This window comes from Magnolia sinica, chromosome 1 (assembly GCF_029962835.1).
Source record: "Magnolia sinica isolate HGM2019 chromosome 1, MsV1, whole genome shotgun sequence".
In the NCBI taxonomy this organism is placed as follows: Eukaryota; Viridiplantae; Streptophyta; class Magnoliopsida; order Magnoliales; family Magnoliaceae; genus Magnolia; species Magnolia sinica.
The window spans coordinates 14,094,580-14,238,758 of record NC_080573.1 but is presented as its reverse complement, the minus strand read 5'-3'; the positions used below and the strand labels follow the sequence as shown (position 1 = coordinate 14,238,758).

General features: G+C 38.8%; 1 protein-coding gene and 1 long non-coding RNA gene across 2 annotated transcripts; one reads left to right on the top strand and one right to left on the bottom strand.

The window, feature by feature from the left end:
• The first annotated feature begins 38,967 nt into the window (after positions 1–38,967).
• Positions 38,968–52,230, top strand: LOC131225633 (uncharacterized). The gene is made up of 2 exons (XR_009161606.1): positions 38,968–39,458; positions 51,694–52,230. It is a non-coding gene; the product is annotated as an uncharacterized LOC131225633 (long non-coding RNA).
• Positions 52,231–57,239: 5,009 nt separating this feature from the next.
• On the bottom strand, positions 57,240–127,997 carry LOC131240560 (starch synthase 3, chloroplastic/amyloplastic). Its single transcript, XM_058238854.1, has 16 exons — positions 127,731–127,997; positions 125,788–125,851; positions 124,187–125,677; positions 114,805–115,019; positions 113,784–114,054; positions 104,500–104,675; positions 95,867–95,974; positions 92,125–92,234; positions 83,435–83,540; positions 80,110–80,280; positions 78,637–78,765; positions 61,641–61,823; positions 61,373–61,504; positions 61,154–61,265; positions 59,825–59,948; positions 57,240–57,619 (listed from the first exon to the last, which is right to left on the bottom strand). The coding sequence occupies exons 1-16, from the start codon at positions 127,845–127,847 to the stop codon at positions 57,490–57,492; spliced, it is 3,639 nt and encodes a 1,212-aa protein (XP_058094837.1). The 5' UTR covers positions 127,848–127,997; the 3' UTR covers positions 57,240–57,489.
• Positions 127,998–144,179: the final 16,182 nt, after the last annotated feature.

The following is a 144,179-nucleotide window of genomic DNA, read 5'->3' as shown; positions in this document are numbered from 1 at the left end:
TATATATATATATATATATATATATATATATATATAATTCATCATTAAGTTCACTTTTGTCCTACAAAATTTCGTTATATTTTAAGTTATATAAAAATCATAAAATTTTAGAAGTACAAGCTGTCTAAAATCAATGATTTTTTATATGATTCGAAAATGTTTCTATTGCTTGTAACATTTATTGTACTTCTACTTATTGAATTATTTTTTAAAATTTTATAGTAATTTATCATTAAGTTTATTCTCATCTTGTAAAATTTCATTTCATTTTGAGTTCTAAAATTTTTATTAAAATTCCATAAGTAACAGCTATTTGAAACTAATGATTTCTATACAATTTTTAAACTATCTTAATATTATATATATATATATATATATATATATATATAAATTTTTCTATAAAATTAGACTCTTCAAGCTTCAATTTAGCTTTTGAATAATCCCAATTGAAGTTATATTGAAGAATATATGAAAATTTGAAATCAACACATAAAAATTATAAATTGTTGAATAGGGGTGGTGATGGCACTGCTGTTGTTTGTCCAATTCCAGTAGTGGAGATCCAACAGTAATATCGCTGACCTCTGGACATCCGGGCGGTAGTGCTTCCCGGGTGCGGTAGTGCCACCCGATTTTTTAAAATTTTTATTTAAAAAAATTCTAATATATATGTGTATATATATTTATTTCTCTCTCTCTCTCTCTCTCTCTCTCTCTTTATTATTATTATTATTATTATTATTTAAATTTAATTCATTCATTATTTCTCATTCATTTATCATCATTCTTTTCTTTTTTTTTTCACTTATCATCACTTAATTCATTCACTCATTTCATTTTAATATTCATTTATTTATTCTTTTTTTTTTCCCATTCATTTCATTCTCCCTCTACTCTCTTTTCTCATTCTTTTATTCTCTCTTTCTTTCTCTCTTTTTAAGGCAAAATTAGGATGGGAGCAAGGGTTGCCCTCATATACATTATTTATAATACTAGAATTTGTGTAAATGGCCCTAAGGGTTGAATTTTAATTATACTAGCCTTATGGGAGAATATTTCTAACCCTTGGGGGTCCATTATGGGGTGTAAAGGTTGATATGCATCGTTGGATAGTTGGCCTTACTGACGATCTACGTATGGATACGATCAACCCGCCATTCGGATATGTCAATCGACGGGTATGATCAAAAGTTGATTCGATGATCATCGATGGTTGATTAGGGCTGTGACTATATGGATATATGTAATGTATTAACTTAGATTGTTCCCTTAAATTCGGTCATGATCTAACAGTCCAAAAGACACAACTTTACAAAAAGACCGGATATATATAATTAACATAAGTTCTTGATTAATTTTAAGAATACTCACATATCTCATGCATTGACCTTGCGAATCCAAGTTAAGTGATTTGAGAGGCGATATTGGCTTGACATCCCATAATAGACGTCGAACCCATTAAGACGAACATCTTTCTATAGTCTCGGGTTTAATGACCTACTAACAAACGATATAGAGTTTGTTCAGAAAATTAGGACATTTCTGGAATGAATTGGATAATAAGAGTTCTTGTGTCTGATGATTAAGGTTTAGATTAGGTAAGTTCATAGTGTGTCTTATTCATAATTAGTGAAAACGGTGATTTGATCCTAATCACCCTACATTGTTGGTTCTTAAGCTAAAGGAGTAACTTGGTCAGTTTGGTTTGTTAACTAAGATCAAACCCCTAGTTATCTGAGCTTTTGGTAGGTATTTATTTAGTTGCGGTTGGCTTGATTAGTCAGTGATATGTCCGCTAGATTTGGGCCTTATATGAACAAATCACAAGGCTAAGCTCGATGTTTAACTGATTGGGTAGATTCGTTGGCTTTCTACAGTTGATTAATCAGATTTGTTTAGTTCTTTATTAGTATCACCTGCGTATAGGCCCACATCAAGCGTTAATGGTCTGTAAATGATAGCGTAAGCTAGTTATATTAAAAAATTTCAAGAATTTTTTAAAATTCAAAATAACGAAAATCCGGAAAGCTACACTCTCCCAAATTTAAATTTGCTAGGGTTTAAGAGAAGGAGAAAGAGAAAGAATGAGAGAGGGCGAGCAATTTAGATATTGGGTTCACGATCCTCATTCTTGATTGCTGTGATTGCCGTAACAAATCTTGAGCAACGTCGTTTCTTCCGTCGGATCTATTTCTCTTTGCAATATGAGGTAAGAAATGTATACTATATTCCGATCTAAAGTTCTATAGTATTAAATCCAAAAAGTCTTACATAGTTCATTTGAATTTAATTTATGGATCAACATTTCTATAAAACCATAACCCTAGGTGTTCGAACATTGAGAAATTCCTTTTTAAGTTGTAGACTATTTTCTTAGGTTTTCATTTATCAACCCTAGAGGGAATTAGTTAAGGATTTTTGTTGTAGTTTAGGAATCTATGCGATATTCATAGCATATTTATGTTATTATTACTAACCTTGATGCTATCACCATTTATTGTTAACCCGTTTGATAAAATGCTTGATCAATATGAGTTTTATATTGTTATAACTCAATTAAGTTAAGTGAATTGAGTTGTTAATGCATGCTTGATTTGCATTGACATACATTGGAATGTGATGGTGGTACTTGTGTTATGTTGTTATACCCTGATAGGATAACGAGTTGAAATAGTGGATATATGTGGGATTGCATTGATATACTTTGGATTATACTGATTCGTATATGTATTGAATTGACATACCTTATTGTGATAAAATAATATTGATGTGAATATATATATATATATATATATATATATATATATATATATATATATATATATATATATATATATATACAACACATACATTAAGATGACCTAACTGTCAAGGCCTCACCCACTAAGCCGTATATACATATATATACACACATATATATGTATATATATATATATATATATATATATATATATATATATATATATATATATTATGTATATATATAAAGATAATTATTACTTTTTGTTTTATATATTGTTTGAGTGTGCTTGAGTGAGCTTGATTAGCAAGCAAGTGTACTTCTTTTTCTTCTTGTAAAGCTGTTTGCAAGCCGATCCAGAGGAATTGGTATCAGAGCCAAACTTATAAGCAATTTCTTTTAATATCTATGTTGTGCATGTGTTTTGTAAAGCTTTTTATTTGTTTTAAGATCAGAAATCTGCCATCTTGCTAGATTATTATATTTTGCAAATTTCTTTGATCTAGATCTACTTTTTGATTTTATATTTACTAATAAAATTTAAAAGAGGTCTGAGGCTTCCTTGTCGTAATATCCTCTTGCCATTAGCCAGTATGGCGTTCGGCCTTTTTAGGAAATCAAATTATTGACAAGCCACTCTTCTTAATTATGTTTGTAAAATATGGAGTCAGGGAGGAAATCTGTTTTCAAAAGATCTGCCAAATATAATAAACTAGACAGATGTAACAGTTCTGCTAGCCAAAAATCTGTCAAACCTTTCAAAAGTGTTATATCTAAAGTAACTAAATGGTTTTCTACCCAAAGTAATTTTGATTCTGCCAAATCTGATTCTGCAAAATCTATAGAATCAACTAGTCTTGCTAAATCAGTTGATGCTAACATAATGTCCATCAAAAACCTTGAAGAAATCCGATATTCAGATATCGAACAATCTCTTCAAAATTGGAATTTGCCAAAAGTTCCTACAAATGAGATTTATATAGAGGGTTCTTTCCAAAATGATGAATCTCTTGAATCTGATTTCATCATCAAAACTGTAGAACAAACTCTATCTATTTCTCACCAAAATGAAGATTTGAATTTGCTCTCTGTTCGAGAACTTCTTCAATCTTCTTCAAAATATAATTACATCCATATAGGATTCGTACAAGTTGCTGTAAAACCATTAACTCGATTGGGTTTACAAACTTCTTGTCTGGTCACTGTACGTGATCGCCGATTCCAAAAGTTCAAAGACTCTTTAATTGGAATGATTGAAGCTAGCCTTTCAGATAGTCCAACCTATTTTATATGCATTCCAAATTATTTTGTTGCTTTGACTGATATTCATTTATCTCGATTCATTCGATTAGGAATTTATACACAAGGATTTGATATGCTTCCAGGTAGTGAAAATGTTGCAGTAACTTACCGTATCTATTACAAGTTAATGAAAACAGTTTCACCTGGAACAGCCTATGAAGATCGGATCAAAGGATTAACTATATTATTTATGGCAAACCTTGCTCATAATGTAGTTATTCCAAAAAGAATTAAATGAGATGAAGTAAATATTTCCAAATGACATTTAGAAGATGCTCAAGAAAAACCTCCAAAAGAATCTACAGAACCTGATCTTATTCAGACAAATGCTGGTGGCTCTGCAGATATTATTTTTGCCAAATATATCCAAGAATCCCCAAGTTCTTCTCAAATATTGCCAAATCCAAAACAAAATATTCCAAAAACAATTACCACCCATGTTTACAGCCCTCGCTATCAACAACAAGAGGATGATTATAATCCTACAGAAAGTGATTTTATTCCTCATGTTGGTATGATTTCGGTTACCTGCCAAAATCCAACTCCAAATTTTGTTATAGATATTGAATATCTAAAACAAGATTTTCAAAAACATCCATTAACCAAATGGTATTTTAAAAACATTCCTGAAGAAATTAAAAATGCTCTTAAAGCCAAATGGTATCTTCACATGAATCAACAGAAGATAACCATTCCCTTTTTCACTTGGTTCACAACCTATAGTGAAATTCAGCCAAATAGTCCAAAAGAAATCCTTATGTTTCAGAATCTCACAAGAAAATGGGAATGTCAAGCTGGAAATCAAATAAGTCAAACTTTTCCTCCTTTCCAATCCATCAAAATTTCAGGTACTATTGCTTCTCCTATTAAACTTGCTGAAAAAATGAATGCAGATGAACCTGTCACTCCAAAAGACCTTGCTCCTATAATTGAACAAAACAATTATACCAATACTTTCCTTCATACTCTTGGAGAATAAATGAATCTATAAAAGATGTCATTATCTCCAGCTTCTACATCAACTTCTTTTGATCAAAGAAAAACTTCTACTTTCTTTTTACCAAAAGAATAGGCTAAACCAGCCTTTCCTAATCCAAATAATGTTCGTTCAGACTTCATTGCTGAACTAGCAAAAGAACTTGACAAGGCCAAGAATCCTTCTGTTAATGTTCTTTCCCAAGAAAATCCTCTTGAATCCGAAAATTTTGACGAAAACTTCCAAAATCTTCATATTTCTTCGTCTGATGATGAATTTGCCTCAGATGAACTTGATTCTGATTATTCCGATATAGAAAAGCTAAAAAATCAATTCATTGAAACCCAGCCACCTCAAATCCAAAGTATAGTCAAGCCAACCAAACAATATTATCACAGACTTACCCCTGTTGATCTTCAAATCGAAGAACAACAAACTTTTTCTTGCCTTCATTTCGATGGAAATCATCTTTATGAATGGAACTTGGATGGTATGACTGAATACCAAATTCTTCAACTCTGCAACCAAATGTTAATATAGCAAAATGCTTGTCTAATCTATCACCATACTATTGCTAACATCGCAATGGCCATCACCCAAGGTTTTACTGGCTAGCTATATGGATGGTGGACTGATTACCTGTCTCCAAACCAGCGTGATGAAATACTCACTGCTGTCAAACTTGATGCTAGAGGGAATCCTATTTTGGATGACCAAGGAAGAGAAATAGGTGACCAAGTCACTTGTCTTCTTGTAAACATTGTTCAACATTTTGTAGGACCAATAGATGACATATCTAAGAAAAATAAAGAACAATTGATGAATCTCAGATGTCGGATGCTTACCGATTTTCATTGGTATAAAGATGTTTTTCTTTCCAAACTCTACAAAATTACTTCTTGTAATGATGTAATATGGAAAGAAAAATTCATCTTAGGGCTTCCTCCCCTTTTTGCTGAAAAGGTTAAAGCCAAATTAAAAGACTCAAATTTCGGTATTTTAAACTACAAACGATATACTTTTGGTGAATTAATACAAATAATTTGCCAAGTAGGTTTAAGTATTTGTACCGAAATGAAACTCCAAAAACATTTAAAAAGAGAACAATCCAACGGTAGAAAAGAATTAGGAAATTTCTGCTATTAATTTGGATATGATCCAATTGTTTCTCCTTCAAACAAAAAACATCCCAAATTCAAAACCTCTCCTCCAAAATTTATGAAAAGAAGGCCTTGATATACATCCTAAAAAACCTTTTCCAAACCAAAACATCGAAATAATAAGAAGAAAGTTTCTTCTTCTTTTGCTAAATGTTATAAGTGTGGCCTTCGAGGACACTACGCATATCGATGTTTCAAAAATAATCCTAAATGACGTGCTAGAGAAATTGCCGCTGAACAGCAATCTTCCTTTGCACAATCTTCCAAAGAAAATTCAAAATGTAAATGTATCTTTTCTTCAGAAGAAGAATCTGAACGTCCTTCTTCTTCCAAACCAAATGTGATGGTAATCACTGCAAAAGAACAATTAATCCTTGAACTTATAAATCACGTTCAAGATCCCGAAGAAAAAGCCAAATATTTCACCAAAGCTCTTGAAAATGCTTTGCATCAAGACTCTCCCAAAGATAGAAAAATTTGTTTCTTTCCATAAGCCAGCCGCAATAACCTCAATGTAAGATGTCTATCAATGTCTTAAAACCAATTCCACAACCCAAGTGTCGTTGCACGATCTCTATAGAGAAGTAAATCTTCTCAAAAGAGAAGTTGCTACTCTCAAAAAGGAAGTAGAACTATTGCAACTCATAAATCCTGATTCTGATATGGCAGGACAAATTGACGAATATCTGACTCCAAATATTGTCAATTCCTTGACTACTTATCAGTTCCAAAAATGGTATACTCCTATTACCATTGCCAATCCAAATTTTCAAAAAGAAGTCATTGCACTAATTGATACTGGTGCTGACTTAAACTGTCTTCGAGAAGGATTAATTCCTACTCATTTATGTGAAAAAACTAATAGCATTATTTACATTGCTAATAGTCAAGAAGCTCATATTGAATACAAATTGCCAAGTGTTCATGTTTGTAAGAATGGAGAGTGCATACAACTCTCTTTCATAATTGTCAAAAACTTATCACATGATGCTATTCTTAGTACACCATTTATTCTCAAAATCCAACCCTTTACCACTACAAGTAAAGTCATCCAAACCAAAATTAATGCGATTGACCTATTCTTTGAATTTATTAAACCACCTCAAACTGGTTTAATTTCAGAAGTTGTCAATGGTGTTTTTTACAAAGAAAATCAAATTAATTTCTTGAGAAATGAAATTTCTCATCTCCAAATCCAAAAACAGCTTCAACAGCCAAATTTCCAACAACAATTAAAGAATTCCAAAAAACTTTAGAAACTCTCTGTTCTGAAGTACCAAATGCATTCTGGCATAGAAAAACTCATTTAGTTTCTCTACCTTATGTAGATGACTTTAATGAAAGCCGAATTCCTACCAAAGCTCGTCCATCCCAAATGGATTCTCGACTTCTTCAACTTTGTGATGAAGAAATCAAATCTCTTCTCCAAAAGGGACTCATTTTTCCTTCCAAATCTCAATGGAGTTGTGCAGCTTTTTATGTAGAAAAAGCTCCTGAACTCGAAAGAGGTATTCCTCGGCTCATAATAAATTACAAGCCTCTCAATCATGTTTTAAAAACAATCCGATATCCAATTCCAAACAAAAAAGATTTACTAAATAGATTGCACAAAGCTAATCTATTTTCTAAATTCGATCTAAAATCTGGATTTTGGCAAATTCAAATTCATCCAAAAGATAGATACAAAGCAACTTTCACAGTTCCCTTTGGTCAGTATGAATGGACTGTAATGCCTTTTGGTCTCAAAAATGCTCCATCTGAATTCCAAAAAATCATAAATGATATTTTTCATCCTTATAAAGATTTCATTCTTTCTTATATAGATGATATCCTCATCTATTCCTAAAATATAAATCAACATTGGAAACACGTAGAAATATTTAAATCCGTCATTGAAAGAAATGGTCGTGTTCTTTCTTTAAGAAAAATTAAGCTCTTTCAAACTGAAATTCAATTTCTAGGATTCAAAATTTGCCAAAATACAATTAAACCAATCCAAAGAATCATAGATTTTGCAGACAAATTTTCTGACAAAATTACTGAAAAAAACAACCCTAAAGATTTCTTGGATGTTTAAACTACATTTCCGACTTTTATAAAGATTTAGCCAAAGACAGAGCTTTTTTACAAAATCTTTTAACTAAAAATCCAAAATCACTTTGGTCCGATGAACATACTAAAAAGCCTTCCAAAATATCAAAGTTAAAGTACGACATATTTCTTGTCTTAACCTTTCAAATCCTGAATTTCCAAAAATCATCCAAACAGATGCCTCAAATTATGGATATAGGGGTATTCTTTTACAAAAAACGCCAAAAGACTAAGAACAACTTGATCGTTTTACCTCAGGAACTTGGAACCCTACCCAGCAAAATTATTCTACTATCAAAAAGGAAATTTTGTCTATGGTTTCTTGTATCCAAAAATTTCAAAGTGATTTTTAAAATCAAAAAATCATTTTACATGTAGATTGCTAAGCAGCCAAAGAAGTTTTAAAGAAAGACGTAAAAAATCTAGCTTCAAAACAGATTTTTGCACGTTGGCAAGCTATATTATCTATTTTTGATTTTGATATCGAATTTATTCCTGGAAAAAAGAATTATTTACCTGATTTTTTATCTCGCAAATTCTTACAAGAAAAATCCAAATATGTCACCCAAAGCTCACCAAAATCAAAAAGCCAAAATCAAAGAAAAAGAAATCATATATATATGTGTGTGTGTGTATTGGGCCTCAACCCATGGCCCTCAAATACATCAAATGGGCAGCATCACATGGGCCTTACATATATATATATATATACATACATACATATATATATATATATATATATATATATATATATATATATATATGTATGTATATACATAATATACATACATATATATATGTATATATGTATATATGTACATATATACATATATGTGTATGTGTGTGTGTGTATGTACATATATACATATATGTGTATGTACATATATACATATATACACACACACACGCGCACACACACATATATATGGTAAGCTATATTGTTATTATAATGGATATAGCCTTGCTAATTGTTGAAGAAAGGGATAGCTGCCATAATTGGCCATTCCCGACTTATCTGGCCAACTTAGGCGAAACATGGGCCGATTGATAGTAGTCGAAAGTACATGAATGCTTTGTACCCAATGCCGGTTAGTCTAGTATTTTCCCTTAGTCACTTACATCATTCAAATGTCTGGCTTGATCATATTTATATTTAGTGGTTGTATGACACGCTATAGAATTTGGAATACCCTGTTAGCTTTGATTTAAGTCCATTAATTCATAACCCGACAAGATTCAGGGGCGGACACCCAATCATCCAATCATTCCACGTGTTTACCGAATATTCTTTGGGGAGTTACATGATACTCTGGCTGTGTATGACCCTTGATACGTAGGCAGGTAGAAATGGTACTCATGCATATGTTAACTTGAATTAAACTGGCTGAATTATCAAACCCATTGTCATTAAGTTACTTTTGATTGGTTGGACAATTCAATCTCTGATTCATGGACCCTTGGTTGTTGAAATAAGGCCATTATATAATTTTATTTTTAACCGTTAAATAAATGTCTAACAATTTAATAATTCAATGATCAAATATTCTTAAAAATTAGTTCATGATACATCTAAGCGGGTGCCTACAATTTGGCCAAATTTTGAATTGCCTGCATATCATCCATCACACTCTGCTAGAGTATTAAAGTTTCTCTTGTATTCCCTTATGATTTGAAAACATAAAGTTCTAGAAATGCCCCATGAAAATTAGGGGTGTACATGAACCGAGCTAGCTCGGTTAGCTTGCTCGACTCGACTCAAAAAAGATCGATTCGACTCAGTTCAAATCTGAGTTTGAGCCGAGTCGAGCAGATTTTTTGAGCTCGAAAATGAGTTCGAGCAGGCCCCGGCTCGACTTGACTCGGATCGAATCCAACTCGAATCGAACTCGGATCGAACCAGTTCGGTGACTCGGTTACTTTGCCATTGATGTTGTTCACCAAGTGTTTAATAAAATGACTCAACGAAGTGTGGCCGGTGGCAAGGAAGGTTTGTACATGAAACAAATACCCTTTTTTTCTTGGTTTTTCTTGGTTTTTATGTTGCCTAGAAAGTGTTTGATAAAATACCTGTAAAACCATTGCTTCTGTTTCACATATAGAGGGATTTTGAAGGTGCAGTCCAGGTGTTTGTGGAAATGCCTCAATGGCGAACTTGGCTCGAACTCAGCTCGAGCTGCTGACCGAACCAAGACGAGTTGGTTAGGCTCGAGGACCGAGCCGAGCCAAGTTCGAGCTGAGGTCAGCTAGTGGCTGAGCCGAGTCGAGTTGAGGCCAGCTTGACTCGGTTCGACTCGATGTACACCCCTATTGAAAAGTGTACCAAAAAAGTCATGATCATCCCCTTTCACAAAGTCAATAATCAATATGAAGTATGACAATACACCGGAAAGTGGGAGTGGATTAGGTGAGACTTCGGATCCACTGAGGTGGGTGGGACCTTGAATATGAGGCTTACATTGATGTATGTGCCTTAAATCCACTCCATCCAACCATTTTGAAAGATCGGACGCGGATTGCGTCCTACCCCTGCCCATCTCCAACTGGGAATGGGTAGCAGATTTGAGTGGCCACTGTGATGTATGGGTCTTATCCACACTGTCCATCCATTTTTTATATATATCATTTTAGGGGATAAGCCAAAAAATGAGGCAGATAAAAGGCTCAAGTGGACCACACCACGTGAAGCAGCCGTGATAATGATTCTTGCCACTGAAACTTTTCTAGGGCCCATCGTGATGTTTATTTTCCATCCAACCTATTCGTAAAGTTACATAGACCTAGATGAAGATAAAACAAAATTATCAGCTCCATCCAAAGCTTCCATGGCCCTTGTGAAGTTTTCAACGGTAAGCGTTTAATCCCTATTGTGAAGTCCACTTGTGCCTTGGATCTGCCTCATTTTTGGGTTAATAACCTAAAATGATACCAAAAAAATTGGATGAACAGTGTAGATAAGACCCATACATCACGGTGGCCACTCAAAGCTGCTGTCCATTCCTAGTTGGAGACGGACTGGGTAGGATGCAATCCGCGTCGAAAGCTCAATACCTGGATGAAGGGCCCCACTAACACAAGCCCTTTTATTCTTCCAAAACCTCTCTTATATTTTTTAGTTTAGTAACAAATCTTGTACATTTGTATAAATCCTACAATTAGACAAACTTTATTCTTGATTAAATGTAAAACCCGTGTACAATATACAAGTTTATAAATACAAAAAGAATTATATCTCTAGGTACATAAATAGCATATTATTACCTTTTACTCATGTTTGAAAAGTCTGATTAGTATTTCATTTTTATTTTTTTTCATTATTAGAGCAACTAGTAAAATTTATATCTTTTTTCATGGATTCTGATAGAATGTGTCAAATTAATTAGACCTACTTTCTTCTTTGGTAACTCAAAGACAAGATATTATTTTGGTTTTGATATCAATTATTAAGAACCTAACCAATACGCCAAAAGCCATGATATAGACTGATGGAACGCATCTAATTAGGCTCTTTAAACCATTAAGATGGTGACCCACAACTTATTTGGTTTCATTGATGGTTCATGTCCTGCCTAGATGAGTTTGGGCTGTTTGATTTATTGTAATTATTTAAATATATTCAAAAAGGAGTTGAAATTTCATCTCGAGCCCAACTCAACAGGGTAACATGGCCCCACCGTGATGTATGTGTTACATCCATGTCATCCGTTCATTTTTTTTTTCAAATCATTTTAGGGCAAAAGCCAAAAAATGAGGCTAATCAAAAGCTCAAATGGACCATAATAATAGACCACACCATATAAAACAGTGTTGATTAAACGCCTACCATTGAAAACTTCTTGGGGCTACAAAAGTTGTGGATCAAGCTGATTTTCATTTTTTCCTTCATTCATGTCAGTCTGACCTTATGAATAGGCTGGTTCTCAAATAAGCATCATAATGGGCCTTAGATTTCAATGGTGGGCGTTATTATTGCCATTGCTTCTTGTGGTGTAGTCCACTTATGCGATGGATCAGGCTCATATTTGAGATCTTGTTTAAAACGATTTGCAAAATGAATGAAAGACATGAATAAAACACATACATGCATTTTGGTGGGCAGTGAATCTCAATTTGAGTGGGTAGAAATTATCAACCCCTTACATGTTACTTTCTACCAATTTTACTGTTGTAAGTAATAAATGTTACTTTGCATCAATTTATAAGTAATCACAGCAATTCAAATAGGCCTCCCTAGTGAAAAACTCACTGATTCAACTAATCCAAAGCATATTGAGCTGTAACACTAGAGCTAGGACTTGGATCAATGCTACTTAGTCAAATAGCGTGCTGCTTTGTGAAGCAGTTGGCCTTTCAACTTCACTCTCATGGCCGCTTGGATACCACTAAATAAGTAGCTTTTTAAACTAATGTAAGTTAATAAACTACTTTTATTAATTTAGTTTGGTTAATTGACTGAAATAAGTAGCTTATTAAATAAAGCAACGTATTTTCTTAAATTATTTTGTTTTGCTTTTTAACTTGAACCACTCTCACCATGAGGAGTGCCTTGTAATCGTTTGGAATGGATGTGCCATGTTGGAAAATTCGTCCAAGATGTTTTTGAGAAATCCATCCTGTCAACTATTTTATTAATCTCAGTTTAGGAGGTGGGCCCAAATATGAAGTAAATCCAACACTCAAGTGAGCCATGACTTACGATAGTGGCATTGAATGCCCACTATTGAATTGCGCCCATTGTTGTGTGGCCCACCATGATATTTTTGTGAATTCATCTAGTCCACTAATTTTTTCAGCTGATTTTAATCAGTGGGCTCAAATATAATAAAAATCGAAAACTCAAGTACATTGGCAGCTTGAAACAATGTTATTGAACCCCATGGTCGCACAAGGATTATAAAAAAACTGAAGCATTCTACTATGATTTTTTTGAGAAATCCACCCTTTCCGTTATTTTTGTCAGCTCATTTTAGGCCGTGGGCCTTATTATGAGATATGTCAACACTCAAGTGGGTCACACTACTGAAATAGTCATAAAGCCTGTATTGATTTTTTGAAATATCCACATGTCTGGCATTGGTTTCTTAATATAATTTTATGGGCCTGGGAATTACTTTATGAACAATTTGGATGGTATATAATCAGCATAGTGGGCCCTGGAAGATTTCAATGGGGGATGTTCAATTTCCATGGTTTCCTTTAATGTGGCCCACTTACCGTTTGGATCTACCTCATTTTTGGGCTCACCTCATAACATGATATGGTAAAATGGATGGATGGGGTGGATTTTATAGAAACATAATGGTGAACCTAGGCATGTGGGGTTCGATTCACCCACCAATCCGCCTCATTTTTGAGCTCATGGTTCGATTACCCGTTGCAGTGAAATCCCACCGTGTGGTGTGGGTGCATGTGAGGTGCGGGCGCGTGCATAAAAAAAGGTGTGATCCTAGACCCACCTTGATGTATGTGTTGTATATCCATACTAATTTCATCTATTTTGCCAACTTATTTTAGGGTATGAGTCAAAAACATGAAGTAGATACAAATCTCAGGTGAACCACACCATAAGAAACATGATAAATTAACGCCTATCATTAAAAACTTCTCGGGGTCACAAAAGTTCTGGATAAGCAGGTATTTGTGTTTCCCTTCGTCCCTGGTATATGTGACCTTATCAACATGTTGGTGCAAATGAACCTTATAGTGGGCCCTTGGAGGTTTTTAATGGTGAGCTTTCAATCACCATTGTTTTCCGTGGTGTGGTCCACCTGAGATTTGAATCTCATTCATTATACTCTAAAATGAGTTGCCAAATTGGATGGATGGAGTGGAAATGTGACACATACATTAAAGCAGTCCCACCTAGACTGGTTGTTTCAACATAGTAAGGTGAGACTTTTTCACAAGGTGTTTTAAAAACGTAGTTACTACTCATGCTTATCTGATTAAGTACCATTCAAGATAAGCTACTTAAGGCATAAGTAACTCACCATTCAAAGAGGTCCTCAGCAGGCATTTCGATTGTAAGTTACTTAAGATAAGCTACTTATGCCTCAAGTAGCTTATCTAAGTTTCAACCTGATAAGGAAGACACATATGTTGATGCTTGGTAAACAACATATTTATCAGCTTCTCCTGTCTTCTCAACTCTCCTAATGCTTCTCTTCAATAACTCATGAAAAGTACAAAACCTAAATATAAGAATTAAAGCGATTAAGTAATTTTAACTAAAAAAGTTACTTATAACTAATCATAATCCAAACTCATGTGAAATAAGTTACTTGCTGCTATAAGTAGAAAAAGCAACTTATTTAGTGGCATCCAAACGGGCCTTTAATGGTACCATGCAGTAGAAATTTCAACTTCAGTATCTCAAGAAAGATATGCTAATGTAAGAGAAATCACGTAGGTGGGGTCCTCGTGGAAAGATGGGCCACAGGTGGAGGTCTCTCCAAAGTGAGTCCTACAACGATGGCTTTGTCAAGGTGCATGTGCGAAGGTAATAAGTCAATTGGGGTCATTCATCAGGTGGGTCCTAACATGATGGCTTACTTGTCAAAGATCATAACTAATCTCTAAATCTATCACTTTTCTTTAATTTCCTCTTGGAGTATTTCACTTAACTAACTTTATTTCTCTACCATCAATTCAAAGTCCGCCAATCGAACGGATAACATATGTGCATCCTAAACCACATTCCATCCATTGTGGGGCCAACTAGATGGACGGTCCCAAAGATAAGTTATATTCAGGTTCGAACAGTCGTACCATATCATTTCCTTGATTCTAAAACTAACGGTCCATGTTAAATGAGCAGAAGTCCTTTGATTTCGATTGTCCTATCAGTGTCAAATTTGAGTTAAATGCCATGGTCCACGTGATGAGCGGTCCAGATCATCTCCATTTTCAGGAACACATAATTTCCATGGCACATGATACTTCCACGCGTGCATACAAGGCAACCGCATGTTCTTGCATAGCACACATGTGGAAGATCCGAGCCATCCATCAGGTGGGTCTAATTAAGTCAATTATGGGGCCTGAAAAATGGGGCTGGAAACTCATTGTGTGGACTATAGTGTTAGGATTTGGCAAACGGCTTAGGAAACTTACGGGTTGTTTGGCACCATGGATTTGAGGGGATTTCAAATCCCCTAATTGTTTGGCAGCAGAAAGTAACCGGGGGGTTTTAAATCCCCTCAAAGAAAGTTTTGGAATCCACTGTGAGAGTTTGAATTACACCTAAAATCCTTTCCATAGTTGCATGTCACATGTCGCCATACTATTATTCTATTGGGGCACATGACCCACCAATGATATAAAAAACAATTAGATTATCAATTGTATTATTATAATTACTTCAATATAATGATCAACACCGTCCAAACATTGTCCATATAAATCAATGGCTAAAAATTGTTAGTTAGTCACTCGGACATGATCTTGTGCTTGTGGCCCATCTAAGACTTAGAATCTCATTATTTTTAGACAAAGCATATATTTTAACAGGCTTATTATAACTATTGTGTTAAATATTACATACATCACTAATTAGAGATGTTAAAGTTGATTTAGTAATTAAATTCAAACCTACTAGGCGTAGATACTTTTGGATTAAAGTCGATTCTAAGTGCAAGAGGATTTCAAATCCACGCGGTTCCAAATCCCAGCTCCCAAACAGGCCCTTAGAGATTTGATCATCCGTACATTTTTCATAAATCATGGCTTAACTGATTAATAGAGCAGTCTGATTTATAGGCCAGGACATGTGGTCGAGTGTACTTGTGATGCCTTGTACACTCGTGCAATGAGTTTATCAAAGCTCCAAATTTGAGTACGACATGGAATCCAAAGGACGTTTTATGGGAATTGCTAATTGCTGGTGACCACATCATCACTTGTATGATGTGATTGGATTTGATAGGATAACGTGCAGTTGCCAGAGATGCTGGCTGATATACTTTGCATGGGCCCATCTTTATGAAAAGCACCTAACTAATTAATACATGTCAGATCAGGTCACTGGGTGATTGAGATGCGGATTGCTGTGGGTTGACAGGGCAAAGTTGCATCACCTCACCATGATGCATGTGTTGCATTCACATTGTTTGCTAATTTTGCAAGACTATTTTAATTCAAAAGCTTAGAAGTGAGTGACATCCAAAGCTCAGGTGAACCATAATAGGGAGAGTAGCAGATGAAGAGGCTGTAATTTTGGCAAGTACACATAAGTTTTGAGTTATGATTTCAGTTTGTGGATACCTGATACGCCCGACCTGACTTGGGGCCGGCTCAACCTGACTTGGTACTTGCGATCGGTCAAACTCGGTCTGGATTAATCCAGGCCAGACTCGGACTCGGATCGGGTCAGGCATGCTGACTCGGTACCGAGTCAGGTCTATTTCAAAACGGGATCAAGTTGGGTTAGCTCTAACTCGGTTTGACTCGATTCGATGCCCAACTCTACTTGTGCCTCATCAACCATGGATGTGTATCATCCAGTTCAGCGTCAACTATACTTTTGCGAAAAATGCTTCAAATATTTTTAAGAAGAACACTCTAAATATTTTTAAAGATCTTTCATATGCTATATATCCGTGAGATGACACATATCCTTTCTTCATTGACTATTCAAGAATATACAAAAATAACATACAACACCTACTTTTTAGCTAACAAATTAAGATAGAGTATTTCTGGAATGGACAGAAATCCATAAATAAGATGCAACACCTACTTTTTAGTTAACAACCTAACATAGACGTAGGGTGTAGATGCTGCATGATCTACCTGGTGGGACCCATATAGCCTTTCTTGCACGGTCCCGTATCACCCGTGTAGAGAGAAAAGTGGGAGTGGGCAACTCTCATCAATCAACTGAAATGACAAATCTGTCCTCATTGAGGGACAATCAGGTTTAAAAAATACGAATTAACTTCCTTCTTCGGGCTGCTGATTAGGTTAGTTCTTAACGGTGAGGTCAACCCTGGTGTATGTGTTGTATATCCACGCCATTCATCCATTTTGCCAACTCCTTTTAAGGCATGTGCACAAAAAAAGAAAAAAGAAAAAATGAAGTATATCCAAATCTCAAATGGACCACATCACACCAAACAGTGGTTATTAAACGCCCACCATTAAAAACTTCTTAAGGTCTACTGTAATGTTTATTTTTCATCCCACCTATTGATAAGGTCACGTGGACTAGATGAAGGGAAATCACAAATATTAGCTAGATCAAAAAACCATGGCCCATAAAAAAAACTTTTAATTGTTAATCACCATGTTTTCCTGTGATGTGGTTCACCTGAGATTTGCATCTACTTCATTTTTGGCTATATCCTAAAATGAGCTGGCAAAATGGACGGCATGGATATACAATACATACATTAACGATATACAACACATACATTGAGGTGGGTAGAGTTCTACACGAGCCGAGTTAGCTCGGTTAGCTCGCTCGACTCGACTCGAAAAAGCTCAACTTGACTTGGTTTAAAACTGAGTTTGAGCCGAGTCGAGCTGATTTTTTGAGCTCAAAAAAATTTGAGCTTACCTAAGTTCAACTCAACTCGGATCGAACCCCAACTCGAATTGAACTCGGATTGAAGCAGTTCGGTGACTTAGTTATTTTGATATTGATGTTTCTCACCAAGTGTTTGATGAAATGACTCAACGAAGTATTGATGGGTAGCGAGGAAGGTATGAATATGAAACAAATACCCTTGTATCTTGATTTTGATGTTGCCTACTGAGTATTTGATAAAATAACTCTAAATTGTTGCTGCTGTTTTATATATTGTAAGAAATTAAAAATGCACTCTATGTATTTGAAAAAATGTCGCATAAGCTTGATCTTGGCTCGAACTCGGCTCAAATTGGCCTAAGCCACCGACTGAACCAAGCGGAGCTAGCTAGTCAGGCTCGAGGACCGAGCCCAGCCAAGTTCAAGCTAGGGTCAGCTAGTGCCCGCGCCGAGTCAAGCTGTGCCAAGCTCGACTTGGTTCAACTCGTGTACAACTCTAGAAGTGGGTTTGAGACTCACCTACTAAACTGTTACCCAGGACTCACCCCAATCCATGCCCTCTTCCCCAACTATTTGAGGGGGCAAAAATGTCCACGTACTACTAGCTGGAGTTATATTTTGCAGAGCTGAGAGATCCATGATGGGCCCCACAAAATAGATGGTTCAGATTGTTGAGTAAAATTATGTCTCCATAAAGGATTTTAACTGTTCATTTTATAGGTTACTAATCTTGACCGTTAGAATCGTCAGTTTGACTTTTTCATGGTGGGCCACTTAGTGTGGGCTTGACGTAATGGACATTCCAGATTGTCTTATTGGATTTCCACGTGCTGTTCTTGCTAATGTTATGATGTTTGCCCTCCTGTCCCACCAAGAGATGATCTACACCGTTCATCTAGAAGTTAATACAGTGATGGTCCACATGGAAAGAATCACTTATCCGAGATCATCATCCTTCAGAAAAACGTGAGTTTAAAAAAAAAAAAAAAAAAGCTTTTCTGAACCGTTGTTTTAAAGTCTTTATTTTTTTAATGGATGATGCAATCTTGATCCATGAAAATTTTCCCCTGTGAATCATCTATTGTCTGGAGTTCTAAATGAGCGGTGTAGATCATCACATGGTGGTCACAATGATCTGTAGACTGAGGGGCCCACTAGGCTTAGGCTTTGCTAGCAAACCTCCTTGGGAATAGTCAAAAAGGAATTATAACAAACCTGACCCGAGTATATGAAAAGTATATTCGGGTTTTCGTTTTGTGCTGGAGTGGGCCATGATTCAGATTATCCAAAACGATGGTTAGCTACAATCCACCGTCGATGGACTATGTCACAAAAATATCCCCAATTGGGAAATGATAGCAACCGTTCGTGGGCCTACTTTTCAGTTGAATATGGACGGTGGCTGTCTCTCTCTTCCTGATCGTCCATTTGCGGGCCACAATTTGAATGGTTCCGATTTTCCCATCGAGGACGTCCTCGGAGTAAAGAAAATGAGGTTTACGAAGTGTACATGCGTGTACAATGTATCTTATCTACAAGCCACCAATGGTGCAAGAGTGGGAGGTGGGCATGAGATCCAAGCCGTCCATCTAGGTGGATCAGACAGCTTATATATCCCGGCCCAAAATACAGGCGAGTGCATTAATCAGGTGGCCCATATTTTATAAAATAAATCGAGTATGAGAAAAAAGCTTGGTCAAGTTTTTCTAAGCCGTACTTACTTCTCTAAATTTGTGGCCCATTTCATGGCTGGACGAGCCTAATTGTTAGGTCAGGGCATCTCCTAATGGGATCACCTTTTGGACGGCTTGGATCTCACCACCACGTAAAGAAGAACAATATGTGTCCTACAAGGAGATGCACGGTATTGCAGTTTGTACATATGGGGTCCATGTTCCAATGCTTCAGACCATTGATCTTGGACCCAGTTGAATGAACATGCTCTAACATCTCCTCGTCAGGAGAATGTTGTAACCTTTCAACTTGTGTCTGCCAATAGACGGTTGATAAACGCTGATTGGAAAGAAGCCCCAAGATGGGTGGCTAGGATCTTCAGTTATGGGAGATAATTGCGGCATGGTCCATCCATTGGACCACCACTCCGTGCATGTCCGTGGCCAAAGTTTTGCTAATTCCATGCTGCGTGTGAGTGCCGTACACATTCACACCCAAGCACATTTGTAATATTTGACACGTGTGAGATCTGAGCCTTCGATTAGATCTGCTACATTGTTTAGAGCTTCTGACATGAAAATCAGGCCATTACACACCTTGGGTGGGCCACGTAATATCAAAATAATTAAATGGTTAAAAAGTATAACTGTGGACTTTGCATGGCCAGCCAACCTTATTGTACGGCCCTCGCACTTTTTTTTCGGCTTGAATTATGTGGTCAAGTGTAATTTGTACCAGCGTATCAAAACTAATTATGTTACTCAATTTTAACTAAACAACTTGATCCAAGCACCAATATTGGCAAATCCAATGAATGTGATAAGATAGGACCCTAATGTAAGGACATCCATCCATCCATGCAGTTAGCTGCTGTAATTATTTTATAGAATGATAAGAGGATAGTTGAAAGGTATAATTATTCCTCCAAAGATGAGTTTAACTTTATCTTTCATGTAAAAGGAATCTTTATACTGAATTATCATCAAAGTATAAGTTACCTATGAGTGATTGTTGTTTAACTTGAAAAAAAAACTTTCTAAGTAAAGAACTACTTGTGTTGAAAATGAATAAAGTCTAACATATGAGCGTGAACTTGAATAACAACTAATATATATATATATATATAAGGCTAGAATGATTATGTTAAGCTAAGATAAATTTACTTGGATTTGTTAAATTGATATAAGATAATTTGTTTTATTGATTTTTAATTTTATTCTACATATGTTTTTGTACTATACTTTAACTATTAACAAAATTGTTGCTACGTAATTATTTTTTATTTTTTGCTTTTTTCATGTTCTTTTATAATTATACTTCAATAAAAAAATACACTCTAAATATCTTTAAAAATTTTTTACATGTTATTTCTTTTTTGTGCCACAACATATGCCATCTTACTATAGCCTATTTCATGAACGAAAAACAATAAAGTACAACGCTTACAAAAAGCCTCGAGTAGGTCACATAATATCATAAAAAATTCAACCATGGATTTACTTTATATGATGTGGCCCACCTGAAGAGTGAAATTGTCTTGGGCGGGCCACATAATATCATGTTCCACATAATATCATAAAAAATTTCAATCATGGATATACTTTGTATGATGGCCCACCTTAAAAGCGAAATCGTCTGATTTTTTTAGGTAGAAGATCTATACGGTATTTCCACGCCACATAATGTCAAAATAACTAAATTCCAATTACCCATAAATTTACATTGCACGTTGTCGTTTGCCTGAAAGATGAAATTGCCTGTTTTTTTAGAAAGAAGTATCTAAACATTATTTCCACCTCGAGTGGCGTGCAGACTATCAAAACATCTAAATAGCTAAAAGATTTTAACCGTTTAATTTTCTTTGTATGTGTGGTCCACATGAAGAGTGAAATTTATGCTGTGGCCCACCTGGAGATGATTAATTAAGTATGAAAATTTGTGGGGTAGTTGTCTGGATCAAGGCCAATTATACAGTTCCAGTCAAATGAGGTGGGCCATGGTTGGGTGATCCAAACCATTGGATCAAGGAATTTCTGGCCATTTTTGGTTCACACTTTAAAAAAAAAAAACAAAAAAACAAAAAGGTTGGTGCTATTGATCAGATGGTGATATGTTATGCTTATAGCCGTAATTGGACCTACCTTATGAGAGTAAACTTAAAATGCTTCGCAAGTGATTCTAAAACATCAGTGGGAATTACTGATCACATACGTCAGGAGATACATGCGTTACCGTTTAGTCTAGATCCTGTGGGGTCCATGGTGATGTGTTTTGGAAATCTGAACCGTGCATCAGGTGGGCCACCTCATGTTCACCATACCACCCCCGAAAAAAAGCAAATCCCAATAGCCTTTTTTAGAATTTTTGGTGTTATAAAAAATTCTCTCCAAAGTTCATTTTCTCCTTTATTTCATTTTCGATTTGTTTTCTACTGTCTATATTATTTGGAAGTATTATCAAACCCAACACTAAATACACATGGTGTGGCCCATCTGAGTAATGGAATGGCCTGATTTTTAGGTTGTCCCTTTATCTTGGTGGGGCACGTCTGATGAATAGATTGGATGACACATAAAATCATCTTATGCCCCACATACAATCTTGAGTGTCTGCTTCCCCAGGGCTCCACGTTGCTCCTTGTGGTGTGGCTTTACCTGACTTTTGGATTCAGCTGGGTTTAGCTTTGGGCCTAACATGAGGAAGCACATTTATGGACGGGTAGGATAGGACAGGCACATCGTCGTGGGCCCCACGCAGCTCAAACTCACATGCATTTGAATGTATGTGATCGTTTTCCAACTTGTAATCTTCCTCTCCCTTTGGGATGACTAGGGCTCTAGTTACTCCAAGTAATGGTATGAAAGTGCCCAAGACCTAAATAAAAAATAAAAAAAAACTATAAAAAAATTTTTTTGGCCTATTTTGAAATTTTCTAAAACCAATGTGGTGGGCCAGGTCGTCCAAGCTACCACCACAATGTCAAGAGGCCAGCCAGCCCTCCATCAATAAGAAAATGACTAAAACCCATGTGTTAGTAGATAACCCTCCTGAAGTAATCAATACTGTCAAACATGTGGTGATCAGGATTGTTGATCTGGTGGGCCATCTAGGTATGTGCAATGGACCAAAATTCATAGTGATTGAGCAAATGTGATGTAGAGCAGGTCGCAGACAGTTTCATGGCCAAGATGGATGAGAAAAGGCCCGGTCGACGACAGAAGTGATTTGGACCGTCGGACCTTAGATCGGGCGTATCTCGCAATCCGGAATGAGTTATCTAACGTAAAATATATGATTTTGGGGTAGAACGAGCTACTTTAGCCAAACAAATCCGCTATGCCAGGTTGCGCAGCCCGGAATTGCAAAAAACCTCTGTATCGATGGTCGTTTTCCCGTTTTAATTTCGTTTTTACTATAAATAGTAAGTTTTAGTTTGATTATAACTCTTCATCCGTCGGGCTTTAGGAGTTGCAGCCAATGTGAAAAGAGCTTAGAATAATTAGGAGAATGGTTTGGTGAAGCCAAATAGGACACTATTTTTGGCCGAAAACCTTGCACACTAGTAGACATCACGACCGTCTATAAATAGTAAGTTTACTATTTATAGTAAGTCGCGAATTTTAGGAGTTTTAGTTGTAGTTTGATTCTGATTTCTTTCCCATTGCTCGGTATCCTTATTTAAAGGGTTGTGAACTCATTTTTATCCATTCATTAATCAATTTCGAATTTATTAGAATTTATTTTTATTTTCTGCTTTCTTTCCTCGTGGATTCGAGAAGTCTCTATGAGAAGTCCAGAAAAGTTCCATGGATTCGGAATAGCTTATATATCCCGGCCCAAAATACAGGCGAGTGCATTAATCAGGTGGCCCATATTTTATAAAATAAATCGATGTATGAGAAAAAAGCTTGGTCAAGTTTTTCTAAGCCGTACTTACTTCTCTAAATTTGTGGTCCATATCATGGCTGGACGAGCCTAATTGTTAGATCAGGGCATCTCCTAGTGGGATCACCTTTTGGACGGCTTGGATCTCACCACCACGTAAAGAAGAACAATGTCTCCTACAAGGAGATGCACGGTATTGCAGTTTGTACATATGGGTCCATGTTCCAATGCTTCAGACCATTGATCTTGGACCCAGTTGAATGTACATGCTCTAACATCTCCTCGTTAGGAGAATGTTGTAACCTTTCAACTTGTGTCTGCCAATAGACGGTTGATAAACGCTGATCGGAAAGAAGCCCCAAGATGGGTGGCTAGGATCTTCAGTTATGGGAGATAATTGCGGCATGATCCATCCATTGGACCACCACTCCGTGCATGTCCGTGGCCAAAGTTTTGCTAATTCCATGCTGCGTGTGAGTGCCGTACACATTCACACCCAAGCACATTTGTAATATTTGACACGTGTGAGATCTGAGCCTTCGATTAGATCTGCTACATTGTTTAGAGCTTCTGACATGAAAATCAGGCCATTACACACCTTGGGTGGGCCACGTAATATCAAAATAATTAAATGGCTAAAAAGTATAACTGTGGACTTTGTATGGCCCGCCAACCTTATTGTACGGCCCTCTCACTTTTTTTTTGCTTGAATTACGTGGTCATGCGTAATTTGTACCGGCATATCAAAACTAATTATGTTACTCAATTTTAACTGAACAACTTAATCCCAAGCACCAATATTAGCAAATTGACTGGATGTGATAATATATGACCTTAGTTTAAGCACATCCATCCATCCATCTATACAGTTACCTGCTGTAATTAGTTTATGGAATGATAAGAGGATAGTTGAAAGGTATAATTATTCCTCTGAAGATAGGTTTATCTTTATCTTTCATGTAAAAGGAATCTTTATACTGAATTATCATCAAACTATAAGTTACCCATGAGTGATTGATGTTTAACTGAAAAAAAAACTTTCTAAATAAAAAATTACTTGTATTGAAAATGAATAAAGTCTAGCATACGAGTGGAAACTTGAATAACAACTAATCAATTATAGCTAATTCTAAGATATATATATATATAAAAGGCTAGAATGGTTATGTTAAGCTAAGATAAATTTACTTGAATTTGTTAGGTTGGTATAAGATAATTTGTTTTATTGATTTTTACTTTTATTTTACATATGTTTTTATACTATACTTTAACTATTAACAAAATTGTTGCTACGTAATTATTTTTTATTTTTGCTTTTTTCATGTTCTTTTATAATTATACTTTAATAAAAAATACACTCTAAATTTCTTTAAAGATTTTTTACATGTTATTTCTTTTTTGTGCAACAACCTATGCCATTTTACAATAGCCTATTTAATGAACGAAAAACAATAAAGTACAATGCTTATAAAAAGCCTCAAGTAGGTCACATAATATCATAAAAAATTCAACCATGGATTTACTTTATATGATGTGGCCCACTTGAAGAGTGAAATTGTCTTGGGCGGGCCACATAATATCATGGTCCACATAATATCATAAAAAATTTCAACCATGGATTTACTTTGTATGATGGCCCACCTTAATAGCGAAATCATCTGATTTTTTTAGGTAGAAGATCTACACGGTATTTCCACGCCACATAATGTCAAAATAACTAAATTCCAATTACCCATAAATTTACATTGCACGTTGTCGCTTGCCTGAAAGATGAAATTGCCTGTTTTTTTCGAAAGAAGTATCTAAACATTATTTCCACCTCGAGTGGCGTGCAGACTATCAAAACATCTAAATAGCTAAAAGATTTTAACCGTTTAATTTTCTTTGTATGTGTGGTCCACATGAAGAGTGAAATTTATGCTGTGGCCCACCTGGAGATGATTAATTAAGTATGAAAATTTGTAGGGTAGTTGTCTGGATCAAGGCCAACTATACAGTTCCAGTCAAATGAGGTGGGCCATGGTTGGGTGATCCAAACCATTGGATCAAGGAATTTCTGGCCATTTTTGGTTCACACTAAAAAAAAAAAAAAAGGTTGATGCTATTGATCAGATGGTGGTATGTTATGCTTATAGCCGTTGTTGGACCTACCTTACGAGTGTAAAATTAAAATGCTTCGCAAGTGATTCTAAAACATCAGTGGGAATGATCACATACGTCAGGAGATACATGCGTTACCGTTTAGTCTGGATCCTGTGGGGTCCATGGTGACGTGTTTTGGGAATCTGAACCGTGCATCAGGTATGCCACCTCATGTTCACCGTACCACCCCCCCACAAAAAAAAAAAAAAAAAAAAGCAAATCCCAATAGCCTTTTTTAGAATTTTTGGTGCTATAAAATTTTTTCTCCAAAGTGCATTTTCTTCTTTATTTCATTTTCGATTTGTTTTCTACTGTCTATATTATTTTGAAGTATTATCAAACCCAACACTAAATACACATGGTGTGGCCCATCTGAGTAATGGAATGTCCTGATTTATAGGAGGTCCCTTTATCTTGGTGGGGCACGTCTGATGAATGGATTGGATGATACATAAAATCATCTTATGCCCCACTTACAATCTTGAGTGTCTGCTTCCCCAGGGCTCCACGTTGCTCCTTGTGGTGTGGGTTTACCTGACTTTTGGATTCAGCTGGGTTTAGCTTTGGGCCTAACATGAGGAAGCACATTTATGGACGAGTAGGATAGGACCGGCACATCGTCGTGGGCCCCACGCGGCTCGAACTCATATGCATTTGAATGTATGTGATCGTTTTCCAACATGTAATCTTCCTCTCCCTTTGGGATGACCAGGGCTCTAGTTACTCCAAGTAATGGTATGAAAGTGCCCAAGACCTAAATAAAAAATTAAAAAACTATAAAAATTATTTTTTGGCCTATTGTGAAATTTTCTAAAACCAATGTGATGGGCCAGCTCGTCCAAGCTACCACCACAATGTCAAGAGGCCAGCCAGCCCTCCACCAATAAGAAAATTACTAAAACCCATGTGTTAGTAGATAACCCTTCTGAAATAATCAATACTGTCAAACATGTGGTGATCAGGACTGTTGATCTGGTGGGCCTTCTAGGTATGTGCAATGGACCAAAATTCACAGTGATTGAGCAACTGGGACCAATCGACCGAGCATGGTTAAAGAACTTGGTGACCTGGATTGACTTGTCCAGTCTTGAATCCAGACTCACCGAGTCGGGGGTCACTCGGCCAGAATGTAACGAATGGATCAAGTCCCACCTAGTCCAAGTCGACTGGTCCCAAGTGTTAATGGTCCAATGTGAACCGTTATGACATTATCAAGTTAGATGTTTGGATAGTGTTATGGTGTGATTGGTGCTTTGAAGATGCTATGATATATATATATATATATATATATATATAGGGAAAAGGTACCATGCGCTCCACCTCACGAGTCCGTCCCATGAGGTCGAGCTATGTGGGCCCCACCGTGATGCGTTTCGAACATCTACCCCATCAGTCAGATGCACCATTCCATTGTGGGTCTAGGTCTCAAAAATCAAGTCAATCCGTGACTTGTGTGGGCCACACCACATACAGAAGTGGGGAGGGGCCGTGCACCATTAAAACATTCACAATCATTTTTTGGGCCCATCGAGATGTGGTTTGCAAATCCAGCCCATCCATTATGTGTGTCCCACTTGGGCGAGGGTTCAGACCAAGGTTCAGTAGCATTCATAACTCAGGTGGGCCCCACCAAGTGCTTTTATATGTTTTAACGGTGTCTTCACATGATTTTAGATGGTATGGCCCACCTGAGTTCCTTATATGGCTGATTTTTGGGATATCCCATAATTTAGAGGGGACCTATCAAATGCACGGTGTTGATGGTCGACACGCATCACGGTGGGGCCCACACAGCTCAACCTCACAGGAGCTTATCATGAGGTCGAGCGCATAGTACCTTTTCCCATATATATATATATATATATATAAGTTACTATTATATTTTAAAAACATTTAAGTTATTTTAATGTAGTGAAGAGTGTGAAACATTAATAAGACAAAGATTATCACCACCTTCTTCAGATATTAAAATCTTTAATCCATAAGGAGAATTTTTTAATTCACAAGAACGTAAGAGAGAAGATTTAAGTATTTTATTGAATAATGTGTGTATGAATTTTTTATTACATTATTAATAAAAAAAAATCTTAGCCCTAATTCAAAATTATCCAAAATAGCAAAGCTCTTGATTATCCAAAATAACATAATTCTTCTAAAGCTTAATTTGTCAAAAATAAAAAGTTCAAATAGATTTTATTAAATAATTCTTAGCAAGATTACAAGCACTTTTTAAAAAGATGGATACATTTAAAACTATAAAAATATGAAAATATGAAAAAAATTAGAAATTAAAAATAATAATTTTTTTTTTCTAAAATTGCAATTTTGAAACAGAAGACTGTTTTCTTGCAAGATGGACGGAAACAATCTGCTATGGGGTTGGTTGACCTCAGATAGCCCACTACATAAAAATTGATACATTATGCGTTTTATAATCATGACCGGATAAAAAATTACAGATAATTTACTGTCCAAACTTCAAACAACAATTTCTCTCCACGTAGAATGAATTTTTCCAAGCCGGACATGCTTGCAATTATGTTAGACTTAGTAGGATCAGGCCTGGATCTAACAAACTACTTCCGCTTCCACTCATGCTTTTTTTGGTCTAGCCATATTAAAAATATATCTGTGGTCTGCTCTACATCATATTTGTTATTATTTATAAAACCCTTTTGACAATTATATTATAAATGGACCATAATCTTCTACAGCATGCGCCTACAACACCTGAGCTCCATTGGTCCACAGCGATGAGTGTGACCATTGGGTGTTCCCTTTGCTACTCAACAGGAAACAATAGAGAGGGGATGTAGACCATCGCTTTTTGTGTGGGACCCACCAGGGTGATATCCAGCCAGGTCAGGTAGACTTGAAGACTCGCTGAGTCTTTGTTTGACTCAACTTGATATTAATAAAATCAATCCAATGAAATTTACGATAACAGCAAGTGGACTCAAAGACCTGACCGAGTCTTTGCTTGACTCGACGATATTTAATAAAATCAACCCAATTATATTAAAATAACAGCGAGCATATAAAACAAATATAGAGTATTTAAAATGGTAGAATGAAAACAGCTTGCAGTAGTTGACCCTGGTGTGCAAGTGACTCTGTCAAGCCCTGCCGGGTCGTAGCGAGTTGGCTGAGTTTCTGAGCTGACTCGACTGAGTCACACCAGTCATCAAGTTTCCATGAAACTCGGCTCAAAAATCTGTAAGAGTTGAGTCAACTCAGCTGAGTTTCGAGTTGTCCACCGAGTTTTAGAACTAATGCATTTCAGCTGACCCGTCCATCAGGTGCACCTCACCATGATGAGCAGAAACTCAAACCATACTACCATTAAAACATCTAAAAGCACTTGGTGGGGCCCACCTGAGTTTTGGACATGACTGAAACTTGGTGTGACCCCTCATCCAAGTGGGACACACAATGGATTAGCTGGATGTCTGAACCACATCTCTGGGGGTTCTATAAACGATAATGAAGGTTTCAATGGGTGGGTAACCACTCTCATCTTTTGTCTGTGGTGTGGCCGACTTAAGTGATGAATTGACATAATTTTTTAATTTGTGGCCCACCATGGAATGGTGCATCTGATTGATGGTGTGGATGCCCGAAACACACCACGGTGGGGCCCACACAACTCGATCTCATGGGAAGTTCCCATGAGGTCCACCTCATATTGCCATCTCACATGTTGCAGAGGATTCCTGGTTGCATGGGAACAGATACTTCTGGTTGCATTTAGATAAGATGGCACTCCATATCATTGATTTGGACCGTTCATTCGATTTGGCCAACCCTTCTTAGGCTAATATATGAAACCATCCGGATTGGATGAGTCCAACCATCTGTTCATGGGTCCTTTTCTATGCAACCGTCCAGTTTCCTGGCCACAGAGTGAGTGCTCAGTGTTATGCAATCAATATGATTCTCAAAACCGTAAGCAATCAAAGATAGGCCCCACGAAGTGCATGACTGAGTTTGATGATTAGATAATTTCTTTTCCAAGGGACGGTCCATTTACATGCCCATTGATTGAATGGCTAGGATCATCAGATTAAGTGATTAGATCAGTGGCGCATGAAAAGTAAAATGTACCAAGAGCACTTTCCAGATTAGTAATATGGAGAGCGGATTAGGTGAGACCCCGCCCCCAGACGGTTGCAGCCCTTACCGTGGGACCCACCTTGATGTATGTATTATGTATCCACACCGTCCATCCGTTTTTCCAAGATCATTTTAGGGAATTATCCAAACAACTAAGCAGATCCAATAATTAGGTAGACCATACCATAAAAAACAGTGGTTATCAACCATAAATGGGCCACAAAAGTTTTGGATTAAGCTGATATTTGTTTTATTTATTTATTTATTTTATTTTTATTTTTATAACTTCATCCAGGCTTATGTGACCTTATCAACTGATTGGATGGTAAATAAACACTATGTAAACATTAATGAACGCCCTACGAATTTTTTATGGTAGTATGGTTAATAACTACTATTTCTTATGGTATGGTCCACCTGATATTTGGGTCCGCTTCATTTTTGGGATGATGCTCTAAAATAATCTGTAAAAACGGATGAACAGCGTAGATATATAATACATACATCAAGGTAGGCCCCACAGTAAGGGCCACACTGTCTTAGGTGAGGCCGGGGTCTCACTTAATCCGGTCTCAGTGACATGGGATGTTCTCGTGTCCAAATTCGACCAAGTGCATGGGAAGGTTCCCATGCATTTAGTGCATTGGATCCATTTATTATTATTATTATTATTTTTAATTTAAAATTTATTTATTTAATACATCTTTCGTGTATAAATTAGAAAAGCTGAAAACACGAGACAGAGAGAGGTGGGCCACCCACTCAAAGAGAGATAAAAAGAGAGAAAGAGAGAGTTGGGCCACCCACTCATCCTCCTACAGCATTTAGATGCAAGGGTTGCAACTACTCACCTAACCCCACCGTCCTTTCTCTTCGGGATGGTTCATAAGCAAAAGCTTACTACAAGCTGACGTCGTAGCTGACTGATAGGTGGACATCTAATGGACAGTTAAAATTAAAAATAATCAATGGCTAGTATTCAACAAAAAAAATCTCCACTAATCGGAAGTTACAGCTTTCCAATAATTTGATTTTTGGGTACTGCCTAACAATATTGAGTCCGACTATCACATGCCAGCAACTTACCACAAAAATACGATCCTTCTCCCTCGTACCGCATGTTTAAGGACATCAGCACCATGAATGCTCTGGGCCCCATCATGAAGGACACCTGGGAAAAAATATCAGGCCTTTCCACGGATCAGGTGGGCCCATCCATTGTTAGTCGATGGATTAAACCGACAGTCCGATTCAATGTACAGGTGTGTGGCCCACCTAGTGAGAGCATCGACCTGCTTTTTTAGAAGCGTGATCTTCTTTGCAGGTCCTCCATTTCATGAAAATGTCCCACACAAGTGGCGTGTTGGCGCGAAAGCTGATACAGTACCACTGGTTTTGGTACATGTACTAGATCAGCACTTTGAATTACTTGCTATGGAGCTTGTCTTTGCACGGAGCACGTGGGTTTTCTTTTTTTCAGAAGTGGGGCCCATGGTTTAATAATCCATGTAAATGGTACCACCATAAATAAATAAATAAAAATTATAATCCAACAATGTCCTTGTTGTGACTACATTAAGCTTTGGTTTTGTGGCTTAGAGGGTTAAGAAGAAAATTACCAGGACAGTGCTGGGATACTAACACGGAAGGATTTGATTTGACAGGAGGCAACTGTTAAAGATGAGGTAGCATGTTTGAAAATTGTTGGAATATAAATTTACTTATCTTTGCTCATTTATGACTGTAGCCTACTGTTGAATCACGTCCATTTAGCTGAGTACCTATTTCACTGTGGTTATTTATGACAATAGCATGTCGTTCAATCACATCCATTAGGTACGGTAAAGGAGCTCAGTTACTTTGGGAGATTTTGGGCATGATTGATCCATCTACGAGAGAATCAGACCAACCAATTACCTAACCATGGAACCCATTTATTAAAATTAAAAATATTATATATCTACCAAATGTTGGGTAGGTGCTGTATAATTTGCAGTGGCATCCAACTTGGCTGAGACTATCCCTCACCAGGTCTTAGTTGTTGGAAATATCTCGGAAAATAAAGTTGAATAAAAAAAAGAAAATTTGCACCTGAATATGAAAGACTTGGAATGAAGAATAATTCGAATTTTCTATTGTGGTGAGGCACACACTCAATTTTTTTTTTAAATTTAATTGTTCATGCCCCTTGGTTAATATGATAGTTGCAGTAGGTTTAACCATGCGTTACCTTCAAGATACAACATCCAGTGTAATCCTTTCTCCAGCATGTACAAATTGAGGATGAACCAAACACTTAAACACTAAAAAAGAGTTTTTGTATGCATGAAGCAAGTAAAAAAAATTGGTCATTTTTTTGTATAATGATGCTACTGTGGGTAGCAATAAAGTACGCGGCAACAATGAAACACGACTCTTTCATAGACCCAAGGAGTGGTCATTTTCACAAGGGTCTTAATCATGAAATGGTCGTGCATTTTTTACCATTACCAAAAGCTTTAGATGGGCCATGCGTTATAGATTCTTTTCTGATAATAAAAACAAATCATTTAATAGGCCACATTAAAGTGGACATGGAAGGGAGGAAAGTCGATGTTGTCCAACCCATTGAGAGCGTTGAGAGCATATGTAATATTTGCGAAAGCAATACGTACCTAATTAAGGATTGTCCTACAATTAGAGTTGTACATGAACCGAGTAAGCTCGGTTAACTAGCTAGACTCGACTAAAAAAAGCCCAATTCAACATGGTTCAAGTTGAGTTGAGTTCATTTTTAGAATTCGAAAAAATTACGAGCCCAGTTTGAGCTTGTACGAGCTCGAATTAACTTGGATCAAACTCCAACTCAAATCAAACTCAGATCGAACCAATTCAGTGACTCGGTTATTTTGATATTGATGTTGCTCACCAAGTGTTTCATGAAATTACTCAACGAAGTTTTGGCTGGTGGCAAGAAAGGTATGAATATGAAACAAATACCTTTGTATCTTGATTTTGATGTTGATTATTGAGTGTTTGATGAAATACCTGTAAACTTCTGTTGCTATTTTACATACTGTGAGAAGTTGAAGGTACACTCTAAATGTTTGAGAAAATGCTACACAAGCACGATCTTGGCTTGAACTGGCTTGAGCTACTAATCAAACTGAGTCGAGTCGACTTAGTTCAATTGGTGTACAACTCTATTTACGATTCTAACTTTTCAAGAGGTGTTGCAAGCTCAAGTGAATGTCATGAACGCTTACTAACGCCCATTTAATACATCAAATTTAAACATGTATACTCACAATTGGCAGAATCATTCAAATTTCAGTTGGAGGAATAGACCAACTCCGAATGCAACCAACAATCCCTAATAATCATCTACTAGTATACCACATGCCTTTGACCACACAGGCACGCCTAGTTGCGTTGCACGATGTTGTGGCGTGCCGCGGGTTCAAGTCTGGGTGAGGACTGAGAGTACACTCGCGTCGTCAAATTTACTTTGAGAGCATACTTGTGATTTTTGATTTCATGCCTTTTCACTCCATAGACATCTCTTCAGGCGGTCACTGCAATTATGTTTAAACCCAACAAACTTAATTCGTTAAAATGATGCTTTAAACACCTAATCATAGTCTTTAAATATACTTACTCTTAATACGTTTTTATTCATTCATAAAATCATTTTCTCACTCTGCTGCTTTAAATTGTCTCTAGTTTTTATTTTTTTTGCAACTGAAATTGCTTTCGAGTCAACTCACTTCGGTTTAAATTCTACACTTTGGTTTGATTCCATGTACGATGAGTGCACCATTATAACTAGGTCATAATTGTTGTATCCTAGATGCCAATTGCTTATAATTCTTGTTGTACTTGTGATGCAGTCCAAGGAAGGTAAATTTGATTTGAAGTTGAGTTACTCAATCATGCTTCAATTCAAAACAATAAATTCTTCTCACTTCACTTTATTTTCTCTATTTATTTTATTCTCAAGATTTGATTTTCTATCTACTTTCTTTAGCACCTATTTCCAACACTTTCCTTCCTCCTAGCTTTCCAAGGTGTGACTAATTTTTAAAAAAATTTTAAAAATTAAAAAGAAAAAGATAAAAGTACAAAAGTAAGACATAATACTTTTTTTTTTCTCTTTTTTAATTTATTATATATATAACACTAATCTAGTAAGGCCAGGTCCTTGGCTTAACCAGGGCTCTTATCAGGGAAGGGCATGGTTGAGCTAGTAATTAAAATACTTAAATAATTAAAGGTTTGAAATATTTCAATTTAAGAAAAATTTTCTTTCAGCATCCTTTCTCGTACCGAATTCTATTGTCCATGTCATTGTAACATGACCTGGACACAATAAGTGCCTTTAAACTGCACATGTATGGTGAATGAGACTCCTACCCTTCAAACCATTCATTGTTGTTCCCCACTCAGATCCATAGTTCAACTGGCAGACTGAATGGAGATACCTCGTTTCAACACTTGAGGTCTTGGTATCGATCCCCAGTGGGGGTGGTTAACATGGGTGTGTACTAACAAGCTAACCCAAAAATAATAATAATAATAATAATAATAAAAAATTCATTGTTGTTCAATAATGGTAGCTCACTTAATGATTGAACCGAACCAACGGGCCAATCTAGACCATTCATCATTGCCCCGGTGGGCCTGGATTTCAAGCCCACCCTGGGCGTCTGTCCAAGTTTAACAACATACAGCTAATGGGCCCACAAGCATATTGCCAGGTGATTGCAACCGTCCATCATGGCATTACTGTGACTGGCAACGGTCACTCCCCCTGTTACTAGCCAATGGCTAGTGGTCGGTGCTCTATGGGCCCCATCATGATGTACGTGTTACATCCATGTTGTCCATCTATTTTTCTAGATCATTTTATGGTATGAGCCCAAAAATGAGATATATCCCAATCTCAAGTGGAACACATTACAGTAAACAGTGTTGATTCAACGTCGGCCATTAAAAACTTTTTGGGGGCGATAAAAGTTTTGTATCAAGCTGATCTTTGTTTTTCCCTTCATCTCGGTTCGTATGACCTAATCAACAGATTGTATGTCAAATAAACAGTAAAGTGGGCTATAGGAGGATTTTAATGGTGGATATCCGATCACTATTGTTTTCCTGTGGTGTGTTCCACCTGAGATTTATATTCCTCTCATTTTTCGGATCAAGCCTAAAATGATACGTAAAAATGGATGAACGGCATGGATAAAAGACATACTTCATAGCGGGCCCGCAGAGCACCGACCACTAGCCACCGGGCTAGTGGCCGGCGGAGTAGCCAAGCTCAGTGGGAGAGTCTGTGAGTTTCTTTGAAAACAGAGGTCATGGGTTCACGCGCCTTGCCTATTATGGTGGCTGTGGGTGTGTGTCAGAATAAAAAACGTTTGAAAACAAACGTAGCCAAACGGTCCCGATGGTAGAAACATCCATCCAGCATAATTTTTAGACAATGCCCATATCCACTATAATAGTAGGAGATGGATGGCTCAGATCAACTAACTAAGGCTGCATGCGGGCCCCATCCAGATAAACCTCCTAAGTTGGCTTGCGCGAGTTCACTCGCAAAGCCATACCCTCTTGAAGTGCACACCGTACTTTCCGGTACTTTTCTCCCAAATGGAATATTACATAAGTAGCAATTCAAACTGGCCAACGGCTGCCGAATCAGATTGATCCGAACCGTCCATATTGTAACCCTAACTCTATATGGGCAACCATCCAAGCATCACTCGGATTGATATCTTGATCCATGCATTCGCTAATTTCGGTTTCAGCCATCTGTTGGGAATCTACCAATTGAATGGTTAGAATCACCGATCTGTATGTATTCCTTACTGTAGCTCTTATATGATGGAGCCCACCAAATGGACGGTTCAGATTGTCCTACCATTAAACCGTGTTGGCCACACAGCGACAGAAGAGCTCTCAAGTCAAAGCGAAAACGACAAAGAAAGAAAACAGATGCAATAAATACAGCTCTAGACCCACACGAGCTTTTAACCTTACTTTCCCATCAAACCTTCTGCGGTAACTTTCCAAGATGCCTTTGAATTTTACCACATCTGACAAGTATGAAGAATGTGACAGCTCTCCCTCACGTGGGGTTGAGCATCTTTCTTGGTAGCACACGTGTTTAGAAACAACTGTGCTAGATCCTAGCCCTTCAACATGGGTTTTCATTTTAGTTCCTGACCTGAAAATGAGTTCAGTCAAGGAATAGCTCTAGAGCTCACTGACTAAACATGGATCTAGGCCGAGTCAACTCAACTCGGAGGGGCTTCAAGTCAAGTTGAGAACGTGTTTTTATGTTAAGGAGAATTAATTACTTGTAGGCTGGCTGCATACAAATTGAGTGGGATGGAATTGCTTTTTTCCATGTAAATTCCTTCTGTCATTTGAAAACAATGAGAAGGAGTGGATTTTTTTTATTATTATTACACACTCACAAGCCCAACCCCACACACTCACACCCCCACACTCTCGTGCACTCACATTATAAAGAATGTTTGAACCCATGGCCTCATGTTAAAACTCATGACAGTCTACAACGAGGCACGGTAGCATGTACCAGGAAGGATTGGGTAAATCTTGGTATCATATCATATAATCCTAGTAGTAGATACCGCTGAATTTATGAGGGATTTTGAAATCTACATCTTTGTGCCTACATTGATGCATGTTTTATTCATGCCGTCCATCCGTATGCGACTTTTACATATAGCATTCGAGTTCTATATGAATTCAAGTGACTGCTTTTAGTTGTGAAATCCAGTCCATTGGGTGCAATTTCATGGTGTATGAAAGTGTTTTTCTTGAATAATTTGATTCCTAATATAGGATTAGATCATAAAAATACCATGGTATTTCCATACATGCAAACATTGTGCAATAATTACGCAAATTCAATCTAATGCAATTTCATACCATTTAATCCCCATATGTCAGAGAGAAAGAGAGAGAGAGAGAGAGAGAGAGAGAGAGAGCTACTTGAGTGATTTTTTGTGGTTGAAAATGAGCGGTCGCCGCCATTGATACTTTTACTGTTTTGAGTTTTTTTTCACTGTATTTTAATTATTTAGTGTTAATATTTTATCTAATTACTGAATATGAGTTGAGTCTAATTATTGAATATGAGTTGAGTCATTAAAAGACTCAAACGAGTCTTGGAGGCAACTCAACCCAGCTGGACATTGAGTCTGAATTGGGTTTTTGGGTTTTGACCTATAAGTGATTCCTACTCATGATCTTTCAAGTGGGCCACGCATGTATGTTGAATGTTGGACTGTTTATCACTTCTGTCACCAGCTATTTTTATCACGCGTGTGACCATGTAATGAATGGACGACCCTGATTTTTTGGACAGACATGATCATGGTGGGACCAAGTACAGCAGGATAGGTTTAGGCGTGATAGTCTTTTACTTGGAGTATAAAAGTGGAAGAATTGTCTTATGCGGTTGGACTCTATATCAAAGAACTTATATATATATATATATATATATATATATATATATACACACACACACACACTATAACACCAATAAGAACTAAATTGGTTACTCTTAATAATTCATAGGACTAACCTGATGAATGGCTAGGATATCACGTGATTGCAGCCCATTGCCACGTGTGCCAAACAACTCAGATATGCAAGTCTTAAGAAGTATCAAGCAGGAGCATTCCATACCCTCACCTACCCTTCAATGATCAGACCGTTCATCTAGAAGTTTTCATTACAGATGGCCCATGTAGTTTTTAATTTTTTCAATTTCCACAGTAAATGATGATAAATCTATGATGATCACTTTTCAGCATCCTTTGGAAGAGAATATTTCGAGGATTTAGGCCTCGAAGTCAGTGGGTCCCACCATAATGTATGTGTCAGATCCACGCGTCTATCTGTTTTAAGGGCTAATTTTAGAACATGAGCCAGGAAATGAGGAAAAATCCAAGGTTTATTGTAGACCAGACCACACCACAGGAAACACGGGATAATGACATCCACAGTTGAAATCTTAAATCTCATACGGATTTCATATGATATGTGTATCTTTCATCCAACCTGTTCATACAGTCAAATGGACATGCATGAAGCCAAAACACTAGCTTGGTCCAAAACTTCCATAGCTGACAAGAAATTTAAATGTAGGCGTTTAACTCCTATTTCTTCTAGTGTGGTCGACTTGCGATTTTTATTTACCTGAATTTTAGCTTCATGCCCAAAAATGATCCAGTAAAACGGATGAACGGTATGGATCGGACACATACATTACGATGGGATCCATAGATTTTAATATTTCTCTTAAAACAACCATAACTGTCAACTCAGAGAAAAAGGCATCAAGCTGTAATTCCCATTGTAATTCATGATTGCTTATTTACCATATCTTACAATGATAAATGATAAAATAAACACGCGTGGAAGATATTATCGTGCACACAAGGAGAGCTAGAAACAATTGGCCAGTAATGCAGTTCCTAATGCACCTTAGCATGGTGAGAAAAAAATATATCTGTGGGACCCTTTTTTCTATATGGGCCTAATGGTACAGGACCTTCTAGATTAACGGTCTGGATCATCACGTGGTAGGGAAGACCTCATAATAGAATGGGAAATTATTTGAATGTAAACAGGACTTGGGGTGGATATTGAGTTTTCACATCTTGACTTTTATAATATATCATCCTATTCAAATGGTGAAATGATCTACTGTGCATGGAAGGTTCCCATGCAAATTGTTGCATTTGGGCTTGTTGGCATTCACATCACCTATCTGGACCGTCCATCAAATCCAGTCTATGTTCTTACAATACCATGCAAAAAACTAGGTTGTGAGATGGTCCTAAACATCTGTGATTGAACCTATCTATCTCTTAGGACTGATGTTGTCAAATGCCAGTGAATGGATGGTTTGGATCATCCGATCGGCACGAAGTTTACTAGGATCCTAGAAAAGTAAAATGGATGGAATGGACAGTCGAGGTAGGTGATGAAGATGGGAACAAGTAGCAATGCAAGTATGTGCATGGAAAGGTTACTGTAGAGTTATAGGGTAGTGGAACGTTACTCTCGCTCTTATCTGCTTCCCCTGAGCCAGCAATTGATTGATGCCCGTTTGAATGAGGAATCAAAAAGAAAAAGTCCAATGCAATGTAGACCTTTGCATTGCACCATGAAATGAGTCCCTCTCAAGTATCTGGCCCATATATGTAAGCCACACACCTACACCCTCCCTCTCTCTCTCTCTCTCTCTCTCTCTCTCTCTAGTAATGCCCATATATGTGTAAGGAAATCCTCTCTCTCTCTAGTAATGCCCATATGTGTGAGGAAATCCTCTCTCTCACTCTCTCTCTCTCTCTCTCTCTCTCTCTCTCTCTCCTTCCTTTGTAGAACCTTTACCCAACATGAGGCACGCCAGTGCAACAGACACTCAAAAGCAAGAAGAAGGCCATAGATAGCTTTTTGCAACACACGTCGGTGTTGGTAGAGCTAAAAAGAATCTCCCCACTTTTATATTCAATCTCTAACCTTCCTATTTTACACTCTTCTTTCTTTGCTTGTTATCCCCAAATACCCTCTCTCTCAAACAAGTATCATGTGGCCATGGTTCTTTCCTGTTGCAACCGATCGCCGGCCGACACATCGGAGGATCATCGCAAATTCTAGATGAAGCATGCATCCCAAGTCCCATCAGAATGAGAATTTTACTAGAAAATGGATCAAATAGGAGGTATTGGCGTGCCTCAATTTGATAACATGGTTAGATGCTATACTAGCCATGTGATTGGATTGAGCCGCGTCAATATCTCCTACCTATTCCTCCTCCAACTCAAACACAAGGTATACAATCCAATCACTACTTCTCTTTTTCCCTTATCTTCTTTCTTGTTTGATTTTTCTTGGAAGGTGCGTTTGGATGCCCAATTGAAATGAATTCCAATAACCCAATTCACAATCATATGGAATTGTATTTTGGGGTTCAGTGGTCACTTTGAACTAAACTGATCCCGTACCCACTTGGGTCATTTCCACTTCATTGAATTAAGTTATATTGCAATCCATCTCAATATTGGGCATCCAAACGCGCCCAAGTGAACTGAATTTCCTACGTTAGTTTTAACATCCATAGTGAGAAATAGCCCTCAAATTGCAATTTGGAGCCAAAGTGGCAATTGAGATTTGTGACAATCCAAACAGACCCTACTATTTTATTTCACAATCTTGATCTTGGATTCTGATTAAGCTTAGTTTAAGTTAATGGAGGGAATATTCCACACCCCATTTTTTTGATAAGACACCCCACTTTTAATCTGATAAAAAGTACATGTCAATCATTATAATGTCTTTGGATTGGGGTGTAGGTGTCAAAAGGAGGGTTGTGATAGGTAAAATAGGTTTAGGGTTTGAATAAAGTCCCACAGCTGACGAAATAAATGAAACCAAATGAAGGCCGTTTCGTTGGGATTTATTGTAGTCATTAAAGCATCCATAATTAGATAAGAAAGAGAAAAAGAAGGATAAGACTAGGGTGACAGTTCATCCCACCGTACATGTGCCACACGTGTATGTTGATCCAAATCGTCCAAATTGCAGGAGCATTGTGGATTGAGCATGGTGTGGAAATTGCACTGAGAGAATGATCCTAGCCATCCAATTCCGTGGCTATTAAATGGACGGATTAAATTAAAACAACCAAGTTTTGGATTTCCTGATTCAATGATTAGAATCAAATAATTAAGATTTTTAGACGGTCTGGATTGCTCTAGATGTACTCCGCATGTACTGTCGATGAGGTTTCACAACTTAAAAAAATGGTGGTGAACTCTCACCGTAGTGTAGATGAATCAGGATTATCCATCTAGGTCGTATGGTACAAAACCTAATAGTGATTGGGTGGGCCGCAGCTTTCCCATCAATGGGATTTTCTGCTTTGATTTTGGGCCGTTGAACTTTTTTATTTTCACTGTCCATTTGAAGGCCAGAAATCAAAGGGCAGTGTTAGCCCGATCGTGATGATTTTTCTCCTCGAGGCTATCTAAGCTAGGGTCCACCAAATGAACGATATGGATATTGTAACTGTAGACGTGGCAGGACTGCTTTATCATGCGATTAACCAGAGTCAGCCTGAGTCAGGTGTAACATATAAAAAGGCCAAGAAAGGCCAGCAAGCAGTCTAGAACATTCATCTGCTGGCCACACCACATCGGCCTGTACGAGGAATTTGGTCCATCGAATGCGTACTTTGGTCACACTCATGATCGTTCATTTGCAAATCTCAGGGATCCTCTAATTGGCAGCTAGGATCATCAGATCGGTTTTGTGGGCACAACACATCCATAGCAGGGTCCATCAGATGAACGGTCCGGATCTCATTCATGCTTTGATAACAAACTTATACGTATGCATTTAGCATCCCATCCATAGATAAAATGAGAGAAAAAAAAAACTACGTTGTGGATGAATCTAATGCCATCCACAGTAAAATCTCAGTGTTGCAACTGTAAGGATGTAATCCAGACCTTCCAATTCCTGGGACATATTGTAAATGGGCCTGAAAATCACATTGATCGGATCCTGTTGACCTCATTCAGTTGTTGAATTTGGCTGCCGACCGTCCCTTTTGATCATCTGTTTGATGGCCATCGATTGGACAGCTAGGATCATCCGATCGGTGAGTTTCTCAAGTAATGCCCCACCCATCATGAAGTGGCCATGACTTGGACAGTATGGATTGAGGTCCACATACGTCATGCTTATGCCGGATCAAGAAAGCCCATGGTCAATGGATGCTCAACAGGTGGCAGGCAGAACGGTTGATCTGACCGTCCATCTAATTGATCCTATTCATAGATAGACTCAATGAAAATTATAATTGACGAAAAATCCAATCCATAGCAACATTAGCCTTCATGGCCCACAAAGAGAAATTTTCACTGATAAGACAACGCCAGCCGTCCAATTGACTGCCTACAAAATGTACGGTCAAGATGATTTATATAAAAGCAGCTATAATCAACAATTGCTACATTAATTTGTGTAGGCTACAATGACTTTCTACCGTTCTAACACATCCATGGCTTAAAAACCAGAGCCATTTTACGTGTAGACTTACTCATATGATCTGTATGGTTTTTCCACTGTGGCCCATGAAATGGGTCCTCAGCCTAATTGACGGTCCAGATTAATTGTATGCTCTGTCCAAGTGTTGCATACTTGATTGTTACCTTTATGAAACCCTTTAGAAACTTTGAACTTTTGCTACCTGGGAAAGTACTTAAAACTTTCTTTTTTCGCTCGCAAAAGTTTAAATCCCACTTTGAAAAGGCACGTAACCTTTAATGTATTTAACATATATAAGTCTTCTCTACCTAATTATTAATTATTTAAATATGTGATCGTTTGACCTGTAAAAAGTGCATTTGCACCTTATATGTGTATTAGGTGCATAAGATTCGCTTTGCATGAATATTTAGCTCACCTATAAATCTTGACTATTGAGATTTCTAAATAAACAAAATGTTCTGATTTTGCGACCGTTAGATTATAAAGATTATGTGTGAAAAGAAAATAAATTTTATTTGACTGTTTTTATATTTGATTCATGAAGAAAATAATGAATTCCACAAAGTTATTATTTATAGTTATCTTTCTTTACCCGTGCGAATCGGCTACTCCTATAAGGACCTAGCTAGAGTTAGTGGGGCCGCCATGTTGTATTTGTTTTATTGAAACCGTTTATCTTTTTTTAGCAAATCATTCAAGGTGATGAAAGGTAGATTAAATGCTCAAGTGGACCATATAATAAAAAGTAGATTGAACATGTACCATTGGAAACCTCCCGAAGACTATAGGAGTTTGGATCAAGCCAATATTTATGTTTTCAGTTCACTGAGATCTACGTGACCTTGTGAACAAGTCAGATGACAAATAAGCAGATATAAGAGCTTTAGGAAGGTTTAAACGATTTGTCATTGTTACCATTACTTCCTTTGATGTAGTCTGCCTCCTTTTCAAGCTCATTACATAAAATGATCTTTCAAATTTATGAACAGCTTAGATAAAACACAAAGATCATGGTGGCCCCATAGAGCCCTTGATAGGACAAGTCGACTCTAGCTAGGTTCTGGTGGCGGTAGTAACCTGTCCACCTCGGACCGGAGGGGTCTACAAGGCTAAATAGGGCATTTCATTTGAGGTTTTTTTTTTTTTTTTTTTTAATTTTTAAATTTTAATTTTAAGTAGAAATCAAGCACAATCAAAATTTTAGAATTCGCACTTTTGCCATGGTAGTAAAAATCATTATTATAAGTTTGGTTTTTTCCCCTCATCAAATGGGCCTTTATTGAAGATGTTTTCTACCAGCTTCTTCCCCATTCCATACACACTTTTATACATGGGCATACGTGCCAACCTCCACTTGTATAAATGCATTAAGTGGGTGGGATAAATCCTGTAGATTATTTGGAAAAATGAAACTTGACAAATTATCAAGTAGGCCACACATGTGGAGGATCAATAAACCCTTTAGATTGTCATAGTTTATGTCTTTGTACTCCTTAATTCTTGAAATCTCATATGTTCATCACACAATAATTCCAGGTCCTAATGTATCCATTATCTAATAGCTAGTAAAAGCTTGTTTGGATTCCGACAAGGTTGTGTCGTAACTACGAATTCATGACATGTTGTCAGGGCTATTAGTTATGAACATGCTATTACTGGCTAATTGTTTAGGTTTTTTATTTTTATTATTTATTATTTTTTTATTTTTTATTATTATAAATTTACACACACACCCACCACACCCATGCACGCTATAGTGGGATTTCACCACCTATGGGTTTCGAACCCAAGACCTTGTGTTGAAACTCCTCAGAGTTTATACCACGCCGTAATGGGATTTCACTACCTGATTGTTTAGGTTATGGCATATGCGGAAAACTTAAAAGATTGGTTAGTATCTGTAACGTCCTGAAAATCGAGGGTTGAGCAGAAGCTTGGCTCCCGAGTTTCAACGCATCACTTATGCAACATAGATAATAATGATTAAATGTTGTTCATATTAGTGCATTAAACATGAATGAGATTAACTTAGATCAGCATATTATACTTCAGAGACAATTAGATTATGCAAACGGAAGACTATGATAAATATATAACACACATAAGTTATTGTAAGTCTCTAGAGTGTGAACATATTACTAGGTTAAATAATTACATGTTTAGTTCCAAAATAAACAAAATGATAAAGTGTAATGTCATTTAATCCACATCCCTGTAGCCCCAGTGATATAACTCCAGGTCTATATAGACTTGCCAGAGAGTTGCAGATAGGAGAACTCCTCCTTGTTGTCATAGAAGTCAGGCTCCGCCTTATAAGCCTCGTCATCACCTGAAACTACAACAAAGTTTGGTTGGTGTTTTAAAACACCATCCCAGAGTGGGAGTGAGTGATTAACTCAGCGGAGCAATAAAGCAAATGTTAACATGTTATCAATTCAGTCAAGCAGTAATGATAAAGTAATACAACAAGTATTCCTAAGTACTCTGGTTAATGCAAAGATGAGATGCGATAATGATGTATATCCTTGCCTACACTCCCTCTGCGACATCATCTCATGATAGCGCAAGCAACACTCCCGCTGTGCTCAACTCCAATGCCAAAGGCACATGCAATGCGGTGCATGTGCGTGATTAGTCAAGTTCTTAATTAGACCTATTCATATAACAGGTTTAGGAAGCTAAGGTACCTTCCTTTATATCATTTACCCAAACAATGATCCATCTAAGGTCGTCAATCCTAGTTAATCACATACGATAGGCAAGTTCGTGAGTTTACACTATACGTCGTTACGGGAGGCTCGTCACCTCGGCGTAGGCTTAATTCACACTCGAGGTCACTACGAGAGGCTCGTCACCTGATCGTAAGCCTATTTTATACTTAAGGTTACTACGAGAAAGGCTCGTCACCTTAGCGCAGGCCGACAGTTCGAATACGGTGTCCCATACAGCACCATATTCGGCTTATGAGTTTGGGTTGCTCACTGGTCACTACGGGGAGGCTCGTTACCCCAGCGTAGGCCGACAGCTCGACGACGGTGTCCTATACACCATCATGCCCGGCTCATAAGTCTTAGCGGATCGTGGTACCAAGGTTAAACGGGTTTTTCAATGGTAAGTAGTACCTTACATTCAAACAATAGCGTCTATACATGGTGAACATACATTAGGCCAATCGGGTTACTTGATAAGCTCGATTGGTACGAGCGCACATTAAATTTATCGACATGGAGTGCATACGCACTCCTCGTGGCCTAACCACTGTCAATAATCAGCGTACGACTCGGATTCATCGAACGTATTCGTCATAACGAAACTAGTTCGGCCACTGATCGTAAGCCGTTATCGATTGCTTAGAGTACGTACTAGTCCCAATCATACTCAAAACAATAAACATCTAAATGTGATTGTCCAAGCAACATGTGACAACTAAATTAAACATAAATCTCATTTGAGCATTTCAACAAACACATAGTACTCATGTTATTATACATAGGCATTTCATCCATAAATCACGTAGTAGTAAGTTAAGTTACATGAAGGAAACTGTAGCTATAGATTAGGTAATTGAGAATCCTATCTCAACACCCTCATATTTCAACAAGCATTTTCTCATTCGGACATTTTATCAAACACTTAGACTACACATATCAACATATATCTAATAAATTAGTTATAACATATATTATAGCAAATCCTTTCATAAAGGAGTTGCCACACGTACAACAATCATGTATTCCCAAAACAACAATCACGGCAAGCACAAATCATAATTCTATATTCATACAAACATTTCAACAAACACATGGAATACATTAATTTCAACATAGTTCATATATATATATATATATGTAATACGTGAAAAACATCGCATCTAAGTATATGTGATAGCAATCAAGTCAGTCATAAATTATTAACTGACATTGAAAGCCTTGAAAACCATAACCTAAATTTTTATAGTCTGCACCTTTCGTCGGTAAACTCGTATCGCACTCAATTTAAACACTACGTCTTTGTCTACGACACAACGACAACCTATAGCATGAAATAAGTTAGCTATTTCACCATTTACTCTATTTGCATACCTAACACAGATTAGGGTTTGGATTTCTTACCCAAGAATAGATTCTAATTCCCCAGTATAGCGATACAGGTAGGATGATTCAGCACATGGAGCGGTTGGATTGAATCCCAGCAACTATCTCTCACTCACTCTCTCTTCTCCTCACTTTCTCCTTCTCTTTTCTCTCTTCTCTCTCTTAAGGTTAGGAAATTCGTATGTAATGAGAGAGGGGTGGGTTAATGCCCTCATATAGGCCCAGAATTGATGTCAATGGCCCCAGGCCCATGGTATACTTAGCTTATAGCCAAAAGTTGTCTGTTTCGGGCCAACGGAGCTCATCTGGAAGTACATTTTCTACATATAATCCAAAGAAAGTTTCCTGACAATGGATCTATATCAGGTAAAGATTTCGGTCTGATTGGATTTGTGGATCGACCATGAAGGACTAGTTTTAGTTCAACGGTCATCGTCACTCGATTAAGGCCACACGTGCACTGACATGTGTAGAGAAATTTTTCTAATCAGAGGATGTAGTTGGGTCAGAATTTGACAGTCTGAAATCTTATATTTGGCCTGTAAGCGAACGACCCAATTCACTTAAGTTTGAGTCTATTTTCTAAAGATATTCATATTTCTCATACACTTCGCTTCGGGCTTAAGTTGTGCGTTTCTGGATACTATTGGACTTGATTTCTGAGATGGTTGTCAAGCCCAGTAAGGTGGTCATAACCGTATAGTTTCGCGTTAATCGGACTTTTGACGCGCAGTTCAGGTCCGATACGGAGTTTGAAGATACTCCCGTGAGCAACTGAGTTTTAAAATTGATCCTAGGTTTTTAGGAAATGTAGAGTTAGTGATTCTACTTGTTTTGGGTCTTGCAGTTCGTATAGAAAGTTATTCGAACTAATTTGTCGAGTAATTCAGTTTAGTACTTAATTAATTTTTGTCTAATTTTTAAAGGATTCGGTCCTTAGTGATTTCTGCCTGAGGTGGTACTCAGGTCTATGCACGAATTTTTTTAAGACGTTATAGTATCACATTTACATGTGTACATATACAATTGAAACTTATATAACATTTTTTAATACTTGAAAATTATTGGTGGCATGTATGCTCACTAGAATGCTTGAACTTGGAAGGTCACACATGTTGCACATTGAAATATGTCAAGCATGTGCACAAATAGCCGTAATCCTTATATACACCAAAACCATACACTATCATTGACAAATGATTCTACTTCTATGATAAAAACACCAAATTCAAAATCTTATGATCATGTATCCATATTTACTTGTCTAAAATTAATTTAATTCCATGCAAAGGGGATCTACAAACCATGAACATTATGGCTGCTACGCGCAATTGCTTCTCATGACGCAATTTTATCCAAATCCAAAAAGCTTCTAAAAGAGTACAAACCAAAAAAATCCCAATACATGACTAGGATAAGTACACATACAACTGATTAGCATATGTTCAAAGTGCCTGTGGAGCCAGCAAACCCATGTGAAACAAGGGTTAAAATTAATAAATTAGATGAATTCACACACACACACACACACGCACACGTACACACACATATATAAATAAAGAGAAACACGATTATATACTTGACTATCAAGTGAACAATACATGTATGAATAACCATCTAAGATAATCTTCCAAATATATATGTAACAAAAATATAGACATCCATGGCTATAACCGATCCACGTAGGACGGAAATCTTCTGCTCAACATTCCTTCTAAACACCCACTTGTTGCTCAGAGCTTTCTTGCCCTTAGGCAGTTTCACCATATTATAGGTGTGGTTCTTATGCAAAGATTTCATCTCTTCTTGTATAGCTTTCAACCACTCCCTCTTATACTTGTCGGCTAGGGCTTCAGAATAATCTTCTGGCTCTCCCCCATCAGTGAACATAATGTACTCATGCGACGAGTACCTTTTGGACGGTTGTCTGTCCCTAGATGACCTCCTCACTTATGGATCAGGTGGGGGCTGCTCTCCCAATCCATCTTTTGTAGGAACTCCCTCGTCCTCTGCACCTTACTGTAATGCCCCGTCATCGGGCACCACGGGAGGAATAACCGGATCTATATCCTCTAGCTCTCCTAAACAAGGCTGTGTCTTTTCTGGCTTACAAATGTCTTTAAAGAAAACCACATATCTGCTCCTAACGAGCTTCTTCTCAGTCAGATCCCACAGTCTGTAGCCAAACTTTTCATCACCGTACCCCAAGAACACACACTGTCTGATCTTCGTATCGAGCTTAGACCTCTCGTCTTTCAGTACTTGAACGGATGCCTTGCATCCAAACACCTTGAGATGACTGTACGATGGATCTTGTCCAGTCCACACCTTCTCAGACACTTCTCCATTCAACGAGGCTAATGGAGACCTGTTTATCAGATACATTGCTGTGTGCATTGCTTCTCCCTAGAACATCTTGGGCAATTTCGCATGGGATAACATGCATCTGATTCTCTGTACAATGGTGCAATTCATTCTCTCAGCCACACCAATATGCTGGGGGGGTCTTAAGAACCGTCTGTTCATGCCGTATACCCAGGGACTTACAATACTTATGAAAGTGGCCAATGTATTCACCACAATTATCAGTGCGGATGCACTTCAATGATCTACCTGTCTCTCTCTCGACCATAGCATGAAACAATTTAAATCACCAAAGACCTCATCCTTAGATTTCAAAACATAAACTCAAACCCTTTTAGATGCATCATCTATAAAAGTAATAAAATACAATGCCCCACCCAAGATTTTTGTCCTCATATGACTACAAACATCAGAATAAACCAAATCTAATGCAAGCACTTTATTAACACGAAAAACAGATTTAATAAATGAGACTCTATGCTGTTTCCCTAATAAATAATTAATACAGGTTTTGAGAGGTATACCTGTCACGTCTGCAAGGAGCATCTTCCTCATTAATAGTTGAAGCCTCTTTTCACTCATGTGGCCTAGACGCCTGTGCCACATGTCAATAACTGAATCTTTCGATGCGTTCAACCCACCCTTGCACACACTGACACTTGCCTTATAAAGGGTGTAACACTTCTTTCCTCTACCTGCTATCAACGAACCCTTGATAAGCTTCCACCGCCCACTAGCAAACCGGCTTTCATAGCCATCATTATCCAACTTTCCCGTCGACATCAAGTTGAGGTGAAGGTCTGGGATATGCCCTACATCCCTGAGAACCAATATGCAGTCCACATCGATCTTCACACAAATATCACCGACTCCTACGATCTTCGATACGTCAAAATTTTCCATTTTCACGGTCCCATAGTTACCTAACTTATAACTTGTGAAGAAGTCCCTACGTGGAGTCACATGAAAAGAAGCTCATGAGTCAATCACCCAGTCGGTGTCCTGACTCGTAGCCGTGAGACAAACATTATGATCTACTGAAAGAATAACTACAACGTCACCATCTGAAGCGACCACAGTGGAATCTAATTCATCTTCCTTTTCCTTTCATTTTCCTTTCTTGTCGTTCTTCTTACTACGACATTCATGCTTATAGTGGCCCTTCTTGCCACAATTCTAGAAATCAACATCTTTTCTGGTACTCGACTTGCCTCTTGATTTATCTCGGGTCTTTCCTTCGTTCCTGTGTCACACGGGCCTCTTGTTGAGTAGACCCCTGAGACTTCCTCCTTGTCTCCTCATTGAAGAGACAATTGATTACCTGTTCCATGGATATCTTTCCATATGGCGCGAAGTTATTTACAGACACCACCGATGTCTCCCAACTGTCAGGCAATGAACTAAGTAATAGCAAAGCGTGAAATTCATCATCCACGACCATCTTCGTAGCGGAGAGCTGTTCAATATATTACTGACCTCATTCATGTGCTCAGCCACAGAACCACCATCTTTGAACTTGAGATTCACAAGTCGCCTTATCAGAATAATCTTATTACCAGTTGTTTTCCTCTCATATAGCCCTTGTAATTTCAGCCATAGGCTAGCGGCTGAGGTCTATGTAGATACATGGTGGAATACGGAATCATTCAACTATTGTTTAATAAACCCCACCTCTTTTCGGTTCATCTTCTTCTAATCATCATCAGACATATCCTTGGACTTTGCTAATATGCCTAAAATTGGAGAATATAAGTCATTGCAATAAAGCAAGTCCTCCATCTTAACCTTCTATATGGTCCAGTTAGAACCATTGAGGCAGATCATCCTTGATGATCCATCTTCCATAATTCAAAACTGATCTTACCCGTTCAATGAACTTAACTTTAATACTACTTTGTTGGGGGCCTTACACAAAATCTTAGGATCTAGCCTCCCAAAACAAACCAGAATTATGAGATAATAAAGCAATGAAATAAATCGAAGCATAAATCACACCACACAAGTGATTTTTACGTGGAAAACCCTCAAAGAGGTAAAAATCACGGGACCTCATCCAGATCAACAATCCACTATGAAGTAGAACGTTACAACCTTTTTTACTCACGCAGGAGTGGATAAACAATAAAAGAATAAAAGAAAAATGGAGAGATCTCACTAATTACGAGGACGTAGAAGCGTTGAGATGTTGAGTGCACGGTAGATCACCTCTACGAGCATAACCTTCCTTCCACAAGCTCTCTCTCTCTCTCTCTCTCTCTCTCTCACACACACACACACACACACCTTTAATAACCCTAAACGCTTTAGCAAATCCTTTCAAAGCTTTAGAAAACCCTCTTGTATTACCTCTTGCATTACCTAGAAAGCCCTAAGTACCTCCTATTTATAGTTTAGGAAACTCCCTTCCGCATCCTGTTGCAAAAGGCCTTAGAAACTGCATAACCAGGACTGGTCGAGCACTATTCACTCGACTGGTCGAGCCGGCCCTCGACTGGTCGAGCACTGTTCACTAAGCTCACTGGAGTTTAAGTCGAGTGACCCTTGACTGGTCGATCACTGTTCACTCGACCGGTCGAGCAGTGCTCTTAACTGGTCAAGTAGCGCGGTGATTCTACTATTTGTAGCATCCGAACCGCACCTCATCTCCTCTAACCTGAGGAGGAAAATCCTATCACTGAGGACTTGTGCCATACAAATCCACCTTCTATTCACCATCACGTTCTTATTTATTTATTTATTTTTATTTTTTTTTCGACTCTGGCATGGGAAATACTTCTAAATTACCTGACGATGGTGACTCTTTGACCGGACACATGACATAGTTTTACGGCAATCCAGACTGCTGGAATCACTGGTCCCATTGTGGATAGAGCATAACTTGAAAACTGCATCAAGAATATTATGGTAATTATCAGATTTTTCTCTTGGAATGTGGATTTCGTTGATTTATTTTTAACCATCCATTTGATAGTCAGCCAGTGGATGGTCAGAACTACTTGATCTATGTGATTTTAGATATATAGCCTCTTTACAGTGTGGCCCACCTTTTGGATGGTCTGGATAGCTGTACATCTTTACCACACTTAAGGAGGACTGAGTTTTCATCTTCAAAATGATGGTGAACTATCATATAAGCCGTCGTGCTAGAGGAGTTATATTGATACTCAGCCTGCATATGATGCTTGATACGCAGGCACTCAAAATTGTACACGTGGCATATATTTACTCAAGTAAAACCGACTAGATTATGCGTCCCACCGTCGCCAAGCACAATCCCAAGATCAGATTAGTCGACAAATCCTAACATCTGATTCGTCCACACATAGTCGTATTAATAAGACCATTTGATATTTTTCATTTTTAACCGTCCAATAAATGTCCATGGATCCGATTATCAAATAATCAAATAAGCTTATATATATATATATATATATATATATATATATATATATATATATATATATATATATATATATATATATATATATATTCCATGGTAAGTCTACACTGGGTGCCATAATTTTCACTGTTTCATTTAACTAATTATGTGCCAGGTGTGCAATTTCCAATTGCCTGCTTATCATCCATCACACTCTACCAGAGTATCAAAACTTTCTCTATATGCTAATCCGACACAAGTGTGAGAAATCCAAGCCAAACGTTCTGTAGCGGCTGACTATGAACATGGGCTGGCCTATAATTCAGGCCAGGCCACACATCACGTGGGACAGACTCGTGCGAGGAAAATGAACGGTTGGGATGAAGATGGACTCATTTGTGGAAAGTAGCAGCGGTTAGAGGAGCCATAAAGTGAAACGTCAGAGGGACCACACTCAATTACAAAAGCCATATGCTTTCGATGCGCATTAATTCCCAGCCGAACAAAAACTGGTACACTGCCATCCCATCCACATCCATGCCCTGTACCGTCTCCATTTCCAATCCCTATCCTTTTAATCTGGCCCACCATATGTAGACTGTATTTGGGTTTTCAGTTTTTACAAGTGGGGCCCACTTTTGGGTCATCCAGATGAGTTGTATGTTGGGTCCCACTCTGATGGATCCTATCCACAAAATTTGGACCTTTTCTCAATTGCATGTGAGCCATTGCTTCTCGACCGTCCATTTGCATGATGAAAATACCATTGGTCTGGATCATGGAAACATGGCGGGCCTCAACAGGCCAGTGGTCTGGATCAGTCTACCATGGGCCCCATTTTTATCCACTCAATATCCGAGTATACTCCATAGGTTGGATACACTGACAGGTCCACCGCTATTTTTTATACGGTGGTGATTCATCCCATGTACGTGAGTTGCACTTAGGCCAATCCAGATCAACAAACCATGGGGCCCACCGTGGATCTAACATGGAAACAGCATCTGATCAATTGATGGTTATCTATTAAACGGTTAAGATCATCCAACTAGTGGGTCTTTCAGGCTATTTTCCGTTGAAAATGGGCCCAAGGGTCTGGACGGTCTGGATCAATGTACATGTATGCAAAAGTGATATTAAACCGTCCAAATTTCAGAACAGATTGATTGAAGAATTCCAAGCTACGATTAATGGGTATTTGTTTGTTGAATCCAGACCGTCAACTATTTCTCATTATGCCCATCTATTAATCGTTCATCAATCAACCAGATCTGGACGGTTTAGTTTAAGTTAAAGGTATGACTGTGTGAAATTTTCTAGTGCCTGAGTATCAACCACCTGCCAGAGTATTAAAGCTTTGGTCTTTTTACCCATAACCACCAAACGGCAGAACTCACCAATATCTATCTATTTGAGGCAAGCTTTCGTCATACCAACGGCATCTGGAGCCACTTTCGGTGGGCCATGTTAGTTTTATGAACATAATCAGGTACTTCGCCTGAGTATAGCTTATCGTACTGCGCATAGTTTCCCTCCAATACGTCACATATTTAAGACATCCGATCCGTTGAAGTGGTCCGCCCAATCATGAAGCTCACCTATTGTGAAAATCAGCTTGTGATGAGATCGTCGGCCGTTCATTCATTTTGATCATCTGGGCCACCTGATTTTTGCATCTAGCAATGCGATCTGCACATTTGACACGTGTAGGAAAAAATGTGCAGTACCGTAACTTACGGTACTGTGGGCAGTACTAGGTTTGTGTTCACTTTGGCCACTTGAATCTGTAGATGTTCATAGATCTGGACCGTCCATTAGAAGGGCCACCTTTTAAGCATGTGACTACCTAAAGGAAGATGATACGGTAGAGCCAGTAGAACCCGAATACAGTGAAGCCAACTGTCCACAGTACAACCGAAATCGACGGATGGATAGTGTTTCCAAATTTAAAAGAATCAGATTATCCGGCTTTCAAAGCGACGGTTTGAGATGAAACTATATGGACGGCCCCGATCGATGGATCTCCAAGCCGCATACTCCATAGAGGACTCTACCATACTCTGGTCCTTTTTGCTTTACCGTATCATCTCCACTAAACAGGTGGGCCAGTGTTTAGATCTTCTGGCCCATATATCATGTGGTCTCACTTCTCGTGGGCCACAATGGATGCCGTGGGTTTTTTTTTGGCAATGGCTTATCACAGGAGGCCGTCCTAATGAACGGCTCAGATCTCTTTGAGCAGCACTGATGAGTCGCACTGTCAAGGTTAACAAAATCCTACTTTTGATTATGCTTTACTAGTATTAACCGCTGGATGGGATTCATGTGGTTAGATAAGTTGATCCAAACCGTCCATTGTGTGGTGGGTAGCAACATGTACGGTCCACTTTCCAAAAATCATGAAAACTTAATGATACTGAATAACAGCTTCGTGGCATTCAGACCAACGGTTTAAATGGAAAGTAATCAAGTGGACCAGCACATGTGCCAATCACAAAAATGGTTTGAACCGTCAATCCACCAAGCTTCCCATCGAGGAGAATCCGGGTATGACCTAGTTCGGTCAGGCTGCGACCGTGGGGCCCACCTTGATGTATCTATTGTATATCCACGCCGTCCATCCGTTTTTCCAGCTCATTTTAGGGCATGGACCCAAAAATGAAGCAGATCCAAATCTGACGTGGACCACACCACAGGAAAAAGTGGTGATTGAACGCCCACCATTAAAAGCTTCCTACGGCCCACTGTAATGTTTATTTGCCATCCAAGCTGTTGATTAGGTCTCACATACCTGAATAAAAGGGAAAACACTGATTTCAGCTTGATCCAAAATGTTTGTGGCCAACAAGAAATTTTTAACGGTCAATCACAACTGTTTCCTGTAGTGTGGTCGACCTGAGATTTGGATCTGCTTCCTTTTTGGGCCCCATCTCCTAAAATGAGCAGCAAAACAGATGGACAGCATGGATGTACAACAAATACATCAAGGTGGGCCCCACAATCACGGCCCGGCCGAACCCAGTGTCCATTTTTTGTGGGCAGCAAGGGCCTGTTTGATTTCTGGTGTTTCTATTTCCGGGAAAAAAAAATCTGCAGCTTTTTTATATATATACAGGAAAGTTAGAAAACAGTAGCCCCCCATCTTTTTCTCTTTCCCCTTTCTATCCCTCTCAAACCACTTCATCCCTCCTTTAACGTGGCCCCCACAAGGTGGGCAATCTAAATCACTAGCTAAACCTTTTCAAATACAATGAATATGGGCTGTTCATTTCCCATCCATTGATCAAAGTGAGTTTCAGCAGATGGGCGATGACTCCACATGATCTACCATGATTCAGCTTTTTATAGTATAAAAATGAACCATCTATTTCCTAACCATGGATTAGATGATTAGGATGATGCAACCTAAGTGAATTTTTGGTAGGGATGGTTGATCAAAGGTGCCCACAGGTGATGGACCGTCCAGATCAAACCTTCTGTATAATCAATCATCATCAACCTCGTTTAAGCCTTATCCCAACTTTCAATATGGACTGTTTATTTTCATAGAAATTAGTTAGCAGGTTATGATTGATGGTTTAGAGCAACTATTCTTATTTGGATTGCAAATTACCTCGATAATGTAAAAGTACTATCATTATGATTTTACTACAGCCCAATCAAAATGGGAATAACCAATTAAAAGAATTTGTAATCATTGCAATTTTTAGAAATCTCAATCCAAATAGGAAGTGTATTTATAAGATGATTTGATATTGAAGTAATGGAAATTTCTATTATGATTTGACATTGAAGAAATGAAAAGGTCTGATGGTTACGATTTTACTATGATAAACCAAAAAACAAGTATAATGAGTCAAATGCAATGTTTTCAGGAGTCCAGTAAAGTAATTTGTAATTATTACACTTTTATATTACATTATTGAAGTAATTTGCAATTCAAACAAAAAACAATCAAATATCTACTATCTCTCACCTTTGATTATCCATGCCTCTTAAAGCACTCTAATCGGATGATTTAGAATCATCTGATCAATTGCTATGGTTCATTGGGCCCACCCAGTAGATGGAACCGAGGGCTGAGTTCAAAGTCATGTGACCCAGTTAATACATAGAAGATTGTGTACCAATGGCTTGAAATGCAGTACAAATCAAAGTGGGTTCCTGCTCACTCTCTTTGAAAATGCGTAGAGATTCCCAAATGTAATCATCAGTACATGGGCTGTATATGAACTTTCACATGAGCCATTTCTTTCGTGCTAGTATGTCAGGTGTAAAATATCCAACCTGTACAACATGATGATAATTGGTATGAAAATCAGGCGAACTGATTCGTGGGCCACACCTGTACACTGAGTCATACCGTATTGGTTGTCCAATGATTTTTGGTCTGTCTCAATGAGCGCATCAAGCCCGATTTTCATAAGAGGTGATCATCATGGCGTCGCAGACCTTTTTGCACAGATCAGATATTATACACATTGACATGTTGGCCAGAGAGTAAGTTCCACAGGAAGCATGCAAGAGGTAGGTATTACCAAAGACCATATATTGATGAAAAGTGCATAGGCTTGCTTGAAAATTATGTTAAAATTGAAATATTAAATTAATAAAATTGAAGAAGAGGTCTGTGTGTGTGTGTGTGTGTGTGTGTGTGTGTGTGTGATTTAGAATATAGTCAGTAGTCAGATGTGGTAGAATCTCTCTCTCTCTCTCTCTCTCTCTCTCTCTCTCTCTCTCTCTGATTTAGAATATAGTCAGTAGTCAGATGTAGTAGAATCTCTCTCCCTCTCTCTCTGTGATTTAGAATATAGTCAGTAGTCAGATGTAGTAGAATGTCCAGCGATTTCCATCTCGTTATGGTATATTCTACTCGGTCAGATATTCTTTTCATTAAGATTTGGATAGATAATAAAGAGAATGTGTCAACTAGATTCTCCTTCCTTGTCCCAGATTTATACTTGATTTTATTCAATTCTGAGCCCATATTATAATAAGTTCCTATACTCAAATTGAAAACTTTGGACCTTCATTACCCCGACCTTACCCCCTAGAAACAATCGAGTAATTTAATTACTGCACACCCAATCTGACCCACCATCTGATTATCCAAACCGTTCTGAAAGAAATTATCAGCATAGATGGGCCACATGACAAAAATCATACTCATCAAGCATCAGACCGTCCATTCAATGAGAGCTAAAACACTGGCCCAGAGCAGTTTCTAATTCACTTCTCATTGATGTTGAGGATCACTTATTAGTATGAATTTTCTCTTCCATGAAGGCCATGCAAGGTGGGACATTTAAAATGGACAGTCTAGATCATAACGTGGTGGGAAGCATGAGCATCCCTTGTGTTTATATAAACTTTGGTCATCAGGTAAACCATATCATCCTCAAATTGTAGTATCCTTGAGCTTCCTGTTTGTACAAGCTGGACCCATGGTTCAGTGATCAAACCGTTGGTCAATCCGGTGTGAATGGACCAATGTCCCCAGATAAGAAGATATTAGCCACTTTCCATCAGCCTTTTCTTCAGTTGAATGCCTTCTTAACCATCGCATACTCACAACTCAAAACACTAGGATGTTTACATCAACGAGATTGTGGCTTGCGATCTATACATGATGAGGCCCAACAGACCAATGGTCCAGATCACTAAACCATGAGACAACTTGTACAAATGGAAAACAATCTAATAAATCCCCCAAGACCCATGTGGCGGGACTGTACTGCATCCTTTATTCCCAGCAACCTTTGAATTACAAGAAGTGGATGTTGCCCCCGCAACAATGCTAAGGTTGGCTTCCATTATTCAAATTCAATAGAAAGGTGATGAGGCTACTCAAGCTTCCAGACTACGAAATGAAAATAATAAAACTAGTAATAAAAGAGACCGGTAACGCTGTACAAACCGACCATGAACAGTATCAAAGGGCTATCCATTTCGACTCCACTCCTTTCTTTCATTACTTGCAGGCTGAGTAGTAGAGCTCCATGTAATCAAGTGCGGGCCGGTTCCAAGACCAGTCTTGCTCCATCACACGCTTGCATAACGAGTTGAACCATTCCTGACCTTCATACCATGCAGTGATTGCTCTGGAAAAAAAAAAAAAAGGAAGAAGAAGTCCAGTTATACATTGGCAGTTTTCTACATGATTACAATCTTTTAAAAAAAACTTGAATTCCCTTTTTCATATATGCCAAACAGTACAATAAAAAGGTATTTGTGGGAAGAGTGCAGGAAATGAGGAACTATAGGGTTCCTACTCAGCAGCAAATGCATGGCCCACGGATGCGTATGGTCCTGTACATGGAGCCCAGGCTTGCAGACCCAAACTGCTCATCTGGCCTCACTGTGGTTGGTGACGCCCTGATAATCTCCCAGATAGGATAAACTAGACAATCTTTTGGTTGAATATGGATTATCATGAAGGTTCCCGGTATCTCTCTATTTGTGTGCCATCGATTGAAGGGTAGGTCTTCCCATGGGGAAGATATTCAAGGCATCCTCTACACATGGAGGGGGCCATCAGATCACAATGGTTTGTATCACTGAAACCATGATCCCACATGTAGAAAATCTTGGACATTTGTTGGTGAGTGGGACCCATAATTGCTTATAAGAAATAATGCAGTTACTTTGAACTGGACCAAAAACTAGAACTGAATCATTGTGTAACAGAGAATGCATCTCTGTAAAAAGACGATATGATTCAGCTTTCAGCAGTTTTTGGACAATTGGATCTGAAGTAACCATAAAATGATAAGCAATCCGCAGTTCTCAAATGACATAACCCAACAAAAGACTGAAAATGATATAGTATATGAACTGTAAATACAGGCCACCTAAAACAATGTCCTTTCAACATATACATGCTTCACCATATATGTGCACACATGTGGTTTCTCTCTCTTCAAGATGGTATTTTGTACAGTCACAGCATTAGTCAACCTCAATTGAAGCGGAAAGCAACAACAACTATGACCGAAGTTCACTCAGGGTTATAAAATAGGGGAGAAATCTCTAGCTTGAAAAAGTGGCTCCTCATTGAATCTCTACAAAAGTGGGGCCCACCAACACGGCTTCATATATTTGGTTGTTTGAAGGTGGGCTTGGTTCTGCGATCCCTGATAAGGAGTTTTTTGCGTCCTTTGATGAGGTGTCTCTGTATATCATTTCATATTCAAGAAATAACATGACTAATCTTTTTGGGTGCGTTTGGTTGCACCCAATATCATGATATTTGGTGCAACCAAATGCACCCTTTGTCTCCACGGAGAGCTTGCACAAACCACATTGGAGTTGTCTGTTAGAATGACCACAATACTTTGGACATCAAGACCCATTTCTATCATTTTATTGGATGAGAATGTTTGTCAAGGGCAAAAGTTCACTGCATCAAAAAAGTATGATTCCAGTACAGTTGAAGAAAAACAAACACCACATATAAAGGCATGCTAAATGAGTCTATTATGATCTCATTTAAATGGCGATGACTTATCCAAGGTACAAGTGTAGGCAACCAGACAATCCAAATCCTTGGCCTTATTGTGGATGGACATTGCCCAAAAATCAAAGTGACATGACAATGTGAACTAAATGATTTTCACAATCAATTTGGACCACCAACCAATTTATTTTTTGCCACCAATTTGATGTACACCACTTGGACAGCTAGGATCACTGAAACAGTAGGATTTTCGGGCTATGAATCCATTCATAGTGGGCCCCATATGAGGACAGATTCAATCACATAAATGCCATATGTATAGAGTCAATACTACTCAAAAGGAGGTGGGAACAGAATCCTTTTTTGCTCAGACATTTGATATCGTCAGAGGAACGGATGCCCACGTATCACACAGGAATGGGAGAGTAAGCTTAACAGCCGATGATAGCTAAAGCAGGAGTTTAAGCTTCTAAATCTATCAAATTTGAAGACATTTGACTATTTTTGGGTATGGTGTTGTTTGCATATTTCCATTGCAGTCGCAAAAAGCTTATTTATAGATAAGAAACGATCCTTATACTCATGAAAACCTGTATAGAATCCCATCATAACAGGTCTGTTTGAGTAAGTTAGTTGCGAATGACCAGTGTGGCAAACCATGCTATGGAACAGAAACTTAGCATTAATCCACACAGGTTTGTGGTTACCTACCAATGAATTGCAAAACATTACCATCATTGTGAAGAAGTACTACTTTTACAATGTTTCCATTTAAAAGAAATGCAATAGCCAATAAAGTAGTTGCAGATTACAACAATATCTAAGCAAGAAATGTGTTAACCACACTTACCTGTTGAGAGCATAATCAACACCTGAGGAATCAGCCCCATCAAAGCTGAATCCATTTGGTTCAATACCTATGGCTTGAGCTCTCTCTTTATCATGATCGACATCAAATACTGTATCGTAGAGCCCTGTAAGAAAAACAACACAATTTTGTTTCTCAGCTGTTTTGTCTTCCCTGTTATCTTGCAAAATATAAGTATAGCAGAAATTTGCTTCATAAGACATCCTTGATAAATGGGTTACAGATAATCTAAGTGGATATAACAAGTAGCATTAAGGAGCTGATGCATTTGCAAGAGGATATTTAAATGTCAAGCAGGAATGGGTGCCCATTCTCCAAGAGAACTCATGAATGTTCATTGTATGAACTATCATCCAAGAAGACACATTTCACCCCAAGGAAAAAAACATAGAAAATGCTTGCCCAAATTCTACACTCCTGCCAAAATTCTTTAAAAAACAAACACAAACACAAAACAAAACAAAACAAAACAAAAAAGATAGAAAGAAATGCATTCTCTTGCCACACACACACACACACACAAAAAGGGTTTGAATTTGCATTCTCTTCCTCTCTCAGTTTAGTTTAAATCTTGATCCAAACAAGAGGCTAGTCATTATAGTGCCAGCCAGTCAAATGGCCATGATAATTTACAGCAGCAAGCCAGTTATTATACAGCCAGCCATCCAAACACTATTTAAATTGATATATGACATAAGAAATCATATTTAGTTAAGGCATTGAGGAATACCAGCTGATATATCAAAAGGTCAAATCCAGCTAAATTTGGGAACAGAGTATCCATTCCCCCCCCCCCCCCCCCCCCCCCCAAATAAATAACTGATGCTCACCACTACTAACTACATAACAAAGGCACAAACTTTTAGAAATTGTGCCACATCAAATCTGTGGACAAGAACACTGTCTGAAGCTATTGAACACATTTGAGGTATTAAAAAGAAAAAAAAAATGATTTATACATAAATAACTAATTTTTTGGTCAATCATTTAATTTTATTTTGGGATTTTCTTCACATCTAAATAGTAACAATAGACCTTATTTGTATGTAGTATGGACATGACAGCAAATCTGACTTTTAAAAAGCCACAACATCCAATGCTTGTGTTAGTGTCAGTAACTATTAAGAGCAAATCTGACTTTTTAAAAGCCACAACATTTGATGGTTGTGTTAGTATCAGTAACTATAAGTTAGCATGCAAAAGAGTATAGCACTACAAGTAGGACGTTATTTCTGGACCGTGTTCCATTTTGCTTCCCTGAAAAATGCCTTTCTATGGTGCTGAGTTCATGAACGTTAAAAAAGTACGCACCTCCTGTTTTACGAACGACAGGAATAGATCCATATCGCATAGCAGTAAGTTGGGTAAGGCCACATGGCTCAAAAATCGATGGAACTAGAATGAAATCCGAACCTGCATATATCTATTCGAACCCAAATGATTAGTAATTTATAGTGTCATATAATCCCTAAATCCCTAATTAATTGAACTCAATAGACAATGAATAAATTCTCGCAGCAAAGAACTCACCAAGTGTGAAAGAGGTTCATCATAGGTCAAACAAAGACGTGCACGGTCACCATGAGTAGAGTGCAACTGATTTGCCAAATTAACAAAATCATTTTGTATGCGAGGATCTGGAGCCGAACCTAGCAACACAACCTGCCATCAACATTATTTTCAAATTAAAAGATAGATACAAGTAACCAAGAAAGACCAAAGTACATCAATGCATGAAGAATACAACTATGTGGTTTTTCTTCTTTGTACTAAAAAAATAAACAGAGGCAGAGATAACCTGTCCATCGCGTTCCAGGGTTCGCAAGATGGCATGCTTGATAAGATGAATTCCCTTCTGAGCAGTTAAACGAGATATTATTCCAACTAGAGGGCGATCAGAAGTCTTCAGGCCAAGCCTTTGTTGTAAGGCAAGCTTTGCAGCCCTCTTACCTTCGACAACATTCTCTGAAGTGTAAGATATCTGCAATGACAAGTGCAACATAGTTCTCACAGTCAGCCTAGTTCAAGAATGACTGAATTCTCAAAAACATCAAATTTCAAGTAGTCATCGTGTAGGTTTCAGACACAAAATTCAACCAATATCAATCATGAGAGAACTTAATCTCCAATAGACTATAAGATATTTAACAACTCAATGTCAAAGGCCAAGGTAAATACACCCGCCAGCTATGAATTGTTAGTTGATCAAGGAATCATTGTCGTTGTCATCTAAGCCTTATCCCAATTAACTGGGGCTGGCTACATGAATCATGTTCTGTCATTCCACTCTATCAAGGGTCATACCTTTAGTTAGACCATAGGTCATCACGTCTTTTCTTACTACCTCCATCCACATCCTTTTGGGCCTTCCCTTTGCACTTCAAGAGCTTTGAACTTGAATCCACTCGTAACCAGCGTGGTTTCTTGGTCTCCATTGCACATGACCAAACCATAGTCTACTTCCCTCATCTTATTACCTATTGGCGCAGTTCTATTCTTCCTCGTCTTTTCACTCATCCATCTCAACATCCTCATTTCAAAAATGCTAATCCTATGAACATGTTGTTCCTTAACTGCCCAACATTTTGTCCCATAAAGCATGGCTGGTCTTATAGATATCCTACAAAATTTCCCTTTCAATTTAAGTGGCACACAACGATCAAACAAAACTCTAGAGGCAAATCTCCATTTCTTCCACCTAGCTTGAATTATATGGGCAACATCCTTTTCAAATTTCTCCATTCTCATTAATTATTGACGCAAGGTATCGAAACTGGTCATTTTGGGAAACTTCTTGGTCAACAATTAAATAATTCCTCATCTACACTCCTATTGTGACTAAAATTGCAATCCAATTCTCAAGTGGGAAGAGATTTGTAAACCGTTAAAGGAAAGGGGTGCTAGGATCAGAAACTTGGAGGACATGAATGTTGCTCTCCTGGGGAAGACGATCTGGAGGTTTGGATCTGAGCAAAATAGATAATGGAGAGAGGTCATAGCGAACAAGTATGGAGTGTTAATAGGGGAATGGTTCATGAAGAGATCCTCTTTATATAGAGCCTTGTTCATTTGGAAGGCGATTGCAGCGACTGAGCATTTGGTTTGAAGGGGCATTGCCTTCTCCCTCAGTAAGGGGGCCCATACTTAGTTTTAGGTGGACATTGTGGAAATATATGTAATTTTGTGTGTGTGCATCTATATATGTTGTGTACTCTTGTGGAGCATTGTGACTTACCTTAAGACTTAATGTGTGTGTGTGTGCGATTTCTCGCCGATAACTCAAACACTGATTACACTAACCACAACACAACTGATTGCTCTAGCCGTCTCTCCCTCTATACCCTCTTTCTCTCTTCCCCCCTTTCTCTATACACTTCCTCTTGTTAATTTCTACTTGGTATCAGAGCATCTACGATCAGCGAGACCTAAGCACAACCTACGGTAGTGGGGCCCACTACTGACGTTGTTCGTACGTACGGATGATGTCGCTGATGTACGATCGGACTGTCTTTTTGGAGTAGAAAGTATGGGATATGGTAGAACTGGATTTTAGAGAAATAATGAAGATTATTTCTACATTTTTGGACGAAGTTTTCCATTGTGTTTCAGCAAAAATGAAGAAAAACCAGAAAATGTCCACATTTCATTCCTTCTACCATGTTGTTTTTCTGAAGGACTTTTGAGCAAATCTTCCACAAGGAATATGTGTGGTTGATCAAGAACAATCTCTAGATACAAGTATCATGAAGTCTCATCAAGATTTGAGTGTGTTATGGCATGTTTCGTGAGAAGCGGGCACTGTCGGCCCTTTGCTTTTAGATCTTTTGCTGGGATTTCTTTATTCCCTCATTTCTTGATGTAATGGGGCTACAGTGTTAAATCAAATTGTTGGGATTGCGAAGTTGTTCTTGTCTAGTAACTAGAAGTATACTGCGCACACAAGGTGTTCGACAAAATGTTTCACTCCACTTTGAGTAGGGGATTTTTACATGTGGTGGATCTTTCATTCTCAGATCATCATCCCTTTGTTTATCAGGCCACCATGGTTTATGTTTCATTTCCACACCGTCCAACCATTGGAAGACATTTTAGTGTACGAGATAAAGAATGAGTCAGATCTTGTGGAGCATTGTGACTTACCTTAAGACTTAATGTGTGTGTGTGTGTGTGTGTGTGTGTCATTCCACTCAGTGTTCGAGTTGTCGGTATCGCTACAAGTTTCGCTGGCCAGAGATAAAGATATAATATCGTTATCGCCGATAATATCGCCGATAACTAGAAATGCAGGGAAAAAGGGGGAAACATGGAGAAAATGGTGGAATTTTTCAGTGAAACTTCATGACATGTCTAAATACATATATTTACATATTTAGGAATGAAAAAATTACAAAAAGAATGCATTAAATAAGAAGTTTCCATTTAATGGGGGTCAAAAGGCACGCGTTGTCGTAAGAAATCACTCAAATAATAACCAAAATGAGTTTATGTAATACAAATGTAAGCTTATAATAATTAAGATATGCAAAAGTAAATGCATTTAAAAAAAATACACATTTATGGCCACATTTCATCCCTACATAGAATGACAAGGTGACTCGCAATCATTGTTCAGATCTCGTGGCCGTTGAGAGTAGTACTGTGGCCCACTATGAATGTGCGTGGGTTATCCACGCTGGCCATCCATTTTTTCAGCTCATTTTAATAGTTGTTTCGAAATTTGAAGTATGTCCAAAGCTCAAGTGGACCACACCACATGAAACATTAGTAATAATGATTTTCATAGTTGAAACCTTGGTAGGGGCTACAGTGATGTTTATTTGTCATCTAACTTGTCCATAAAGTCACAAAGACATGGATGAAGGAAAAACACAAATAATATATTGATCCAGATTTTCTTAGGCCTCATGGAATTTTAGACGTTATAATTTCAATTCACACTGTTTCCGTGGTGAGGTCCACTTGAGATTTGGATATAATTGGTTTTTGGGCTAAAGCCCTCAAATTATTTGTTAAAATGGATGGACGGAGTGGATAAAATATGTAAATCATGGTGGACCCCACATAATTTACTCAGTACGTGTCGGTAGGGACGCGGCTTAGCTACGACAGGTTGAGCGGCAAGACTTGCTACCGTAGTGACGTGTAGCTGTTATCTGGCCCACCATGGTTTATGTTTCATTTCCACACCGTCCAACCATTGGAAGACATTTTAGTGTACGAGATAAAGAATGAGTCAGATCCAAATCTCTAATGAATCACACCACATGAAAACAATAATGATTGGATATCCACCGTTAAAATCCTCCTATGGCCCACTGTACTATTTATTTGATATTCAATCTGTATGATTACGTCATACAGGCCTAGATGAGGGCAAAAATCAAATATTAGCTTGATCCAATACTTTTATATGTCCCAAAAGGTTTTTAATGGTCTACGTTATTCCCGTAATGTGGTCCACTTGAAATTGGGATATACCTCATTTTTGATCTCATACTCTAAAATTGTCTCGAAAAATAGATGGACGGTAAGGATACAATACATACATCATGGTGGGGCCTACAGAACGTTATGGTGGCCCAACGAATTGTTTAATGGTGAAAATCATTATCTTCGCTGTTATTTGTGGTGTGGTCCACATGATCTTTGGATATGATTCATTTTCTGGATAATGCCCTAAAATAATCTTTAAAAATAGATGAACGGTGTAGATATAATAAATACATCACTGTGGGGCCCACATAACTTTAATCTCCTTTGAACCGTTCGTACAACTCGGAGCTCGAGGAGCGTTAGTGCTCGTCTACGCATGCCACGTACCTACAGCAGCTATACAGCTACTGTGCGTACACCACCCATTCCCCTTCCCTTTTTTTGATAAACCGACCCCGACCATGGCGATTTTAAAGCTCCCAAAAATCTCTCCCCAAATTCCGATTTTTTTTTTCAAATCCCAAATCAAATCCCCGTAAGCCTAGGTAGAATCCAGTTTCCTTTCAAAGCTATTCCATTCGAAGGAAAAGGGGGATTTTAGGTTTTTCTTTCTTGTGAAAGATCCGGCGCTGTTGACCACGATTGGACAACCAAATTCAGCCAAAGGCCACTCCTTAGGTAGATCTTGAGTAAAAAGGTAAGAGAGCTTCTTCTTCTTCTTCTTCTTCTTCTTTTTCTATATTTTTTTTACGAATAAGAGGGTCATCGCCTAATGTCGCCGAAAACACGGCATTTGTTTTGCCTATTTTATCGAAATCTATAGGGGAGTTGGCTGATTTGGCCAGTGATCCGAAAATATCGCCGATAACATCGAAAATATCGGCGACATCTAGAAGAGAAACGAAATATTGGGGTTTCGGTATCGCAGGTCTGGCGACACCGATAATATCGGCGATATTATCGATTTCTCGCCGATAACTCAAACACTGATTACACTAACCACAACACAACTGATTGCTCTAGCCGTCTGTCCCTCTATACCCTCTTTCTCTCTTCCCCCCTTTCTCTATACACTTCCTCTTGTTAATTTCTACTTGGTATCAGAGCATCTACGATCAGCGAGACCTAAGCACAACCTACGGTAGTGGGGCCCACTACTGACGTTGTTCGTACGTACGGATGATGTCGTTGATGTACGATCGGACTGTCTTTTTGGAGTAGAAAGTATGGGATATGGTAGAACTGGATTTTAGAGAAATAATGAAGATTATTTCTACATTTTTGGACGAAGTTTTCCATTGTGTTTCAGCAAAAATGAAGAAAAACCAGAAAATGTCCACATTTCATTCCTTCTACCATGTTGTTTTTCTGAAGGACTTTTGAGCAAATCTTCCACAAGGAATATGTGTGGTTGATCAAGAACAATCTCTAGATACAAGTATCATGAAGTCTCATCAAGATTTGAGTGTGTTATGGCATGTTTCGTGAGAAGCGGGCACTGTCGGCCCTTTGCTTTTAGATCTTTTGCTGGGATTTCTTTATTCCCTCATTTCTTGATGTTATGGGGCTACAGTGTTAAATCAAATTGTTGGGATTGCGAAGTTGTTCTTGTCTAGTAACTAGAAGTATACTGCGCACACAAGGTGTTCGACAAAATGTTTCACTCCACTTTGAGTAGGGGATTTTTACATGTGGTGGATCTTTCATTCTCAGATCATCATCCCTTTGTTTATCAGGCCCCTGTTGTTTGTTGTGAGTGTAGTTCACTCACATTGTGTTGCGCGTGATGCGGACAAGTCTCCACATGCTGTTGTATGTGTTCTCTCGAGTGTTGCATGTGATGCACACTCATTTATGGCCGTGTTATGGGCCATTTGGTAGAAACGGTCATTGTTTCCAAAATAAGAAAGTGGGTGTCGATGAGGTCATTTCAAAAGTGAAGGTTTTCCTTTCGAGTTGGGCTATCAATGTTAAGGCCATCTCAGCAGTTATGTTGTCCTCTTTGTTTGTTGTCTAGGGCTTGGGTTGTAGTCTTTTCTCGCTTTTGCAAGTTTTCTAATAAAAATTTTGTCATCTTAAAAAAAAATAAAATACAACACATATATTGTTTTAATCCAAATAATTTTAAATTCTTTAGATTATAAAGCACCCCTCCAGAAATCTAGCTCGGTGTTTAATCCCTTCCTCACTTGCCAATCAAAAACCACGTCATCTGCAAACAACATACACTATGGGATCTCTTCTTGAAAATGCCTCGTTAACTCATCCATTTCCAGGGCAATAAAGTACAGGCTCAAAGCCAACCCCTATTGCAAGCCTACAACAATATTTAAGGCCATCCTGGCAGTTATGTCGTCCTCTTTATTGGTTACCTAGGGCTTGGGATGTAGTCTTTTCTCTAGGGCTTCGGTTGTAGTCTTTTCTCGATTTTACGAGTTTTCTAATAAATTTTTTGCCATCTTAAAAAAAAATAAAATTACAATCCATATACTGTTTTAATCTGACTAATTTTAAATTCTTTATATTATAAAGCGCCCCACCATAAATCTAGCTCGGTGTTTAAGCACTTCCTCACTTGCCAATCAAAAACCACGTCATCTGCAAACAACATATACTATGGGATCTCTTATTGAAAACGCCTCATCAACTTGTCCATTTCCAAAGCGAAAAAAGTACAGGCTCAATGCCAGCCCCTAGTGCAAGCCTACAATAGTTGGAAACTCACTTGTCTCTCTACAAATGGTCCTCACAATTGTTATCGTTCCATCATACATATCATTAATTATGTTAATATATCCTTCTGAAACTCCTTTCGTTCCCAACACCTACCATAATAACTCTCTAGGGACCCTATCAAAAGCTCTCTCTAAGTCAATAAAGAACACATGGAGATCCTTCCTCCTTTCCGTATAGTAGAAAAAAGATAATAAAGAAAAAATTTGGAGAAGGGAGAGAAAAGAGAATGGGGAGAAGAGGAGAAATGGCTACGACAACTTGTTGTGTCGTGTATTGTTTAAAGACTCACACACACACACACACACATTAAGTTGAAGGAAATGTTATAATGCTCCACAAGAGTAAATGACAACCATACACACGCACACACAAAATTACATACATTTCCACACTCGCCCTTAAGCTGGAGCATGTATATTGATCATGCCCATCTTAGAATATATACAAAGATAACGGTGATGATGAGCATGGATCATTGCTCCCCCTCAAACACAACATGGCAGTATATAGACAGTAGCTTGAATCTTCTCCATTCGTTAAATCTTCTCTTCAAGTACACGGCCATAACTAAACTCGACAAACATCAAGTCACAAACTTGTCATCAGCATGTAACATTCTCTCACAAACAAGTGCAACTTGCACAATAAATGAGTGTGCATCCCTCGCAATACGTGAGAGAACACACAATAGCATGTGAAGACTTGTGTGCATCACGTGCAGCAATATGTGAGTGAACTCAACTCACAACAAACAATAGGGTTAGCGTGGAGGGACACTCACACCATAAACATGACTGATAAAAGGAAGGGAAGATGAACTAAGAAGGACGGATCCACCATTTGTAAAGAAACTCTCATGCGAAGTTGAGTGAGGCATTTCGTTGAACACTTTATGTGCGCAGGATACTTTTAGGCATGGTATAAGCAATCCCAGCAACATGATATTCCACCACAGCCCCATAACATCAAAAAAGATAAGGGAATATAGAAATCCCAACAGAGGATCCGAAAAACACTACAACAAAAATCATGAAATCTGAACTTTTCCGATTTTTCTTCATTCTCTCCGAAACACTACAAGAACTACTCCAAAACATGGAGAAAAATCTCCATTATTCTTCTAAAAACCAGATCTACTAGATCCCACACTGTTTGCACCAGAAAAGAACTACCGGCCGTACACTGCTAACGTCATTTGTGCATTCGGACGACGTCAGCAGTGGGCCTACTACTGTAGGTTGCGGTTAGGTTCCAAATCGGATGCTCTAATAACAGGTAGAAAAATAAAATAAAGAAGAAATCTGGAGAAGGGAGAGGAGAGAAAGGGGGAGGAGGAGATGTGTTGCGTATTGTCTAAAGACCAACATACACACATATAAACTTGAAGGAAATGTTACAGTGCTCCACAAGAGTACATAACAACCATACACATGCACACACAAAATTACATATATTTCCACACCAATATTTCTCCATCAATTGTCTAAGGAGCCGTTTGATAAAACTTATTTTCAGCACATATACTGAAATTTGATATTTTTAGTGATTGTATACAATTCATATCATTTGGAAAATCCAAATTATTAAGTGCTTAAATTAATTTTCACTTAAAAGTTTGGGTCCTTTTTTCAATTCCCCTCCCTTCACTTAATGCTAAAGTCTAAATTCTAAAAGGGGTGATGCATTAAAATTTCTTCTCATTTTTGACTAAAATTATTTCAAAATTACAATTCAGCACTTCACTTAATTTTCAAAGCGTATTTTTCAGTTTATCAAATGGAACCTGAGTAGGAAAATAGCTTGAGTGGAAGATCTCAATCACTCAATCACTCTTTCCCAATGTTTTATAGTATGGTTCATAAGTTCAATCCCCTGATGGTTAGTGTAGATTTGTATGTCTCCTTTATTCTTATAAATAAGTACCATGGTAAATATAAATAGTTTAATCAAAGATTGATCCTAAGAAAGATATTGTGCATGTTGGACTAAGCCGACATTAAATTCCACCTAAATCAATCCATTATTCTACCGTAAGGGATTCTTCTCAAAGTATTGTTGATATTGATAATATCATCAAGTATTGCCGATATTATAGAAAATATCTACAATATTTTAAAATTTTATGCTTCCAGCAATTTCGGTATTGCTAACCTGGCAATACTGATAATAATGGCAATTTTATTGATAATATCACTGATATTTGGAACCATTGTTCGGAGCATCCCCGATATTATTGTAATGTTCCCGATAATATTCATATCTCTAGCTTGACGATATCGATAACACTGGTAGCGACACCGATAACACTAGTAGTATCAGAAATTCTAGGTATTGGCAATGTATCACCAAGTATCGCCAATATTTTCAATTGTGTAAATTCTAGGTATCGCTTGTATTGCCAGTGTATCAGTGATATTTTGATAATACCATGAATGTATCAATATCGTAAAAAATTTATTGATTAAAAAAATTCCTTTTCAATTTTTTATGAGTGTGTAGTTATATACATTGTTCAAATTGTCAATGATAATAGCGTAATATAATTGTTATCGCAACATGGGCAATATCGAGACTAGTTTTTCATTTCATTTCTAGTTGTCGACGATTTCTCCGCGAAATATCGTGTGTTTTCATTTCATTTCCAGTTGTCGACGATTTCTCCGCAAAATATCGTGTGTTGTCGGTATCTTCAAATATCAATGGATGTTTGGATGGAATATTGGATGGTCGGATGGTTGGATGGATGGAATGGTTGGACTGATTTCTTACAACAACACATGCTCTTAGGCCCCTATTATATTAAAACTTATTATGTATGCATTCTTTTTGCAATTTTTTATTCCTAAATATGAAAATATGTGTATTTTAGCATCTCCTAAAGTTTCACTAAAAAGTTCCACTATTTTCACCATGTTTGCCCACATTTCCAATTATTAGCGACATTATCGACAATATCAATATTGTTTTTGTATCCCCAACCAGCGAAACTTGTAACGATACCGATACTTTGAACATTGTTTGGAACAACGATTCTACATAGCTAAAGAGAATATATGAAGTAAGAATTTAAAGGCGTTCATCCGTAAGTGTTGAGAGATAAATTTTCATACCCTTTCTTCTTATTATTTATGTAATGTACAATTTCGATCAATAGGGCCCTGTAGTAGTTTGATCTATTTTTATATTTACATTATAATGAAAACAATGGAACATAGGATCTTGGTGAAAGAAGGTGAGATTGGGAGTAATTGGAGACACTACTTTTGGAGGTTGAATGAAGATGAGAGTAGGAGAATTGAAATAGGAGCTTCCATTGGCACAAATAATATACCTATGAGGCATGGAAGATACAATTCCTTCAAACGCGTGAGATTCTTCTCAAGTAGTGAATCGAAACATTAAGAATTTCTAACAAGAATGAAATGTTAATAACTTAGCCCAAAACATGAAGATGACAATTGCTTCCATCACTTGATGATGGTGCTCTAGTCATCAGATTACAATGCAAAATGAATATTTGGATAAGGCAATATGCATAATGGAGTATACTAGATAGGGATCTTTACCTTAGTGAAAAATCCTATAAACAGATCAATTCCCTCATTATATTAAGGAGGAACCAATAAATCAATACTTAGCATTAAAGCTCCATTTGGAAGTAACCCAAACTATGTTTCCTGAGGGAACATTTTCAGAACACCCCTTTGAGTCATTGAGAAGGCACAGGAATGGGAACACATGGAAAGTACCGCATTAAGCAGGCTCCCCTTTTCAGTTGACCAGCCAAATTGTTGTTCTTGTTCTACATGGGAAATGAAGTGAGTGGGCTGCCAGTTTTGGGTGGAAAATTAATTCCACCTAGTGTTTTAAATAGCGAATAGCGTGAAGCGTAGCATTCACCCCTCTGAAGCATGAGGCGTACGCTACATAGCGTATTGCATAAGCTACACGCTACTTCTAGATTTTTAATCAAGGTTGCACTTGATTGCACCAATTCATGATATTCTACACCAAATTAGACTGACTAATAATGAAATTTAACAAAATTTCATGATATTTAATGCAACCAAATGCAACATAAAGATTTAGGAAAGGGCAATCATTAAATACAAAGGTAAAGAAAGAGCAACAAAACTGATTTAATATTGTAACTTATATTATTTTACTATAAGCACTGAAAAGATTAACTAGTTTATATTGAAAATAGAAAAATATAACCGATCATTGAAAACATTAATTGATTTTAATGTTGTTGTGAAAAATAATTTGTATTGCGAGCTACGTAGCAAGTAACATACGCAAATTGTCATGTAGCGTAGGCATCATGCGACTTAAAGCTATTTTCATGAGCTATGTAGCATCAGTGTTCGAATTGTCGGTATCGTTACAAGTTTCGCTGGCTAGAGATAAAGATATAACATCGTTATCGCCGATAACCGGAAATGCAGGGAAAAGGAGGGAAACATGGAGAAAATGGTGGAATTTTTTAGTGAAACTTCAGGACATGCCTAAATACACATATTTACATATTCAGGAATGAAAAAATTGGAAAAAGAATGCATTAAATTAGAAGTTTCCATTTAATGGGGGCCAAAAGGCATGCGTTGTCGTAAGAAATCACTCAAATAGTAACCAAAATGAGTTTATATAATACAAATGCAACTGGCATACAATAATTAAGACATATAAAAGCAAATGAACTCAAAGATGTCAAATCAAAGATGGATTAGATTATTCAATCAGTGTGATATTTGATAGTCTGGCTATGTATGACACTTGATACCTAGCATTTGAAAATGGTACATGTGGCAAATTCTAATATAATCTAAACCGTGTTTTCGCTTCATCAAGATCTGGTGACCTAATCAAGAGGTTGGATGGCAAAAAAAATAAAAATAAAAAAATCATTATAATGGCCCTATGAAGTTTTTAATGGTGGACATTTAATCAACACTGTTTCCCTTAGTGTGGTCCACCTTAGCTGCAGTCATGTAGATCTATCTCATTTTGGACTCATGCCTTAAAATTATCTATCAAAATAAATGGACGACATTGATAAAATATTTATCATTATGATGGCCCCACATAACATCGACCCATCAATCCACCAATATAAATAAGTGACATGTGGTTCCATATAAATTAGTACGCTTATCGTACTAAGTCAATTGTGTGGGGCCCATTGTGATTTATGTATTTTATCCACCCCATCCATCCATTTTACAAGATAATTTTAAGGCTTGATCCCAAAGATGAAGCATATCCAATGCTCAAATGGACCACACCACATGAAACTATGTGAATTGAACATGCCTACCATTGAAAAATCATTAGGGGTCACAAAAGTTTTGGATCCATGTCATTTTTGTATTTTACCTTCATCCATCTCCGTGTGATCTTATGAATAACTTGGATGACAAATAATCACCACTGTGGGCCATAGCGCCTAGGAAGGTTTCAACAGCAGGAATCATTGTCCCCACCGCCTTGGCAATGTGGTCCACCCTAACTTTGGATCTGCCTCATTTTTGGGTTCACTACCTAAAATGATCTCGCTAATTGGATGGACCATGTGGATATAACACATACATCGTGGTGGGGTCCACATAACTTGGTGACATCCAGACGCCACTGAAGTTGGCACCCGCACACGAGGCTAAAAGGAAGCAGATTGCGTACCAAGTAACTCCTAGGCTAAGCGTACTGAGTGAACTTTGTGGGGTCCACCGTGATTTATGTATTTTATCCACTCCGTCCATCCATTTTAGTAGATAATTTTTGGGCTTGAGCCTAAAAATTAAGTATATCCAAACTTCAAGTGGAACACAGAATGGGAAACAGTGAATTGAACATCTACCGTTGAAAATTTCTTGGAGGCCATAGAAGTTTTGGATTAAGCTTGTATTTGTGTTTTCTCTTTATCCATGTCTGTGTTATATTATGAACGGGTTGGATGAGAAATAAACATCACTGTGAACCCAAGAAATGTTTCAACGGTGGAAGTTATTATTCCAACTGTTTCCAATGGTATGGTCTACTTGATCTTTGGGTATGGTTAAATTTTGGTCTCAACCCCTCAAATAAGATGGAAAAACGGATGGACGATGTGGATAGACTAGATACATTGACGGTGGGCCCAACAGATTTTACTCAGTAAGATAAGAGCGTTCTGTGTAACCAGTACGCAATCTGATTTCCCGGACGCGGATTAGATACTGATCGATTGAGTAGCGGGACTGGCTACACGTCACCAAGTTCTGTGGACCCCACTATGATGTACGTGTTGTATCCACAACGTCCATTCATTTGGAGATATTATTTTAAGGCATTACCTAGAGAACGAGGCAGATCCAAAGCTTTAGTGGACCCCACCACAAAAAACAGCAGGAAGATTGATGTACACCGTTGAAACCTTCCCAAGGCCCACCATGATGTTTTATCGAAATCTAACCTGTTCAAAAATTAACAAAAACATTAAAGAAGGGAAAACACAAATATCAGCTTGATCGAAAACTTTTGTGGCCTTTAGAAGTTTTTAATGGAGGTGTCACTCTCCCCACTGTTTTCTATGGTGGGGTCCACTGGAGATTTGGATGTGACTCATTCTCTAGATCTTATGCTAAAATGATCTCTCCAGATGGATGGACGGCGTGGATGTAAAACATACATCATGGTGGGGCCCACAGAACTTGGTGACGTCACTTCAGTAGAGTCTCGCTACTCAACCTGCCAATAGCCGATCCGCACCCATAAAAAACCATTGCGTTGTTTTTGAGACGAAAGAGGGTTTCGCCATTTCGGAAGAGAACCCTCGAAACCCTAAAATTCCGAAAGAAAGTCTCTCCAAATCCCCTAATCTTCATCAGATTCTTCGCCGAAATCATCTTTAGGTTTTGAATTTTTGAGTATTCGAAGAAAAAAAGTGGAAAGTAGAGATTGGATGGCACTTACGGCACACCGATCAATCAATTGGCCCACCGCAATTTCCGTTCACCCATCCTCTTCTACGATTGGCCCTCCTCTTCTACAGACTACAGGTATGGTAATCCGCAAGTTTCTCCATTTTTTTCCTTTTTTTGGGATATTTTTCGTATTTACGCAATGCTCCAATGTTATCGGTCATTTATCGTTGAAAATGGGTTGTTTGTTACAGTTATCCCTCGATTTTTCGCTGACAACTGGACTTTTCACAAAAAATCGATAAAATCGCCGAAAAATCGGCGATATTCGGAAGAGAAACGAAAAAAGGGAGTTTCGGTGTCGGAACTCCAGCGATACTGAAATTATCGGCGATAATTCGATAATATCGCCGATAATTTAAACACTGTGTAGCATTAAGGCTACGTTACGTTACGTACCGTAAGTTACACACTACATAGCATAGCCATTTAAAACACTGATTCCACCCAACTGAAATTTCAGAACACCCCAAAGCTTAATCTTATTCTCCATTCTCAAATGGCATGCATGTTTTTATCAGTGATGTGTGTGTGTAGACACATGCGCATGCACATGCACACACATACATACATACTCACACACAACGAGTTGTAGTTAGAACTAATGGCCTAATTCAAGGACCACTTACTAAATATTGCCAATATAAAAGTAATTTGGAGGAAAAGAGTTGCCGGCTTGAGTGGGCCCCACCATAGTGTTAATGTGAAATCCACCCCAACCATCAACTGAGTCACTATATGTTATACATAGGGACCGAAAATCATCCCCATCCATGGTTTAGATTGACCACACTATTGGAAACAGTGTGCATAGAAAGCTCACCCTCTAAATTATTTCCCTTGATGTGTCTCACTTGAATCACATATGGACCTGACTTTTGGGTTGCAACCCTAGATTTTGGTGTGGCATCTCACAGTTGGAGTGGATTTCACATACTCATCACAATGGGCCCTGTAAAAAATCAAGGGTGGGCATCTCTTCCAACTTTTTTTGTTGGTATGGCCCACCTGAATCACAGCTCAACCTGATTTTTTAAGTCTAGCCTTAGCATGGGATTACAAATCTAATGGTTGGAGTGGATCTCACATACACATAATGATGGGCCCTATAAAAAAATAAAAATAAAGGTTGGCATTGTCATGCAACTCTTTTGTTCTAAGAAAAGTGGTACCTTCCCAAGAAGGTGTGGAGCTAAGCAGGTCTTACGCAGTTAACACTGTAGTAGGTGTTTCCCTGACTACGCCTACCTTGATGTATGTGTTGCATATCCATGCCGTCCATCAGTTTTTACAAATCATTTTAGTGCATGATCCTAAAAAATGAATTAGATAAAAGTCTCAAGTGGACCACACCATAGGAAACAATGTACATTGATCGCCCACCATTAACAACTTCCTAGGTCCCACCATGATGCTTATTTGCCATCCAACCTGTTGATAACGTCAGACAGGCCCGGATGAAGGGAAAACAAAAATACTAGCTTGATCCAAAATTTGTGGCCCCCAATAAGTTTTTAATGGTCAATCAACAATGTTTCCTTTGGTGTGGTCCACTTGAGATTTGGATCTATTTCATTTTTGGGACCATGTTCTAAATTAAGCCGGAAAAAAAAAAAAAATTGATGAACGGCATGGATATACATACAACACATACATCAGGGTGGGACCCATAGTAAGGGAAACACCCACTGCGGTATTACCAAGGTTACAACTAATCTGCTCCCGTGGACTCTCCGATTTTGTAGCCTAGAACCCAGCACCAAGGTTGGTATTGTGTTGATGTGGTAAAGTTCTATGGGCCCCGCCATGTCACATGTGTAATATCCACACCATCCATCCATTTTTCCATATCAATGTAGGGCATGAGCCCAAAAACGAGGCATATCCAAAGCTCAAGTGGGCCACACCACAAAATGCGGTGTAGACAATGATGCCCACCGTTGAAACCTTCCCAGGGCCCACCATGATGTTTATTTGCCATCCAACCTGTACATAAGGTCATATAGACCTAGATGAAGGGAAAAGACCAAAATCAGCTTGATTCAAAACTTCTATGGCCCCCGAGAAGTTTTCAATGGTAAGCATTGAATCCCCACTGCTTTATGTGGTGTGGTCCACTTGAGCTTTAGACCTGCCTCAATTTTGGGCTTATGCGCTAAACTTATCTAGCAAAATGGATAGACAATGTGGATATAACACATACATCATGGTGGGGCCCTCAAAACTTTGCCACATCAACACGGTGTTGACGTCAGTGTCGAGTCCCAAAGCTATGATTCCTTGGAACGCCCACCCTTTCGTGGAACGGGTAGAGACTCTTATGGAAACCTACCTTTTATTTTTTTACGGGCCCACCATGATGTGTACATGAGATCCCCTCTGACCATTAAGATGTGCAATCCCATGATGAGCTCAAAACCAAAAAAATCAGGCTGAGCTATGACTAAAGTGGGCCATACCAATGGAAACAATTGGGAAAGAGACATCAAACATTGATTTTTATAGGGGCCACCATGATGAACATGTGAAATCCATTCCAACAATTAGATGCCACACCAAAAGCTAGGCATGAGGCCCAAAAGGCAAGCCCATTTGCGATTTAAGTGGGCTAAGTCAAGGGAAACAGTTTGGAGGAAACAGTTTGGAGGGTGAGCTTTCTAAGTACGTTGTTTCCAATCGTGTGGTTCAAGGGAGCCACGGATAGGGCTGATTTTCAGGTCCTGGGTCTAATATGAGGTGACTCACCTGACAGTTGGGATGGATTTCACAATCACATCGTGGTGGGCCCACTCAAGCCAGCAACTCCTCTTTGAAATAATTTTAATTTGGGAAGCATTTATTAACTTTAACTAGTCTTTAAACAGGGCAACTAGTTGAATGTACAACTAGATGAAATCATTTTTATCTGGGAAGCATTTATTAACATTTAACTAGTCTTTAAACGGTGGAACTAGTTGGACGTACAAATGATGGGAAAAGGTACTATGAGGTTGGCCTCATGGACGTGTGAGGGACATCCATCCCATTAATTAGATGCACCCTTCCATGGTGAGCCATGGGCCTAAAAATCAGGCCAATCCATGACTTAGGTAGGCCACACCACAGGCAACAGTTGAAAGTGGATGCCCGCCCATTGAAACCTTCCTGATTGTATATAGGGCCCAATGACATGTGGTTTAGACATCCAGCCCATCCATGGTGTCCCACTTGGATGAGGGGCCACACCAAATCTTAGTCCATTCCAAAACTCAGGTGGGCTCCACCAAGTGCTTTTAGATGTTTAGGAATTAGGCATGATTTCCCATGGTTTCAAATGGTATGGCCACTTGAGTTTTGGATACGGCTGATTTTTGGCACATCCCGCAACCTAGAGGGGACCTACCAAATGCACAGCATGGATGTCCATCACACATCACAGTGGGGCCCATAGAGCTCGGCCTCATGGGAATCTCCCATGAGGTCAATATATATAAAGAGTGGTAGGTGAATCACGTGTCAACAACACAGCATTATACAAAGGAGAACACTTTGGTTCATTTATAAGTTTTCTGTTACTAATGTAATCTGTTCAAATAGCCTACAAACTGAGGGTGAAATTGATTCAAAGTCATGCACAACATGCCTTAGAAATGTCAACAAAAGAAGAAAAAGTAATATGATACTCACAGGAATAAATTTATCGTTATATGGATCCCAAATATCTGGATCAATCCCATTTAAAATTCCATGGAACTTGTGGAGATGGTGAGCAATGACTGGATTCCCTGAGACCTCTCTCGAGTAATTGGGAGATACCTGCATAAAAGTTGATTAGAATGTATATTAGGATCGGGCCTAGATTATGATCAAAATCCAAAGGCCATAGAGGAATAGGATAGCATGCAAATAATTGAATTCATCAAAATCATCTTCAATCATTTTAAGAACATAGCCATGTGAACCAGTTGAAAAAAAGAAAAGAAAAGAAAAGCAGGCAATGTAAGAAGCGAACTCACTGAGAGACGTGAAGTCCTCAAGCACTAGACTATGCTACGCTTTGCTGTTAGTTCTCCTATTTTATGGTACCTATACATGCATTACTACTTTAAATCTTTTTCACTATTACAAGTATTGTTACTTTATGATTTATTAAATATCAAGTCGAATCTATTGGAGTCTTCAAGTCAACCTGACCCAGATGAACATTGAGTTGAGTCAATTTTTTGGGTTCTTACAATGAGTAAAAGGACCAAAAAATCATAGTTAGAAATGGACAATGATAAATGCAAAAATTTGTAAATTTTTTATTCTGCTTGTTTCTTTTCATTTGCTGTATCATAATATCCTTACCAGAGAAGCACCACGCAGAAGTAACAGCACAACTATCAGCTTAGAAGCAAATGGGTTTGGGTGCAGCAGCGATGAAGAGTCTGTTTCCAGATGTTAAGTAGTGTCAAGCAATGGAAGCAGGAATGCCACCTTAGTAGAAGGCTAGTGAAACTAAGTACATTACTGCAAATATTAGTCAATGCCATCCCCACATGTAGATGATGTTTTGAGGATAATGATTGCATGATACCAAGGCTCCTCACAATTTTAAAATTTTACCTAAGATAGCCAAGTCAGATTTATGACAACCACTAACAAGGGTGAGATCATTTCCCTTTATCTTGCATAGATGTAAAAACTCCTTTAGTCAACAACAAACTATAATTATTTTGTATACTAAATGCTTTAAGCCTTCTTAGTTCTTTTCCCTATTCAACGTGTTTTTATTGTGTTGTTGGCCGTATTAATGAATAATTCTTCACCGAAGCTATCCAACCACATCCAAAGGAATGTGATTCTCAAGATCTCCAAGCAATCTAAAAGCAGAACTGCTTCATCTGCAAGAAAAATAAATATACTACTTGTAATAAATCAGGAGAAGAAACTGATCCAATTTCCTATTACATTCACCAAAGAAGATCAGACAGACCAATGATCAAAGTCTGCCTTATTAGCAAACGTAAGGTATGTATCCACAAGATCTAAAAATACATCTCACGTTTACTTGAAAGGCAGAAAGATTATGCAGCAAGAAACTGTTAAGTGTAATATTCATAAATACTCTTAAAATGCTGAGAGTATTTTTTTTCAAGGAAAATCACAGGTACTAACGGTTGTAGCCTTGTCTGCATATGCCATTGCTTTCCCAATGTTGCCAGCTCCAAACTCGAGGTTATGAATTGTGAACACAACTCGAGCACCACTGAGACCATAATGCATGTAGTTGTCCTTGAATAACCATGCAACAGGTGCACTAGACCAATCATGGCAATGCAAGATATCCTGTTCGTTGCAAATACAAGCTATCAGCAGAGACAACCAACCTTAAAGAAGAACAGAATTAATTTAAATGATGCCTTCTGTGCTAGAAGCATGGATGTGACAAAAGCAACAACTCATTGAAAATTGTTCGCAGTTCTAAAACAATAATAATTGTAGGAGTTTTGTGATATAGGCACAGAATAATGAAGTGAGGATATAAAGATTGAATACCAGAGAGTTTTCAAATAGATAACATTTAAACAAATCAATCCTTGCATAACATCAGAATTATTTCAAATGTATCTGCTAAAAGTTAAGAGATAAAATTGACACTCATTCGCAGGTTCCCATATTCTTCAAAGACAACGGGACCCACTCATCTGGGACAACACTGCCAGCTCTTCAATCTATTTTGACTTCAAAGATAGGATGGGATCAGCATCATAGGCGACTGGATCATAAGGCGGTACAGCTTTCACCCAATAAAGGTTATTTGTTACCAATAGACAATAATGACATAAAATCTTTAGTGTGTCATATGACCATTGTTTGTTAAGAAACTAAAAGGTAAGCATAAAGAAGAATATATCACAATTATGATGAGGACATCCAAGCACCAGTCAGAGTATACCAGAGGAGGAGGAGAGCTCCCATTTCTTTATGGCTAGGTGATGTATACATGAGGCCCCGTGGACCCAATTCGAGTGCCTAGCCCGTTGAAGACCCCACATGCATGAGCATACATCTTCGAAGGCCCCACATTGGGAAAATGCATGTCGATTACTTTGTTAGACCATTTGGATCGTTGGATTTCGACCATGGACTATTCTAACCGTTGGATCATCGTCATTGGGCACCTTGATTGTGGACCCCATGGGCCACGAAATAGTTTAGTTTATCTAATTTGCTATTTTTTGTTTAGCTCATATTTTTACTGAGTTTAGGGAGTTAGGAACAAATTTTATTTTATTAAGCGTCTTTATGTGAAACTTTTTATCTGAGAATGTATTTTTTTGTAAAAAATCTTTTTTGAGACTATAAAGGCCTGGACGTCCACACCCTAGCCCATTATTGCATACAAAAAAAAAAAAACTCTTGTTCTCTTTGCTTTGTGATGAAGTAAAACCTCCTATGATTGGAGCAATATGGTGCGATGCCATGGAGTGATTCCTAGTTATCCTTATCTTTCATTCTCTTCCATCAAAAGATATTTCTTCTCTTTTCTCTTTTTCTTTCTTTGTAGTTCTCTTTTGTTCTTCCCCATCAACAAACAATCTCCACATCTATCCTTGTTCTTCTTTCTCCCAACCCAACCTACCTCGACCCAAGCCCGTGTCTGTACGAACACACGTGTATGGTTGTCCGTACGGACGACACAATTGTTCCTTGGCCCTCTTGTTTCATCTCCCTCATTCCTCTCCATCCCTTGTCCTTTACTTCAATCCTAAACCTCAAAACCCTAGTTCTCAAAACCCTAATCCTCAAAACCATAAATCCCCAAATTCCTAAACCTAAAATCTGAACCCTAAACCTAAACCCAGTTTAGCCAAAACCCTAAATCAAGTGAATCCCTTTGAATTATGAATAATCCCTATGCTAGATGGAAGTTTTACCTTCCATGGGTCCTATCTAATCATGTTTTATAAAATCTAACTGTCAGGACATGATTTAGTCTTGAATCTGAGCATAGTTAAAACTTGAATTTATTAAGCTTGTGCTTGATTAGCATTATTTTGTGCTTTAAATTGCTCTAGTTAATCTGTCGATGATCTTGTTGCATCATTCTAGGCTAGGCCACCTGTCCTGCATCACAATAGTTGAGAACTTGAACGTAAGAAAATCACAACCCCCTTTTTTTCTTCTTTGAACGGTCTATAAAGAATTCACGTGAGCAGGATTACAACTCAGTACAGGTAAATAGGCAAACAAGTACAATGTCAACTGATGCAGTCAAATTTCAGCCCACACGTGTGAAGTGACCCAAAGAGGGTTCCATATGATCAAATATGCGGCTGATCTGCTCCAAAAAAGTTTGCATGCTAAAAAAATAGCGTGAGGATAGCTTTGTATACAGGTCATGTACACTATGCCCGGTATTTTAGCGATTAAATTAAAGAAGAGCCTTTTTAGCATGTTTTTCCTTTCTTTTAGAAGTACAGTTGTGTTGACACTCTTTGATAGCAGTTTCCTTATTTTTGGAAGTTTCATGATCTCAGGTGGCATTTATTAATTGCTCTTTCCCAAATTTAGAATATCCAGTACATGCAACTAGGAATAGAGGTTGAGCTCCAACAGGAACCAGTATGAGACTATATAAACATTGCCTCAGGTGATACACTTGGTTTTTTGTTATCATCGTGATTTCTAATAGGAAAGTTGCAAAGAAGAATTCTCTTTATGGTAGCAGATTGTTAAGAGGGGATTTATAATGCTCCTATGGATTGCTTTCGTCAATAAATCTGGTACATACTCTTCAATTTTCTGCAACAATTTTCATCAGATCCTTGCATTATTGGTCCCTTCATTATTGAAGAAAACTATGCTCGGAATAATCCACCCTTCCGATATTATTTGGCATGCCATGCCCTTTATACATGAGAGTAAATAAAGGAAGATCATCCATGCAGATAGAGAATCTCACAATCGTTTTACAGCATTTTCGAATTGCACCTGCAATCCCTGGTTTGGGACTCACCTGGCATTTTAGGCAATAAATATTCATTTCATGATTGATTTTTCACGATTAAAAGAAGCAGATGAAGAAGAAGAAGAAAAGATGATTGCAGGTACCCTCCCATAGTCGACAATCAACAGTCAACATTATGCCCAAATGGGCCATTAGGCCCTTTTTGGTAGACGACAAAATCAGTTCACCTCATTTTAGTTCATAATAATTATGTATTAGAGATCATTATCTCTAGACTCTAACACATAATGAGTTCATGTTAAAAGTAAATTGTGCATTAGAGTTCAAGACCTCATTTTTAGGCAGCTCCCAAACAGGGCCTCAGTTTTTATGCCAATTTTGGCAAACAGACATAATAGATAAACGAAATGAAAAAAAAAAAAAAAACAGCTCATAATACATAACCCTTTACTAGCAAATGAGAAGCCGACAAAGAAGTGTCAAAATTATGATCATGGCACAATTATTCAAATTAATTTTGAAACTTACAGGATGAGCTCCACTCTGGAGTAGAAACTCGAGAGCAGCATGACAAAAGAAGCCAAACCTTTCCCCATCATTCCTACAACCATATATGCACCCAGCCCAAAACATCCTGCATAAAAAAGAATCGCCTCAAAAATGTACATGATGCACATGACTTGTGACATGGAAGACCGTAGGTGAGTTTTTTACTAGGTAAGGAGTGTTTGTCACCAAAAAAAGAGTAGAAAACATAAATTTAATCTTTTCAAACATTATATATATAGCCGGAATTTTATCAGGGCATATCATGGGCTACTGGACAAGAATCCAAAGAAGGCAGCAGTCATACTGCAAAGTCTGATAGTTGTTGAAAAGTAAAGCATATCATAAGCACCCTTCAAGGACATAAGTACATGTTTACTATAGTTGCGTGAAGCGTCCAAAGCAGCAACAGATTCAGGTGAGGGATCCGTTAAGCATCTATTTCAAAATGCTTTCAAGCAGGAAATGGGAGGGGAAGCATGAATCCAAAGTGTGAGTGGCGCCTAGTTAAAGGAATCGCGCAACTACGATTTTGACAGCATGTTCCCAACTGCAGCAGCTGTAAACCTGAGGGTAGCAATAGCTACATCTTGCATCCAGTGGTATAGATGTCAATAGTGGGTTAAACAGCAAATGGGGCTTGACACTGCTGGTCGAATAACCATTAGCCACAGCAAGATGAATACCCATACTGAATATAATACCCCCAATGGGTAAATGCCTCTTATGGGTTCAATACCTGCAGTAGGCACATGCACGTTTTGGGATAAAAAGACAGTAGCTAAGTAGGCACAAGACGAGCACACTATGGCAATATACCCAGTTGACAACATCTGTGAGGTGGTTAAAATCGAAACATACAGTGACAATATACCTTCACTTAATAACAATGCAATACACCTGGAAAGTAACATGCTTCCAGTGGCTATATATCCATTGGAAATTCATACTTGTATGGATATACTCATAGTGTCTGCGATGGCAATATACAAAGTTAATACATCCCAACCATGGTGAATGCTAAGTCACCGCGTAATCCAGCTACTTACAGCGGTGGCTATATACTCATGGGAAATTCATACTTGTATGGACATACTCAACAGTGCCTGTGATTGCAATATACACAGCTAATACATCCAAACCATGGAAATATAACCACAGGGAATGCTAACTAAAAGCATGATCAAGCCCAAAGTGAACATGCCCTCCGAAGAAGATCAAGATACTTAAGTAGGAGCGTCCAATGGAAAATCTGTTGGATTAATCTCATCTTTCCCTACTTCCCTTTTAATTTCATTTTTCTGTATCTTTCCTATGAAAAATCCTAAATTGACCCTCTATTGAAATTCTTATCAAGGAATTTCATGTCTAAAACACTCCAGAACGCCTGGTAGAGAATCGCATAAGTGGGTAAGGGTGCCTAAAACCTTCTTTCTCCTTCTCTGCAGCCCTTTATGCGTAGTTTGGGACCATAACCAGAGCTTCCCTCCCTCTCCATCCGAGTTTTCAAGATTGGTTAGTGGTTGACCCTAGTTTCCCTCTCTATCACAAGTATCATGGCCATCTATCCACACCATCCAAGGTGGAAGTCCCAAGGACCAGCATTTAAGGCATGGCAGGCATTCAGTGCACCTATCTGGCAACCAAAAAGGGTCCAACATTTAAATAATCATTAGTATTCAATACCCATTAAAGAATCTCACGTGTGCATAACCATGCATGTAGCTAATAATTCACCACCATCCTGGCCAGCAGCCCTTAAGGTTACACCATTAAAAATGGATAGTTAACAACTAAACATTAATGATTATCATATGCAGATAGCCATAAGTGGACACAGTGCCTTTCTGACACACCAAGGTTGCATGATTCAATTCATAACTAGAAGCCATGCAAGTCAAAGTAGTTTTCCACTGCCATCTTTGATGGCAACCATCCAGGTTTTGCCATCTACGTAATAGTTTTTTTTTTTTTTTTAATGACGACAAGGTGTCCTTGCCCCTTTTTAAGGCGAGAGTATTCCTTGCGGATGCACACAATCACCCGCAAACCACGTGCATCGGATAAAGCATGAGGAGTGGAATCAAATTCGTGCATGTGGGGAGCAAGCCCACGACACTCGCCATTTGCCCAAACCCCAGGTGGGTCCATCTAGGTAATAGTTAATCATTAGTCACAAATGGCTTCCAAGTTCCAACTATGCCACGCATTTACATATGTATGCATTATCACCCTAGGGGGCAGTTATAATGGCTCCTCCACTTAACAAATGAGTGGGGAATCACTATGCATGAACTATTTCGAATGTGGAAAGGCCTGCAGGCAGATAATTCAGTACAAGATTCACGCAGCGATTTTCGTTCCATCATTGAAGAAATAGATGATGCTACCCATTAGCGATTCTCATATGTGGGAAGGCACATACATGTACACAACAATTCATTATCATCTAAGGCTGAATCAACCAAGGCTCCATCACAAAAGGGAGGTATTAACTACCCATTAATGATTCCCATGTGGGGAGAAATGAATGTCTAAATAGCCATTACCTATAATAGCAATCAAGACTTCACTGTAAAAAAATGTTCATCACTGTTCATCACAACCCATGTGTTTGAGTAGCCACCCATTAAGTAGCCGTGCCCAACCCCAATCCTGGGCCATGTGTGAACACGGATAACATATCCTTCTGCGACAGACATTAAAATATGGTAGAAAATAAACATGGTTATTTGGAGAAAACCTATTTCTTACTCTTACATTTCAGCAATTATTATAGCCTATCAACACAGTTGTAATGTTTTTTTTATAGTTATGTAGGTCTATTAAAATATAGTAGAAAATAAACATGGTTATTTGGAGAAAACCTATTACATTTCAGCAATTATTATAGCCTATCAACACAGTTGTAATGTTTTTTATAGTTATATAGGTCCATTTTCTACATCTTATGGATTTCTGAACTGTAGTTCATATGATACATTTTTTTAATGTAATTATGTGCAAAGACATATCAATGCACTGGGTTTTCTAGGGCCCGTATGCAATTACAACATGTGTCTCCATCCAAGTTACGTAAGTGAAAATGAAACTCTTTACTAGAAGAAAGAGCCCAATTTGAATGAAACTAAGGCTAGCATACGCCTAAGCAAAACAAATCAATAAAATAAGTTGAATACAATCATCAAAAGGGCTGCTGGGATTGGTGGAAAACAAGATTCAACCAAAGGAAAGAAAATTGATTTCCTCTAATGTGGCAGTTCCCCTTGTTTGCGAAAGCCAAGTGATGGGGACATCACGCGCACATGCACACCCCCCCCCCCCCCCCAAACACGCATGTACCCAATGAGGAGGGCCCCACCATCGATCTGAATTGATGATGACGTCCAGGGAGGGCCTCCTAGCTAGAAGACGGAGTTTTGGTTCGTCGGAGTGGGCCCAATAGTCAAGTAAAGCCCATCATGAGATCTCATGATCGTGGCCCACTAGTTGGATTAATCTCATATTTTTGGTTTTACTTATTAATGTTATTTAGAGTATCATGGATGATTTAGATTTCTTTGATTAGTTCTTATTTTTGTTTACTTCATCACCAAGTAATATGTTGCGCACATGGCGCGAGTTTTGGGGTATAGGGTTTTCCTATAAATAGGCACCCCTTGTAGGGTTTTTTTATTCATTGAAGATTAATACAAATTCTGCATTTTTTTGTACTCCTCTGAGTTCTTGAGTTGTAAAAATCCAATTGGGTGTGAAGCCCTCCCTTCATCGAAAGGCTGACTACCGTGGCGCGAAGCCACATCTATCCTGATTCGCCCCCATCCACTACCATCTCTGCTTCTCATCTCCTATAACCATCCACACTTCAAATCTGTCCGTTATTGCAGCAATTTTCCTCTCTTCAGTAGAACTCCAGAATCTGGCTCCGCAAGAGGGCTAAAACTTTAGCGGAGCACCACGCACAGACCGTGCATCCGATTGACACGAAACTCGAGGGTTTTGAAGCCCTCCCTTAGCCGACCAGAGCCAAGGAGGCGTTTTCCGCATTCGGGACCCCCTCGCACCTGCAGCCAGGCCTGGCCCGCTGTCCGTGCACGTGGACCATCGCCAAGTTCAGAATTTCCGCTTATTTTATCTCTCTCATACCTCTTTTCCATAACCCAAACCCTAGATTGCGTTATTTCAATTTGTTTGCCCTTTTTTTTCTAATCCTAGGGTTCTCTGAATTGAAATTGGTGAATCCCTTGGATTAGGGACTGATTGTTGTGCATATGTGGAAGAGTTTTATTTCCCTTCGAGTATCGTTTAGCTCATAATTTTTATTGATCCAGCCCTAACATGTGTAGGCCTGGACCCACACGGATTCCTCTTGCTTCAATGTTTGAACCTTTGTGTGGGATGTGGAAATTTTATGTGAATGTTTATGAATTAATTTGATTTAAAGCCTGAGATCTTGCATATCATAGTTAATTTTCATGTCCTACATCAAATTTGGTATCAAAGCCTAGGGTTCTTGTAGGAGAATGCATTACATGTTCAGGGCAGTTTGTTTAAAGTCCATCATGCATCCAATTTCATCATATATAGTTGTTTAGAAGTCCGTAGTTACTGATATTAGTTGCTGCAATTTCTATTATTAGGAAGCTAGCAATTCACATTGCTGCAACTTTCTGTTATTCCCTTATTTTGACAACTACATTGTTGGATTTTGGTAGCAGTGTGTAGTTTCCTGCATATAGAGTCTCAAAGGATCATTTAGTCCCATTTAGTTGCATATAGTCGTAGTATAAGGTCCTTAAGTTGAGATAGTAATTGTATGCCCACACGTACGGGTCGTGGTTTTGGTTTGCACCCTATACTAAATATGGAGCAATTGCAAGAGTCAATAAACAAGCTGACCCAACAGTTTGAGTCTTTGGGTAAGCGCTGGGAACAACATGTGGACCAATGCTTTGAACAACTTGATGTGCGCATTACGCAACTAGAGACCTCCGCCAGGGCAAACTCCACCATTGGGGAAGATGCCCAATCTCAGGCAGGTGGTCAGGAGGATATACCAAGGAATGGAGGTGAAGGAATCAGTTATGGGCGTACACCCGTGCACCCACCCCATGAGGGACATCAAGACCATTATTTTGAGTGGCACAACATGCACAGCCTTGTGGTTAGAGAGAGTGAACCAGAGGCTAGTGTAGAGTTACCCACTAAGGCCATTCCGGTAGTGGATGAGTTTCGTGATGTCTTTCCTAATGATCTACCAGATAAGTTTCCCCCTAGGAGGGATATAGAGCACACCGGAACATGGGACACTGTACTACCTATAGCTGAGTTTGCGTTTAATAGTTCTGTCGATAGGTCTACAAGTCTTAAGTCCTTGTGAAGTCGTTACTGGTTATAAACCTAGGAAACCTATTGATCTTGTCCCTATGCCACTATCTCATAGGCCGTCAGAGTCTTTTATGCATCACATTCATTCATGGCATCAAGAAATCAAACAGAAGATCATGACTAGTAATGAACATTACTCACTTTCTGCAGACCAACATAAATGTTTCAAGGAATTCAATGTAAGGGACTCTGTGATGATCCGCATCAGGCCAGAGCAGTACCCTTAGGGAGCTGTTCGAAAATTACACACGCATAGCACTGGACCATTCAAAATTATAAAACAAAACGGTCTCAATGCGTATGTGGTAGATCTTCCACCCTCCATGGGACTTAGTTCCACATTCAATGTAGAGGATCTAGTTGCATTTCAAGGGGCCATTAATGCATTATCCAGCCTTTCGCTTAACCATCCTGATTCCCCAGACCTTTCCCTTGATCCATGGCCCCCTCCCAACCCATCTTCTCAGCCTTTACATCTCATACCTACCCATCCCAACCCATTTTCTTAGCCTCTACCTCCCATACATACCCTTCCCGACCCATTTTTTCAGCCTCTATCTCCCATACCTACCCATCCCAACCCATTTTTTCAACCTCAACCTCTCATACCTACCCGTCCCGACCTATCTTCCCAGTCTCTGCCTCCCATACCTACTCTTCCCACACCCAGAGATGAAATAGAGGATATTCTGCACCATCAGATAGTATCAACGTCAAATGACGGGTTTTAGAAGTACCTGGTTAAATGGAAGTCACGCCCAGCTTCAGACAGTACGTGGCTCACTGAGGAAGAGCTTCAGAGACTTGATCCTGACATTTTAGAGCGGTTAAAGAGTTTTGTTTCACCAGTTGCAAAATCTTCGCAGCCAGGGAGAGTTGATGGGGACATCATGCGCACGCGCACACGCACGCCGCCCCCCATACGCACGTACGCAAGGATGAGGGTCCCACCGTCGATTTGGATTGATGAGGACGTCCAGGGGGCCTCCTATCTAGAAGACAGTTTTGGTTCGTCAGAGTGGGCCCGATAGTCAAGTAAAGCCCATCATGGGATCTCATGATCGTGGCCCACTAGTCGGATTAATCTCATATTTTAGGTTTTGCTTATTAATGTTATTTAGAGTATCATAAATGGTTTAGATTTCTTTGATTAGTTTTTATTTTTGTTTACTTCATCGCCAAGTAATAGGTTACGCACATGGCGCGAGTTTTGGGGTATAGGGTTTTCCTATAAATAGGCACCCTTGTAGGGTTTTTTTATTCATTGAAGATTAATACAAATTCTGCATTTTTTTTCTACTCCTATGAGTTCTTGAGTTGTGAAAATCCAATTGGGTGCGAAGCCGTCCCTTCATCGAAGGGCTGACTACCATGGCACGAAGCCACATCTATCCCGATTTGCCCCCATCCACTACCATCTCTGCTTCTCATCTCTTACAACCATCCTCACTTCAAATCTGTCCATTATTGCAACAATTTTCCTCTCTTCAGCAGAACTCCAGAATCTGTCCATGCAGGAGGGCTGAAACTTCGGCGGAGCACCACGCACAGACTGTATATCCAATCGACACGAAACTCGGGGGTTTTAAAGCCCTCCCCTGGCCGACTAGAGCCAAGGAGGCGTTTTCCGCATTCGGGACCCCCTTGCAAGTGTGGCCAGGCCCCTGCGCACGTGCGTCAGGCCTGGCCCGCTTTCTACGCACATGGACTATCGTCAGGTTCAAAATTTCCATCTATTTTATCTCTCATACCTCTTTTCCTAACCCTAACTCTAGATTGCGTTATTTCAATTTGTTTGCCCTTTTTTTTTCTAATCCTAGAGTTCTCTGAATTGAAACTAGTGAATCCCTTGGATTAGGGACTGATTGCCGTGCATGTGTGGATGAGTTTTACTTTCCTTTGAGTATCGTTTGGCTCATAATTTTTATTGATCCAGCCCTGACATGTGTAACAGATTCCCCTTGCTTGAATGTTTGAACTTTTACGAGGGATGTGAAATTTTTATGTGAATATTTCTGAATTAGTTTGATCTAAAGCCTGAGATCTTGCATATCATAGTTAATTTTCATGTCCTGCATCACCAAGAGGGGTGAGGAAATCAGTTTTTCATTTCCTCAGATTTCCTCATAAAAGGGTCATTTCCTCTCTCTAATAAACCTAAGAAATAGAGATTTCCACCATTTGCAGGGGACAACTGCCATTCCTCTACCATTGAACATTCCACATTTCCATTGAAACCACGTAGGCTAAAACAAACAGGTTGTGTAAGGATTCTTTTCCACAGTTTTCCTCGTATGTGAGTCATGTGACGTTTTCCTTTCTTCGACTACTTATTGGTTCCCACCAATCCAAACTGACCGAAAGATTATTCAAAGGTGGCACCCTCAACCTGTAGGTACCCTCAATTTGAATTTTCAAAGTCAGCTCTCTGGAACCCTGGCAAGGCAGGCTTTGGGGTTCTGATCAGAGATCAAACAAGTAGAGCTTTGAAGGTCTACTCAGGCCAAATAGGGGATACAGACTCCAATGAAGCTGAAGCCATGGCTTTTCACTTCGGTCTACATATTTTCAAAGCCTACTGCTCTAGGATTTTAATCATTAAGGCGATTCTATAGTTGTCATAAGTGGGTCGCGAAATTGGTATTCCATTGGTGGTTAGCAAACGTCATGGATAACATTTATGACCCATACTTTGATTTTGAGGGCTTATCTCACCAGTAATGATAAGCAGCGAACCTTTAATATGGACTGTCTGTAAGCAATCAGTCCCCCTAGAGGAGAAAGGGCCACTGTGTGTCCTTGTTTTCAGTTCTTGCTTATCAGGACCGTGCATCTGATGTAACTTCTGCTGGTGGGGCTATGGTCCTCGTGGAAAGAATGGAATAACATAACATTCAGTGAAAGAGCAGAAACACAGGATGCAATCTTTCAATGAAAAAGCTGATAATAGCTAAAGGGTCTCAAAGTATTTAAAGGGTGTGATAAGGATCAAATAGACGAAAGTTGGAGGGAATCCATATGTTTGTAGTGAGAGATGATTTCTCATTATATTAGAGCCAGGATGTATGTGTTTGTTTCATGCTTTCTTTTTATAAAATCTTAGTTGTCTTTCAAAACATTAACAATATCATACTTGCATTTCAAATAAATAAACAGATTTTTTTTAAAAGCGCTTGGAGTACATATACCCACAGAGAGCCGTTACAGTAGCAATGAATGAAGCAAGAATATGTAATGTATAAGCCAACAAAACTTTTAGTGAAATAACAAGATAACAGCATTACCCATTTTGAGGCTCTATAAAGTACACAGAAAGGCCTTCCACCTTCCCATACCAAACTTTTATTTCAGTGCCACCCCAATGATAGCTTCGATTGAATTGGAAGTCTTTTACCTGGCAAGACAAAAATGTATCTTTAATTCTAATTACCAAAACTAGGAAGAGGCATATGATGGTCTAACAAGGAATAAATATAGAACTGCACCTAAAGAAGTTATAGAAAAAAATGGGTTTATCAAACATTTAAGGGTTTTGTTTTTTAATAAGGGTCAACTGGTTCACCTATAGTACATGTACATGCATCAATCGACAATTCAATTAAGAATTACAATGATAGAATCAAAAATAGAATCCATATAATTAAGAAGATTTGAATGAACGTCTACAAGACTTTATTGATATGGAAGTGTGTCATAATTGATATGATCATACAAAATTAAATAACAGGTAGTATCATCTAGACTCTGAGAACCAAGAAACAAAGGGGGACAAATAAGTTTTGGATGTAAGTTCCGAATATATAATATTTGAACAGCACGACTTCAATGAGCATGGCAAGCAACAACAACTTGTAAACACATTGTCTCCAGAGTCCCACCACTAAAAGACAAGTGAATGGAATCTTACTAGTTTTTCAGAACATTATCAGACTTATAAGATAGTTATTTGTCCAGCTATGCTGTAAGGGCTAGAGTGTTGGGCAGTTAGAAGGCGACGTGAGTGAAGATGTGACTTTTGCAGAGACTAGGATGTTGACATGGATGCCCCGGAAGACTTGGAAGGATAGAATTAAGAATGAGTTCCTACAAAGCAGCCTAAGGAGCCATTTGGTTGCCGGCTAAGTTTTAGTCTCGGACTACTTGTACGAGTCTGACAACTTGCCCATGATTTGTCTAGTGTTTTTTGCAGGGAACATAGAAAATGATAACAACTTGTCCTCATTTTTTGCCCATTGTCAAGGACTTGTTGTTCCTCAAAAACTTTGGATTAATATCCCTGTTATAGTATAAGTTGACTCATTCAGTTATGCTACACATGCCCCATGTGCACAGGTGCCAATGTGCCAATGCCCATCTTCAAGTGCCACAAACATGACACAAAACCTTCAAGAGCCCTTCATATGCCACATATGCTAATTCCTACATGCACTACATGTGCCACGCGCCAACTACATCTTCAAGCGTCCTGCATGCATGTACCACAAACGCTGCTGTACATTTTCGAATGACACACATATACCAAGTTGTAAATGGGTACATGCCCCACGTGCTGGATAAACAACAAGAAAATAGTTAGTCCAACATAGCTAGGCCCAAACAACTTGTTCCAGATCAGCATGAGCCGTACTTGTCTGGGACTTGACCTTGCTTTCAACTGAACATCCCCTAAGAGTAGTCTCAATAAAGGACAAAAATTTATGGAGAAAAGGCTGACATGGTGGGGGGGCACACTCGGGGTGGGCAGCCCGCGAAACCCGTGTGATTTGGGGCCCATGTGAGGAGTGTAGCTCGTGTGAGGCGGAACCCATGTGATTTGGGGCCCACGAGGGGACGGAACCCATGGATTTGGGGCCCACAAGAAGGGTTCGGCCGAGGACCTAACCCATGAATGTGGAGCCTGGGCTATGAGATAAGGGGATTGATTCGCCATGCTCTATCAATTCAAGCTTTTAGAGCAAGTGATTAGTTGTCCTGCATCAGAATAAGTGGTGAAACATGATTCATAAACCCAACCCCAAATAGCTGGGACAAGACCATGATGATGTTGAACTAAATACAAAAGAAGAGATTCCCTCAAACAATCAAATGTATCTTACAAGACCTTGCGTGAACCTTCATCACTTCCATTTTGCCTAATGTGTTGTATATTCCATAATCAAGTTATTCTGGAATATTATAGATGCAAACTTGGCTTCGGTTATCAAAGGCTGACTCTATAATGTGTCTGTGATGTAAATGCACCTAATATACACACACATTACACAGTTCAGTTTATTCAGAAAGTTCCATAGTTTGGTTTATAGTTGCACAAAGCACTAAGGTAACCAGCAAGGGATTTGGGTGTGGTAGACAGGAAGTGTCTGTTTCAAAATGATAGCAAGTATGAGGTACTGATGCAGGAGCAGAAGTTGGAGCCTGTCTGAACTGTGATTCGACAAAGGAGCAGTACCTAGTCAGAAATATAATTGCAAGAAGCGTGAAGTAAAGTGGCAATAAATTCAGGGGCGAGAGCGGGGATGCACCTGTTTCAAAATCTTAGCAGCTATAAAGTTAAACAGCTAGGAAGCAGAAGTGGCAACATGAGTATGAAGCATGCTTCGAAGCAGGACCACACCTAGTTGGAAGAATCATACAACTAGAAGGTTCGTGAAACTCTAGAAGGTTCGTGAAACTAAGAACCACATAATTGACTAATCCAGTTGAACCAAGTTTCCGGTAAGGAATGGCCTTAAAAGCATTGTCATGGGTGATCATCTTCGAGGCTTGTACTTGCCCTCAGAATGACACCCACACAACCTTCCACAAATGGACACACTAAGCACCCAACCCCGAATAAGGTGCTTCTTTGCACCAACCTCAGATATTTAGAAAACAATATGAAGAAACTGATTTTCCAGAATAAAGATTTCTCACCCCGCAAATGGGAAAATCATAAGTAGAAACCTAAAACTAATTAGTAATTGAGAAGAATTATTTTTTTACTCATTCAACCCATAGGATCATTAAGGGAAGAAAAGAAAAAATGAAAAAGCAAAAAAAAAAAAATTGAAAAAGAAAAGAAAGAAAGAAGATATTAATGCCCATTTTTCATAAAAACATTTTTAAATGGAACAGGGTTTTTCGAAAGATGAACAAATTACTTTTAATTCCTGCAAGTAAAACCTGGCACATAAAGGGCAAGAAAAGAATGTGTATTTTCTTATGAAAATTGGGTCCTTCCCATGATTGTATCAAATTTCTTTGGCTGGTGGAAATATGACATGCTCCAGACTCATTCTAATGAGTTCCACTATACCAACTCAATGTACCTAAACAATAGATTGGCAACCTGCAGGACCATAGTGCTACCAAAGTCACAACTCGCTATTTGCCTTCAACTCTCAGACTGAAAAGAGTCCCAGCTCCTAAGACTGTATAAAAAGTGCCAATCAATAATGAATGGCATAGTGTACCCAGTACACTTGTAATAACTAATAAGGACAGCAAGCAATCCAGCTGTCATTCTCAACTGCCCATGCATGTGAGTAACACACGTCACCCGAAAAGGATGTTACCATCAACATGGCCCAGTGACCAATGAGAAGCAACAAAATTACAATTCAAGGAACAACTGCCTTCATCTGAAATCATATTAAAGTTTTGCCCCTGGTTTCATGAAAATCAACTTGAAAGTTAGAGAAATTCCACAGACTGTTTCATGTAATTTGAATGGAAGAGCTTGTAGTCTGATGTAGTAATATATTTAGACACTATGACAATTGGACCATCGAGAAAATACTAATGTTGCAGTTAGAGAAATTCCACACTGTTTCATGTAATTTGAATGGAAGAGCTTGTAGTCTGATGTGATAATATATCTAGACACTGACAATCGGACCATCGGGAAAATACTAATGTTGCAGTTAGTATGTTTTCTTCAAGAGATGGAAGGACATTTCTCATGTAAAGAAACATATAAACATATCCAAGCAACCAAGTAACATGCATGTTCGGAATGCTATGAAGCAAAAACAATTGGATGCTTACATTGCTAAGGTTCATACAATCATACTTCGGAAGAATAATCTCAACATTGTGACCCAAGTCTTGAACAGCACGAGAAAGACTTGTCACAACATCTCCTAGACCTCCCACCTGCAATACAGTTGGTAATGGTACGGTTAATGATCGTGACAGAGACTTTCCAGGCCTTAAAATATCTGAAATGCTCCTGAAAAGCATCCACGGTATTTGAATATAGTATGTTTAGACAATAAAGTTGAACTCCGAAGAATTACAACAAAGCAAGATAATTAATCACACAAGAATATTAATGTAGCTAAAAAATAATTTAGAAGCAAGGGAGATAAAATGCAGAATGTCATACCATGTAAGCTGGAACTAGTTCGATTAGGAGTTATACTACACCTAAGGTGTAGAATGAGTAGAGATGTAGTTAGCATGCTTTTTTGAAGAAACTACAAAATAACATACAGGTATTTACTACACGTTTGTACATATAGACTTTTGCCAATCCATTGTGGCATGTACAAGTCAACCCATGTAAATGAGATCATATGTGCCAATGTGACACATGGTCTATGGGCCCCACGATGTGATATGCTGTTCCAAAACTCAGGTTTGTCCACTCAGCAAGTAGGCCAAAATGACAGTTTAGAAAACTTACCATGTTTTCTTTAGCCACCATTGCATCATAAATGGACTACCCAGTCAGTGAAGTGGCCTGATTTTTGGGATATGCCATCTACGCTGCCTGACCCACCCAATGGACAGGTTGGATCTCAAACCTCTATGCTGCATTGGCATGTGTAGTGGTGTGTTAGATGGACTGCCTCACACAAGCATATGGGATTAGCAAATGTCTACGTATAATAGAGAAGTTAGTCTTTGCTGTTCTGATTCTAAAACATCAATTTCCACGAATATCTAGATCCCAAAATGAATGATAATCATGAAAAATGCAAAACTAGAGGGAAAAGAGGACTTGACAATGTAGTGACGGTAATCAATACAAAAGCTACAGAAGGTCCCAAAGCAAGAGAAATAGCAGACAAGAATTACTGCACGGCCAGCACAATTAGGAGATTCCAACTCCTGACAGGTACATCAACCAGCCTGAACATGAACTATTGATTAAATAGAAGTGAACTTCAACAGACAATGGTATCTCTGTCTAGATTTCTTTTTTTATTGTTTTAACCAATAAATCTACCTCCAGATATTTGGGGTCTTAATCGAATAAAATGTTAGAATTACTTCTAGTGAAGCTCATGTGTTTGTTAGCATTACCTTTGTGATCCAGGCCATCCAATCATTTGACGGAGACCCAACTTAGTCATTATTGATGGCTAATTGTACTGTCACGCCCATCAAGAGTTCTGATCGCAGATCAGGCTCTCCCAATGGTCCAGACATCATCTCAGGCCCATCCAACTGTTCAGATTGAAGATAAGCCCTATCTAAACATACAGAATACAAGATCTGGACCACATCAAGGGTGAAGATTCAGTCAATTGAGGTTCTAGACTAGATTAAGGTCTTCCATGACAGATTAGGGTGAATTCAGTGTTCAAAGTATCAATATTGTTACATGTATCGATGACTGGGGACACAGAAACATGGATCAATATTGCTGATACTATCATTGATACTTGGAAACGTTGGGGAAAAGGTGGAAGTTTTCAATGAAACTTCAGGAGATACTAAAGACACATGTTTACACATTCAAGAATCAAAATATTGCATATATATATATATATATGAGAAAAGGTACCATGCCCTCGACCATACCTTTCCATGAGGTCGAGTGCTGGCAACACACTAGGGGTTGGATGTTGAAAATTCCAAACCAACGGTGAGATTTTATAGGATGAGTGGAGAAACAAAACCGATGAAACCGGTTATTAAAATACAACTCTGTGTATTTCCTGCAAAAGCCTTTAGCATGAAGGTACTACTGCTCTAGAAACCTAGGTGGGGCCTACCGTGGGATTTTTTTGAGAAATTCACCCCGTCCACCTGTTTTTTCATATCATTTAGGGGTTGAGCCTAAAATTGAACCAAATTCAAGTCTCAAGTTGATCATATGACAGGAAACAGTGGGAATAATGATTTCAACCATTGAAATCTTGCTAGGCCCCACGGTGATGTTTATTTGTCATCCAATCTGTTCATAAGATCATACAGACATGGATGAAGAGAAAAACAAATATAAGCTTGATCCAAAACTTCCGTGGCCCCCAAGAATTTTTCAACAGTAGACGTTCAATTCAACTGTTTCATGTGGTGTGGTCCATTTGAACATTCTATATGATTAATTTTCGGGCTCAAGCCCTAAAATTATATGGTAAAATGGATTGACGGAGCGGATCAGATACATAAATCATGGTGGACCTCACAGAGTTTACTCAGTATGCTAAGGGTAGTGAGTTACTCACTGCGGAATCTGCTTCCCGTCAAATAGGCCCGTTCCGGAAACGGATTGGCTACTCCCTGCCACCAGCCAATGGCAGATGGTCGGTGCATTGTGGGCCCCACAATGATGTATGTGTTTCATCCATGCCATCCATCTATTTTTCTAGATCATTTTCAGGTATGAGACCAAAAATAAGGTATATCCCAATCTCAAGTGGACCACATTACAGGAAACAGTGTTGAATGAACGTCGACCATTGAAAACTTTTTGGAAGCCAAAAAAGTTTTGGATCAAGATGATATTTGTTTTTTCACATCATCTATGTCTGTATGACCTAATCAACACATTGGATGTCAAATAAACAGTACAGTGGGCCTTAGGAGGATTTTAATGGTGGATATCCAATCACTATTGTTTTCCTGTGGTGTGATCCACCTGAGATTTATATCCCTTTCATTTTTGGGACAAGGTCATAACATGATATGTAAAAATGGATGAACGACATGGATGAAACACATACATTATGGTGGGGCCAATAGGGCACCGACCACCACCACCGGGCTAGTGGCAGGGGGAGTAGCCAATCCGTTTCTGCCCGTTCCACGCTAACGCAAAAGAAAGAGGATGCAATCCCCCGCCCGGACGGTAATCCCCGTGATGTAAGTGTTTTATCCTCATCGTTCATTGCTTTTCTCAAATCATTTTAAGGTATGATCCTAAAAATGAAGCAGGTCCACAACTCTAGTCGACCACACCAAAGGAAGTTGCAGTGATAATGACACCCACCGTTGAAACCTTTCTAAGGGCCACCATGATGTTTTTTTTTACCATCCAACCTATTCGAAAGGTCATGTAGATGTGGATGAAGTGAAAACACAAATATCATATTGATCTGAAACTTCTCCATCTCACAAGAAGTTTTTAATGGTGGACGTTCAATCCCTAACTTGTGGTCCACTTGATCCTTGGACCTGACTCATTTTTTGGATTATAGCTTAAAATGATATGAGAAAAATGACGAACGATGTGGATAAACACTCACATCACAATGGGCCCCACAGAGCCCTACCCGGACGGATTACCATTCGGGCGGGGTAGGACGCAATCCCTGTCCACCTCCATTACCATGCTTTGAGGAGCTTCTCCCAGGAGAAATCCTCAACTGCCCTTTGGTTTTAATTCACGTGGTTCGATCTTTAAAATCCATGTCATCTATCCGTTTTACCAGCTCATTTTAGGACAGAGTTCAAAATTGAAGCATATCAAAGATAGCTCAAGTGGACCACACCACAAGAAACAGTAGGGATAATGCCTCCACGGTTAAAGCCTTTCTAGGAGTGGGGGCCATCTTGATGGATGTATTATATATTCCATTCGTTAGTACTATTCATTTTAGGTGATGAGTTTAAAAATGTAGTTCCAAATTCTAAGTGGAACACACTACAGGAAACGGTAGGGATTCAACGCCCACCATTAAAAACTTCTTGTATGCAACAAAATTTTCGGATCGAGTTGATATTTGATTTTAATGGTGGATGACAAATAAACATCACTATGGGGCCTAGCAAGGTTTCAATGGTTGAAATCATTATTTCCACTGTTTCCTGTGATATGATCAACTTGAGATTTGGATTTGGTTCAATTTTAGGCTCAACTCCTTAAATGATCTGGAAAAACGGATGGACGGGTTTCTCAAAAAACCCCACGGTAGGCCCCACCTAGGTTTCTATGGCAGGACCTTCATGCGGGAGGCTTTCATAGGAAATATACGTGAGAGAGCCGGTTTCACTAGTTTTGTTTCTCCACTCCTATAAAATCTCACCTTTCTCCCTATAAAATCTCACCGTTCTTTTGAAACTTTCACCATCAGACCGCTAGCATAGTGCCAGCACTCGACCTCATGGAAAGGCAACATGCGGTCGAGCACATAGTACCTTTTCCCTACACACACACACACACACAACACAACACAACACAACAAGTGTCCATTTTATAGGGGTCTAAACCATGTGTTGTTGGACAAAAGCAATACAATTATGTCCAAAATGAGTTTATATCATTCAAATACCATACAGTGCAAGTAATAAAAAATAAAATAAAAATAAAAAATCATTCTCGATTTGAGGGGTAAAAGCGGAGAAAATTAGGATTTCCCCAATTTCCTCCATTCACCCACTCAAATTTGATTTATTTGCCACAAATCCATATCAATGCATGAGAATCATAGAAAGACATTGCAATCCATTCTAACATTGGAAGAAAAAAAAAATGAAGTTTCTATGGATATCTCTGCTTCAAGTTAAGATTTCTCCCCAAATCCAAGCTTTAACTAATCAAAAAACAAAAAGAAGTGGTTGAAATCACCTGAGAACAGAGATCCCACCAAAACAATGATTTTTTTCCAATTTTCTAGCATTTTACGGAAGTATCCTTGGCATCAGTGATATTATCATTGGTATCGGTGCCATCCACATCATTTCAGGCCTTCCCCTTTGGAACCTTCAACTTGAACCAACTCACTTCTAACCAGTGCAATTCTTGGTCTCCGCAGCAAATGGCCAAATTATCTAAGTCTACTTTCCCCCATCTTATTACTTATTGGTGTTACTCCCAAGTTCCCTCAAATGCATTCATTTCTAATTCTATCCTTCATCATCTTTCCACTCATCCATCTCAGCGACACTCAGACTATGAACATGTTGTTGGTTGACTGCCCAACATCATGTCCCACAAAGCATGGATGGTCTTATAGTTATCCTATAAAACCACAACTTCAGATTGATTAGTATGTGGCGATCACATAAAACTTCAAAGGCACACATCCACTTCGCCCACCCAGCTCTAATTATATGATAAATATCTGTCCCAATCTCTAAGCTCCCATGAATTATCGACCCAAGATATCAAAAATGGTAATTTTAGGATACTTCTCGGTTAGCAATATTAACTAATTCCTCATCTCCACTCCTATTGTTACTAAAATTGCATTCCATATGCTCTGTTTAGTCTGACTATCTTTTAAACCTTTACATTCCGATGCATCCTTCCATAGTTCTAGCTTTTTGTTTACCCCTCCCTCGTCTCGTCGATCAAAACTATGTCATCTGCACTCCAAATACACTACAGGACCTCTTCCTGGAAAGCCTAATTAACTCATCCACAACCAATGCGAACATATACAGACTCAATGCCGACCCCTAGTGTAAGCCTAAAGAATTTGGAAATTCACTTGTCTCCACTAATCGTCCTCACATTTATTACAACTCCATTGTACGTATCCATAATTATGTCAATATATCCTCTTGAGGTTCCTTCTTTCCCAACATCCACTAGATTATCTCTCTAGGTTCCTTATCGTATGCTCTCTTTAAGTCAACATGGAGATCCTTCCTCCTTCCCCTATATTTCTCCATGCAGTTGTTTAAGTAGGAAAGTAGCCTTAATGGTTGACGTTCCTGGTACAAGTAAAATTATGTTTTGATACATTTCTTCTGATGCCTTAATCTTTACTCAATTGCTCTTTCCCAAAGTTTCTTAATATGACTCATAAGTTTAATCCCACGATATCAATGCAGCTTTGTACATCTCCTTATTCTTACATATAGGTACCATAGTGCTCTTCTTCCATTCGCCTAGCATTTTTTTTTATCTTACAATCTTATTGAACAACTTTGTCAATCAATACAAATCACTATCTTTGTGCAGTTCCAAACCCTAGTTGGTATACCATTTTTTCTTAGGGCATTTCCTATCATGTCTTCATCTTTCAAAGCTTAGTTCACTTTCGATATCATAATCCTATGAAAGTATCTATGGTCTCCAACCTCATATGAGTTTGCGATTCCTTCTATCCTCAAAGTGGTTGTCATTAAACAATTTATGGAAATAGCTTCTCCACCTTTCATTGATCTCATTGTCACTAACCAATGCCCTTAGGTCATTACTCTTAATGCATCTCACATGATCTAGGCCCTACCCTACTACTGTCATTTTTACAAGTTTGAAGACATCTTTTTCACCTTCTCTTGTCCCAATGTGTTGTACAAATCATCATAAGCCTTAAGTTAACCCTCCGTTACTACCTTCTTAGCGTTCTTTTTGCTGTTTCTATATTCTTATGAGTTTTCCTAATTCCCAATTTCCTTACTAGACCTTGAAACATGGCCATTTCTTGCCAAAGGACTTTCAACCTCATCATTCCACCACAATTTTCCTTATATAAGTGGTTTGTCCCTCTATATACTCAAAATTTCTTTTGCCACTTTCCTAACGTACTCGACCAACTTATTTCATATTAGTTTAGCTTCTTCCTAACACCCCACTTTCTTTCTTTCATTAATTTATTAATAAATAACACTCGTATAAACTTCACCACCTCAATCTCAACCCACCACTTAGTTATCCTTGCACCACACCAAGCTGTCATTTTCATCTTTTAAGGACCAACATAGATGCAGACAATCCAAAAGAGCAACGTACTCCTCAACCTTGTCATCCCGAAGATACCGACAACAAGGCAAAGACAGCACCACCAATCCACAGCAATATCGTAGCACTTATTGACCATGACATCCAATCCGGGGCAATGCGAGCAATCTTCGGGTTCCTGATATGAAGAAGCATATCACTCCTCCAAATATCTTCCCAAAAGTAGATCTTTCCCCTGTTTCCCAATGAGAATGCCACGCCCTCTTTGAAGTCAGCCCTCACATTATATATACCTTTCCAAACCCCCAATGCCTTGTATAAAGAGGACTTCCTAGTCCACCATCCCCCTGCCATGCATCCATACTTGCTTACAATGACCTTTCTCCAAAGAGCCTCACTCTCCACCCCAAACTGCCACCACCATTTTCCCCAACAGAGCCAAATTTGTAGTGTCCAAAGATCAGATGTTAGCACCACTTTCATCATAGGGCTTGCAAACCTCATACCACTCAAGCAGATGGAATCTTTTCTTTTCAACTGAGTCACCCCACCAAAAATCGCGTCTAAGCTTCTCTAAATGACGAAGTACTGCTTTTAGGCATCTATAGAGCGACATGAAATATAGAGGCTTATTGAATAAAGTTGCCTTAATGAGGGTAATCCACTCACAAAGAGACAGATACCATCCACCAAGAGACAGATAGCGTCCCTTTCAGCCCACTAGCTTCCTCTCGAATCTTTCCACCACTCTATCCCAAAGGTGCTTGGCCGGTTTGCCAATACATAGAAGGAACCCCAGCTAAAATGCCGGAAAAGTCCCTGCCTTATAACCAACAGGCTCCGCCAAGTGCTCAGTTTCTTCTTTTTCCATGTGCTCTTTTTAAAGTGTGTTTCCTAGAGTTCAATCATATGCCATGGTAAAATCAAGGATGGCATCCCCCATCCCATATCTTCTACCAAAACCAAGTCCTTCATGTACCCTTTCATATCCTCTACTATCTTTTTGCTAGAGTTCAATCATATGCCATGGTAAAATCAAGGATGGCATCCCCCATCCCATATCTTCTACCAAAACCAAGTCCTTCATGTACCCTTTCATATCCTCTACTATCTTTTCCCAATTCCCGAATAAACACAAGTCTCCTCCTACAAACATCCTATCTCCATTTGGGATTCCTTGCATTAGTCCGACCATGTCCTCCCAGAATGTCTCTTAATTCTATCCTCTAACCCTACCTGTGGCACATGTGCCCTAATGACATTCATTATCTCCTCTCCCAACACACGATTAATAAAAAGCCTATTACTTCATTGACAACTACGACTTTATCCTTTAAATCTTTGTCTACTACTACAACATTTCTACTATTGTCCCTTAAATATTCCAATACAATTAAACTAATAATATTTGATAATATAGTCTAATTATTTATTATGAAAAAACCCAACAATAAGTTATGGTAAGAACCTAAAAATCAATTACTCATATGTAATAACATATCCTAAAAATAAAAGGAACAACAAGTGGGTATAAAAAAGTTACTTCGTTTTGTGAAGACAAACAAGTGTTGACATGCATAAGAAAATGCGTCATGTCCTTGTGGCATAGAACACATCTTATGAATGTATGAAACATTACAAGGGTATCACATAAAGGTTAAAAGTATAACTATGCATGTATATGTGGATAAATGGATAGAGATAGATCTCATCATAGATAGATATAGTAGGAAAAGGTTGAAAAGTACACATGCAAATTGTAGGATGAGGCTGTACATTCAGACTTCTGAAAAAAAGGAGTGACGACTAAACTGACCTTTGCAATGGGTGCCATTTCAACGGCAACATGCACAATATGCATTGGCGGCGTCTTGTTGACTCCTCCAACCACAGGAATGTGGTAGTCCATCCCATTTTTGTTGTCGTAAATTCCACCATCTTCCTTCTCAGAGAAAACAAAATCCATCATGTACGCATCCAATGGAACCTTGACTGAAAAAATGGACAAGAGCATCATTTAGCACATGTAAGATAAGAAACCATATAGAAATATATGGCATGACGAAATTAACAAATGAAAATGGCTATCCTACAATTATGATGCCAAAAATGCTTTAACATGGTTCACTTTAACTTGAATTGCAGCCATAATATCATATAAAGCTTTCTCACATAAAGAATCCTGACACAGCTAAGGAGATTAAAGATATGCCACTATAGATATATACACCATGGGAAGAAGAATACATTTACAGCACACGATGAGCAATGAAACAAATAAATGATGTTAATATACAGAAACTGCAGAGAAAAACACTACGAAAAGCAAGAATCAAAACTTGGAAAAGCATAATTGCCAGGTCAAATGGGATGCCATTCCTTTCATATCAAAACTTACAATGACTTAGATGGTTCCATCTTTACTTCACGATAAAATTCAAATGTTCAACATTTATTCCAAGAGTAAACTTCAGAAATTTGGACAACCTTAGAAACCATAACCATCATGGAAAAAATAAAACAGATCTTTTTTAAGGAAATGCCAAAGCAACATCCTAATATTCAATTAACTTAGACTGCACCAAGATTTTACTAGAATATGAGGCCTGAAGAACCTCTAAGAAACTACAGTACTTCCTTTCCGATACTTTGTTTTGTTTTGGCGTATATGTAAAGGTGCATCAAGGTCCAGAAATGTTTCCCCGAGAAACAGCAAAGATTGTTGGCGGGAGATTCTAACCCACTGTCCTATCTCATAATTTCACTTTTCATACCAAGTTGTGCTTTGATCATCTTATGGAACAACCTAAAAATATGAAAACTTTATCCCTACTCATAAGGTAAATAGGATTTTATTTTTTTTTTAATTGGTAGACACCAATATAAGGGACACTACTTTTATTTTTAGAGGTAACGGAAAATTTTATTAGAAAGCACCAAAATGACACAAAAAATACAAGCCTAAAAAGGAAAAGAACAATCTTTCAAAACATCCATACAGGAAGCCCATTCCATAACATAGATAGAGCATCGCTCTTCTAATAACCCATTCCACGTTATTGCATCTGTTTTGAAAGCATCGCTCATTCCTTTCATCCCATAAGGCCCTAAGCCCAGCCAACAAACATAATCTCCAAAGAGCCTGATCCTGCTTCTGGAAATACACTCGTTGCCAAGCCAAAAACAACCCTCCAACTGAGCACGACATTGTCCAATTGATGTTAAAACTCGTTACAAAGCCACACATACCCATAATGGATAAATAGGTGATCGACCGATTCGGCGTCTGTCATGCACTGATGCACATCAGACAAACATTAGGAATCAGGAATCGCCATCGATCATTTCTGAAGATTGTCCACTGTCAAGACTATTTTCTCTGCCAAACTAGCCATCTGAATGCCGCTACCTTTGGAGAGGCCCCATAAAACCACACGCACCTCGTATTCACAGTATCGCTGTCCCTCCTTTAGGCTTGAAGGGAGAAACAAAAGGACTGGACCAACTTCAGTATGACAACAATGAATAGCAAATCCATTTTTTATTCAAACTAACAGGAAGTAAACTTCAATAATACTTTGAAACCTCACACATTTAGCACGCATAAATTGTGCAGCACCAATAAATCTCTGATAACCTTTTTTTTTTTTTTTTGGAAAGATAACGAGATATATATTAAATAGAGAAAAAGTACAGGAAAAAAACAGGAAACAAATTTCCGCTGAGAAGGCGGAAAGAAACTAAACTCCTAGAAAAAGAAAATCAAAATCCGAACAGCCCATTCTATCAGCAAACGCTTAGCTTTGTAAGCTACCACGACCGCAGAATTAGAATCATTCCTGAAACATCTACCATTTCTTTCTTCCCAAACGGACCACCAGATTGCAAGAATCACCATTCTCCATATTTGGGTCTTGTTTTTTTCCTATCCTAATCCCGTGCCAAGCTTTCAGAAGGAGGTCCGCTGATTCCAGAAGGCACCAATTAATGCTGAAGCGAGAAGTAAAATCTGCCCAAATGCTTGCAATAAACGGACAATGGACGAGAAGGTTATCGACCAATTCTTCTTCCCCCATGCAACATAAACAGATATTAGTTAAGACCATCCCTCTTTTCCTCAAATTGTCAATCGTCAGAATTTTCTTTTTTCCAACCAGTCACCCAAAAGCCACTATCTTAGGAGGGGCCGAGTACTTCCAAATAGGGTGAGAGGGGTTATCTTCTGAAGGCCTGTGGTAAGAATGGATCAGCTTATAGCACGATTTGACTGTAAAGATGGATGATTTGTCCAATCTCCATAAGATCCTATCTGCATTCAACTGATTTGGATCAGATTTATAGATGTGGTCCAGCAGAAGCCCGAATTCGGTTATCTCCCAGTCCTCAAGATTCCTTCTGCACAGCTGATTCCAGTCTGTCTTCCCGTCCGTAACCGAATAGCAATCGGCTACAAAAATGTCTTGATTCGGGGTCAGTCGAAATATGTTCGGAAATCTATCTTTAAGGGGCGTTTCTCCCAACCAAGAATCTTTCCAAATTTGGATTCTATCTCCCTTGCCAAGCTCAAACCCAACACCTTTGATAACCTCTTTTTTCAAATGGAGAATACCCCTCCAAATAGCCGAGGCCCGGTATGAGGAAGAGTCTTTTGTCCACCAGCCACCTGCTGAGGTACCGTACTTGCTTTTGATGATCTTGTTCCAAAGATTTCCATCTTCCGTTCCTAATCTCCAAGTCCACTTTCTTAACAGAGCCCGATTCATCATCTTTAAATCTTTTATACCAGCTCCCCCTTCTTGTATATGCTTACAAACCTGATTCCAATCAACAAGGTGAAATCTCTTCTTATCCTCCTTTCCATGCCATAGGAAGTCACGTCTAAGTTTGTCTAAGGAGACCAAAACTGAGACCGAACACCCATACAAGGACATAAAATACAGAGGTAAGTTGAAAGGGCAGCCTTGATGAGGGTTAAGTGGCCTCTAAGCGAGAGATAGCGGCATTTCCATCTAGCAAGATATTTCTCGAACCTATGAATGACTATCCCATAAAGACTTTGGAGGCAGACCAATGCACAATGGAAGACCAACGTAAGTAGTCGGGAAGGAAGCCGAAGAGCAACCGAAAAGACCCACAAACTCACTGACCTCTTCTTTCTCTATGTTGACCCCAAACAGCTTAGACTTTGCCATATTAACTCTCAAGCCAAACACGACCTCAAAGCAACATACCGTTGTGCGTAAATTATACACCTTGTCCAGATTAGCGTCAGACAAAATCAGGATGTTGTCCGCAAACTGCACATGAGTTATCAAAGTTTGCATACCTTTCACACGAATGCCGTTTAGAATACCTGCATCTTGACCTTTGTGTAACATCCTGGATAGGGCTTCTCCTACTATGAGAAAAAGGAAAGGGGATAAAGGTAAAGGGTCACCTTGCCTTAATCCTCTTGAACTTCTGAAAAAACCTTTCGGGGATCCATTCAGAAAAACGGAGAAATTTGCTGAACCGATACACTCGCCTATCCACCTTCTCCATTTATCACAAAAACCCATCTGCTTCAACATATATTGCAAGAAACCCCAGTCCACATGATCATAGGCCTTTTCGATGTCCAAACTACAGAAAATGCTTTTCAACCCGGATATATGGGTGGAATGCAGACATTCATTTGCAATAAGTGCACAGTCAATTATCTGTCTACCCGGGATAAACGCACACTGATTAGAGGAAATGATCAAACCTATAACCTTCTTCAAACGAGAGGCCAAAACTTTCGCCAGAATTTTATAAGGACCCCCTATCAAACTAAGCGGTCTGAACTTGCCGAAGGCAGCCGCACCCGAAAATTTAGGGATTAAAGCAATAAAAGAAGCCCCAAGACCTTTAGATAATCTCCCTCTTTCATGAAATTCCTTGAAGAAGTCCATGACATCCTCTTGAATAATCTCCCAAAAATTCTGGAAAAATAGGATAGGTTACCCATCTGGACCAGGAGCCTTATCCCCACCTAAAGAACCGACTGCCATTTTTACTTCTTCGACAAAGAAAGGGGCTTCAAGGATAGAAACATCAACTTCAAAAATTTTGTCTACCTGTAGGTGATCCAGACGAGGTCTGTCCCAAGCTCTGTTTTGAAGCAGGCATTTGAAATAGGAAACAACCTCACCCACAATTATATCTTTCTCTTCAATTAGTATATCATTAACGATGATACTGATGATCTTGTTTGCTCTAGCATGCATACTGGCTATGGAGTGAAAATATTTTGTGCTCGTCCCCTTCTTTTAACCATTTCGTACGAGATTTTTGCTTCCAAGAGATCTCCTTTTGGAGAATTCTATTGGATAGAGTTTGAATGAGTTGAATTCTCCTGGCTAGAGTGGCGGACGACATTAGGCTATCTTCTGCATGGGCATCTAGCAGAAGCAGCTCAAAAAGAATTGAATCCATTTCTGCTTCCTCGTTGCACTATACCGATTGATGACACTGCTTTAATTTTTCTTTCAAGAGTCTAAGTTTGGAGCAGAGCCTGTAACCTGCAAAGCCTTTTACCTGAAAAGCAGCCCACCAATCAGAGATCATCTTATGAAAACCCGAAATTTTAAACCATGAAATGTCGAACCGAAAAGGTTTCGGACCCCAATTAGACTCCTCGATTGAGAGAAGCACAGGCCAATGGTCAGAGGTAGTTCTCGGAAGAACTGACTGAGATATAGCGGGGAATAGATCCAACCATTCAGGAGAAACTAAAAATCTATCCAATCTAGATATAATTGGATTCAACCTCCCATTGGTCCAAGTATATCTGGAGCCGAGCAAGGGGAGATCCACCAGATTATGACCATCGATCCAGGAGGAAAAAGCTCTCATCGCTGAATTGACTCTGGTTCTGTTAGATTTTTCTTCTGCAAATATGATCACATTGAAGTCTCCAACAAAACAGCAAGGGCCCACAAACCTCAGTCTAACCTCGTTTAATTCGTTCCAAAAATCCTTTCTGAGAGCTTCAGTGGATGGACCATACACAAAGCAAATAAGAAAAGAAGAGCCGAAAGAAGTATCCTACAGAATTGCCAAAACTAAAAATTTCCCAACCCAGTTATTTTGAAGCGCCCATAGAGAGGATTTCCAAGCTAACAGAATCCCGCCCACACTACTCACTGCATCGAGGGTGACCCATCTAGCATCCTTTGCCTTCCAAACCGTCCCCATCAGACAATCGTCGATCTTTTGCACCTTTGTTTCCTAAAGGCAGATAATTTGAGGATTGCATCTCCCGCAGGAATTCTTTATTAGTCTTCTTTTCTGTTTTGATCCCACGCCCCTAACATTCCAAGATATAATCTTCATTTGGAAACAGAGCTGCCCCGATAACCCTAGCGCCCTCCCTTAAAGCTGAGACCAGCAGACATTCCCGAACTCATCGCTAAACGCTGAAGTTCTCTGTTGCTACATGATTTGGATAGAAGTTTTCTGGGAGATTTCGTTGTAGAAAGAGGCCTTCCTCAAGCTTCAACACATTGAAATAAGGCCATATAGTCTTCCTGGCAATCCCCAAAAGACATTCCTAAGGATCTCCCTACGTGTCCCATAGCATCTCTGATCCACTTCTTCTTCTGAATCATATCGATAATTTTGGCCGTCTTCTTCATCTTCCATCTTCTTTTCAAGAATGCTATCCTGATGAGCTGATTTTCCAATTCTAACTTGTAACGGCTCTGCCTCAATGATTCCTTCTCCCAAATCGTCCTGGAACAGCGATACAAGGTTCTGATTTGACCATCTACAGGAGGAAGGGATAGGAGTAGATGGGTGAGAGTCAGGAGAAGACGGGATCTCCAACCACAAGTAAGAAGCATCGTCGCCTGTGCTCCCCAGAGAAGATGAGTCGAAAGGGACGACTTCATTGCTAAAAGTCACCTGATCGACCATTGACTCTCTCAATTGATTGGCTTGGATGAGAAGAGGTAAACTTCCAGGAAATTTTGGGGAGTTCGGGAAATCTTTCATGGCGCGAGGCTTTGGGATTTGATTCTAATTATATGTGATGGCTTGGAGTAATGGAAGGTTAAGATCGAGGGGATAGAGAGATAAGGGAGTCGAGACGTCTGAGGTAGCCATCATCTGTGTCTGGGCTCAAGGTTGCCAGAATAGGCTATTCGGGAGCTTGGTTCAAGGTAAGGAGCTTTCCCAAGCTGTCGCTATTGTCCCCAAAAACAACACGTGATGCGTCATGGAGGCTCGGAGTGTGCGTTGCAGTTACCGATGACATGATTGCCCTACGTAGCTCGATCACCGCCCTGCGAATAGATGATTCATCGATACGAGAATCGTCGACCTCGGGGTTCGGGACTCTTTCCTCTGAGAAGTTGCCACATGTCTCTCAGTAAACTTGCCCACTGACGCTCACATTACTCACTACAGCTGGAGCGATTGGAAAGTGGTTTGGTACTCCCCTTGAGCACCAAAAGCGTGCATCATCTTCTTCCACTGCCCCAGAGATACTCGTTGAAGGGGGAGGAGGAAGATCCTTTAACCTCCAAAGATCACCCCATCTCGGGGTTGGGCTACCTTCAGTTTCCACTTGCAGCAGCAAATCAATGCTTCTATTGTCGACGAGAACCTTGATCTGGTTGGTCATAGGAGTCCCCTTTTTTCTTCTGACCCGAATCCTGATCACAGCCATCTCCTCTCCAAGTTTTGTCTTCAGATCAAGTTCGATGAAGGAGCCCAGAAGAGATGCCACTGAGAGGAAGAACTCATCGTTCCATAGTTCAAGAGGGATAACCTAGACAAGGAACCATACATCTTCCACACCGAACATGGAAAATTCGTTCCATCTCTTCACGCAGCAAATCGAACCTTCTCAACGGAGCATTCCCTCCATGACGAAAATGTCCATATTAAGGCCCAGGCTCCCCCTGATCCACAGTTCGTTATATCCTATGGGTTTGATAATGTACATTTTTGGCCGGATATTGCAGCACTTATCAATCCAGGATCGAACTTGGGAAATGGAAGTCCCTTCTTTCATTATCACCACAACCGTATCCTGCAGTTCCTTTTTTGAGTTGTTAAACACTTCCTGATTAATTCGTATAACATTTTCCGACTCTGTTCATTCCGTGGGGTCTAATTTTTCTTTCTTCTCTTTCGTCTTCCGTCCCTTGTCTTTTCTGTTTCGGTGTTTGGGAGTTTGGATGTTATGGGTCCTCTCTGTCTCTTTCGGTTTGATAAGCATATTTCTGAAGGAGATTCCAGAATGTTTAGGAGGTCGGTGTGGAGAGTTGTTATCTATAAACTTCAGATTTTCCATGGATGATGAAGATGGTTGATGTGCTTCTTTTCGCTTTGGGCCGTATCTCGCTCTTTGAACCAGCATTTTTTTCCCTCCGAAGCTTTCTCCATGTAGCATCTATACCGCTCTGGATAGTTCTTCTCATTCTACTCAGCGCAAATCCTCTCTAATATCCATTGTTTCGATCCCTAGGCATTATGACGTCCATTACCGCACCCGCACGCCCAAACACTCTCAAGAAGTTGATTGGGAGCCATCCTTGTGGATATTCTCTAACAAAGAGTGTTGGGTAGCTCGCAACATCTCTACCCCTCTTTGTTGTTTCTATTGTTTTCCCTTTTTTCCGCGATACCTGTATCCATTGTTCCGGCATCGTGGTTTCTACTCTCGTTTCCGTCATTTTCGTCAGTTGCATTTGCATCGTTGTCGGCAGCGTCATTCCGTCGTTGTCGTAACACTCTCAAGAAGTTGATTGGGAGCCATCCTTGTGGATATTCTCTAACAAAGAGTGTTGGGTAGCTCGCAACATCTCTACCCCTCTTTGTTGTTTCTATTGTTTTCCACTTTTAATGTTTCTATATTTTTCTGCGACAAGTGAACTGATTTCTACTCTCGTTTCCGTCATTTTCGTCAGTTGCATTTGCATCGTTGTCGGCAGCGTCATTCCGTCGTTGTCGTTCCATCGTCCGCAGCGTCATTCCATCATTTCGTCAGTGTCATCGTCGTTCCGTCAGCGTCATTGTCGTCCACTCTGTTACTGGATGCATTCACGACTCCTGCTTTTGATTGCGTCAACTAGATTAAAAACTGGATTTGGTTAAGAGTTAGCGAGCTTAGTTAGGACTCAGTCGACTCTGTCAAGACTCAATCTACTAGCCAAGTAGAGTTGTTCCTCTTTATTAAAAGAGGGCTTTTTCTAGAAACCAGTTCTTTCTAAAAGAAGGGACCTATTTTTCATTTTTATGATTTGACTACTCTAAATATATTTAATGATATTGACCTCTAAATATATTTTAATGATATTGACATGCCTTGGTAGATATGTAGTCATCAAATTAATTCAGCTCAAAGGATTTCCAAATCAATTGTAGTTCTTGGGATTCTCAATAATGCTTTAAACAGATAGAAGGGGATGTTTTAGAAGTAACTTCGGCATCATTTTTTAGCTTATGAACAGGGTCTTCTGCTGTTTTTCTGCCAACAGACATCTCTTTCTTTTTCATTACATTGAGTATTCCCCTGATCTTTTTCCTTGTTCATTACAATGAGATTGCCATCACAAACATAGCCTTGTAGTAGCTATTTTGGGTCAGCTTTGTGAATCCCGTCTCTCTAATCTTGTTATACTATAAACACTCGAATGAAATCCATGTGCCAAAAGATGGGAAGTCACTTAATCCAATAGTTGCACAAACTGTGAAGTGAAGCAGCAATGGATTTGGTGCAAGACCGGGGAAGCATTTGTTTAAAAATGCTTTCAAGTATACATAGATAGCAAGTGAGAGCAGGAGCAGCACCTAGTTAGAAGGATTGTACAACTAAGCTTAATCCCTTGATTTAAAACGTTCAAATGACACACTGTAAGATGAAAATAAAAAAGCCAAGTAGCTGAGAGTTGAAAGAATTCTACATATAGGTGTTCTTTTATATACATTTTTGACAGGTGTGTCCTTTTTGTACTTAACGTGAACAAGGATTTAGAGTTGGAAGCAAGAAAGAATGTCCCCGAGTAAGGTAGCAGCTTCCCCATCAAATAGTACAGATAAAAGTTCATTCGCATATGCAGAAAATCTCACCAGTCACTTTGACATGAGGACCATTTTCTGCTGGTGTCATCTTCTTAGGTGGCAATGGGCCATTGCGGTGAGTCCAACGGTTAAAGGAGCATCTAAACCAGACTTCAGGTTTCCCATTCAGTACTGTGTTGGAAGGATTATAGAAAACTGTAACAGTCATTCCCGCACGGACTTCAAGCGGTTCGGTGTAGACTATATGCTTTTGTGACAACAGAAACATTTTCATGGTTTTTTCCTTTGCTTCAGCTTTCAAGCGTGCTGTTTTCTCAGCCTGTAGGAACACAAATAGAGAAAAAGAACAAAAGCTTTCTCATGATACAGCTGAAGCTGAACAGAAACAGAATTCAGATGAATAATTGAAATTGAAATTGAAAGAACAAAACATGAAAAGAAATTACATGATCATCAGCTCAAGGGCATCTACGGTATCCATGGGCTCAAGCCCAGACAAGTGGAGTTGCAGAGGCCACTTTCACTGATTCAGACCTTTGATCCAATGGGTGCTGCCAAATTTGGACCAAGCCAAAACCTCCTACATTAAGATCCCAACCGTCCAATCTTTAGCTTTTCCTTCATCTAATGTGGACCATTGCAAGACTTCTTTCTAGAGGCAGACCATTGATCAAGTATTATGCCATCAGGGAAATTTGTGGGCACTCAATTGAAACTACCCATGGTGGGGGCAATCATATCAACAATCTGAATCACCAAACCATGGGCCCCACTTGTAAAACCTCAAGCCCAAGGATACGAGACACATTCACAGGCCGAGGATCATACAATTCCTCAAAGATGAACAATCTGAATCACCAAACCATGGGCCCCACTTGTAAAACCTCAAGCCCAAGGATACGAGACACATTCACAGGCCGAGGATCATACAATTCCTCAAAGATGAACAACCGCTGGAAGTTCTACTAGAAACTGACAGGATATACAGTGGAAGCCTGATCTTATTTGTCAATGTCTTGAAAGTATTAGGTAGTGATGACCATGTCCATGACCTAAATTTAAAACTAACCTTTGCACGTATAGCCTCTTCTCTTTGCTTTCGCTCCTCTTGAAGTCTCTTGTATATCTGGTGCTCTTCTTCAACCCAATACAATTCTTCAGGTATACGATTTGGAACAGTTGCATGGAAATCCTCATAGTTATTGTTGTCATACACTTTGGCACTTTGTGGTGGTCCATCAGCAAAAACCCAATCCACGACGAGGGATCGATCAGGCACAACAACTATGAAAGAGAAAAAAATCTGTATAAGTTGCGCATTGTAGTGATTCAAAAGGGGGGGGGGACTCAAAATTCCTCTCTAATTTGGATTTCACCAAATTGTTCCTCCACGATTTGGAAATCCCAAGTGGTGCTTTTTGAGGAGTGATATTATCAAAATGCCTCTATTTTTATTTTTATGTTGAAAGTGGAAGTGGAAAATTGTGGGCCCAATTGGCATGTGTATGACATCCTACTCATCCAACAAATGTACCCCACCATGAAGACCAAGCGAATAAAAATTCTCGTTTATCCAATCACTAAGTGGGCCGCACTAATACACACACACACACACGACCTAAAAATATCCAAATTCTCGAGTGACTCCACCCAATGATTTGGTCAGCCATATTTTTTGTTTGGGTGATCATCATGCTCTGCTACATATGTTGGATGTCACACACATACCATATGAGCCCCACAATTCTTCACTGATATAACTTGTGCGTGTGTGTGGGGGGGAAAAGAACCTCCCAGATATTTTGATTCATGGAGAGGCATTATTTCGTAAAATCAGAATTCCTGAAGAATTTTCCTGTGAAAATCCCAAAAAAATAAATTAAGCTATAGATGGTGATATGTTGCTGCGGAATTCATAGCAATAATTGCTATACTCCGCAAACAAAATGTAAAGATGAGGTTTAGTTGCAAACATTGTTCAAATTATCTCTGATATTATCGAAATATCTTCGATATTATCTTTATCTCCAACTCAGCGATACCGATAACACTAGTAGCAATACTGATAACGCTGGTAGTATCGGAAATTCTAGGTATTAGCAATGCATCGCTAAGTATCACCAACATATCAATATCGCTAATGTAATCGCAAATATTTTCAACTATGTAAATTCTAGGTGTCGCTTGTATTGCCAATGCATCAATATCACCAATGTATTAACAATATTTTCAACTATGTAAATTCTAGGTAATGCTTGTATCATAAGGGCGTGTTTGGCCGGACGAATCCCATGGGATTAGGAGGGATGGGATGGTAAAATCTCGGGATATGCCAAACGAGCCAAACAGACCCGATGAACTTGTCCCGAGATATAGCAAACCCATGGATCTTAAACCAATCCACTGACATCACCATCATTACCTTAAAATTGATCCCATCCCTCCTAATCCCGTACAATCGTGCCTGGGGCGTGTTTGGTTGGATGGATTGGAAGGGATTGGAAGGTAAAATACCGGGATACGCCGGGCGTGCCAAACAGACTCGGTGAACTTGTCCCAGGATATAGCAATCCCATGGATCTTAAACCAATCCACTGACACCACCATCATTACCTTAAAATCCATCCCATCCCTCTTAATCTACCAGGCCAAAGAGGCCCTAAGTGTATCGACGATATTTCAATAATTTCACCAACGTAGTGATATCATCAAAATTTTGTTTATTAGAAAAAAAATTATTTCAAATTTTTTTCATTAGCACATGGTTGTTTGTAGTGTTCAATTTGTCATTGATAATATTGATAATATCTCAATATTATTGATATCGCAATATGCACGATATTGAGACCACAATCTTTCGTTTCCTTTTCAATTGTTGATGTTTTCTTGGTGAAATATCATGTGTTGTTGATACTTTGCAATATTGATAGGATGTTTGGATGGAAGGTTGAATGGTTAAACAGGCCGGATGGGATGGTTGGAGTTATTTCTTTCAACATCACATGCTTTTAAGGCCCCATTAAATGGAAACTTGTTATGTATGCATTCTTTTTGCAAATTTTTTATTTCTAAATACGCAAATATGTACATTTTAATATCTCCTGAAGTTTCGTTGAAAATTCCACCGTTTTTCCCATGTTTCCCCGCATTTTCAGTTATCAACAATATTATCGGCAATATCGATATTGTTTCCGTATCCTTGGCCAATGAAACTTGTAGCAATACCGATACTTCGAACATTGGTTGCAAACAATGAGATAATGAATGAAACACCTTGAGATTTCAGCAACATCTTTCCATGTTCGACTGCCATGAAACACTCTTTGGACACATGCACACATGGGCACTAGTCTCCACAGATTCGCTTAGGCTAAAGACAGTATTTGTTTTTTTTTAAGAGAGGGTGGGCTGACAGAAAAGACCCAAACAGCTAGCATCCCTATCTACCAATGCATCTGCAATGCCATTTGCATTTTCCATAAAATGGAAAACAAAATTTTTAACTTGGAGGAAAAATCCTGCCTTAAACAGGAATCTCAACTTCCATGGCTCAGGCTGCCCTGAGGACACCCATGCAATGACATTTTCTTGGTCAAATACCACAATCAATGAGCAAGAGAAATCCTTCTAGAAAATCTTCAAGGCTTCCCAAAGTGGTCATGCCTCTGCTTCACTAGCCTCCCCATCAGAGAGGCCCAAAATTAGTCTGAAGCCACTTAAGAACAAACAAACATGGACATGGGAGCTGTTAAGTAGAAGCTACCAGTGCATAAGTAGAAGCTACCAATGCACGAATAATAGATGAAGAATGAAATCTTCACATTAGTTTATTTGATTGAATTTGTCATGTTAACAGTTCCATGCACATGGTATCCTGTAAAATAGGCCTTCTGATGGTTACAGAATCAAAACTTCAAACATTCTGATTCACTGCAAATACTAACTGATAATTAATGTGTGTCATTCCTGTGGATGTAAAGAGACTTACAACTTGAGTTGCATTCAGTTCTTCCTGAAATATAGTAATTCAATCACATTGGATGTAACATCCTGGATTTTCACTGTTTTGGATTTCCAAAAATCCATCAATTTTTATTTTTTTTAATTTTATTTAATTAACCTAAATATTACTTAATAACCATTAGCACTCAATGTCAGTGTATACAGGGGTGGTACCAGTAAAGAGCCGCACCAGTCCGATTAATCAGCCGTAGGAAGCCAATGAATCCGCCCGATCACTTGAACATCAGGTGTAGTGTAACGTCCCGCCCAACCAGAACAGTGTCCTGGGGCGTCCACGTAGGATTTCCCACAGGACCGTTTGTTTAAGCCACTCTTAGTAAGGTATCACAAATAAATTAGACCAAGACTAGCCCAATTGAATAGGTTAGACGGGTCCTGATAGAACCTGGTGTGGGCCTCCAAGCCAGATGGCCGTTAACACCTAGCGACAGCCCGTGCAGGATATACCGCGACATTGGAAGGTCAGAAAATTATAAAAATTTAGGGGAGCATAGATCTCACTGGGCTTGGAGACCATCGTGGACCACGGACCCAGTGGACACCCAGAAGTGGAATCTGGCACTTGCCAGATGCGCCCCACCAATGCCAGAATTGGAATCTGACACGGGTAAATAAAACTGAGATGTAAGACATTTCAGCCGTCGGATTTCTTCATAATTTACGATGAGGGTCTAATATATTTTTCTACGCCCGCCCACAAAATCTGGGTCCCGATCGTGGCACGGTGACCGTTGATCGCGAATCGGACCCGTGCGACCAAACCACATATCCGATCGTCCCCAAATTTTGCATGGCCCTTCATCGAGCCATGGAGCACCTATCCTATTAGTTTCATGGCCAGAGGGCCACCAGAACTTCCCCGATTCTCCAAACAAGCTTTACACCGCTCGTTGGTGAGCCACTAGTTCCAAAACTATAAAATAATGTCCATCTTACTGGGCTTGACGTCCATCGGGGGAATCGGACTTGGGTACTGTCCAGAACTGCTCAACTTGAGCTAAAGGATGAGTGCATGAGAAGCGCAAATACCCTAAAGAAATGAGTTGGAACTTAAGTGAATTGAGTCGTCCACTCTTATGCAAAGTTGAGGATTTCGGACTGTCTGTTTGCGACCAAACTTCACACGTGGATTAAGGATATTTTCCTACTCATATCCGTATAACCGCGGCCCCGATCGACCATCGGTGACCGTTGAACAGGTTTCTAATCATATCTGTCGATCGGCGCATCCAAATGGCGGGCCGATCGTATCCATACATAGATCATCATTAAGGCTAACTATTATGCGGTGTATATCGACTTGTACACCCCATAGTGGGCTCTAGAGGCTAGAAAAACTCTCTCATAGGGTTAGTATAGTAAAAACTCAACACTTGGGGCCATTTCCACCAAATCTGGCATTATAAAGGGGCCTCATTTGAGGCACCCTTCTCCCCATACGAAATTGCCCTAGAGAAGGAAGGAGAGAAGAGAGAAAAGGGAGGAGGAGAAAGAGAGAGGAAGAAGAAAGGAAAGGAGTATGTGGTAGGAGGTGGGGCCCAAGGAAGCTCAACCTTGCAACTATCTACCCATTCTCCAAGAAAACCTCCACCAAACCCACCCATGCCAAGAAGCGGAGGTAAGAATGGTATATTTCCCTTCAATAGAATAAATTAGTGTAGATTTCTAGACATTAATGTTGTCTTTCTTGATTTTGATTTAGGAAATGGTGGTTTTACCCAAATCCCCAAACCCTAAGATCTCAAAGAATGGAAATCTCCCCTTAAGGTGCGGACTATTATCCTTAGGTGGCCTAACACCAATTATAGTTGGAGTTTAATGATTTTGTTTGCTTGATATGTTGTATGGAAAAATCTAGAGGAACCTAGGGATGATACGTTGTTGGAATTATATGAATTGTATGTTTATTTCTCTTTGATGTTAATCTTGCCTCTCTCATGATCTAGTGTATGGATGATTACATGCTCATGTTTGGTTGATTTCTTTTTCTCATATGTGTTGCTTCATATTGTGTATGATTCATTTGCTCTTATGTGATTGATCCCTTGAGGTGTAGGAAGTGCTTAACTTCCTCACCAACCCACACCACACACATACACCTTATTCATGATATTAATAGTTTGTTTGCTAGAGAAATTTGAATTGTATGTTGAGCAACATGTGAACATGGTGTTGAATATGCTTGATGCTACATTGGTAGTTGGCATCCTATGAGTCACTATTCCTACCCTTGGGTTAGTCAGGAACATGAGGAGAGCGAAGGTGGTTCCGTTGGTAGGACCACCTTGAAGCTAAACCCATGGGTTTAGGCGAGTACGTGTGAGCGGCAGTAGTTAGACTACATGGGTCGCTTGTACCCGATGTCGTTCCGCCACATACTCGCCTGGGCTCGTGCGGTTTAGTCCACTGGCTGACTCACCTAGTTTGTTAACCTTGTTTGCTCACATATGTATGGAAACTGGAACACCCTACCACCGTTGTAGCCCATCGATAACGGATGGAATATTGATCCACAGTCTCGTGAGCCGGGCATGGTGGAATGGGACACTGTGTCCGAGCTGTCGGCCTACGCTAGGGTGACGCGCCTCCCCGTAATGACGGCGAGCGATCCCACATTTAGCACCCCCCATGTGTTTGAAGTCGGGGATGGGGGAAACCCGACGGGGTCAAGGATCGCTAGATCTCGGCCTCACACATTGGGGGGCCTTGGTCTCGCAACTAGTTCAGGGCATTTGATACGTGGGGTGTATCAGATTCCCAAATCTGCTGAATGAATGGACTTAATTAAGAACCCGGTTAACATTATCATTGCACGACATTAGCTAGGTTGGCGACTCGGCAGTCGAGGTCGCTCTGAGGGAGTGTTGACATACGCGATCGTTAGACGGAGTCGCTTGAGGGAGAATTGTGGCGAGGGCATACATCATATCATCTACCATGCATGTGCATTAATAAGATTAGTTAGGTGTTTGTGAATGATTGTTTTTCATTAAATTCTTATTATAATTGATGCTTGTTACAACTTATGGCTAATAGCACCCACTGAGTTGATCACTCACTCCCACTCTGGGACGGTGTTTTAAAACACCAACCAGACCCGTTCATAGATGCAGGTGATACAGACTTCGTGGAGCCTGGCGATGCGAGCCTCGAGGAGGAGGACAAGTTCTCTTACTTCCAGCTGATGTACGGGCCCTCATGGACCTGTAGATGGCACGTTGGATCGCAGCGCAGAGGGCTCAACTTTATTCTTTTTGACATATTATTCTTTTGTAATTTTGTTGGGTGATGCCATGTGCGACCCTTTATTTTTTTCAGGCATGCATATGTGTGTGTATATATATATATATATGCTAGTTCTCTTTCATTTCAGACGACAGGTGCGGTTGTGCTTCATGTTCCAGGAACTCCAGGCTGCGCATTTAAACCCGATTAAATGCATATTAAGGAAAATCGGTTATAAGTGACACTCGGGAACTCGGGAGTCGAGTGTATGCGCGACCCCCGATTTCCAGGGCGCTACATTGGATACCCAAAAAAGTTGTCGTTTGATTGCGTCCTTGATGCATGACAATTAACCACTTGCTCGAACTGATAGAGCATGGCGAATGAATCCCTTTATCTCATAGCCCAGGCCCCACATCGCTTGGGTTATTACCTCGGCCAAACCTCCTCGTGGGCCACCCATCACATGGGCACTGCCTCATAGCTGAAGTGGTAGACTGAGTGAAAGATACCTCATTTCAACACTGAGGTCTTGGTATCAATTCCCTAATGAGAGTGACTAACAGTGATGTGTGAACTGAGAGTGGGGTGTACTAACAAGCTAACAAAAAAAAAAATGGGTACTGCCCAGTGTTCGAAGTATTGGTATCGCTACAAGTTTCGCTGACCAGGGATATAGAAACAATATCGATATCGCCGATAATATCGTTGATAACTAGAAATGCAGGAAAACATGGGGAAAACGGTGAAATTTTCAGCGAAATTTTAGGATATGTTAAATGTACATATTTGCATATTTAGAAATTAAAAAAAAAGTTGTAAAAAAATGCATATATAATAAGTTTTCATTTAATGGAGCCTTAAAAGCATGTGTTGTTTTAAGAAATCAGTCCAACCATTCCATCCAGCATATTTAACCATCCAACCTTTCATCCAAACATCTATCGATATTGCAAAATATCAACAACACATGATATTTCACCAAAAAATCATCAATAATTGGAAAGGAAATGAAAGATTGTGGTCTTAATATCGCGCATGTTGCGATATCAATAATATCAAGATATTATTAATATTATCAATGACAAATTGAACACTACATACAAGCATGTGCTCATGAAAAAAATTGAATTTTTCTTTTCTTTTCTTTTTCTAATAAACAAAATTCTGATGATATCAATACATTGGTGATATTATTGAAATATCATCGATACACTTATGATACAAGCATCACCTAGAATTTACTTAGTCAAAAATATTGGCGATACATTGGCGATATTGATGCATTGGCAATACAAGCGACACTTAGAATTTGCATAGTTGAAAATATTGACGATTACATTAGTGATATTGACACGTTGGTGATACTTAGTGATACATGGCTAATACCTGGAATTTTCGATACTACCAGCGTTATCGGTATCGCTACCAGTGTTATCGGTATCGTTGAGCTAGAGATAAAGATACGATCGGAGATAGTGTTATCGGTATTGCTAAGCTGGAGATAAAGATACTATCGGAGATAATTCGAACAATAGTACTGCCTCATACGAGCCACCCACCTCACACGAGTAGGGCCCGCCTCACACGAGCCACCCGCCTCATACAGGCCACCCACCCCGAGTGTGTCCCCGCATCCCACAGGTTACCCCACTCAAGCCTGGTGTGAAAATGCCCCTACATTAGTCTTGCCCATAGGAATTTGGAAAGGCTTGTTTCCAAGAACTCAAGTGTGCATGATCAAGTTGGTAACAATTAGATCCAGTCATCCTTGGAATAGTCCCATGGGGGGGGGGGGGGGGGACTGTTGGGGGAATGCACCCTTTTCAGCTAAAATGACTATGCATTCTTTGTCAGCCCACCTTTTAGCAGGAAAAAAACATGTAAACTGGTGACTGATGGCATGATCATAAGAAAACAGTGTTTCAAATAGCGTTCGTAGTGTAGCTAAATAGCATAAATCCCCTGTAGTGTATGCTACAGGGGTCAGGTACGTAACATGTAGGGTTTGTAGCGTACGCTACAGTGTATTTTTTGTTTATTTTTTTTATTTTTGAAGAGTGATGAGAACATTTATTTTTATTTTTTTAGTTTTGTTTGTTAAAATTGGTGTAGAATTCATATTATAAAAAATATATTTAAAAAAAAAAAAAAAAAAAACTTTAAATGCGAAGTTAAAACCAAACCTTTCTTTGTTTACTTTCACTTAAAATCATGGTGAACCTTTGTTAAAGTTAGTGTGAAACTCACACGCTGAAAAACCTTTGAAACTAAACTTAAAAGAAAAAGGATTTCAAAAGAGAGTTTTCGAAAACCCCTTTTTGTATAGATGACACCTTTATTGTACTTAATACTATTAACCTATAGGATTTTTATTTATTTTCATACTTGTAAGTTGTGACTTGTGGTTTCAATTAGACATTATTAAATAAAGTGGTTTGATTAAAAAAATTAAAATGGTTTGCTTAGAAAGTTATTGATGTGATAATTATTTGATTTGGTTTATGACTTTATATGTGGATTGGCTTTTGATAAATGATAATTAATAACTTATTTGAATATGCTTATACTTGAAAAAATTAATAATCTTTTAGGCATTCTGATATTTTTTGCTTCTTTCTTACTATTTATCATATTTTTTCTATATTTAAATTAAAAAATAGAAGTATCGTGTAACTCACACTACATGCTACAAAGGGTTGAACGCTACACAACATGCCGCCGCTATTTAAAACACTATAAGAAAAGGCCAACAAGGTGGAAGAAATGTCGTCCCCAAAAGAGGGATGCTAACTGCAGATGGTTTGGTACATGCCCTTAAGAGATACAAGCTCTCAGAGGAGCATGTAGCAAAAGTGGAGAATATCCAGACTGTTAATCCAACAGCCCCCACCATTAACTGCCAATGGCCTAAAATTCAGGCGAATTGGAAATCCTGATCATGCAATACAAACAGATCCCTGAAAGGGAAACTGTCATTCTTTTCCTCAAATCAACTACTTAAGATTGTTGGATCAGTCCAACTATTGGGCCATGAACCATTTATGGTAGGGTGAGACCGGCAAGCTGTCTGTATCTTGTACATGCCTAACACAATCACATACTCCAATGGGAACTTGTCTGTAATAAGGTGAATGATATGCTGCATGGGTATAGATGAAAAACTAATCAAAATTTGAACGAAAATTGGAATTGACACATACCATCTGCATACCACCAGTCACCCGAGTCTTTCTCAGCACAGATAAGCCTTTCCACAATAGTCAATCCATCTTTCCAGTTATTATGCCCACCGTGAATCCAAACCTCTTCTGCCTGGGCAAGTGGGCCAGAGCTCCGGTTGTAATAAAATTTCACCATGTCCTCACCTTTGAACTCACTAGGCTCTATATACCATACATTATCAACAGACTGCTCAGCCTTTTTCATTAATTGAAATAATATTTTCCGTCTTTTCTCAATCTCCATCTTAGCCTGCGCTCTATCAGCTTCACTTGCAGCCTTTTCTGCCTCCAACCGCCGCTGCTCTTCAGCCTGTCTTTCCCTTTCAGCTTCCTCGGCTGCAAGCCTTTCAAGTTCCCTTCGTTTCTCCTCCAGCAAGAAATTTTCAAACGCAGATGCATCCATTCCACTTTCGACTGGTATAAAGAAATCTTTCGAACTGTTATTCTCATAGACATCGCCCCCATTGAAGAAAACAAAATCCATGTTGTACGCTTCCTTAGGAATGTCAACCTGACAAGACCACCAGTCCCCTTTAAGATCAGTCTTTTGCATCTTTTTAGTAAAAGATTTCCATCTCCAATCATTAAAGGCTCCCATTATCAAAACATCTGATTCACCTTTTAAGGTGGAAAGACTTCTGTTTAAGAACACTTCAATACTTTGGTCAGGTTTCACAACTTGCGGATGAACAAACAACTTATTCCCTACCGAAAAGTTCTCCTCAGCAAGTTCCTCAAGCAGCTTCTTGCGCGCACGTGCTTCCATCTCTAGCTTCTGTTTCATCAATGCTTCCTCGCGTGCTCGTGCTTCCATCTCCAGCTTCTCTTTCACCAATGCTTCCTCGCGTTCTCGTGCTTCCATCTCCAGCTTCCATTTCATCAATGCCTCCTCGCGTGCTCGTGCTCGTGCTTCCATCTCTAGCTTCTGCTTCATCAATGTCTCATTGCCTGCTCGTGCTTCTGTCTCTAGCTTTTCTTTCATCAATGCTTCTTCCACGTCTGGTTCTTTGTCCACTACGACATCAACCTTTTTGAGTATTTCTGGTGCACCCAATTCAGCTTTATCCTCATCAGTTCCAGCCATGGTTCCCTTCTCCACTATGTCATGACTATTGATGGTAGGCGAGTGCTGTACCATTGACGGTGTTTCATCTTTCTTCTCTTCAATCTCATCTGTTTCTTCCTGAGCTTCTCCCAACACGTCTGTTATTGTTTTTACCTGATTGCTTAAAAGGCTGGTTTCTGGAACAAATTCGCTCATCTGTTCTTCACCTGCATCGGCTTTCGTTTCTGTCAATTTGTTTCCAGGACCAGTATATTCATTTGAACTGGAAGGACTAGAACTTTCTTTTTCTCCACTATCATTTTGGTCCCTCTTCTGGATGCTTGTTCCAACCTGGGTTTTCGGCATGAATCCCTTGGGACTAGGCCTGGGATTTGAGCTCTTTCTTGGCCTTCTCCTTGGATAATCTGCAAAGGAATAAAGAAACATTTAGTGAAAAGAAATTCAAAAAAGGAACCCAAAGAAAAACATATAGGTACATATATCTAATGTTTGGTAAGATCAATCAAGCACTGACCTGCAGTTGCTCTAATGAGAGATGTAACACTGTTCCCAGGAAATTCTTTACACCCTGGAGATGACTGGCAAAAAAGGAGAAGAAAAATAGAACCGATCAGTTACAGAATACCACTTCATTGAAATTATCTTTCGGAAAGAATTTAAATCACAGTTTGATGCATTATTCACAGAGAAGTATATCACGTGAGCTGCATATCATTATTCAACCAGCAACTGCTGATCCCGACTGTTTATTCAGTGGGATCCAAAATCACAACAATCAGACATCCTAGCAATTGATAGGTGGCCAGAAAAACAACGGTTCAAATGAAAATTGGCAATTGCCCATATATAGCAGAAAATTGAAACAGTTGCAATCATCTAATCTTCGACTTTTGGGAATCCAAAGTGGCGCCCACCATGTGTAATATCTTGATCATCACATGTCTAGACATGTGTGCAGTGAAGATGGCACCACATGATAAAATTTCTCTTATTCATAACCATTTCCATGAGCAATCAAATCAGTCGATGGCCACAATATGAACTTCTAGCAGAACTTAACAAACCCAAAATCTACGAGAGATCGAGTGTTGCTTCTTGCACAAAATAGCGATAGTATTTTGAAATCTTCATCTAATAACCCACCAGAAAAAAATCAGAAAGACAATATATAAATAAAAAGAAAATAAATTGAAGTAAAATTTATTTTTTTTTTAAAAGGCCACAAATTTTCCTAAAAGCATTCAGTCTCCATGTTTAAACTCAAAAAAGGACATTCAGATATTGTATAATCAAGATAAGACCATTTACACCACAAATTGATTATATATATATACACACACACCAACAGCAAGTTCTGACAAGGATAAGTTGCAACTCGATTTGTTAGAGCACCCAAATGCACCCTGAATCCCTTAAAATAAAACACAGAAAGAGTGCGGAACAGTACCACATCAAAATTTTATTTTCATATATAATAATAATAATAATACTAATAAACTGTAAAAATATAAAATTCATTTGAAAAAAGATATGTATGGACTAAAAAACCTATAACTTGATAAACCATCCGAGCACACGTGCTGAAGTTAAATAATAGTCCAAACACACAAAAACCCAAAAAGGAATCTGATGTTCTATGTTAATAAAATTCTCTTAATCAAGACAACAATAAATATAAAAGTTTAATAAAAACATCCCTTTGTATTAATTAAGCTACCTTGATTGATAATTCAAAGTCCAAACTCACACCCAAAAAACAAAAAAGCTCAAATGCAGAAATTCCAAGTTACTAAAATCCACTCATTCAAAACTACGAAAATATAAAACATCAATTGGAAAGAAAAGAAAAAAAAATGCATTTAGAAATATATCAACTTGGTTTATTCACCCAATGATCATTGAAAAAACCCAAAAACAGAAAATCCCAAAAACCACACTAAGGAAGAAACAATGCTGCAAAAAATCATTTTCTCATTCTGTTTTTGGTAATACCATAGTAGAACTCTGTAGTCTGTACCACTTTATAACCAAAAGTAGAAAAGAAGGGGTGTATTTATCAACCAGAGGGTGTAAATATCTATTACCAAACAAATCTTTAAAACGAAGGAAAAAAAAAAAAACACTTCTTACCTTCTACTAAGAACAATATAATCTCTCATGAATCATCCAACAAGTGAAAAAAGAAGATACTATAGAACCCAAAATAGCAAAAAAGAAATTATAAAGAACCTATGAATAGAATCACATGTTTTGTACCATTTCAATTCCAAAAATAAGTGGGTGTATGCAAAATCAATCAGGGTGAGTGTAGATATCAATACTCTCAAAAGAACCAACTATATTCAATCATACAAGCCAACATACAACAAAACCCAAAACCCAAAACCCAAAACAGCAAAATAGTATAAATAACACTTAGAATCTAAACAACCAAACCAGCAAATGAAGTGAAATTACGTGAAATGAAATGCCGAATCTTCCATTGGAGAAGCTCCCAGACAAAAGTCTGATCTTGGAATTGGTAGAGTTGTTTCTGAGAGAGAATGGCCTCTGAATTTGCAAAGAGGCCTCCATTGATGCTTGAGCAGATTGCAATCCAAAAGATCAGATCATAGACGACGTCTCTCTCTCGATCGAATATAATAAGTTTATTTTATTTTATTTTGGCAAAATGATAGTATTATAAGAAGCGAAGGAGAGACGGAGGAAGAGAGGAGAAGAAGACGACAAAGCAGGAGAGCTTTAACGGCCATCCTTTCCCGATAGCATTTTGGTGGAGTTGACACGTGTTTCATCCTAGCCGTATAAAGAGTTCAACTAAAAGAGAGCCTTTCTGGGGATGACGCAGGAGTCAGGACGGACGCGGATTGCCTGCCAAATCCTGTCGCACGAACATTCTGCGGCGGAATCCACGTGGGGTCACCGTGATGTTTGGGAGAAATCCACTCCGTCCATTCGTTTCTCATAAACATGTTAGGTAATGATCCCAAAAGTGAGGTAGATACAAAACTTAAGCGGGCCGCACGATGGAATAAGTGAAGATTAAATGCCTACCGTTGAAATATTCTTAAGGCCACGTAAGTTTTGGATCAACCTTATACTTGTCTTTTCAGTTCACTCCCATAGGAATGACGTTATTAACGGTATGGATGGCATATAAACATAACGGTCCAGTCGGGGAGGTTTCAACGGTAGACATTTTCCTATACTTTTTTTAATATCGTACCTGGCCCACTTGAGTTTTAGATTTGCTTTAACCTTGGGCCATGCCTAACATGATACGTTAAAACGAATGAACGGAGTAGATTTCTAGTAAACATCACAGCGGGACCTATCTCGCTTAAGAGAGGCCTTCCCATGAATCCAAGCTTAAGAGACCTGCGTGGGCACGGATTCCCTACGGAACTTATCGTGTGACCCAATTGAATTTAGTATATATCTCATTTTTTTTTGCCATGCCCTAACATGAGAAACTTGGACGACTTGATTTCTCACAAACATCACGGTGGCCCCACGCAACTTCAGGCTCGGGAAGATCCTGTGAAAGGGGAGTTATCTTGATTTATGTCCCTTACATCCACACTGTCCATCCGTTTTGACACCTCATTTGATATCATTACCCAAAAAATGAAGCAAATTCAAACCTTAGGTGGTCCACGTAATGGGAAATAGTGGTAATTGAATACACACCATTAAAAATTCTTGGGATCCATCTAAATGTTTCTATGTCATCCAACCTTTTGATAAGTTCAAAAAGGCTTGGATGAAGGGGCCAAACGAACATCAGCTTGATCCAAAACTTTTGTGGCCCACAAGAACTTTTTAATGACCAAGCACCACTAATTCTAATGGCATGGTCCAACTGAGATTTGGATCTGCTTCATTTTGGGATCTTGTCCCTTGTTCTAAAATGAGCTATTAAAACGGTTGTACAGCATGGATGTAAGGAATATATCCAAGGTGGGCTCCACAGCAAGGGATCCTACCCACCAAGGTGGATCCCGGGTAGGATCCCGATCCACCAAAGCCGTCCTGCAGGAGTGTCAATCGGCCGGGCTCGTGCCAAAAAAATCAAATTTTAAATAGGGCCCACAACGGCCCAACCAAAACAATTCAAAATCCAGGCGGAGATCTACTCAGGCAATCTGCAACGGGCGCGGATCAGCCACTATCAGGTTGTATAGCGAGACTCGCTACCGAAGTGACGTCATCAAATTCCGTGGGCCCCACCATTATGTATGTTTTGTATCCACACCTTCCATCCATTTGGAGAGATCATTTTAGGTTAATATCCAAAGAATGTGTTACATTCAAAGCTCCAACGGACCCAGCACAGAAAAAAGTGGGGACAGTGACAGTGACGCCTACCATTAAAAACTTCTAAAGGCCAGGAAAGTTTTAGATCAAGCGGATATTTGTGTTTTCTCTTATTTCATTTGTTTTTTAACTCTTGAACAGGTTAGATTTCAAATAAACATTATGGTGTGCCTCGGGATAGTTTCAGCAGTGGGAATCACTCCTCACTATTTTCTGTGGTGGGGTCCACTAAAGATTTTTATCTGTCTCATTCTTTGGTTCATGACTTAAAATGATATCTCAAAATGGATGGACGGTATAGATATAACACATATATCATAGTGGGCCCACAGAACTTGGTGACGTCGCTTCTGTAGCCGACTCGCTACTCAACCTATCATAATCTAATCCGCGTCCGGACGCGAAATGCGTCCTACCACCGCCCGTCTCCAACTGGGAACGGGCAGGAGCTTTGAGTGGCCACATTGATGTATGGGTTTATCCACACCGTCCATCCATTTTTTCTTATCATTTTAATATGGTAAATGAAAAATTAGGCAGATCCAATTCTCAAGTGAACTACAAAATGGCGATTAGACTCTTACCGTTGAAAACTTCCTAGGGCCTACAGAAGTTTTTTGGATGGAGCTGATATTTGTGTTTTTTCTTCTTCCACATATATCATTTTGTAGTAAACTCTTACCGTTGAAAACTTCTTATGGCCCACCGAGGTTTTTAGATGGAGCTGATATTTGTGTTTTTTCTTGGTATATCTATAGTTATACTGAACTTTATAAATAGGTTGGATGGAAGATAAAAATCAGGGTGGGCCCTGAAAAAGTTTCAACAGTGAGAATCATTATCACAGCTGCTTCCTGTGGTGTGGTCCACTTGAGTCTGATATATGTCTAATTTTTAGTATTATAACATAAAATGATAAAAAAATAAAATAAAAATTATGGACGGTGTGGATAAGACCCATACATCACGGTGTCTACTCAAAGTTCCAGCCCGCTCCCAGCTGGAAACGGGCGGGGTAGGATGCCGCAACGGGAAAGCTCTCGTTTTTTATATTTATTTATTGAGAAATTTCCTACTGTATGACCCATTTATGGGCCAGTAACCTTTTTAAGCCCACTTATTTGTACATTCCAAGAATAACCCCCACCGTATGCCCATGCTTTATCAATTTCACTCCATTCACTCCCTTATACTCAAATACACGTTTGAACTCATCTCTATCATCCCTATTCCTTTCTTTCACCCATTTTCTTCGTTAAATCTCCACAGAATCTCCATCCTACTATCACATTACATCTTCCATGTTACATTCTACTCAAGGCTAAGTGCATTCTTTTTCTGAGAGAATATGGATACATTGTTAAAAGTGAAATCTTGAAGACTTTTCTCCAAAGAATGTGTTTTACATTAATACACTCTTATTCTTTTTCTCGAACACGGATTTCAGTGAGTGTAAGGGAGTGAATGGAATTCGCGGTCAATTACTTAGAAGTTTAAATTCGAGGTAAATTCTTAAGATACTACCTATAAGTTCATAGCCAATTTCATGAATTGCTAAGTCAATTTTACGTAGTTATCCAATAAACTTCAAGAAGTTCGCGGTCAATTTCACTTAGTTTCCGGTCAATTTACTGAATTGATCTGTCAACTCCATGCACTACTGGGTCAGTTTCACGCATTTTACTGTCAAATTGTAGTGCGTTTTTGTAATACGACTGTGAAGTCGTAGTGCATTTTTTGTAATACGACCGTGAATGTTATATATTGAATACATTTATTGCTTTATTTGAAATTGCGAATTTCTTACCATTACGATTCAAATTTCCAATAAGGCATTCATTTCATGGTCAATTCCATGCATTTCACGGTCAATTCCACGCATTTTACAATTAATTCTATGCGATTCCTCCTCACTTCATGGTCAATTCAATTCATTTCATGGTCAATTCCCTTCACTTCACGGTCAATTCCATGCATTTCACTGTCATTTCCCTTCACTTCACGGTCAATGCCATGCATTTCACGGTCGATTCCAGCAATTCCCCTTCACTTCACAGTTAATTCAATTCATTTCACGGTCAATCCCCTTCACTTCACGGTCAATTCAATGCATTTCACGATGAATTCCCTTCAGTTCACAGTCAATTCCCTTCACTTCATGGTCAATTCCCTTCACTTCTTACGTCAATTCCATGCATTTCACAATGAATTCCCTTCACCTCATGGTCAATTCAATTCCCTTTTAAGTTCACTCACTTTGCAGTCATCTTCAATCGCTTCAGGACCGAGAAGTGAGTGAAATTCATCGCGAAGTGAGTGAACCTGCCCTAGAAGTAAGTGAAATTGACTGCGAAGTGAGTGAAAAGCATCGGGAACTGAGTGGCATATATCCCTGCAATTTAGAGCTTTGAATATCTGACCGATAAGTTGGTCATATTTGAGTTAGTACAATGGTGGATTTCCTACTACTCGGTCAAATCCACCTTATACATGTGAATACTAAATGAATTATATTATTGTGTTTGTTTTCAGAAAATGGCTTCGGTAATCATCCTATGCTCATATGGTGGGGAGTTAGTAAGCAAAAATAATCAATACACGTACAAGGGTGGAGACTCGAAACCTACTGTTGTGGGCGTTGACACTACATATGAACAACTTCTATTAAAAATATATAGAATTGTGAAGAGTAGACCTAAGGATTACGATATTAGGTTGAAAGCATTGTATCCTTACACAAACAAATCAATCCTTCCATCTGTAATTGAAGATGACGAAGATGTGAGAATGTTTTTGGTAGCACAGTTGAAGCATCTAGATCACTACATCCCTTTATTCATCGAGACAATACAGCACATTAATGAGGCAGTACTCAAAGACCCTGTGGCTTACAGTGGTTTCGAACATGACGCCCCAGCTGCTGGAAGTTTGGGTGAGGAACATGTCTTGAAATATGAATATATGACATCATCTTCAAAGGTTCCTCCAAGCAACACTCCAGTACTCGAGCTGGCTCAGCCATCAAACTTTATGACAAGTCAAGTGAGTGCGTCGGCTGACTTGAAGTTTAGAAGTGAATATACAGCATCACCTTCATTTACAAGAGTAGATTTGCCCTTAACATCCAATGCTAGAAACGTAAGTGGAAGCGACATTCCATTACCCGAGCATGCTCGAACATCGGACTTCACCATCGACCTTTCCCTTGTGCCTTTCGAGGATGCTGATTTCACCAATGTAGACCTGTCACTGTATTCATGTCCACTTGATGACCTGATTGATATAGCCGTTGGCCAAACATTTAAAGACAAGAGCCGGTATAAGTATGTTTTGAGCCAATTTACAATTTACAACAACTTTCAATACAAGGTCATGTATTCCACATCCAAGAAATTTACCGTGGCGTGTATGGAAGATATGTGTGAATGGAGGGTACACACATCTAGGGTGAATGATGCGGGGATATTCAAGATTAAGACTTACAGGTCCATACATACATGTGGAATGTTATGGATGAAGAGCGATCATCGGCAAGCAAGCAGTAAGTTGGCCAGTGAACTGGTTGTCAATCGCATTGAGCAACGCATGGGATTAAGGCCGAAGAACATTATATTCGCAATGCAAGAGAAGTATAATATTCTTATTAGCTATAAGAAGGCATGGCGTGCTAAAGATATTGTAATTGATCGCGTAATGGGGTCTTATGAAGACTCTTACAAAGAACTTCCGATGTACTTGCATGAGTTGAGGATGGCGAACACAGGGACAGTGACTTTCCTGCTTGTGATCAACAAACGATGAGGTTCAAGAGATGTTTTGTTGCACTCAGACAATATGTCAGAAGTTTTCAAACATCTCTACGAAGGGTCTTAGCCGTTGACGGGACGCATCTAAAAGGTAAGTATAAGGGTGTTCTGTCCATTGCTACGGCTTTGGATGGTGACAATCATATTTTTCCAGTCACTTTTGGTATCGGAGAATCAAAGAACAACAGCAGTTGAAACTAGTTCCTTACCTACCCCAGCGATTCGTTAAGGGATCTACCTGGTCTTGTGATCATATCAGACCGGTATAAAGGTCTAATGAAAGAAGTTCCCCAAGTCTTCCAAGCAGCAATCCATGGCTACTGCGCGTACCATATATGTCGAAACTTGGTGGACACGTTTAAAGACAAGTCGTTAGAAATCTACTACTGGTAGGCTATAAAGACTTGTAGGAGGGCTGAGTTCGAAAAGTTAATGAATGATATCGAACTTGTCAACCCCTGGTACATGCATGGCTGAGGGAAATAGGGTATGAAAAGTGAGCATCTTCGTACTTCTCAGGAAAAAAATTCAATTTGGTCACTACAAACATAACTGTGTTAATGCTCTATTCAAAGAAGCACGAGAATATCCCATGACAATGCTGATAGAGACGGTTAGAATGAAAATTCAATAGATGTTCTATAAGAGAAGATAATCAACATCATTATTCGTTGGACCGTTGACACCATGGGCTAAGAAACAGTTAAAGGATCTCATACCGAAGGCACGAAATGTTGGTTACCACGCAATTTCTCGGGATGAATACTATATTATGGGAGACTACAATGATATTGTCAAGTTCAATGAGCTTTCATGTACATGTCGCGAGTTTGAAGTAAAGGGATTCTCTTGTTTTCATGTTTTTTCAGCATATATAAACTATAATCTTCCTCATTATTCGTATTGCTCCCCGTTGTAAATGGCGAGGAATTACCAGATCACATATGAAGATTCCGTGTACCCAGTATGGGACAAGAGTTAATGAAAAATTTCTTCTAGATTCAAAGAGTATTGTTCGAATATCAAGCCCTCGCTACAGACGAGGTCAGGTGGAAGACTGAATAAGGAACGGATTCTTTCCCGATGAGAGGAATGAACAACAAAAATATGCAGACGTTGCAAACAAAAGGGGCATAATCATCGAAGTTGCAAATTTCCAATATTTTCAAAATAATGTAATTTGTAGTGCATTTTTTGTAATACGACTGCGAATGTTATACATTTTTTGTAATACGACTATGAATGTTATATATTTCTTGTAATGCATATGTCAATGTTATACATTTCTTGTAATACATATGTCAATGTTATACATTTCTTGTAATACATATATTGTTTTCTTTGAAATTGTAAATTTCTTACAACTACGATTCAAATTTTCAATAAGACATTCAGTTCACGATCAATTTCATAGTCAATTCCCTTCACTTCACGGTCAATTCCGTGCATTTCACGATCAATTCCCTTCACTTCACGGTTAATTCCATGCATTTCATGGTCAATTCCCTTCACTTCACAGTCAATTCCATACATTTCATGGTCAATGCCGGCCATTTCCTCTTCACTTCACGGTCAATTCTATGTATTTCACAGTCAATTCCATGCATTTCATGGTCAATTCCCTTCATTTCACGGCCAATTCCATGCATTTCACGTTAATTCCGGTCATTCCCATTCACTTCACGGTCAATTCCATGCATTTCATGGTCAGTTCACTTTACTTCACGGTTAATTCCATGCATTTCACGGTCAATTCCCTTCACTTTACGGTCAATTCCATGCATTTCACGATCAATTCCCATCACTTCACGGTCAATTCTATGCATTTCATGGTCAATTCCCTTCACTTCACGGTCAATTCCATGCATTTCATGGTCATTTCCCTTCACTTGAAGGGAATTGTCTTGGAATTCGTCGGAGTTGCATATGGTCCACATTTAACTATAAAAACCCATCAACTATTTGAGTAAGGCTTTCCAACTGGAGAAAGTCCTAGGACCAGTGTTCGAAGTATCGGTATCGCTACAAATTCCGCTAACCAGGAATACGGAAACAACATCAATATCGTCGATAATATCGCTGATAACCGGAAATATCGGTATCGCTACAAGTTTCGCTGGCCAGGGATACAGAAACAATATCGATATCGTCGATAATATCGCTGATAACCGAAAATATCATTATCGCTACAAGTTTCGCTGGCCAGGGATATAGAAACAATATCGATATCGTCGATAATATCTCTAATAACAGGAAATATTGGTATCACTATAAGTTTCGCTGGCCAAAGATACAGAAACAATATCGATATCGTCGATAATATCGCTGATAACCGAAAATATCGGTATCACTACAAGTTTCGCTGGCCAGGGATACGGAAACAATATCGATATCGTCAATAATATCGCTAATAACTAGAAATGTGGGCAATACAAGCGACGCCTAGAATTTACATAGTTCAAAATATTGGTAAAGCACCTTGTACTATATACAAAACACACATAGCATATTATTGCACAATTGCTTTATTGAAGAAGTCCTTAACATGAGTTTAAGTCCTCAATAAAGAATCATGCACCTATTATAAATTCAGAGTTTCACTATAAGAACTACGGATTCACTTTTCAACAATAAATAAAATCCAAAACTTCTGCTCTTGTTGCTTGGCCAGGATTGAAGGGCATGAAACTCATCGACTTTGGACATCCTGCTGCAATTTGGTATGAATTTGGACTTCCTGTTGTAACTACATGTACAAAATCCATTTTGTAATTTGGGTGTGTCATAGTCTTCAATTACCATAGCAATTTGGGGGGCGAGGGGGGGGAATTACAGCATATGTGCATTGGTATAGCTTGTATATAAAGGGCAATCAGAGTTAATAGTGAGAGGTGGTAGAAACTCAGACATGCAAAAAAATAGAATTAGAGATATGCAGAAAGTTCATGCAAGAATTAAACATTAAGTGGCAATTATCCCACATGGAAAGCCTGTAAGCACTAAGCACTTTGAAGAAAATCACTGGGTGATTCTTGAAAGTAGCATTGTCCACATCAAAGCGTAATAGGGGTCAATATCCCACTTAAGGCAGGCTGCAAAACTAAAAAAAAATGGTGGAATCCAAACAGACCCATATTGAATATAGAAGCCACTTAAGACAGGGTATCATCAGATATCATCATTCATTCACTTGAAGGGAATAACCAAAATGACTACCCCATGTTTGGGTAGTATAATCATCATCCAACAAAAGAAGTAAATTGCCTTTTAAGGACATACAATATCCAAAAAATCAAAAAACTTCTTTAACAACATTTTTCAACTAAGCATCAGGTGGGGCTCAAGGACCGGCTCCGGGTGGCACGGAGTCATCTCGTCTGCATGTGATCATCGATATCAGGTCCTGTAGTTTTTTCTCCACTTGCTCCAGTCCTCTTTGTGTCGCACCTACGATCTCCTCAATCTTCGACAATTGTTCATCTTGCTATCAAAGATGATATACAATTGAGGTTCGATGCTCTTGGTGGCCAGCATGATGACGGGTATGTGGGACTGACGAGAACGGAGCATCACTGTATTGTTGCCTCTCATCTCCAGTCTCTCCTGCCTCGGTGTCCATCGCTTCAATCTCAGCTCCTTCAGCTTCAGTTTCGGCCATAGTATCATCAGGAGGTGGTGCGAAAGAGGAAGTTGGTGTGTTAAGCTGAGCCATTTTTTTTATGTTTTATTTGGTAAATTTGTGAGGCTCTCGGGGGCGGTCACTGGTAGGAAGTAATCCCACATGTCAAGACAATAGACAGATAAGATGAGGGAATGGAATGTACACATCTCTAGTGGCTTGGATTGTTATGGCCAATTGATGCAACATGAGAGTAGGTAGACACAGTTCGACTCTTTGGCTGACAGCATAGAGAATCCCCAACATGAATGGGGTAAGATCAAACTTGTTAGTACCCCTAGTATAGATGTTTGTACAAAAAATTGCATGAAGAATGCGGAATTGTGCAAACATGTGGGTGCCACGCAGGGAATTACCCTCATGCCAAGGAATGTCTTGCCCATTGTAAAGATGTTTTGTAATTTTTGAACAAACTTCAAGTGAGTTGAAGTCGTATTCTCAAAGCCTTGAGATTTGCAGGGAATTCCAATTAATTGACCGATAATGGCAGGATTGATGTGAGTTGTGGTTTGGCCAATGGTGACATCTATGGCCGGTGGGTCAAATACTGGTGAATGACAGTAGGCTAAAAACCTATATATTTGTTCATTTCGTGTGACTCCACCAAAGTCAAGCATACGAGACCAGCTAATGGCCTTAAGCATTAGTACAATCCCATATGGAGCTAGACAGGACCTATCAACTTGTCCTTCATACTCCATCTTCCTTGCTCTAAGCTTTTGATATAGAGCCTCAAGAGGTGGTGGCACATTAGGGATTTCAAGTTCAGGTGCCAGATCATTTCTAGGTGGTGGAGAGACATTTTGGGTCGGTGGTTGAGCATTTTTTTCTTCTGGCAATTGTTTTAGAACGTTTTGGCCTAGGATTGGAGGATTCTCCCTAATGAATAGATTTAGTCTTGTCTTTCCCCATTTAGATGAAAACTCAGAGGATATTTTTAAAGAAACGAAAGGGAAATATAGGAGATTGAAGAAAAGGACAACAAATAGGGATGAACAACAAAAGGAAAATCTAGGGAAGACGAGGGTTTTGATTGATTGAACAACAAAAGCGATTTACCAACCTTAAAAGCTCGGGAAAATGGCTTGAATGCACTTCCAACAGCTTCTGAGAGTGGATGCGTCATAGAGGAGGAAGGAAATGGAGTGAATGAAGTGAAGTGGACGCGCCGTGATATAAATACACGCGTCTCTTCGATATATTGAAGGTGACTAGATATATCGAAGGGAGTCCAACGGACGGGACAAAGGGTTTAGGGTTTTTCAAGATTTTTGTAATCGAGTATACTTCAAGTGATATCGAACCATCCTTCGATATATCGAAGTTCAGTCGATATCATCGAAAATTCGTTGTAAATGATCATGAAGTCTCTGAACAGTTTTGGGTCTTTTTCGATATATTGAATGGAATTCGAAATATCGTAGAATACATATCGAAGTGACCTCGATATATCGTAAAATGCAGTGAATTGTTTAGTTCGATAACATCAAATAGACTTCGATGGTCTCGATAACTTAAGCTCGATATCATCGAGTAGCCTTCGATAACATTGGAGAGCACTTGTAATTTTTCCTTTGACATCACCAATAGATTCATTATTTTTATACTCGAGTACACTTCGATTGATATCGAAATGAGCTTCGATATATCGAAATTAACTTGATATCATCGAAAATTCGATTTAAATGAACATAATGTCTCTGGACAGTTTTGGTGGCTTTTCGATATATCGGATGGAATTCAATATATCGAAGATTATTATATAAAGTGACCTCGATATATCGAAGTGAACTTGTTAGTTTTAACTTTCAAATCATCAATAAATTCAAGGTCTTTGTAATCGAGTATACTTTGATTTATATCGAAATGTTCTTCGATATATCAAAAGGAAATCAATATCATCGAAAACTCATTGAAAATGAACATAAGGTCTCTGGACAACTTTGGGCCTTTTTCGATATATCGTATGGAGTTCAATATATCGAAGAATAATATATCAAAGTGACTTCGATATATCATGGAATGCTACGAGTTTTTTAGTTACGATAGCATCGAATAGTCTTCGATGTTATCGATAACTTAATATCGATAACATCGATAATCAAATAATGTCATATTGAAGTAGATTCGATATATCGTAAAATTCAGTGAATTTTTCATGAGCTAATTAGGAATTGGAGGGCTTTCAAAAATGAAAAAGTTGAGGAATTGGAGGGATTTGGATTTGAGAGAAATCCAAATCCTTTAAAATGACAGAGATTGATTTGAACTCCCACCTCAAAGGTCTGATTCCAAATCCACTTGATTCTGTGTGGATTAAAATCCACTTGATTCCATCGTAAAATTCGAAATAATCCCTTGGTTTTTCATTCATTTTGGGACTATTGCAGCCTTTTGTTTCTGTGCTTTTAGGGCAGGTTGACGAGATGATTACCTCTACTGCTAGTCTCGAGTTCTGTTTGCATTCTTTTTGTTATTCTTAATGAATTAGTCATATTCTCAATAAAATGAAATAAAATTCTGCATCTTGAGTTTTGCTTGTTTGAGGCATCCAATTGCAGTATAGCAAAGATTCAATATTCAAGTATATATGTTTTTTTTTTCAAACTAAAAGAAACATGCCAATTCAGCTTATGTACATGCAGTGGGTTTTTCTTTACAGCTCAATGTGGACTGGTTTATGCATGGAAATGACCGTGAAGTGAAGGGAATTGACCATGAAATGCATGGAAATGAGTGTGAAGTGAAGGAAATTGACTGTGAAATGCATTGAATTGACCGTGAAGTGAAGGAAATTGATCGTGAAATGCATGGAAATGACCATGAAGTGAAGGGAATTAATCGTGAAATGCATGGAAATGACCGTGAAGTGAAGGGAATCACCGGGATTGACCGTGAAATGCCTGGAATTGACCGTGAAGTGAAGGGAATTGACCATGAAATGAATGGAAATGACCGTGAAGTGAAGTGAATTGACCGTGAAATGCATGGAAATGACCGTGAAGTGAAGCGGAATCATCGGAATTGACCGTGAAGTGAAGGGAATTGACCGTGAAATGCATGGAAATGAGCGTGAAGTGAAGGACATTGACCGTGAAATGCATTGGATTGATCGTGACCTGAAGGAAATTGACCATGAAATGCATGGAATTGACCGTGAAGTGAAGGGAATTGACCGTGAAATGCATGGAAATGACTGTGAAGTGAAGGGGAATCGCTGGGATTGACCGTGAAGTGAAGGGAATTGACCATAAAATGAATGGAAATGAGTGTGAAGTGAAGGAAATTGACCATGAAATGCATTGAATTGACAGTGAAGTGAAGGAAATTGACCATGAAATGCATGGAATTGATCGCAAAGTGAAGGGAATTGACGACGGAGTAAATGAAATTATCTAATACACAAAGAAATCACCATTCATAATGAAATCACTATTAAGAAGACATCATTTACTACAAAATTATGACAAAATATACAAGATATCATTTACATCATTTCACCCTGAATGTTTTACAAGACATCATTTGTAACAATTTACAACATTTCACAAAATTTTCCGTTTCCTTTCATGCCTAAGACAAATATATAATGCATTAAGGTTACTCAGGCAATCATAGGCTATTGACTTTCTAAAGCTTGGAGTGAGTTGCTGCAAGTCTCTCCCTGATAAAATTTGATCGCTGCACAAAATGTCGATATATTTCATGACAAAAATGCCAAAATCATATTCGTTCGTCTGTTTTGGTATAAAAGTCTCTTCTCTAACCGTCCAAGTATTCCCATCCAACGCAGACATATCTCCTGCGGCATAGAATAATATAGGCAAGCCCTCCTTCATCAACTTGATATGTTCCCTGTATCGACTTAGTGCCCTCGAATATAAACTATCAAGTATAATGATTTCTCGGTCTCGAGGTTGGATGACCATGAGGTACCAATGACTGTTGGCATGGTTGACTAGTACGTATGCCTATCCATGTTTAATAAGATAAGATATCAATATCAAAAAATTATAAAAATGGGTACACCTAGCGTTGATAACTTGTAACGATACCATTACTTCTTCATACTGCCACATGGGCTTCTGCCCTTCATAAGGTTTAACAATGTTGTGAACAGTGAGTTTCTTTACTTCTAATAATGAACGTGCTTCATCACTGCCAACATCCCGATACATTCTCAATGTTGACATTTGCATGCCGATACATGACTATTACAAACAATATACTAAATTAGAACATATATCATATAATGAAATAACATAATAACCATGATCCAATTCATACAGTTACCAGAAAAAATGTGGGACAGAACTTGCAATCATTTGTATATAAAGTAGGAAATAATCGGTGCCTTCTCTCCAAGAAATCGACGTACTTGTCAATAGCCTAATCAATAAAGATGGCAAATTAAGCTCTGATCTAATATAAGTGTTGAATAACTATATATGTATGTGTGTAAATTACGTACCACGCTATCAACCCATGCATTTTCCTCCCATATGGTCTTGAACCAACCAAATTCCGCCGAATCTTTATTTGTGTTAGCCCAACTTTCAATTCATAGAGTTTGTCCTCCGATATTACCTGAAATGGATCGATCTTGGCCTGGAAGGGTATCAGAGAAGTAGGAAATTCTTTCAGTTTTCCAATGTCGGCGGCGTTGCTTAGAGTAGTTTGAATGGCAGAGATGGAAGTGAATGGAGAACACTTATAGACAGACGACTTCACCAGCCTCTTAGTTCTCCTCTTATATACTGGAAAGGAATGCAGTGATTTCTCACATATATCAACACCTAACGCATCCTCATCCTCCTTCTCTAACTCATTCTCCTCTCAAAACTGCATCTTCTCTATACGAAACGCCTCCATCTGCTTCTTCAACTCCGCCTTACTCTCCTCTAACTCTTCCCTCTCCTTCTTCAATACCTCATTTTTTATCATCAGTTCTTCCTTCTCCCTCATTAACATTTCCCTCTCCATCTTCAAAACCACCCTCTCATTCAACTCTTCCTTCTCTAACCTCCAGGCTTCTTTCACTTTTAGTATTAGTTCCATCTCCTTGAGTACTACTCTCTCCCTCTCCATCGATTTTTCTTTTAGCTTCAACTCTTCCTTATCTCTTTCCAACTGAATCTTCTCTGCCTCTAGTTTCTCCCTATCCCCAATCGACTCCCCAATCAATTGCAATCTCGCTCCATCTCCCTCTCCCTCATCACCACTCTCTTCCCCTCCCCCTTCCTCTCCCTCTCCCTCATCACCACTCTCTTCCTCTCCCACCTCTTCTCCCTCTCCCTGTCCCTCTCTCTCTCTCTCTCCCATATCTTCATCATCTTCATCTTTAATATCATATAAAATGAAGCAATGTATCAATTATATAACATGTCAAAGTAAATATAAAATATTAACATAAATGAAGAATTTTATAACATCTTACATCAGATCTATCACGGACCAAACGAACGGCCTCCGTCTCCAGCTCCTTAATGGTAGGCTTTAATATAAGAACTATCTCAGTCTGCAAGAGAACATCTTTATGTTTATGTACAGAAACATATATATAGTTCAATGAGTGACCACTTAGCATCATAGAAATTGACTTACATCTTCACTCTCCAGTATTTGATGAATCTTCTTATACCTCCAACCCTTCCATCTCTAATATTGTATGAATCTTGGAATTTGGGAGGGAACGTATGAAATGATACATTCTCAGAGAGCCGGTACTCTCTCAAGGGCCCATATATATTATAATGAAATGACAAGATGATATTAAATAAATATAGTTTCGTATAAACTATAAATTAAAATAGACAAGGAAAAAATCCTTACTTGTAAGGGAAATATGCAACCGGTGACATTATAGTGAAGCCCATGCGATGCCATCAAGGTACTCTCGATCCTTTCAGTCATCGTCTGGAAGGCCAAACTACCCCAAGGGTAGATATTAAAGTCTTTTAACGAGCCTATAAGGTCGATAAAGTCTGTATAATACATAATATTCATGTCGGTTCCCCTAACAAACCACTCTACACATAATATTATGGCTACCTTCACGACATCTTCGTGCTTATTGCTATCAACTATCCTATTGAACACTTCATGTACATGTTTCTTTGGGATATGATATTTATTGAGGTATTTCTCTTTTAATGACTTGTTTGAATGATGGATATTGGGTATGGAGAGGTCACCAGTCTTCAGCCCTGTTATTAGTGTGAAGTCCATCTCGAAAAATTTTACATGGTTCCCATGTATCTCGAATACAAGATTGCCTATATATCTCTCAATAAGTGAGTGAAAAATGACTCCTATAAACCTAAATGATGGAATGCGTAATAAAAATGAGAATGGGGTCTGCCTAAATATATTTAATCTACTGTTATTCTTCTCCACACCACTCTTCACGCTATCAAACCACCATGTCAAAAAACATCTGCATGATAGGGTGAGGGCTGACTTGCCGAATCCCTTATGCAAGGGTTTGTCATCTGCAAGGATGAATTGGATATTATATCAACGATAACATTCAATATTTAACAAAGCATAATATGAAAGTTGACATTGTTTCGGTGAAAATTCATAAAGTATGGTGTGAGTTTGTCGAGTCGGCGGTCAGTTTTTGGCGAATTCCAAATGAAAGTACAAGTAAAATTTTTAAATCATAAAGTATGGTGCAAGTTTTTGCCGAGTAAATGCATGGAATTGACCGCGAAGTGAAGTAAATTGACCGCGAAGTGAATGGAAATGACCGTGAAATGCATGGAAATGACTGTGAAGTGAAGGGAAATGACCATGAAATGCATGGAAATAACCGTGAAGTAAAGGGAATTGACCGTGAAATGCATGGAATTGACCATGAAGTGAAGCGGAATCGCCGAAATTGACCGTGAAATGAATGGAATTGACCGTGAAGTGAAGGGAATTGACCGTGAAATGCACGGAATTGACCGTGAAGTGAAGGGAATTGACCGTGAATTGCATGGAATTGACTGTGAATTGAAGCGGAATCGTCAAAATTGAAATGCATGGAAATGACCGTGAAGTGAAGGGAATTGACCTTGAAATGCATGGAATTGACTGTGAAGTGAAGGGAATTGACTA

Excerpts from the sequence above, each read along its gene's own strand:
- LOC131240560 (XM_058238854.1), bottom strand. The coding sequence starts at position 127,847 with ATGGAGGCCTCTTTGCAAATTCAGAGGCCATTCTCTCTCAGAAACAAC. Across the intron at positions 115,020-124,186 it reads TGACTGGTGGTATGCAGATG|TTGTTGTGCCTGATCGATCC; the intron begins GTATGTGTCAAT and ends TCTCTTTCATAG. Across the intron at positions 61,505-61,640 it reads CCCTGGAACGCGATGGACAG|GTTGTGTTGCTAGGTTCGGC; the intron begins GTTATCTCTGCC and ends TGTTGATGGCAG.